General features: G+C 41.7%; 9 protein-coding genes across 11 annotated transcripts in view; 6 read left to right on the top strand and 3 right to left on the bottom strand.

Annotated features, from left to right (window-relative positions):
* Positions 1-16,241, top strand: part of ell2 (elongation factor for RNA polymerase II 2) — a gene marked incomplete at its 5' end in the record, with an annotated part of 38,965 nt that extends 22,724 nt beyond the window's left edge. The window contains 8 exons of the mRNA XM_083939619.1: positions 7,568-7,827; positions 8,521-8,645; positions 9,342-9,414; positions 9,500-10,247; positions 12,021-12,093; positions 12,492-12,663; positions 13,013-13,057; positions 13,202-16,241. Of these exons, the coding sequence (XP_083795745.1) occupies positions 7,568-7,827; positions 8,521-8,645; positions 9,342-9,414; positions 9,500-10,247; positions 12,021-12,093; positions 12,492-12,663; positions 13,013-13,057; positions 13,202-13,318 (1,613 nt within the window). The 3' untranslated portion in view covers positions 13,319-16,241. The remainder of the gene's footprint in view (positions 1-7,567; positions 7,828-8,520; positions 8,646-9,341; positions 9,415-9,499; positions 10,248-12,020; positions 12,094-12,491; positions 12,664-13,012; positions 13,058-13,201) is intronic.
* Positions 16,242-34,810: 18,569 nt separating this feature from the next.
* Positions 34,811-40,855, top strand: glrx (glutaredoxin (thioltransferase)). The gene is made up of 3 exons (XM_083938499.1): positions 34,811-35,094; positions 36,036-36,156; positions 40,439-40,855. Exons 1-2 carry the CDS (start codon positions 34,888-34,890, stop codon positions 36,147-36,149), a joined length of 321 nt encoding a protein of 106 aa, XP_083794625.1. The 5' UTR covers positions 34,811-34,887; the 3' UTR covers positions 36,150-36,156; positions 40,439-40,855.
* rhobtb3 (Rho related BTB domain containing 3) lies at positions 40,453-65,311 on the bottom strand (the record flags this gene model as incomplete). Its single annotated transcript, XM_083938500.1, has 13 exons — positions 64,953-65,311; positions 64,372-64,603; positions 63,357-63,549; positions 60,500-60,657; positions 59,712-59,820; positions 56,633-56,828; positions 56,285-56,481; positions 51,819-51,928; positions 49,289-49,394; positions 48,291-48,464; positions 42,289-42,455; positions 41,887-41,983; positions 40,453-40,571 (listed from the first exon to the last, which is right to left on the bottom strand). Coding segments are annotated over exons 1-13 (1,860 nt in total). The 5' UTR covers positions 64,955-65,311.
* A 3,495-nt stretch (positions 65,312-68,806) lies between these two features.
* Positions 68,807-71,431, bottom strand: rfesd (Rieske (Fe-S) domain containing; the record flags this gene model as incomplete). The annotated part of the gene is made up of 4 exons (XM_083939618.1): positions 71,403-71,431; positions 69,731-69,891; positions 69,446-69,480; positions 68,807-69,094 (listed from the first exon to the last, which is right to left on the bottom strand). Exons 2-4 carry the CDS (start codon positions 69,885-69,887, stop codon positions 68,807-68,809), a joined length of 480 nt encoding a protein of 159 aa, XP_083795744.1. The 5' UTR covers positions 69,888-69,891; positions 71,403-71,431.
* A 1,138-nt stretch (positions 71,432-72,569) lies between these two features.
* On the top strand, positions 72,570-75,348 carry nudt2 (nudix (nucleoside diphosphate linked moiety X)-type motif 2). The gene is made up of 3 exons (XM_083939419.1): positions 72,570-72,607; positions 73,369-73,496; positions 73,618-75,348. The coding sequence occupies exons 2-3, from the start codon at positions 73,373-73,375 to the stop codon at positions 73,935-73,937; spliced, it is 444 nt and encodes a 147-aa protein (XP_083795545.1). The 5' UTR covers positions 72,570-72,607; positions 73,369-73,372; the 3' UTR covers positions 73,938-75,348.
* Positions 75,349-81,411: 6,063 nt separating this feature from the next.
* ube2r2 (ubiquitin-conjugating enzyme E2R 2) lies at positions 81,412-87,605 on the bottom strand. The gene is made up of 6 exons (XM_083938434.1): positions 87,053-87,605; positions 86,550-86,739; positions 83,369-83,455; positions 83,101-83,198; positions 81,923-82,057; positions 81,412-81,806 (listed from the first exon to the last, which is right to left on the bottom strand). Exons 2-6 carry the CDS (start codon positions 86,724-86,726, stop codon positions 81,518-81,520), a joined length of 786 nt encoding a protein of 261 aa, XP_083794560.1. The 5' UTR covers positions 86,727-86,739; positions 87,053-87,605; the 3' UTR covers positions 81,412-81,517.
* A 4,220-nt stretch (positions 87,606-91,825) lies between these two features.
* Positions 91,826-103,948, top strand: ubap1 (ubiquitin associated protein 1). Its single transcript, XM_083938741.1, has 7 exons — positions 91,826-91,950; positions 97,802-97,850; positions 98,010-98,134; positions 98,647-99,465; positions 99,605-99,763; positions 100,307-100,408; positions 100,615-103,948. Exons 2-7 carry the CDS (start codon positions 97,811-97,813, stop codon positions 100,753-100,755), a joined length of 1,386 nt encoding a protein of 461 aa, XP_083794867.1. The 5' UTR covers positions 91,826-91,950; positions 97,802-97,810; the 3' UTR covers positions 100,756-103,948.
* A 983-nt stretch (positions 103,949-104,931) lies between these two features.
* Positions 104,932-117,708, top strand: dcaf12 (DDB1 and CUL4 associated factor 12). Its single transcript, XM_083939908.1, has 9 exons — positions 104,932-105,298; positions 108,680-108,970; positions 110,047-110,325; positions 111,344-111,404; positions 111,829-112,022; positions 112,439-112,504; positions 115,147-115,309; positions 115,447-115,625; positions 115,798-117,708. The coding sequence occupies exons 1-9, from the start codon at positions 105,239-105,241 to the stop codon at positions 115,954-115,956; spliced, it is 1,452 nt and encodes a 483-aa protein (XP_083796034.1). The 5' UTR covers positions 104,932-105,238; the 3' UTR covers positions 115,957-117,708.
* A 2,898-nt stretch (positions 117,709-120,606) lies between these two features.
* Positions 120,607-142,308, top strand: ubap2a (ubiquitin associated protein 2a). Of its 3 annotated transcripts, XM_083938473.1 has the most exons (27): positions 120,607-120,651; positions 122,434-122,571; positions 123,175-123,252; positions 123,894-124,004; positions 130,200-130,362; positions 130,474-130,557; positions 130,642-130,705; positions 132,193-132,290; positions 132,491-132,549; positions 132,647-132,717; positions 133,557-133,749; positions 133,868-134,138; positions 134,248-134,552; positions 134,669-134,886; positions 135,604-135,886; positions 136,311-136,350; positions 136,473-136,647; positions 137,388-137,439; positions 138,364-138,664; positions 138,802-138,893; positions 140,073-140,123; positions 140,248-140,341; positions 140,427-140,843; positions 140,952-141,056; positions 141,139-141,206; positions 141,325-141,516; positions 141,605-142,308. In XM_083938473.1, the coding sequence occupies exons 2-27, from the start codon at positions 122,476-122,478 to the stop codon at positions 141,698-141,700; spliced, it is 3,777 nt and encodes a 1,258-aa protein (XP_083794599.1). In that variant the 5' UTR covers positions 120,607-120,651; positions 122,434-122,475; the 3' UTR covers positions 141,701-142,308. The 3 variants fall into 3 exon arrangements, with proteins under 3 accessions (XP_083794599.1, XP_083794598.1, XP_083794597.1); XM_083938472.1 differs by having other exon boundaries at positions 130,200-130,557; positions 140,433-140,843; XM_083938471.1 differs by having other exon boundaries at positions 130,200-130,557.
* Positions 142,309-142,897: the final 589 nt, after the last annotated feature.

The raw sequence follows: 142,897 nt of genomic DNA, 5'->3' as shown, positions 1-142,897 counted from the left end.
TATTTGCTACTTTTTTTTTTTTTGCAATCTTTAAGTGAAGCCTGATGTTGCCTTACACATAAAAGAATGATCCCAGTCACTTCCACACATCGAGGCCTGCAGCTTATTTATTAAACACTGGTATCGGATTGGTACACTGTACTGGCTGATACCCAAAGCCCAGGTGTTGGTATTGGATCAGTGCATCCCTACTTCTTAAGTCTGGCTTCAAACATGGACAGATGCATAAACATTGTACATTTTTAATTTTGCTAGGTGGTTTGAATATGGAAGTTCCTAGGACTTAGTATTTCCTGTCTGAAGAGATCAAAATGTTGCCTTTTTAGAGTAATAAATTATTTATTTGAAGCCTAAGGGTGTGCTGACCTCCTTTGTCCCCTGTGTATTTCCTGTCCCAAAAGTTGCTGTATGTTTCAGTTGGTCAGGAAGGAAGTGGAGCTTGTAGTATGGAATGATGTTGGCCTGTCACACAGTAAACTACAGTTATTGTTTATCTGTAAATGACAGCAGTCAACGTCTTGACCATAGAAATAGAATGAGTAGAACAAACATTCCCATTCAAATAAACAGAGCAGGATGGTCAGAGCAGCCATGTTTATGTGTACCGTTGCAAAGAACTTTAACGATTGTAGCGGACTAACTCAAAGTGAACCAGTCAAATGACCACATCAAACTGCTTAGTGTGTGTCTGACGCTCATACTGTTTCTATTGTCTCAGACTCTCAAAAACAAGATTAGGAGAGTAAAAATGAGCAAGAAAATGCATCTAGGAGACATGAAACTGAAATCTAACTATATTTGGATATGTGCTAAAGTCGAGAAAAATGCTCAGCAGATTTCTCTACTTTGGAAACAGATGACAGGTGTCTCTGTCTATCCTTTTGTAAAAATGTCCTATATATCCTATGTGATATTGATCTGTGATTATAATAATTAATAATTATTATGATTGGTAAATATATAATCTAAGCATTCTGTTTAAGATTTATTTCCCAAACTAAAATATGTTTTCTTAATAAACTACTACTATTAAATTATTTAATACAAAGCAAGTTGACTATTCAGTTGGATCTAAGCCTTTGTCAAAGATTTCTTTCTATAAACCAGAATCAAAAGTCTAGCTCAGTCCACAAATTGAATCCATGAGTTAAGGTGGTAGAAGTTCCTGTTTATTTTTTATATTTCATATATTAAGTAGATACAGTGTTGAAGTGTGATCTGGCCAAGTCTCATCTCCTCAAAGTGGGCAGGTCAGCTACTTGGTCAGTTTTGCCTTTGGTGTGCAGAGAAGCTCTTATCTCTTCCACTCACACCAATAAGTTAGAAAACTCTGTCTCCAGAGGTAAAATAAGACAGCCAGCTGTACTTTGTTATGAGTGCTTGTATTATTTGGAAGGATTTCTCTTAATGCAGCTTTCACTTTTTGACATTTCTCTATCTAGAAGAGTTTGACAGTGGCCCTGTATGTTTATGAAAAGCTGTAATGAATCTCAAAGTCAACTTCTTCTTTGAATTCACTTTATTACAGATAATTCTACAACAGTTGAAACCTCCTCAGGCCTGTTTTGCTGGGCCCTGGGGATACATTTGCAAAAACTGGCCCAGATAGAAACTGGGAAATGAGAGGAGCAACAGAGAAAGGGGTGGGACATGAGATTGTAGCAGCTGGTTTGGAGTGAGAACCCCATTTACTAATGCAAAAGGGGCCTTTAGCTTCTTCTTTTCACAGGCGGTAAATTTCAGGTCTCTAGTTTTACCATTTTTAGTCTGTATCTTTTAATGAGCAGCACAACCCTTGTTTGAAATCAGTCACATTTATTTTATTTATTTATTTATTTTATCAGGGAGAAACATATAAAGTAATTTCAGCACCGTTACACACACAGAGCTAAGCAAAAGCATGTATTTGGACAATTGTGCTAACATATTCTCAAAGCTATTACTGTCCCTTTCATTTTACGATGTAAAAATAGGAACATTTGAACAAAGAAAGTCACATTTACTTATTTTTCCATCAAGATTTATAGACTGGTACTTTAAACCATGTAGTACAGGTACTTAAAGCAGTTCCGGTCTCCATGATCTTATATATCTGATCCATTTTAAACCACCAACTCTTAAATTTCTCCAAATGCATCTTAAGATGAATGTCAGTCTCTCCATGATGTAGATTTCGTGAACAGCACCTTGTCAGTCTTCCAGTGTCAGTGAGTTGAGTTGTAGCCATTTCCTTGTTAAAGCTTTCTTTGCTCCAATCATTAATATCTTCATTACATATTTGTCTGCTATGAAGAAAAAGAAAAATTCCTTTATTAGTCCCGCAACGGGGAAATTCATTTTTTTTCTATGCCGGAAAGATGAATGTTTCAGACAATCCCAAAAGAAATGATAATGGTTCGCCATATCTGAACCACACATCCTCCAACAATTTGTTCCACTACCTTGATGTTGTGGTTTTCCATTGTAATCTTATAGTTCAGAAAGTTAATAATAATTATGGATCTCAGAGGGTCTCCTTTTCTCTGTACAGGTCAAAGTGCCCGGTGCGCCCATTCGATATGAAGATCTACATCTTCCGTCAGAGACAATCCATGTTTCAGCATTTTTCTGACAAACTCTATCATTGAGGACGTTCTTTGACCCCTCCGGGATTGAACTGAGAATGAGAATGTGTCGTCACGACACAGCGCCCCCGCCCCCGATATGATGGTATTCGCCATCTTGGCAGGGTCCCGTCAAACGTGTTCTTTGTTTTTGTTGGCAGAGGCAGAACTCTTCACCTTGCATTCACAACGTTAATGTATCAGTGTACCACTAAAAGATTTATTCCCGGACCGGAAAGAAACGTATACTGTCTCTGAAAAAGCTGACAGCACACCTTTCAGCATGACAGCACACATCAAATTACCAAAAGCAACATGTTTTCCCCAATTGGGGAAAACATGTTGCATGTAAGTCATTCTGAACTGTCTCTGAATTGTGTCTGAACCTTCAGTGCAGCTTGGCCGCTGAGCCCATGGTGGCATATGAGAGCGCAGTCTCTGCTTGGTGCTGGTTGTAAGTTTGTCCCTGTAAGGGACCTTTTCTTTTGCCTCATTCTTAATCTAATGAAGCCTTCAAGTCCTATGGAAAATTGGTAAATACCAAAATCTGATGTGAAAATTGCACATGAATACCCCCTTGTGATAATTTCCACTGGGAAACTTGTAGAATATTTTGATAGACGAGTTGCTGAGTTGAGTTCATATCGGAAAACCGTACACATTACATTAGAAGAAGTGTCGTCATGAATAATTATGAGTCTGGAGGGCTTTACTTTCTGGATTTTAAAACTTTAAACAATACATTTAAAATGAATTGGGCAAAACATTTTCTAAAAAAATCCCACCTAAATCTGGAATTTTATTCTTATTTTATTTAATATTTTCTCTCGTTTTGGAGGCCCTCCATTTTATACTGTCCTGTAATTATAATGTAGAAAAACTCCCGGTTAAACTGTATTTCATAAACCAGTCCTTCTTGCCTGGACTCTCATACATAAGCACAACTTTTCCCCTCACCAATATATTATGGAACAATAGAGATATCATAGGTAAAAATAAGTCCCTTTTCTTTGAAACCTTCGGAATCCGGATGTGGCTGGTGAGTCAGCTGCTAAATGAGGAGGGAGTATTGATGTCTCACAGAGACTTTTTGTCACAACACAACCTCAGTAATGCTATTCCATCGGGCACTTTAATGCTTTTTAAAAATACTTGTACATCCTCATCTAGACATGTATCGGTCCCATATTCAACTGACTCTACAGAAGGAAATATATGTTTCTCTCTTACCCAAAAGTATAATAAAATAAAGTATGAGCCAAAAATATATCGTTGCTATCCCTTATATTACCGTTTATTCGAATCGTCTCACAGATCATATTAATTGGAATAATTTTTGGATGCTTCCTAACAAGTTTTTAAATCACAAATAAGGTTAAGGAGGTTTCTTACAAAATCATACACAAATATTATCCAGCTAATCATTTTATGCAACAAAAAAAAAAGGCATTAATATTAACTGGTCTTTCTTTAATTTACATCCAGATCACTTGTTCATTTGTTTTGGCTTTGCTCTTACACCAAAAAGCTATGGGTAGACTTTAGCAAATTTATTATTGACTCTTTCACTATAGATTTTATATTACTCTGGGAAAATGTTGTTTCCAAAATTACCCTTAGCAAGAAGGAAAATGTTACTTTTTAATAAATCTGTTTTTATTTATTGCAGTATTTCATATTCATAAAAGTACATTTAAGAAAACCCCACGTTTTAAAAAGAATGGAATTTTACTTAAAACCAATCACAAAATCAGCAAATGAAAAGCCTGTTAAAACCATTGACCGTTGTAGTATCTATGAGAACTTATTTTAAATAAAGCTGTTAAAAAAATTGTTGCAGAGATGATGAGATGACAACCTTTGACCTTTTCATCATGGCAAAGCGCAACACAAGAGTCTACTTTATTACAACAACACTGTTTTTGAGCTGGTAAGGAAGACTATGTGCTTCAGATAAGGGTAGACCAATCTTACGTACATTAGCGATCTCTTTTGTCATTTGACATTGATCTATAAAAATACAGCATTTATTTACCGTTTGTGTTTTGATAAATCCTCTTCTCGCTGTAGCTGATAAATTAAGCAGTCTAAAATGGTTTTCCCCAAGTAACAGATCAGGATCTGTGGGTCTGCCATGTTTCATTTAACTATGACAACAAACGCACTTGAACACAACGCAGTGGTAATTTCACAAGCGAAAGGACCATCTTTTCCATAGCACGTGAAGGCAGCATTATTCTTATTCTTCAACGCTCTGTTAGTACATCATACGCTTCGTTGATCTGACTAGTTGGTTTGGCCTGTCTATCACCAACTTAGGTGGTGTTTTGTTTCAACGTCGCGTTCCCCTGCCTATCGCCCAGGTCGCCCTCCTCCATTACTTCTTCTATTGAATGCATTCTGTCCTCTGTGTCCTACTTCGTTGAGTCTCTTTTTGGTTTTGGTGATCTCTTCTTTGATTTCCTGGAGTTGATGTTTGCTGTCTTGTATTAATATTTTATCAGTGAAAATGTTTTTTAGGTTAGCCTCCATGTTAACTTCGTCTTCCTCTCCGCTATCATTAGATGACTCCGTTTTCCATGTGTTTCGGTGTTCTGTGCAAATTTCCCAAGGTTGGCTTTCCTCTGCCTGTCTCGCAACAAAGTCTTGCCCCTAACCATGCTGTTCCATCAGTTTTAAATCAAGTTTGTCAAATTAATGGGCACTTCCCCAAAGAAATCTAAGTCAAAAGCAACTGGACTTGGTTATTTGTCTAGGTATTAAACCTCTACTTGGATCTCCACACCAGACAGTTGTCAGATGCGTAAATTAACTGATGAAGCCTCTTGGATGAGAGGTGAAACGTCTTCCTAGACAAATAACCAAGTCCAGTTGCTTTTGACTTTGATTTCTTTGGGGATAAGGTAACCTGGACAAATAACAATATAAACAGGCTTAATGGTTACTTAAATCCTAGTAGTCAGAAGAGATTCTCTCCTAAGGGGCATTCACATGATAAGCTTTTTGCGCTGGATTCACCGCGAGCTACGGTGCAGAGACCCAGTAAACGGCTAAATCAATGTTGGTATTAAAACAACTGCCTATTCACAAACCTGGTGTGACTGCTTATAAATCTCCAAGAAAGGTAGTGGAGGTGCGCCCAATTTTACCCGGGGCTACAGTGTTTACATTGTGTTTAAGAAACCGGAGTATGCCCTTAACCTGAATATAATCAGGTTTTTAAACGGCATGTAAACACACTCAGTGATTAGAACCCAAGACACCTCTGCTCTGAAGTGCTTAGTCAGGGTGCCTGCACGTTCTCCTGTACCGCGTCATGCTCATTATGAAATTCCAAAGCTCTTTAAGAGATTATGGTTAAAGAGAGGAAGAGAAAAGATCACCCCCTCTCATGGTTAAAAAGCAAAGACTAGAAGCAATGTGAGGAGGTTTACCCTTACACACTTTGCGTCATCTATTGAAAGATTGCTGCAGGTAAAAAGCTCATGTAACAAAGTTTCCTCCTTCAGAAATGATCATTCAGTACATCGAACTTATTCAGAACAAAAGAACACAGAACATTAAATGCCACTGGTTTCGGGTTTAGTGGCGACAAAGATCACAGCTTAAAGGCCCCTACACATGATACGTGGTAAAAACGCTTTGTGCCGGCCATTCCATTCATTTCCTATTGATGTAGCAAATCAGTTGAACTTTGACCTAGTTTCCACTGACCTGTCAAACGTGCAACAAATGAGACAGAAGCTTTGAGTGTGACGCTTACATTTCCTAGACAACCAAAAAGCAACACCAAGCCCAGCAATCTTGGCCGACATTACTGTCTTTAAGAAGCTGTAGTGGGCTCTGTTTTAAAGCTAGATCAATATTCAATTCGCACAAACCGTGTCAGCTTGTTGGGAAGGGGGCTAAATAATCCAAAGTGATTCCAAGTGACAACGTTTTGGCGAAGCGAAAAAGTGACATGGCTGTTTTCAAAGGGGTCCCTTTACCTTTCACCTCAAGATATCTGAATAATAATGGTTTCTGTTACCCACGAGTCTCCCCTTTATAGACATGCCCACTTTATGATAATCCCAGGCAGTGAGTGGCAAACACCGTGCAGGTTTTCTTTTGCAGCATAAATGTGTTCTTTTCACCAATTCTAAAATTGTCAATTAGAAATAAAAATGGGGTCCCTAAACTCACAGTGCCTGCTTTCAAAAGTTCTGGCCCTTGAACAGATGTAGTTGATGACCCCTGAACTAGACTCTGTGATGTAATTCAGTTTTCTAAACTAGTCTTAGTTGATACAGAGAACTGCCATCCAGTATACAGTGTAATTTAGCGGTGGCCTCTTGTGACTGGTTCTCTAATGGTAATTGTCATTAACATTAGCTTAACTGGGAACTTCTTGGTTAGAAAAACTGAGAAAACAGTAATGGTTTTGTGGCATCACATGCAGGCAATTTATCCCTGAAATTTCATGAGGAACCACTTATAACTTCACCCTGTGTAACCTTTAGATCCAGTTTGACTTGGCCATTTCAACTTCCTCAATCTATGAAATATTTCTGGTATGTTTTTTTCCCTTGCCCTTGTTTTTTTCCGTTAACCTTGTAAAAATGAAAACAGTCCTATCTCATTGGCTTCTTTTCAAGTATGCAGTGCTTATGGCGACCTGAAACTAAGGGCAAAGGGATGTTCCCCTGCTTTAGGGTTAGTGCCACAGAGTCGATGTGTGGAATCAAACTCCACATGACCTCAAGCTCCTCTTATCATTGTCATGGATGGGTGGTGATGTTTGTAGGTACATATGACACTCAGTGAGTTGAAGATGGTAGGTAGGAGCGTTGTTGAATGAATATGTGAATATGACAACATAAAAGTGTACAATGATGATGATGATGATGATGATGATGATGATGAACTTCCCTAAAGGGAAGAAAAGTTTTATAACATTGTCTTTTATCTTGTGTCTTGTGTAGGAAAGCAAGTCCATATCCGTAAGCCAGCTCTATCAACTGCAGATGTGGTCCCAGAGCGCAAGCGCTCCACACCCATAAACCCAGCCAACACTATTCGTAAGTGCCTTTCCAACAACCCTGTGTCCCAGCGGCCGTTCCGGGACCGCATCATCCACTTGCTGGCGCTCAGGTCCTACAAGAAGCTAGAAGTGCTCGCCCGTTTGCAGCGGGACGGTATCAACCAGAAGGACCGAAACTCATTTGGAACCACCTTGCAACAGGTACTGTATGACAGTGGTTCACAAACCTTTTTATAATAATGTAAAATAATGTACCCCCTTTTTGAAATATTTTTTCCTCCCAGTAGCCCCTGACCAGCACTAAAACATTGTTGGTATATATAAAATATGTTATCAAAATTACATTTAAATTTTTTAATTGTATTTATTATGCTATAATAATTTTAGGAATTATGCCTGACAAGATTTTTTTAATTAACATTTTAAAAAGATCTTTCATACCCTTTTGCAGTACTCCAAAGTACACCTGGGGGGTATGCATATCCCCTTTTGAGAAACGCTGCTGTAATGTCTCTGTTTATGAATACCATAATATAAGTGTGCAACTTAAAATGGAAGGGACCCAGTTATTAGTATTTACATGAAGTAATAACCTCTGTTTTTACAGAGGATAGGAATTTAACAGTAAGAAATTTGTTCTAGTAGTAAGTATGTCATTGTATTTAATTTACATGACATCAAGGTACACCAGTCTGTGGTTTCTGAGGAAATCCGTTTCATAGTATAAAGGCATCATTGGCTTTGACAAGAAATAACCACTTAATCGTTAAACATTATTTGCATGCGCAGATGTTCGACCAGCACAGGAAATGAAAGAAATGTAGTTTCTGTACGTATACGTCTCATGCTGTCAGTGTTACTTTTAAACTGTTTGTGTCTTTGTGTACGAAACAGGTGGCAAACCTAAATCCCAAAGAAATCACATACTCATTAAAGGACTTTATTTATCGTGATGTCCAGCGAGACTGGCCTGGCTACTCTGAAGATGAGAAGACCGAGGTTGACCGGATCCTGGCTCGGTACAGAAATGGCCTATTAGAATTTTTTTTTTTTTCCCCCTCTGAGTTTGAATACATTAGTACATTACATTACTTGAACTAATTAGTATTGTATGGGGTGTAACTACACTTAAATGTAGCTAATAGTTTGAAGTGTTAGCCTAGCCCTTAGTGGTCTGTGTTGAAAACATGCCATCATTTGATCATATTGATCATATAACTGACATGAATTCATCACAGCTGTTTGACCAGAAACTTTTAAATGCCATCTGACAATCCAACAATAGTTTTAAGGTCTATTCTCATTTAGTACACAAGTAAGTTTTTTTTTTAGGCACAGTTGCAGAAATAACTACACAGTGCATTCAAGTTGATAGTTTATTTAGTGTTCCCTATATAAGGAGAGCTAAATGGCTTATATAGACATCTGAGGTCTAAATGATGTTGCATTAGTACAGAGAGAAAGTTTAGAATGTTTTTGGAGATCATTTATTGTAAGTTTTCCCAGTTAAAGATGCCTTAAAGAGTTTAGTTTTAAACAATTAAATTAATGTTATGTTTGCATTTAGTGTTACACACCAACCCAGTTAGGACACTTTACAAACAATCACTTTAACAAATGTATCAATGCTTCAGCAGGTCCTTGTATAATGATACTTTAGGGATGGACCCTAATGTTACCATACTCCCTACTGACACCTCACCTTTCTTTTACAGCAAATTAGGTCTTCCTATTGAGACTCTCTCATCAAGCAATTCTTCCAAAAGCAGTGTGCCCACATTCCCCCAGGTATCTGAGCAAATACACTCCAACACACACAACCCCACAGCGATGTATGCAATTTTCCAGCTAAATTCTGGGTATTGTCTTCCAGAAGCGCAAGCCAGACTTTGACTTCATACATCCTTTGGCACCTAAGAAAGCCCGCATCTCCCACCTCAGCAATCGAGGGCCAGCCACATCTTCATCCTCCTCCTCTGACCGCAGCGAGGACAAGGGCAGCCTCAGTTCTAAACGCTCGTCCTTCCCCCCGAACAACACCTCGGTCCCTCCCACCTATCTCCCCATCTCGTCCCACCCTCCTGCACTCTCTTACAAGCAGCCCAGCCCAGCCTCCAGATCCAACTCACCCAGCACCCCGGAGGGCTGTGGCACCCAGGACCTCCCTATGGACCAGAGTTCCTCCTGCAGAGACACTTCACCCAGCCCCTTCACCTCTGATAGGACCCTGCAGGACCACTGTTGGCACCCGGTCCCAAAGCCCAGGCAGGCCATCTCCCCCAGCCCCCCCCATACTCCTCCGGATCCTTGCACCTCACACACAGTTACCTCCACTGTCATCACAAGCCCTCCCTTGTCCAGCAGCACCAAAAAGGAGTATAAAAATAAATCCGAGAAGCACAAAGATAAGGATCAAGAGAGAGAGAAAGGGAAAGGAAAAGGGAAAGAAGGGAAAGGAAAAGGAAAAGGAAAAGGGAAAGGAAAAGGGAAAGGGACTGAAAAAGGTAGCCGTACTCTCATTGTAGCAGAGCAAGCTGAAGAGACTACTGGAGCCAAAAAGAAGTGCAGCGCTGAGGAAGAGAACGGTGAAGTTATGAACAAGAACCCTCAGAAAGATCATGGTGCGTTTCTGTTTTAATTCGTTATTATTGACAACATCACTGAGTCAAATGTTTAAAAACTTAAAATGGCCAAAACAGGTTTTACTTCACACATCTCAAACGACTATCTACTACACTATTTTTACTTATTACAAGGTTTATTTTGTCAACTTCTTAATCAGCGAGTGGTAATTTTGTTGAGGCCACTTTAAAGTTGTATTTATCTAATTTAGTTTTTTATGAACATGGAATTAAGTACATGGGATGGGAAAAAGGGTTGTTCACTGTGTTATTCCCACAGAGAATTAGCAGCAATTCAAGCGATGACTGTTGCGTTACTTTCAGAGTCCTGGTCCATGCTGGCACACTGGCTCACTGTCATTGCTTATGGGACAGAACAGAGCCATCACTAGTGTTATTATAGGCCTTTTCCATTGACACTTTCTGCCACGCCAAGTGGGCCACAATGACGTCTCCCCCTCAAAGAAAGCTGTGTTGCTTAACTCAAGTCATGTCTGTGCAGCAGGACAGAGCGAAAGAGTCAAAAGTCTCTGAGTTCAGCTCTTGGTACTTGTGTGCCTTCTAACTGAATCTCTGTGGTCTGAAGTTTAGTTTTTCTCCTGTTTGAACTTTCAGATATATGCTTTTTATTTTACTTTCATTCCTCCGTATCAGAGCCGTGTTAAGTGACTGCTGATGAAAACCCAACAGTTTCTGATTTTGCTGCTTCACAATGAAGGCATTTAAATAACAACATAGCAGGGGGACTGTTGTAGAATTTATAGGAGTCTAAATGTGTTTCTGCTGTTTTGCAGCAGCTCTTTGACCACCAGCTTCTAAACAGAAAGAGCAGACATTGCCATGTCAGAACAGGATTGTTTATAGTCCTTTATGTTTGAGAATTCAGCCCAACTTAGCCGAACCAGACCAGACCATTGTATGGAAAAAGGCTTATTAGTAACACCCGTGCTTGTCCCATGATCAGTTAAAATGTATGTTGTGAAAAAGGTGTAGTATAATATTGCTCTGTGTCTGCTAGGTGCTGGTAATGGTTTATGGCTAGAATATATTGGACAATAACGGCTTGTTTTGAAGTTTCTTTGCCCAAGTCGCCATAAATCGTTTGAAAGAGCTTTAATGTTTTCAAGAAAGGTATTATAATATATAAAATGAAATACCATTGAAACACCAGAGGTCAGCAGAGTGAATATACCTTTAAATCCAGCTTGAGTCCAATTTTTAAAGAACTCTGTGTGTGGGCGTGCCTGTGAGCATAGACATGTTTTGTGAGTGACATGTCTCCTCCGTCCAAGTTTTCAGCCACTTTATCTTTCAGACTTTGGATTGTTGCTCACCGTGTTTCAAACGTTTATCTCTGTTTATTTCTGTCAGAGCCTACCCAACCACACACAGTTTGATCTTTGATTACACTGATGCACTGGATTGATATGAGCTCTTGTTTACTCTGTTGTCTTTACCTGACCTGGTTTACCTGAAGTGTAAATGTTGTGGTTGTAGTTCGAGAGATTTTAATGACTCCTAATAAGCCGGGAGCTCTTATTTCATATATTTTTCAGTGCACGTATGCATAATTTAATGTCTCTTCCTTTTGTGTGCCAGTATATTTAAAAAAAAAAAAATAGCAGACAACACCAACATCACTGTTGGTTACTTTAAACAAACAAAGCTGTGCATGTTTTAACCATGCTGCTATGAAAAGACAGTGTTGGTTGTTAGTATGATGGATTATCAGTGCAGTATTAACATTCTCCCCACTTTCCTCTTTCTCCTCAGACTCTTCAGAAGAAGAGAGGCCAGTCCAATCCACTGAATTCTCTTCTAATATTGAGATGTCTGACTATTTAGTGTGAGTAACATTGATATACCTCAAAGTATTAGAACACAGGAAATGCAGCAATGAACACAGATGTGTTTAATTTGTGTAATCTGGTATTTTTCTTTCTTTGCTGTACTTGAACGGTTTTGCACTTTCCACGTCATTGGTAACGAGTGCAGGCAGCATGTTCTCCATTACACAAATGGAGGAGCTTAACAGGACTCTCACCTTTCTTTAAAGATCATGACCTTTTTAGCGAGGTGTATTCTAAACAAGTAGAGTTAGGGTGGAAGTTTGCTCATGGGCTAGTGCTGGTTTTGGTCTTAAAATTATGATTTCATATTTTCTTTCGTCACAGTTATAACATTTGTGTGTGAAACCACTTTTTAAGAACTAATTCAGATAATTTTTCTTTCTTGTGTTTACAGGAAGTACACGCCCATCGAGTCCATGGACCAGCGGAAAAGCTACAAGGATGACTTCAGTGCAGAGTATGATGAGTATTGCCTGCTATACGGTCGCATGGGGAGTATCAACCGCATCTTTACCGGGCTGGATGCCAAGTTACAGAAGCCAACACCTGGCACCAAAAAACACCAGGTCATATGATTTAGCATGAATACACTGTACTTATGTCGATGTTACCAGTTTCATATACCAGTTTTTTCCTAAAGCCACATACGGTATAACCCTCATGGTGGATTTGTTGTGGATTTCCCATCTTAAACAGCATCGTCATCATTTACATGAACTTTCAGAAAAGGTAGCTGGTTGAAGTCTTAGTCTTAATTGCAGCTTGTAACTGTGAATGGACCAGATTTCACAACATTCTCACCCAAACTGGTTAACACTTTTTCCTGTTGCAAAGATAGTGAATGCAAGGTATTCTATTTGTAACATTTGTAAATGATGTGGATTTGCATTTAAAGTGATCCTTTTATTTTTACAGAAGGTGCAAGAAGAAATCTTGAAAGAGTACAAAAAGATCAAACAAGTGAGTAGTTGCATAGACTTCAGTCTGATAAGGATGTTATTTTCTCTCTTTAGCCTTTAGGTTCATTGTTTGGTAGTTAAACACAGCAGGAGTTTCTTTTGGAGTGATGGCTGGTGTCTGATATTATGTGTGTTTGTTTTACAGCACAGCCCAAACTACCGCGAAGAGAGGCAGCGCTGCCATTACCTGCACAACAAGTTGGCCCACATCAAGCGTCTAGTAGCTGATTTTGACCAGCGCGGAGCCCAGGACAGGTGCTGAGAGCACATTACACAACATCTTCACTAATCAGTATTGAGAAAGGAGTGTCGACCAGGAGGGGGTGTCCAACTGGCTGTTATTTATTAGCCCCCTTCAGTTACTGCCTCCACAACAGCCACCTCTCTTCCTTTGCTTTTCCTATCACCCCTCTCTCATTCCTTTGCTTCTTTTTCGATCTTTGATTCCACTGGCTTCATTGTTGCCCCTAATCTTGAAAATCCCACTTTGACTTTTAGCCCTATCTTTTGTTTACTTTGTTTCTTCTCAATGATCTCCTGTGGAATTTCATACCACTGGACCAGTGGAAGGGGCTGCCTGCATGTGTGAAGGACTCTTATCTTCAGGCAAGAAAAAAGAACAAAAAAAAATTGTATTTATTTTTTTGAGCATCACAGAAAATATTAACTTGTATTTAAGTAAAAAAAAAAAAGAAAGAAAGAGGGAGATCTATTTATTTTGGGACTTGCAATGCAAAGAATAGTCCGCAGATGATATATTGTTTAACTTTTGTTGAAAACGATGCAAAAAAATTACCGTGGGCCTTATGTATTTTGACTTTGTGAAGCCATTTTGCACGCAAGATCCATTATGTCATCTCATTTGGCAAAGATGTCTCTCCTGTCTCATTTCCTCTCTTTTCATAAAAACTGTACTGGATAACCTTGCTTCAACACTTTACTGTCGTTGCTGAGTTTGAGGCTGAAGGGGAAGGAAATGAGACGGACAGGAAAAATCATTTTGTGCTGATAGAGAAGCAACAACAGTATGTGTGCATGGATTGGTAATTTAGTTGTAATGGCCACATACAGTGGTGAGGGTGGGGTAACTAGGGGCAGTATTCTCTGCACCAACAGTGTTTTGTGTTCACGGTGCATTATGGGTGCCTTAAGGTGTTTACACTTGGAAATGTCGAGTTGGGCCAACCCCTAGGGTCCACAGGCAACACAAAGAACTGTGTGTGTGTGCATGTGTGTGTGCGTGTGTGAATTGTATGAGTTACAAATTGTATGAGTGTCCGTACGGTTGTGCATTATGTGGAGACAGGTGTAAGAAAAACATATAAAAAGTGAGAAACATGAAAAACAACCAAAAAAAGCTGCTATAGTGTTTGACCAGCCAGAGCACTCAGGATCAACCTGGCTGGAGTAACAGTACCTGATCTTAATTGAAGAGGTGTCCTTATTTAGTAATCCTTATTTTGTAATCCCTGGAAAGGCTGCGTCCACCTCTTCAGCTTTATCCAGTGGCAAAGAGCCTGTGTTTCTGTTCTAGAAAGAAGCGAAAACATGTCATCCACCAGAGGACAGATCTGTGTCATGATTTCAGCTGTATGTGATTCTCAGTTTGAATTCTGCAGAGCAGTGAAAGATTAAGTTTTTTTTCTTTTTTTTCAACATTCACACAGATTTAGTTAAATGGATGGATGGATGTATTGCTTCTAAAAAAGAGTCTTTATTTCAACAAGGGAAAAATTGTTTACAAACCTGTGTTAGAATGTTTGCCAAAAAATAAATACTTTTCTGGTACTGCATCCATTGAGTAAAATTTCTGATTTGGGCTTAATTTTATGAGATATGGATACTGGAATATGTGTCTCATTCAATGTTAAACACCATAAGGTGTGGGGATGTGAAGAGTCACTGTGAAAGATCAACAACTGAAAGGTGTTGACTCCATTTTCGTAGTGGTCAGCTCAGTCTGGTCTGATTATTTATATAATATATATTTATATTGAATTCATTATTATTAATTATAGTTTAATATATATAGGAAAAAATGTAGCCCATTTTCCCCAGATTGCAGTAAATGTTGGCCAGCTCTATTTCATGTACATTTTGGTCGAGGCATTCTGTCAAATAGTCAGTCTCTGCAGCAGACTGGCTGTTTTGTTCAGCTGTCAGAATCAATTTAATATATTCACAGACCTGGCTTAGCTTGTTGTCTCAAGTTATTTTGGACAGAAACTCACCACTTGTATCTTGGTTGTGTCACAATTGCAGACTAAACATGTTCGCAAGAGTTCAAGCTCTACTTGAGATTTACACTTACTACGGCTTCGGGATCCTAGACCATCCTGATCTCATGAGCTCCATTAAATTTAACTTGTAGATCAGTCTGGTAATCTGTGGCAGAGAAAATTTAGAGAAGTTTGCCCAAGCGACCGAACCAATCAGCGTTGGTTTTGAGGCTTAAAGTGTGACGCAACGAGAAGCGACTGTTCAGTGTAAACAACATGGCGGCTTCTGTGGATGAGATGAGCGCAGCTATCGAGCAAGCAGCTTTTTTCTCTTGGATCCTTCTGTTGGAATATGGACCGGGAACCTGAAATTGTGCCTTTTATCCGTTTATTTTACGTTACACTAACCGCAAATATCCTTTACCGACATGTTGTTTACTTTGCCTCGACTCTCTGTTAGTACGTCATACGCTTCGTTGATCTGATTGGTTGATCTGGCCTGTCTATCACCAACATAGGTGGTGACAGACAGATGGTTTATCCGATCAGCAACCAATATTTCTGCCTCTTCTCAAAAGATCTCTAACCGAGTGTTCCCAGTGAGCACATGCAAATTATGCGAATCAATCCAAAATGACGGGTCAGGTTAGTGGGCTACAGGGTCAGTGCTTTAATTCATTTTTTCCCCCTGTTTTCCTTTTGCAATGGTCATTGCCCAGAATTTAGGTTCAGAAAAGGCCACTTCAGCAAATGCATGATGCCTTCAAGGTGTTCTCAATCATGTGCATCCTCTTCTCTTCTGAACATTTCTGTCTTCATCAAAAACAGATTGATTTGAATTGGGTCTGATCAATTATGTTACTCATCGTGGTGGGAGGGAGGAGGCGTGAGCAATAGTCTTAATGAGGAAGTAACAAAGTTAAAAATGCCCTGGCAGTGTTTAGATGTGAGAAACCACTGGAAATCAAGTGGATTTCGGGTGGAATCTGATCCTGCCCAGCTGAAAATGTAAAAGATATTTCAATAAAAATATATTTAGTTTTACCTGGAAAATGTCTCCTGTTGTATGTTTTTTTTATGATTCTTCAGCCATTTGAAAAATAAATAAAAACTGGATATAACCTAGAACGGAGCAGAAACACTACCTGCTGGGGTGTGGCAAAGCCTATAATCTTGCTTTGCCACACCCCACTCCAGTGCTGGAGTTTAATAAAGGTGATTTATCCAATTCAGGAAGTGACATTTCATATGCAGTGTCCTTCAAACCTTCCACAGGTCCAGATTTGAAAGATTTCAAACTGCTATTACAATGATTATTGCCTGTTTTATTTAGATTTTGAAACATTGAACCTAAGTGGTTTTACCTGCAGTTTAGTTACTGGAAACTTTTCAACATGCAAACAATCAGGTTTATAAGAGCTACATCTAAACATAAAAAAGAAGGGACCTAGTGGGATATGGCTTTCTCACTTTAATAGCAAGTATATATAATAATATGAGTAATAAACTTTATATCGTATAGACAAGGAAGAGGGTTCTACACAGCTGCATACATAATCTATATCCAGGCCTCAAAAAAACCCTTGTGAGAATAGATTTGAATTTGAAAACTTGACTTTAGTTTGTGATCATGCTACTCACTATTAAATATTGCTGAATTAACTGTTTTAGCTTTCCCTGCAGCAGCAACAGTAAGAACTAGGGATGAAATCAATTATCGATTAATTGTCGATAAGAAATTACTCAATAAAAATTAATTAATTGCAATTAATTGCGTTTTGAACCCGTACTTGATGTACACGCAGGAATGAAATGGTTTAAACTGACTTAATACTGGTCATGTTTTGGAGGTTTTTACACCTCTGAATGTCCCCGGATTTAGTCTCAGAAATCTAGTCACCTTACTCTATGGGAAGAAATCAACAGTGTTTAACTGATTCATTGACTTTATTTCTCCGCCAACATCAGACTGATCTGATCAGTAAGTGTAGATACGGTTGATATGTTTAATACACTAATACAGCGTGTTAAAAGTCAAGTGTGGGCCGATCCACTTAATAAAATGTAAACGTATCTGTTCTGTGAGATGAGCAAGTGACAGTCGTGACACCACTAGTGTCTCGCTCTCTGTGGAGCAGAGAGGGGCCAAAACGCGTGCTAAAGTGCCCTTAAGGAGCCAAAACACATGTGAAAGTGCCCTCCATGAACCAATACGTGTGCTTAAGTGCCCTTGAGGAGCCAAAACGTGTGGTAAAGTGCCCTCTAGGAACCAAAAAGAATGCTTAAGTTCTCTCTAGGAGCCAAAACGCATGTTCAACTGTTCTCTAGGAGCCAAAACGCATGTTCAACTGTTCTCTGGGAGCCAAAACTCATGCGAAAGTGCCCTCTTGTGAACCAAAACGATTGCTAAAGTGCCCTCTAGGAGCCAAAAAGTGAGCTAAAATGCCGTCTAGGAGCCAAAACACATTCTAAAGTGCTCTCTAGGAGCCAAAACGCTTGCTAAAAAGTCTTCTAGGAGCCAAAATGTGTGTTAAAGTGTTCTCTGGTAGCCAAAACGTCTGCTAAAGTGCCTTCTTGTAAGACACAAAGATTGCTAGATTGACCTCTAGGAGCTAAAACGTGTGCTAAAGTGCCCTCAAGGAGCCAAAACGTGTGCCTCTAAGAGCCGAAACGTGTGCTAAAGTGCCGTCCAAGAGCCAAAACGTGTGCTAAAGTGCCCTTAAGGAGCCAAAACGCGCGCTAAAGTGCACTCAAGGAGCCAAAACGTGTGCTTAAGTGCCCTCAAGGAGCCTAAATGTGTGTTAAAGTGGCCTCTAGGAAACAAAAGGTGCGTTAAAGTGCCCTCTAGGGGCCATAAAGCGTGCTTAAGTTCTCTCTTGGAGCCAAAACACATTTTAAAGTCCTCTCTAGGAGCCAAAACGTGTGCTAAAAAGTCTTCTAGGAGCCAAAACTAAAGTGCTCTTTAAGAGCCAAAACATGTGCCAAAGTGCCCTTGAGGATATCAAATGTGTGCTAAAGTGTTCTCTAGGAGTCAAAAAGCATGCTAAAGTACCATCTAGGAGCCGAAACGTGTGCTAAAATGCACTCGAGGAGCCAAAGCTTGTGCTAAAGTACCCTAAAGAAGGCCAAAACGTGTGTTTAAGTGCCCTCTCGGAGTCAGAACGCGTGGTAAAGTGCCCTCTAAGAGCTGAATGTGTGCTAAAGTGCCCTCTAGGAGCCAAAATGCGGGCTAAAGGGCCCTTAAAGAGCCGAAACGCGTGCTAAAATTCACTTGAAGAGCCAAAACATGTGCTAAAGTGCCCTTGAGGAGCCAAAACGCATGTTAAAGTGCCCTCAAAGAGCAGAAATGTGCGTTAAAGTGCCCTCTCGGAGCCAAAACACTTGCTAAAAAGTCTTCTAGGAGCCACAACGCGTATTAAAGTGCCCTCTAAGGGCGAAAATGTGAGTTAAAGAGCCCTCTAGGAGCCAAAACACGTGCTTAAGTGCCCTCTAGGAGCTGAAACGCGTGCTAGAGTGACCTCTATGAGCCAAACCGTGCGCTAAAATGCCCTCTAGAAGCCAAAACGCATGTTAAAGTGTTCCCTGGGAGCCAAAACACGTGCTAAAGTACCCTTCAGAAGCCAAGACTCTAGGAGCTGAAATGTGTGCTAAAATGCTCTCTAGGAGCCAAAATGTCGGCTAAAGTGCCCTTGAGGAGCCAAAACGCGTGCTAAAGTCCACTCAAGGAGCCAAAGCGTGTGCTTAAGTGCCCTCTAGGAGCCAAAACCATGTGTAACTGTTCTCTGGGAGCCAAAACGCATGCGAAAGTGCCCTCTTGTGAACCAAAATGATTATTTAAGTGCCCTCTAGGAGCCAAAACACATTCATTCTAAAGTGCTCTCTAGGAGCCAAATTGCTTGCTAAAACGTCTCTAGGAGCCAAAATGTGTGTTAAAGTGCCTTCTAGGAGCCAAAAAGTGTGCTTAAGTCCTCTCTAGGAGCCAAAACGTGTGCTGAAAAGTCTTCTAGGAGCCAAAACTTGTGCTAAAGTGCTCTTTAAGAGCCAAAACATGTACCAAAGTTCCCTTGAGGAGCCAAAACGCGTATTAAAGTGCCCTCTAGGAGCCAAAACGCTTGCTAAAAAGTCTTCTAGGAGCCAAAACGTCTGTGAAAGTGCCTTCTAGGAGCTAAAACGCGTGCTAAAGTGTCTTCTAGGAGCCAAAACATGTGCCAAAGTTCCCTCTAAAAGCTAAAATGTTGGCTAAAGTGCTTTCTAGGAGTCAAAACGTCTTCTTAAGTGCCCTCTTGTTAGCCAAAGCCATTGCTAGAGTGCCCTCTAGGAGTCAAAATGCGTACTAAAATGCCCTCCAGGAGCCAAAACGTGTGTTAACGTGTCCTCTAGAAACTGAAACGCGTGCTTAAGTGCACTAAAGGAGCCAAAATGTGTGCTAAAGTGCCCCCAAGAAGGCCAAAACGTGTTTCATAGTGTCCTCTAGAAGCCAAACGCATGCTAACGTTCCCTCGAGGAGCCAAAACGGTTATAAAATTGCCCTCTGAAAGCGAAAAAGTGAGTTAAAGGGCCCTCTAGGAGTCAAAGCGCATGTTACAGTGTTCTCTGGGAGCCAAAACCACATGCTAAAGTGCCCTCTAGGAGCTGAAACAGTTGCTAGAGTGCCCTCTAGGAGCCAAAATGTGTGCTAAAATGCCCTCTAGAAGCCAAAACTAATGCCAAAGTGCTCTCTAGGAGCCAAAATGCGTGTTAAAGTGTTCTCTGGGAGCCAAATTGTGGGCTAAAGTGCCCTTGAGAAGCCAAAACGCGTGCTAAAGTGCACCCGAGGAGCCAAAGCGTGTGCTAAAGTGCCCTCTAGGAGCCAAAACCCGTATTAAACTGTTCTCTGGGAGCCAAAACACATGCGAAAGTGCCCTCTTGTGAACCAAAACGATTGTTTAAGTGCCCTCTAGGAGCCAAAACGTGTGTTAAAGTCCTCTCTAGGAGCCAAAACGTGTGCTAAAAAGTCTTCTAGGAGCCAAAACTTGTGTTAAAGTGCTCTCTAAGACCCAAAACATGTGACAAAGTGCCCCAGAGGAGCTAAAATTTGAGCTAAAGTGCCCTCTAGGAGCCAAAAACCCATGTTAAACTGTTCTCTGGGAGCCAAAACACATGCGAAACGGCCCTCTTGTGAACCAAAACGATTGTTTAAGAGCCCTCTAGGAGCCAAAACATTTGCTAAAATGCCCTCTAGGAGCCAAAATGTGTGTAAAAGTGCCTTCTAGGCGCTGAAACGCGTGCTAAAGTGTCTTTTAGGAGCCAAAACGTGTGCCAAAGTTCCCTCTAGGAGCTAAAATGTTTGCTAAAGTGCTTTCTATGAGTCAAAAGGCCTGCTTAAGTGCCCTCTTGTAAGCCAGAATGATTGCTTAAGTCCTCTCTAGGAGCCAAACGCATGTTAAAGTGGCTTCTAGGAGCCAAACCTGTAAAAAAGTGCCCTCTAAGAGCCAAAACATTTGTGAAAAAGTGCTCTCTAGGAGTATAAATGCATGCTAAAGTGCATGCTAATTAAAGTTCCCTCTGGGAGCTAAAATTAGTGGTAAATTGCTCTCTAGGAGTCAAAATGTGTGCTAAAGTGCCCTTGAGGAGCCAAAACGCGTGCTAAAGTGCACTCGAGGAGCCAAAGCGTGTGCTTAAGTGCCCTCTAGGAGCCAAAACCGTGTGTAACTGTTCTCTGGGAGCCAAAACGCATGCGAAAGTGCCCTCTTGTGAACCAAAACGATTATTTAAGTGCCCTCTAGGAGCCAAAACGTGTGCTAAAATGCCCTCTAGGAGCCAAAACACATTCTAAAGTGCTCTCTAGGAGCCAAAATGCTTGCTAAAAAGTCTCTAGGAGCCAAAATGTGTGTTAAAGTGCCTTCTAGGAGCCAAAAAGTGTGCTTAAGTCCTCTCTAGGAACCAAAACGTGTGCTAAAAAGTCTTCTAGGAGCCAAAACTTGTGTTAAAGTGCTCTTTAAGAGCCAAAACATGTACCAAGGTTCCCTTGAGGAGCCAAAACGCGTATTAAAGTGCCCTCTAGAAGCCAAAACGCTTGCTAAAAAGTCTTCTAGGAGCCAAAACGCCTGTGAAAGTGCCTTCTAGGAGCTAAAACGCGTGCTAAAGTGTCTTCTAGGAGCCAAAACATGTGCCAAAGTTCCCTCTAGAAGCTAAAATGTTTGCTAAAGTGCTTTCTAGGAGTCAAAACGTCTGCTCAAGTGCCCTCTTGTTAGCCAAAGCCATTGCTAGAGTGCCCTCTAGGAGTCAAAATGCGTACTAAAATGCCCTCCAGGAGCCAAAACGTGTGTTAAAGTGTCCTCTAGGAACTGAAACGCGTGCTTAAGTGCACTCAAGGAGCCAAAATGTGTGCTAAAGTGCCCCCGAGAAGGCCAAAACGTGTTTCATAGTGTCCTCTAGAAGCCAAAACGCATGCTAACGTTCCCTCGAGGAGCCAAAACGCGTATAAAAGTGCCTTTTAAAGCGAAAATGTGAGTTAAAGTGCCCTCTAGGAGTCAAAGCGCATGTTACAGTGTTCTCTGGGAGCCAAAACCGCATGCTAAAATGCCTTCTAGAAGCCAAAACTAATGCCAAAGTGCTCTCTAGGAGCCAGAATGGGTGTTAAAGTGTTCTCTGGGAGCCAAAACACATGCTAAAGTGCCCTCTTGTAAGCCAAAACGATAGCTAAAGTGCCCTCTAGAAGCCAAGACGTGTGCTAAACTTCACTCTAGGAGCTGAGATGTGTGCTTAAATGCCCTCTAGGAGCCAAAATGTGGGCTAAAGTGCCCTTGAGGAGCCAAAACGCGTGCTAAAGTGCACTCGAGGAGCCAAAGCGTGTGCTAAAGTGCCCTCTAGGAGCCAAAACTCGTGTTAAACTGTTCTCTGGGAGCCAAAACACATGCGAAAGTGCCCTCTTGTGAACCAAAATGATTATTTAAGTGCCCTCTAGGAGCCAAAACACATTCATTCTAAAGTGCTCTCTAGGAGCCAAAATGCTTGCTAAAACGTCTCTAGGAGCCTTTTGTGAGCCAAAACAATTGGTAGAGTGCCCTCTAGGAGCCAAAACGTGTGCTTTGGTGCCATTGAGGAGCCAAAACGCGTGTTAAAGTGTCCTCTAGGAAACAAAAGGTGTGTTAAAGTGTTCTCTATGAGCTAAAATGTGTGCTAAAGTGCTCTCTAGGAATCAAAAACGTGTGAAAAAGTACCCTCTAGTAGCCAAATCGCGCGTTAAAGTGTTCTCTGGGAGCCAAAATGCATGCAATAGTGCCCTTGAGGAGCCAAAACTTGTGCTATGGTGCCCTTGAGGAGCCAAAAAACGCGCGTTAAAGTGCCCTCTAGAAGCCAAAAAGGGGGGAAAAAGTGCCCTCTAGGTGCCAAAATCTTAATGTGCGCTCTAGAAGCAGAAATGTGGGCTAAAGTGCCCTTAAGGAGCCAAAACACGTGTGCTAAAGTGTCCTCTAGGAACCAAAACGTGTGCTTTAGTGCTCTCTGGGAATCAAAAACGTGTGAAAAAGTGCTATCTAGGAGCCAAAATGTGCGTTAAAGTGCCCTGTAGGAGCCAAAAAGTGTGCTTAAATTCTCTCTAGGAGCCAAAACGTGTGTTAAAGTGTTCTCTAGCAGCGAAATTGCATGCTAAAGTTCTCTCTAGGAGCCAAAACGTGTGTTAAGAAGTAATCTCTAGGAGCCAAAATGTGTGCTAAAGTTCACTCCAAGAGCCAAAGCGTGTGTTAAAGTGCCTTCTAGGAGCCAAAATGTGTGAAAAAAAGTGCCCTCTAGGTGCCAAAATGTCAGTTAATGTGCGCTCTAGAAGCCAAAATGTGGGCTAAAGTGCCCTTAAGGAGCCAAGACACGTGTGCTAAAGTGTCCTCTAGGAACCAAAACGTGTGCTTAAGTGCTCTCTAGGAATCAAAAACGTGTGGAAAAAGTGCTCTCTAGGAGACAAAATGCATGCGTTAGTGCCCTTGCGGAGCCAAAACGTGTGCATAGGTGCCCTTGAGGAGCCAAAAAACGTGCATTAAAGTGCCCTCTAGGAAACAAAAGGTGCGTTAAAGTATCCTCTATGAGCAAAAATGTGTGCTGAAGTGCACTCGCTTGTAAGCCAAAACGTGTGCTTAAGAGCCCTCTAGGAGCCAAAACGCGTGTTAAACTGTTCCCTTGGAGCAAAAACGCATGCGATAGTGCCCTGGAGGAGCCAAAACATGTGCTTAGGTGCCCTTGAGGAGCCAAAAACGCGCGTTAAAGTGCTCTCTAGGAGCCAAAATGTGCGTTATAGTGCCCTCTAGGAGCCAAAATTCATTCTAAGGTGCACGCTTATCGTCAAAGCAATTTCAGTCAAAAGCAATCTATTTGGCTTACAAGTGCATGCTTGTAAGCCAAATAGGTTGCTAGAGTGCCCTCTGGGAGCAATAACGTGTGCTAAAGTGCCCTTGAGGAGCCAAAACACGTGTTAAAGTGCCCTCTAGGAGCCAAAACGCGTGCTTAAGGTCTCTCTAAGAGCCAAAACGCATGCTTAAGTGCTCTTGAGGAGAAAAAACGTGTGAAAAAGTGCCCTCTAGGATCCAAAACGTGTGTTAAAGTGGCTTCCAAGAGTTAAAGCGTGTACTAAAGTGCTCTGTAGGAGCCAGAATGCATGCTAAAGTTCACACTTGTTAGCCCAAACAATTGCTAGAGTGCCCTCTAGGAGCCAAATTGCATACTTAAGTGCTCTAGAGGAGTCAAAATACTTGCAAAAAAGTCTTCTAGGAGCCAAAGCGCGCTTTGAAGTGCCTTCTAGGAGCCAAAATGTTTGCTAAAGTGCCCTTGAGGAGCCAAAACGCATTTTGAAGTGCTCTCTAGCAGCGGAAATTTGGATTAAAGTCCCCTCCAGAAGCCAAAACGCGTGTTAAACTGTTCTCTTGGAGCCAAAACTCAAGCGATAGTGCCCTTTTGTGAACCAAAACAATTGGTAGAGTGCCCTCTAGGAGCCAAAACGTGTGCTTTGGTGCCATTGAGGAGCCAAAACGCGTGTTAAAGTGTCCTCTAGGAAACAAAAGGTGCGTTAAAGTGTTCTCTATGAGCTAAAATGTGTGCTAAAGTGCTCTCTAGGAATCAAAAACGTGTGAAAAAGTACCCTCTAGTAGCCAAATCGCGCGTTAAAGTGTTCTCTGGGAGCCAAAATGCATGCGATAGTGCCCTTGAGGAGCCAAAACTTGTGCTATGGTGCCCTTGAGGAGCCAAAAAATGCGCATTAAAGTGCCCTCTAGAAGCCAAAAAGGGGGGAAAAAGTGCCCTCTAGGTGCCAAAATGTTAATGTGCGCTCTAGAAGCAGAATTGTGGGCTAAAGTGCCCTTAAGGAGCCAAAACACGTGTGCTAAAGTGTCCTCTAGGAACCAAAACGTGTGCTTTAGTGCTCTCTGGGAATCAAAAACGTGTGAAAAAGTGCTATCTAGGAGCCAAAATGTGCGTTAAAGTGCCCTGTAGGAGCCAAAAAGTGTGCTTAAATTCTCTCTAGGAGCCAAAACGTGCATTAAAGTGTTCTCCAGGAGCGAAATTGCATGCTAAAGTTCTCTCTAGGAGCCAAAACGTGTGTTAAGAAGTATTCTCTAGGAGCCAAAATGCATGCTAAAGTGCACACTTGTAAGCCAAAACCATTGCTAGATGGCCCTCTAGGAGCCAAAACGTTTGCTAAAGTGCTTTCTAGCAACAAAAACGCTTGCTAAAAACTCTTCTAGGAGCCAAAGCGTGTGTTAAAGTGCCTTCTAGGAGCCAAAATGTGTGCTAAAGTTCACTCCAAGAGCCAAAAGGTGCGCTAACGTTCCCTCTAGAAGCCAAAATGTGTGAAAAAGTGCCCTCTAGGTGCCAAAATGTTAGTAAATGTGCACTCTAGAAGCCAAAATGTGGGCTAAAGTGCCCTTAAGGAGCCAAAACACGTGTGCTTAAGTGTCCTCTAGGAACCAAAACGTGTGCTTAAGTGCTCTCTAGGAGCCAAAACGTGCGTTAAAGTGTTCTCTAGGAGCGAAATTGCATGCTAAAGTTCTCTCTAGGAGCCAAAACGTGTGTTAAGAAGTACTCTCTAGGAGCAAAAATGCATGCTAAAGTGCACACTTGTAAGCCAAAACCATTGGTAGATGGCCCTCTAGGAGCCAAAACGTTTGCTAAAGTGCTTTCTAGCAACAAAAACGCTTGCTAAAAACTCTTCTAGGAGCCAAAATGTGTGCTAAAGTTCACTCCAAGAGCCAAAAGGTGCGCTAACGTTCCCTCTAGAAGCCAAAATGTGTGAAAAAGTGCCCTCTAGGTGCCAAAATGTTAGTAAATGTGCACTCTAGAAGCCAAAATGTGGGCTAAAGTGCCCTTAAGGAGCCAAAACACGTGTGCTTAAGTGTCCTCTAGGAACCAAAACGTGTGAAAAAGTGCTCTCTAGGAGCCGAAATGCATGCGATAGTACCTTTCGGAGCCAAAACGTGTGCTTAGGTGCCCTCGGGGAGCCAAAAAACATGCAATAAAGTGCCTTCTAGGAAACAAAAGGTGCGTTAAAGTGTCCTCTATGAGCAAAAATGTGTGCTGAAGTCCTCTCTAGGAATCAAAAATGTGTCAAAAAGTGCCCTCCATGAGCCAAAATGCATGCTAAAGTGCAATCGCTTGTAAGCCAAAACGCGTGCTTAAGTGCCCTCTAGGAGCCAAAACGCGTGTTAAACTGTTCTCTTGGAGCCAAATTGCATTCTAAAGTTCTCTCTAGGAGCCAAAACGTGTGTTAAGAAGTACTCTCTAGGAGCCAGAATGCATGCTTAAGTGCACACTTTTTAGCCCAAACAATTGCTAGAGTGCCCTCTAGGAGCCAAAACGCATGCTAAATTGCTCTAGAGGAGTCAAAATACTTGCTAAAAACTCTTCTAGGAGCCAAAGCGCGCGTTAAAGTGTCTTCTAGGAGGCACTCTCTAGCAGCGGAAATTTGGGTTAAAGTCCCCTCCAGAAGCCAAAAGGCGTGTTAAACTGTAAAACTCAAGCGATAGTGCCCTTTTGTGAACCAAAACGATTGGTAGAGTGCCCTCTAGGAGCCAAAACGTGTGCTTAGGTGCCATTGAGGAGCCAAAACGCATGTTAAAGTACCCTCTAGGAAACAAAATGTCTGCTAAAGTGCACTCCAAGAGCCAAAAGGTGCGCTAAAGTTGCCTCTAGAAGCCAAAATGTGTGAAAAAGTGCCCTCTAGGTGCCAAAATGTTAGTAAATGTGCGCTCTAGAAGTAGAAATGTGGGCTCAAGTGCCCTTAAGGAGCCAAAACACGTGTGCTAAAGTGTCCTCTAGGAACCAAAACGTGTGCTTTAGTGCTCTCTGGGAATCAAAAACGTGCGAAAAAGTGCTCTCTAGGAGCCAAAATGTGCGTTAAAGTGCCCTCTAGGAGCCAAAACGCACGTTAAAGTGTTCTCTGCGAACCAAAATGCATGCGATAGTGCCCTTGAGGAGCCAAAACGTGTGCTTAGGTGCCCTTGAGGAGCCAAAAAAATGCATGTTAAAGTGCCCTCTAGGAGCCAAAATTTGCGTTAAAGTGCCCTCTAGGAGCCAAAATTCATGCTGAGGTGCACGCTTATCGTCAAAGCAATTTCAGTCAAAAGCAATCTATTTGGCTTACAAGTGCACGCTTGTAAGCCAAATAGATTGCTAGAGTGCCCTCTAGGAGCCAAAACGTGTGCTAAAGTGCCCTTGAGGAGCCAAAACACGTGTTAGAGTGCCCTCTAGGGGCCAAAATGTGCGTTAGGGTGCCTTTAGGAGCCAAAACGCATGCGAAAGTGCTCCCTAGGAGCCAAAAAACTTGCTAAAAAGTCTTATAGGAGCCCAAGCGTGTGTTAAAGTGACTTCTAGAGGCCAAAATGTGTGCTAAAGTGCCCTCTAGTAGCCAAAATGTGTGCTAAAACGCCCTTGAGGAACCAAAATGTGTCTTAAAGTGCCCTGTAAGAACAAAAACGCGTGTTAATGTGCCCTCTAGGAGCCTTATTGCATGTTAAAGTGCCCTCAAGAAGCCAAAATGCATTCTTAAGTTCTCTCTAGGAGCCAAAACGCTTGCTAAAAAGTCTTCTTGGAGCGAAAACGTGTGCTAAAGTGTCTTCTAGCAGCAAAAACGTCTGCCAAAGTGCCCTCTAGCAGCTAAACTGTTCAATTCAATTCAAAAAACTTTATTTGTCCGCGGGGGGCAATTCAGGGCACACAGAGCAGCAAATAACGACAGTGCAACTATACAAAAACATTTTAACCTAACAAAAGAATAAAGTGTTAAACTGCTAAAGTGCTCTCTAGGAGTCAAAACACGTGCTAAAGTGCTCTCCAAGACTGAAACACATGTTAAAGTGCACTTGAGGAGCCAAAACGTGTGTTAAAGTGCCCTCTAGGACCCAAAATGCATGCTAACGTGCAAGCTTGTAAGCCAAATAGATTGCTAAAGTGCCCTCTAGGAGCCAAAACGCATAAGAAAGTGCTCTCTAGGAGCCAAAACATGTGCCAAGGTGCCCTCAAGGAGCAAAAACCGCGTTCTAAAGTGCTCTCTAGAACCTAAAATGTGTGCTAAAGTGCCATCTAAGAGCCAAAATGTGTGTGAAAAATTGCTCTCTATGAACCAAAATGCATGCTAAAGTGTTCTATAGGAGCCAAAACGCTTGCTAAAAAGTTTTCTAGAAGCCGAAGCTTGTCTTTAAGTGCCCTCTAGTAGCCAAAACGTGTGCTACAGTGACCTCTAGGAGCCTTATTGCACGTTAAAGTGCCCTCAAGAAGTCAAATTGCATTCTTAAGTTCTCTCTACGAGCCAAAACGCTTGCTAAAAAGTCTTCTGGGAGCCAAAGCGTGTGTTAAAGTGCCTTCAAGGAGCCAAAACGCTTGCTGAAAATTCTTCTAGGAGCCAAAGCATGTGTTACAGTGCCTTCTAGGAGCCAAAATGCCTTTAAGGAGCAAAAAACGCATGCTAAGGTGCTCTCTAGGAGCTAAAATGTGTGCTAAAGTGCCATCTAAGAGCCAAAATGTGTGTGAAAAATTGCTCTCTATGAGCCAAAACGCATGCTAAAGTGCTCTATTGGAGCCAAAACGCTTGCTAAAAAGTCTTCTAGGAGCCAAAGCCTGTGTTAAAGTGACTTCTAGAGGCCAAAATGCATGCTAAAGTGCTCTCTAGGAGCGAAAACGCTTGCTAAAAAGTCCTCTCGGAGCCAAAGCGTGTGCTAAAGTGCACTTTAGGAGCCAAAACATGTGAAAACGTGCTTTCCAGGAGCCAAAATGCATGCTAAAGTGCACGCTTGTAAGCCAAAACGATTGCTAGAGTGTCCTCTAGGAGCCAAAACAAGTGCTTAAGTGCCCTCTATGAGCCAAAACGCATTCTAGAGTGCACTTGAGGAGCCAAAACACGCATTAAAGTGCCCTCTAGGAGCCAAAATGTTCGTTTAAGTGCCCTGTAGGAGCCAAAAAGTGTGCTTAAGTTCCCTCTAGGAGTCAAAATGTGCGTTAAAGTGTTCTCTGGGAGCTAAAACGAATAATAAAGTGCTGTCCAGGAGCCAAAACGTGTGTGAAAAAGTGCTCTCTAGAAACCAAAATGCATGCTAAAGTGCACGCTTGTAAGCCAAAACCATTGCTGGAGGGCCCACTAGGAGCTAAAACGTGTGCTAAAGTGCTTTCTAGAAGCCAAAACGCTTGCTAGAAAGTCTTCTAGGAGCCAAAGCGTGTGTTACAGTGCCTTCTAGGGGCCAAAATGTGTGCTAAAGTGCCCTCCAGGAGCCAAAATGCATGCTAAAGTGCACGCTTGTAAGCCAAAACGATTGCTAGAGTGCCCTCTAGGAGCCAAAACGTGTGCTTAAGTGCCCTCTATGAGCCAAAACGCATTGTAGAGTGCACTTGAGGAGCCAAAACACGTATTAAAGTGCCAACTAGGACCAAAATGTTCGTTTACGTGCCCTGTAGGAGCCAAAAAGTGTGCTTAAGTTCTCTCTAGGAGTCAAAACGTGCGTTAAAGTGTTCTCTGAGAGCAAAAACGAATGCTAAAGTGCTGTCCAGGAGCCAAAACGTGTGTGAAAAAGTGCTCTCTAGGAGCCAAAATGCATGCTAAAGTGCATGCTTGTAAGCCAAAACCATTGCTGGAGGGCCCACTAGGAGCCAAAACGCATGCTAAAGTGCTTTCTAGGAGCCAAAACGCTTGCTAAAAAGTCTTCTAGGAGCCAACGCGCGTGTTACAGTGCCTTCTAGGTGCCAAAATGTGCGCTAAAGTGCCCTTCAGGAGCTAAAACGTGTGCTAAAGTGCACTCTAGGAGCCAAAATGTGTGAAAAAGTGATCTCTAGGAGCCAAAATGCATGCTAAAGTGCACGCTTGTAAGCCAAAACGATTGCTAGAGTGCCCTCTAGAAGCCAAAATGTACGTTAAATTGCCCTGTAGGAGCCAAAAAGTGTGCTTAAGTTCTCTCTAGGAGCTGAAATGCATGCTAAAGTGCACACTTGTAAGCCAAAACCATTGCTGGAGGGCCCACTAGGAGCCAAAACGTGTGCTAAAGTGCTTTATAGGTGCCAAAACGCTTGCTAAAAAGTCTTCGAGGGGCCAAAGCATGTGTTCCAGTGCCTTTTAAGAGCCAAAATGTGTGCTAGAGTGCCCTCTAGGAGCCACAATGTGTGCTAAAGTGCTCTCAAGGAGCCAAAACACACGCTAAAGTGCACTCGAAGAGCCATTTTTGCGAGCCAGGCTTTAGTGTAGTGGACTCGATGAAGGATTCGACATTGCATAAAGCTGTGACCAGCACATATTGAGGACTTATGTACTCTCCGTAAAATCTCTTCCCAAACATCATCAATAATCACCTCTCCCAAATCTGTCCCCCAAACGGTTTTAAGTACAATAGAAGAGCCTGGACAAAGACTATAAATATTTGAATAAATAGAGGAGATTGCCCCCTTTAATGAAGACAGAGGCTTCAGGAAATCTCAAAATCTGAAGACTTAGGAAGAGCAGGGAATCCTGGGAATGAGCCACGGACAAAATTCCAGACTTGGAGGTACCTAAAAAAATGCCCTTTAGAAAACAAAAATTTACCTACGTGCCTGGAACACCTCCCTAGGGGGGCGCCCAGGGGGCATCCTTACTAGATGCCTGAACCACCTCAACTGGCTCTTTTCAACGCAAAGGATCAGCGGCTCTACTCCAAGTTTCTCACGGATGGCTGAACTTCTCACCCCCTCACTCGTGAACAAGATCCCGAAGTACTTGAACTCCTTCACTTGGGGTAAGGACTCATTCCCTACCTGGAGTAAGAAATCCACCGCTTTTCTGCTGAGAGCCATGGCCTCAGATTTACAGGTGCTGATTCTCATCACAGCCGTTTCACACTCGGCTGCGAACCGATCCAGTGAGTGCTGAGGGTCACTGACCGACAATGCCATCAGGACCACATTATCTGCAAAACGCAGGGACGGGATCCTTAGCCCACCAAACTGCAACCCCTCCCCACCACGACTATGCCTCGATATCCTGTCCGTGAAAATCGCAAAAAGGATTGGTGACAAAGCGCACCCCTGCCGGAGGCCAACCCCCACCGGGAACGAATCCGACTTACTGCCGAGGATCCGGACACAGCTCTCGCTTTGAGTGTACAGAGATTGGATGTAGACTTGTTGGGCATACTCCCAGGCCCCCTCCAGGATCCTTGCTAGAGTGAAGAGCTGGTCCGTTGTTCCACGTCCAGGACGGAATCCGCATTGTTCCTCTTCAATCTGAGGTTCGACTATAGGACGAACCCTCCTTTCCAGTACCTTGGAATAGACTTTTCCAGGGAGGCTGAGTAATGTGATAGCCCTGTATGGCACACACCCTCTGGTCCCCCTTTTTAAATAGGGGAACCACCACCCCGGTCTGCCACTTCCTTGGCACTGTCCCAGACTTCCACGCAATGTCGAAGAGACGTTTCAACCAAGACCGCCCCTCCAAACCCAAAGCTTTCAGCATTTCTGGACAAATCTCAACAATCCCTTGGGCTTTGCCACTGTTGTTTAACTACCTCAGTGACTTCCGCCAGAGATATTGCCAATGATTCCCCATCAGCCTCCAGCTCTGTCTCTACAAAAGAGGGTGTTAGTCGGATCAAGGAGTTCCTCAAAGTGCTCCTACTACCGCCCGATTACCTCATCAGCTGAGGTCACCAGCATCCCGTCCTGACTGTAAACAGCTTGTACGGCTCCCTGTTTCCCCCTCCTGAGGTGTCGAATGGTTTTCCAGAGGCACCTTGGTGCTGCCGAAAGTCCCTCTTCATGACTTCTCTGCACTACTCCCACACCCGCTGCTTTGTGTCTTACACAGCAGAGGCTGCAGCCCTTCTGGCCCGTCGGTACCTTGCAACTGCCGCTGGAGTCCTCTGGGATAACATATCCCGGAAGGCCTCCTTCTTCAGTCGGACAGCTTCCCTGACCACCAGTGTCCACCATGGTGTTCGAGGGTTACCGCCCCTTGAGGCACCTAAGACCTTGAGGCCACAGCTCACCGCTGCAGCTTCAGCAATGGAAGCTTTAAACATTGCCCACTCCGGCCCCACACCCGCCCGGTGCCTCACACCCTGGGCAACTTCAGAGAAGAATAGGGTCCAACCCCTATCCAGTAGTACGGTTCCAGAACCGAGACTGTTTGTGGAGGTAAGCCCAACCAGATCTAACTGGTAGCGCTCCACCTCCCGCACAAGCTCCGGCTTCTTCCCCCACAGAGAGGTGACATTCCACATCCCCGGAGCCAGCCTTTGCTGCCCGTGTCTTGTCCGTCGAGGCCCCTCACCTTCACTACCACCCATGCAGCAGCGCACCCGACCCCAGCGGTTCCTCCTGCGAGTGGTGGGCCCACAGAATGGCGAGGGGGGAGGTGCCACGTCAATTTTTTGGGCTGTGCCCAGCCAGGCTCTGTGGCGAACCCGACCACCAGGCACTCACCGGAAAGCCCTCCGCCTGGGCCTGGCTCCAGAAGGGCAGGGCAGGGTCTCTCTTCCTCTTCCTCGTTCATCCATAGAGTCTTAGTCCGGCCCCTCGCCTGAGACCACTCTGCCATGGGGGACCCTACCAGGAGCACTAAGCTCCAGACAACACAACCCTCAGGTTCACAGGGACACACAAACCACTCCACCAAGATAAGGTGATGAGAGGGCGTATTCAACCCATCAAAAAAGGAGATCATATCTGCAGAAGTATTAGGACAATCAGACGACTATAGTAATTTATAGAAGTACATACAGGTTTTATTGATTTCCAAAGGGTCAGATGTTACGCCTGAGCCAGTCTCAATTTGAAGAATTAACTGAGATGTAGAAATTTGACGTTGTCGATGGGCCAAGAGTTTACTAGTCTTATTACCCCGTTCATAAAATTTGGATCTTGATTGTAACAAAAGCTCAGTAGTTTGCTGTGACATGATAAGATCATATTCAGCTTGTAAAGTCATTCACTCCTTATAAGTGTCTGGTAGTTTGGAGACTGCATATAAAAAATCTAAGAGTGTGATGCGTCGAGAAAGCTTGGCTACCTTCTCTCTTCTAGATTTTCTATGATAAGCCTTATAATCACCTGATTCTCAACCCCACCTAGACTAAGGAGCTAGTGGTGGATTTCTGCAGGAGTAAATCTGCCCCCACACCCATCTCCATTAACGGCGTGACTGTGGATGTGGTCCAGGATTACAAATACCTTCGAGTATACCTGGATAAAAAAACTGGACTGGTCCAAGAACACTGAGGCTATCTACAAGAAGGGCCAGAGTCTTCTCTATTTCCTGAGGGCGCTCCGGTCATTCAATGTATGTAACACCATGCTGAGGATGTTCTATCAGTCGGTGGTAGCCAGTGCCATCTTCTTTGCTGTTGTGTGCTGGGGCAGCAGACTGAGGGCAGCAGACGCCAAGAGAATCAGTAAGATCATATACCTACGCTTAACCACAATGTCTGTTGCACTCTGTCACACTTAGTTATTGTTGATTTATTTTATGTTAGCTTTATTTTGATTTGATTATGTTAGTTTATTGTCACTCTGATCCTTCCCCACCTTTGTATTGAAAATGTTGCACAATAATTTCCCTCTGGATAAATAAAGCTTCTTGAATCTTGAATCTTGAATAAGAAATGATCTCCCCCCTGATAAAAGCTTTCATTGTTTCCCACAACCCTGAGGCTGTTACTTCTGGAGTTTTGTTGACCTGTATCTAATAGCAAATGTGTGTCTAGGAGCCATGGTTTTCTTGTGTTAACAAACTTCTGAAAAAGAACATTCATAGAAATGGGGGCATGGTCCGAAACCACGATTGATTTATACTTGCCGCCGGAAATGGAGGATAATGACTTGTTACTCACTAAAAAATAGTCAATTCGTGTGTAGGTATGGTGAATGTGAGAGAAAAAAAAGAGTATTCCCTTTTATCCAGATTGAAAAAATGTGAAGGTTCAACAACATTAAACTCATTCATAAAGGCTTTTATCTCTTTGGTCAACTTGGACTGAGTAGCTGAGGTTGTGGAAAATGGATTTATCCAGCAGTTAAAGTCTCCACCTAAAATTAAACCATACATGGACAAGTCAGGGAGCATTGAGAAAACCTGTCTAAAAAAAGACTTGTCATCCCAGTTGGGGGCGTAAACATTAGCAAAAGTCACTTTCACATCAAAAATGTGTCCTATGACAGCTATGAACCTGCCATCAGAATCAGAGATCGTTTTAACATGGACAAAAGGAATATCTCTATGTAAAGGAATAGCAACGCCTCTTGATCTACTGGAAAATGAGGAATGATATATTTTCCTGACCCAGCTCTTCTTCAGTCTAACTATCTATCTCTTATAAATATGGTTTCATGTAAGTATATAACATGAGCATCCAGGTGGCGCAAATAGTGCAGCACCTTACTACGCTTAATTGGATTATTTAGGCCCTTACAGTTTAAAATTTACAAATCTTATATCTCCATCCACACTGGACAGTGTTCTCTTGGCCTGGGCCATTAAAGGACAAATAATTCAGCAAAACTTGGCGGCGCCCGTAGACATATAAGAGAGAAGATGGCAGTGCCCGGGGCGGTTTCTTTTCAGAGGTTCGCAAATCTATGAGTGACGTCATCGTAGTTCCGTCCATTCATTTATACAGTCTATGGTTCGGTCACTTGGGCAGCCCTCTCCAAATTATCTCTGCTGCAAGTTACCAGACTGATCTACGAGTAAAATACAATGGAGCTATAGCAAGGCTAGGACATGTCAGGTGTGATGGAAATCTCAGGCCTATCATGTGTCATTTATTATGTCTCAAATTTATTATCTCATTATCATGGGAAAACAGAGGAAATAAAATGTATGTAATGTTTGACCCTTTAGGGCTTCCGTAGTCTGTTACTGTTTATGTGCATTTAAAGGTTTAAAATGATGCCTATCCTCACTGCTCCACGTGTTTTACCTGCCTGGCCTGTGGGGCCCATTCATTGTTCATTTTTGAGTTGTTTATTTTGGAGCCCCGTTATTAATGCGCGACCGTGTGTGCTATCTCTTTAAGACGAGGGGGCTGCCCGTTACGTCATCCTCATGATTGTCAAAGCGCAGTGATCGTCTTTGTTCTTCCTCTACAGAATTCACTTTTCATCTTTTGACCACTTCGCCGAGAGCGACTTACTTAAAATGGCGCAGGAGTTTGTGCAAACTAAAATCAAAGGAGACAAAGTGGTGCTGTTCATTAAGCCAACATGCTCTTACTGCAGTATGGCCAGAGACGTTTTGTCAAAGTACAAATTCAAGCCGGGACATCTGGAGTGTATCGATATAAGTGGACGCAGCGACATGGACAACATGCAGGAGTATTTCCTGGAGCTCACCGGAGCCCGCACGGTAAACACAGTTGCTTTGTCACTTAACAACCTGAAACACAACATGTGTTTATCACATATAAACTATGTTTACCTTTAGAGCAAAAAAAGGAAAGGTCGTTTTAAAATTATAACGTGTCTATAAACAACCGGAAGCTAGCTGTTTAATAACTTCTGTGTCACATTAAAGTAACTTGTAGCAATGTTAGATGTATTAGATATGATACTACTTGGATGTAAACACGTCTGATTCATTTGCTGGTTGTTATTAATTTCTTTTGACTAACAGCTCTGCATGAAATCCTTAAATGGGGATTCAGTATTGCGAAATCACTGTAAAAAAATTACAAAAGTAGCTACAGTAAAATAACAAATACTGCTTTATTATATGTTATACAGTTAGATTATTATTACTCATGCAATCATGAAAAAAACAGCATTTTCGTAGTTGGTCGAGGTGGAGCTAGTTTTTTAAACTATTGTATATCACACTTTTATACACTATATTTATACAATAATCCACTGATTATGTTCTCCATTGATCTATTTGACTGTTTGGTGTGTAAAGATTCAGAAAATGGTGACAAATCTCCTTCTCAATCACCCAGAGCCCAAAGCGATAAAGATAAAGATGGTGTCCAAACCTCGAAATTATTATAAATAAATAAATTCAAATAATTTAAGGACAGTCTGCAAATCTTTACATTAGAGAAGCTTGAACCATTAAAATATTGGGCAATTACCAAAATAGTCAGTAATTTTCTGCCATTGCCCGAAATGGCCTTTTAATGGTTACACACAGAGCTGTTGAAGGGATGGTCACCATGGTATCAACAGTTTATCAACAGCAGAATCTCTGGTAGTAGACAAATGTGAACTGTCTCGTGATCAAATCTATACACAACATTGAAAATCGTTTGTGTATTGATCACTTGTATCCCTGTTTCTCTGATTTGAATGTAGGTCCCACGGGTGTTCATCGGAGAGGAGTGTGTTGGAGGCGGCAGCGATGTGGCAGCGCTGCATAAGAACGGTAAACTGGAGAGCATGCTGCAGTCTATTGGAGCCCTGCAGTGACCTCCAGGTACAGACACATACACACACACACACACACACACACACACACACACACACACACACACACACACACACACACACACACACACACACACACACGGAGGAAGGAGGAAGACAAACTGTTTGTTCTTTTTAAAGAAGAAAAAAAATAGGGAAGCCCTTGTAATAGCTGGCAAGAGCATGAGGTGGACGTTGCCCCTCAAAAGACCTCAGCAAGTCATTAAGTGCATAAATTAGTAACAGTTAGTTCTCATTAGTGTATAAATAAAGAAATAAGATGCACGAGACAGTGCTCAAAGAGATAAGAAGTAATTGCTTGGTCGTTAAGATAGAAGTAAAACGTGCTCTGGGCCCACACTGTATCACATCCTGATGGAAATGTACAGATGGGAAACACATTGAAGGAAACGCCTGAATATATGAGCTGAATATATGAGCTGAGATGCTTACACATATAGCACGAGGGGTGAGGGTTTGATGAGAATAAAAATTAATCATACGCTATGGCCTTCAGCCACCAGATCTCAACCCAAATGAACACCTATACCACCTTGTGAAAAGCCCTGCGCACCTGACACATGTTTTTGATCCACGGTTCAATACATGAACACGGCAACAAGTCATCTCTTGTTCCAGTTAACATGTTGTACTGAGATCAGATGACAGGAGCTTCATAATGGTCTGATCCCAAAGACAAAGGCCGAAAAACTTTCATCGGATGGGGTCCGAGTCCAACTTGTGGTCTGCCATGACTTTTTGTGTTAGCCAAGTCACAGCTAGAATAAATGCCTCATCAAGCCTTAGATTAATTGCACGATAACTTTTAATGACATTGGTAACTTTGCCACGATAATTCCCATTTTTCCTCGTGTCTGTCCATCAGAGAGACTGAATGACAAGAGTTTTCAGTCCGGTGCGTCAGTCCATACTGACCCCTCTTAACCCTCGTCACGTGTCGTGCCAGTCACCTGTCAGCCGCACGGGCTCTGTGTCACAATCAGAGTCCCGTGAGCAGCAGACACGCCAGTTGAGATTTGGAGTTTTAAAAGATGAAATTAGTTTCAAAGCCGAACACGACAGCTGCCGTTTCAAACAGAATGACTGCATTGAACCACTTGAATGCGTAGATATGTCGCATTTGTTCGAAAACAATAGCAACTAAACACACGCCAATACAAAAAAACCTCATTTGTTTTATTGCTTCAGTTGTGTGTGTTTTATTAACTTTGACACTGCTGTTTGCATGACATCTTCTAACAGTTAAACAGGAACAGTGTACGTAGGCAGGGTGCAGCAGGATTTTCACCTTCTACACAGACTCTGTAACGTGTGGCTGCTGCAGCTTCACTGTGCGCACGCTGCGCTTTAACACAGTTGGTTCTGCAGGTTTGTAAGCTGTTTACAAAGGTCCTAACTGGCAGTTATGCCTGTGTGTGCAATTAAGTTAAGATCCAAATTTTTATTGTTTTTGGTTGTTTTGTTTATTTATTTTGGATACTTAAAATGTTTTTCCAGTTCTCATGTTAAATATTCTTTATAAATAAATGTTTATTGATCTTTGAAAGGGTGTACTTGCATTAATATGCCATTGTCATTATATCAGTTGAAAATGGTCTCAAAACGACAATATTATCGCTTATCGCAATGATTTCTGGGACAGTTAATCGCCCAGCAAAATTTGTTATTGTGACAGGCCTACCACCAAATGAGGTATTATCTTGTGGAAGGATGGTGTTCCTCCCTGTAGTTGGGGAATCTATGCCATGGAGCTCTGAAGCCATTTTGGCGGCTTATGTTTACACTTTATGTTGTTTTTTTCCCCCTTTTAATTCGTCACCAGTCAGACCAGCGACAGGGAGGGGAGGCATCTTTTGGGGGCAATACTGAATGCTGTACATGATGTAGAAACATAGCAGAGCATCCAGTTTGTGGTTTGTTCATTCTAAAACATGTCTTTATTTAAAGTCAGACATCATGATATCTACAGACTGTACAACACTGGCCCAGTGGAGCCACGTGCGTCTCCACACGCACACACTGGATGTGGATGCAGCACTGGCGTACACTTTGTTTTACAGTCAACTCTTTCATATGTTATTTACTCGTTTTAGGATAACCACACCCTTTGAACTGTTGTGTGTGGCAGCAGCATGTTAAATCAAGGTAAAAGGTCACCTGTACAATGTCCCAGCCTCACAGTGGTAGTTTTTTTGTACTATATACACAGCTTACTGCTACAGTACAGCTCTGCTAAAGTACTGCGATAACTGGATATAAATACAGTTACATACATATGTGTAAAGAATAGCTGTAAAATGTTTTGCTGTCATTTTATCGATCTAATAAATGAAGTTGTTCTGTTCTGGGTTTTTTTAAATAATCATGCACCATTTTAAGTAAATACCAGTGAAACAGTAGACTGTAAAATAGTGTGACACAGTTGTATCTACTCTTAACGTAAAAAATAATACTCATGTCATAATCATGTCCACATACAGTATAGTTTACAAAAATAATTGCAGCACCAGTAAATCATAATCTAGTTATGATTAAAGACAACCTCTCACAAAAAAAGGATAAAATAAATAGTGTGTCTCCACTCAGAGGCATTGTGGTTTTTAGTGTACCAACTCATGAACATGATACGGTTGTTTATCCTAACTCTTGATACCACTTTTGTAAAGCTACAAAAAGGCTTTCACCTTTTTTATGTGACAGACAGAGACAGACTGGTATTATTTGTTATTGCAAATAGATAAAGGATAGTTTCAACATTATGTCATATAATGAACCTGCAAATGAAATGGTGTGAAAGTCCAGCTCAGACGTTAAATTAAATTTAAAAAAAAACATTGACTATTATTCTGGATTTGGTGTACACTTACATTTTTGATACAGGCAATGTGTAGTTTGATTTGAAGATCTAATTTCAAGCCATTTCTTAATGAAAGTGAGATGTCCTCTCTTGACAAAGACAACGACCAAAATGTATTCCATTTCACAAGGTAATAAAATCGGTCTGACAGTGAGACCCCCCCTGATGTTGCATCATTGATCTGAAAGAATCTAATAAAGTAATCGTAAATAAATAAAGCATCTGCTAAACTGAGTTTCTGACAGACTACGGATGAAAATGAGCACTAAATACGGCCCCATTTACACCTGACATTAAATTGTGATTTAACATCAGATTTTACAGACCGTCGCTCACGTCTTTAACACCTTTCACAGTTTTCGGAGATTTAGGAATTGCACCATCCACTCTTCTCTTGTTGCTGCATGGAGATGTTCTTCGTGTCTGGGCTGAGAGTTGTGCGAACCCTGACATCCGGACCGGTTAGAGGCCAGTGTTGGTAGTTGTTCTGTGAGGATTGAAAACGCTTTTGCATTTACACTTTGTGTTCAGTGTGGACCTGACCACCTCCAGAGGTGGTTTGGCCGATCGGATCACCGTCTGTCTTCAATGCACTATGGGTGCATTTGCACCTGTACTTTTCATGTGGTCAAGCACCATCCCATTGCAACCTGATCGCCCAGAACACATTTTAATGTTGTATGTAAATGGGGCCTGTGCTACTTGCCTCATTAAAAGTTGCTTTCCACTCTGCTCTCAGTGTTAATGTAGGTCACCGCTCGGCTGAAATGCTCAAGTCGCAAAGAAGTTAGAGGACCAAGAGTTATATCAGCTAATCAGTCCTGCATGTGCACGTTTAAAGTTTTTTTGGGGCCATTGTTTAAGATGGAGCAGTTCTGTGTCCAGCATAGAGAAAATACTCAGACATCCCCAGGTGTCGATTAGAGAATAAAACAGAGCAGCTTCCTTCCTGTGTATTCAAACGTCACATTGCTGTAGTTGGAAAGAGCACATGAATCCCGGCTTGTTTTCCATTTTTCATTGTCAAAATCCACCACTTTTGCATCGGCCAATATAAATATAATCTTTCACAGGTCAGCGGCCAGCTGGTCATTTTAAATTCATACTGGGTTTAAAGGATCAGTCATTTTTGTACTACCCATGAGGGAATAGTCATTACGCAAGGATGCATGGTAATTCCTCCAGGGGAAGAGAGGTGTGTCACGGCTCAACAAAGTTGTCCTATTGGTTAAGGAGTCTTATAACCTTTTGCAACACTGTCCTTCAGAATCAGCCCTTCATCCAGCAGAACAAACTCTCTCCTGTTTGTTTCTGCATGTTGTTTACAAGTCTCACTCTTTGTCCTTATTTTTTCTCCATGGTCTCCCTCCTCTGCTCTCCCCCTCCTCCCCTCCCTGTTTTCCACTTGTTTTAGGCATCCAGGTGGGGTCACATAACTATGCAACGGGACTTGCGTAGTTTGCGTCGCCGTTGCTGATACTCGCTGAGCTCCTGCAGGTAGCCCCTGGACGGCCAGCGTAGCCTCTCCACCTGCTCACGCTCTTCCTCTGGAACATAAAAATGTATAACTGTAATGTACCACTACATCAAGATTTACTGTGCTTGACACATACTCAGACAAACACATACAGTAATAACTCCTTGGATTGTTGCCATGAACAGCGAACAAGGCTGAAATATCTTTGTTTACACTAACTAGCAACAGAAGACCAAGAGTGATTTATCATGTGAGGTCTCTTTATTCTGGCCTTTGACTTTGCTTGTGCCCTTAAATACCCGTCCAATTACCTTAAAATGATTCTTGTGTGTACAATAAAATGTGCTACTGCTACTAACCCGAGCAGTGTTGCTGTTCATCTCTAACTGCATTTACGTGGCTATCAAATGCATATGACTAAAACAACTGAGAAACAACCCGAGGTATTGTATACAGCTCAAGCATAAGGATGCATTGATACTGATACCGATATCTGTGCTTTGGGTATCGGTTGATACAGAGTACCGTTCTGATACCAATGTTTTAAGCTGTATGCTTCACTGTGTGCAAGTGACTGCGATCATTCCTTTATGTGTAAGGAAACATCAGGCATGACTTAAACCTGGCTGTCCTAACTTTCTAAAACAAAATGCAACAAAGACATAGATATAAATCTATTGAATTGCTGTTTATTATAGATATTATTATATAATACAGATAATAGAGAATTTAATTGAATAGTTTGGTGCCATTGTCACATATAATTGATCCAGCTATGTGACTCAGTATTGGGCCAATGTCAGTATCAGATCAGTGCATCCCTACTCAAATATAAACTTATAGTATTAAGCATACTATAAGGATGCTTTATTATGGGGGTCTGACAGCCGACAGTCAATATAATATATATCGCTATATGGAAATATAGTGTAAAATACAGGTTTTCACAGGTGTCTAAGACCATGTTGTTCTCAAAACTCCAAAAAAAGAAACTGATGAACCCACTTTCTATTCTCAGTGATTTTAATTTACAACTTATTGGTGGACACCTTGATTAAACCTCATGTATTTTACAAACTGGTTGGCCATTTGACCAACAAAAAAGAGAAGCAGCCTACCATTAACAGCACTTTATCTGAGACAGAGAGAGCCTAACCTACATACTGTGGAAAAACACGATCCTCAAACGCCTGTAGGCACTTGGAGTTAATTTTTTTTTAAACCACTTCTGAAGCACCTCTAAAATGTTGAAATCAGCAGTTTGATTTAGCTATCTCTCTATGCAGCACTTTTCGTCTGCATAACCATCACTGGTGAGGCTTAAGGGCTTGAGGCTTGAATAATAACAGACATCCGCTCCGCATTTTGAATATCCACACACTGACCTGAGAGCTCCAGGAAGTCAGGTTTGTGACTGAAGATCAGGTAGTTGTTGGCGATAAAGTGGAGGAGCCAGACGTACAGCTGCTCTGCATTGTGGCACTGAAACAATTCAAACATAGACATAATGTCAAATTACAAGAATTATCATGGGAACTAATGCTTTGCAACATCACCCTGAAGATCTGTTGCAGATTGAGGCATAGGGCTACTGCAGTAGATAAAGCTTGCCACAGAAAGAAACACATTGCAGCCTTTTTTTTTTTACAGAGCTAGATTTCCTCTGTACATATCTCTTGCATTTTGGTGTCTGAAGGAAATGTCAGTAGTAGTAATGTGTTTACACAAACAAGCCATCTGCCGCAGGTATGTTCATGCTCTCAGTTCATCTCCAAAGTTGCACTGACCTTTGCTCGGCGGAGCAGTCGAATCACGCTGATGCCTGTTGATGACAGCTCTCTACTGGGCATGCTCTGAAGGTAAGCACACACGCACACTTCACACAGATGCTGCAGACGTTTCACCTGGTACATCTCAGCACAGACCAGCACGGCCATGGCCTGCAGCACACTGGCTAGACACACAAACACAAACACAGAGCCGTCTAATATAAGCAGAAAGTATTACACATGCATTGTTATAATAACCTCATGTTGATTACATTTGATTCCTCTTTTATACACAGTAGCAGCACGCATGTTTAAGTGTGTACTGTAGGCCTCCAATGAAAACAAAAGGCTTAAAAGTGCTTCCTGAAGTAAAAGTTTATGTTGCTATTGGTTCAAGAACACCAGGAAGCCTTAAACATCCATAGAATAATAAAATCATTTTGTGTGTCTATTTCACACAATAAAATAGAAGTCCTATTAGTTAAAGCCACATCCAGCAGAATTTTTAAACTTCAAGTCAGGTTACTAGCACATGGTAGAAACACATTGACATGGTTGAATGCTGGACTAAAAAAAAAAAGTAATATCTTACTGAGAGTGATAATTCTACAAACCCCCAAAAAACTCCACCAATGGATATTTTTAAACTATATTAACTGGATGAAATGACCATGTGTATGTGAAAGGTGTTGCTTGTACTGTAGTGACAAAGCCACTCAGTCCTACTCTACAGCTCCGCTCAGCTCTACAGAATATTTTAGTGTCTTTCAGCTCATCGTTTTTGGTTTTCCGGCACACAAATTTGCAGTTTTGATTCACCCTCACTGCTCTCATCAACTGCTTTCCAGCACCAGCAGGCGATTTTGAGCAAAAAGCTCTGAAAAGCCACTGTACATTACATGCCCAGCACCAGACAGCAGTGAGCAACTAACTGTCTGGTGAACACAGTGGAACATTCAGCAGAAACATACTTCCCTCAGGAGTAGGCGGAGATCAAAAACAGAGCTAAAAGGAGAGTTAATATTGAACTTTTGTGCATTTGTCATTTGGCCAGAAACACAGCTCCAAATACTGGTTCATGTTCGCTTGACGTTAACACATTTGCCAGAACAATTGTTTTCTAATAGCATTTTTCTTCAATGTTGTCTACGAAAACACAGGATGAAGTGAACCCACCTGTTCGGATCGAGCCACAAAACACAATACTGACACATTTTTAATCACTAACAAGGAATACAAACATCATGTATAACTTTATATTTCTCTGTTATTGTCCTATATTTGAGTCGCACTCTACTCAGTAGAGTCATATTGTCTATACTTAGATTGTTTATCAATTTGATGGGATCCAACAGATTTCATGAAAATGTCTTCATAAAACCACTTTATTCTGTGACACTAGGGCGATATGTGTAAAATCTTCTATGCAGATATAGGTAATTTCCTATCTCAATGATCTACAGGTTTATCACAATAATAGCATGTTTTCTGGTAATACAATAAATTACCACACCGTATCCTTTAAATGTTTTTGTTTACTTCATGATAGCCAAACAGTGTCTTAATGGTAGGGCCGGGCGATATATATATATATATATATATATATATAACATGATTTCTATAAATAAATAAATAGTCTATATGAAATAACCACGCCGTAAAGCCTATTTCTGTATACTCCAGTGTGAACTTAATACTTCATTTTATTAAGAACAAAATGAAACAGCAGTTTCAAGTGAAATTATGTAGAAAACCATAAATATTTATTCCAGCTATACAATGACTATGTTCACATGAACGCACACAACTAGTGACCAAACTGCACTGTCCGAATGATATTCCCCCAAAATATTTCAGATCAGATTTTTGAAGAAATTTGAGTATGTGCTTGTTAACAATTTAGACGATGTGGCTGTACAACACGATATCTCGATATATGATTTTATCACAATACGATTCAGTTAAAGATGATGATTATCATCCTGAATCATTGCCCAGCCTGTCTCTTTGTTTCACTTAAGTTTCTCTCCCACGTGCAAGTATCATAACAAAAGCGTCAATGCGACATTGCAATACAAATGATATGGAAATACATACTTTTTTGACAATATATAAATATACATATTGTCCGGCCCTGCAACACACATCATCATCACATTGACTAATTCTCAGCCATGTGTAGTACTCAGTGGTAAAATCCCATTGAATTTAGCAAATCCCTTCCCATTGCTCTTTCCAAGCTGTCAAATGACGTCAATGGGCAACAAGCGTGAAACAAGTGATGTCAATCCTATTATGTAACCTCAAAATGTCAAATCAAATGACTCCAGATGAAACATGATTCAGTCACCACTCTCACTATCCTTCACTATCTCCTAAAAGCACTGATTCTCTGCATGCGTCTCCAACAATGAGACGCAGCCATGCAGAGGGTTTGTTGAGTTCAGCTGCACAATCGTCTAAACACAGAAATAACTGGTCGCCATGTATTCTACTATCCTGCAGTATGTACAGTATACAATATTCATCTGGGTGAAATACCCTGATAGCACTCCTCCTTTGATTTCACACCCTTAGTTTTTGTCCCTACGTTTGTCTTGACCTTGAGTGCTGGGCTCTTATATAACAGTGCAGCGGCTGCAGCCTCTGGAGCTTTAATTTCCTGTCCCTATGACTCAACCTGAAGCTCTGGAAACAGCTTGCTCGCCCTCCTTGTACCTAGGCTGGATCTTAGGAGTTGCATGTTGAGGTTTTTCGTGATTTTTTCATCAAAACATCTCATGCCACAAAATAAGGCGATTGTCAGCTCTCAGTAGCTGGTTATTCAGGACAGATTATTCTGAGCCTTCATATTGTCTAATCAGCAGCTTCGTTATATAACAATACTGGAAGGGGAAGATGACAGACCTTGTCGTAATTAACTGTAATTGTCTTACTGTAAGTTACAGCTTTCTGTCTTTATCTATTAATTAAGAGATGTAACATATTGTTTTGTGCTTTCTGAATCTGTAATCATGTGCAATTGGGAGGCTTGGTTCAAGAGGGACTGCAGTTACTTGTGATGTCATCAGGGATGTCAGAAAACAGAGACACACACACGCACACAAACGCGCACACACACACAAACGACAACCAAGACCCCTTTCTGCATAACTGCAAACGATTGTCATCAAAGCTACATTCAATAATCTTGTACCATTAGGTGGCAGAAAAACTCCAAGCTAAACACAGCAAGAAGAAGCCTTCATGATATTTCAGCTCATCCAGTTGTTTCAGCAGACACGGCCAAACATGAACATTACATCGGAGTCCCTTTGGAGTATTCACTTGCAGTTCTGTTTTGTCCACTTACTGTACTACTGAAAGAAAAAGCACCCGTGTCTCTTTCTAAATCCCCCCAAAAAATTCAGTAAAAAGCAACAGGACTTGGTTATTTGTCTAGAAAGACGTTTCACCTCTCATTCAAGAGGCTTCATTAGTTCATGTCTGCATCTGACCAGGCTGGGACTGGTCCAACTAAGGGCGCACTCACACTGTCCGCCCGTACCATGCCCAGTGCTTTAGGGTACTCCCCCCCCCCTCCCTCTCCCCCCGCGGGCCAGGCCCGTTTGTACTCACACTACCTGGGCCTCGGCAGAATGCTTCTTGCCTGCTTATACGTCATCACGCCATAACACGTCACACGCATTGATTGGCGACATCGCGATGCGTCGCTTTGTTTACAAATCTTTCCATAGAGTTTTTGTGCGTCTTGTCCAACGGTTTTTGAATATTTTCATCCGACCAAATCTGCAGTAAACACTCCACCTCCGCATCACACCAACGTGAACCTTTCGCCGTCATTGTTTTAAATGTCAATGCATGGTCCGTCCTTCTTTTTTCTATGTCCGAACAGGCGCACATAAAATGACGTCAGAACTGCCGTAGGCCTCATGCTCGCGCTCGTTCACGTGCGTACGCTCTTGCTCGTACATGTGCAAACGTGCTTTAAAAAGCCCACCTCTGCCGTGGACGGCATAGCATACCGCTCCTAGGCGCGGTACGGTTGCACTCACACTGGTCAAACGAACTAGACTTTACCCGTGAAACGGGCTGCTATTTAACCTTTCACAAGGCTGATGAAGTCACTAAAACCCTTTGTGCTCCAAGTGCCAACGACTGTCGTTAGAGTGACAGTCCAGTTGCTTTTGACTTAAATTTCTTTAGGGACAACGTTGTCCTGGACAAATGAGAACATTCACAGGCTCTTTCTAAATGTTTCACTGTCTTTTACCTTGACTATAAGCCACTCTGTCACTGAAAAGGTAGCATCGGTTGGTGTGGTTAACAGCAGTTTTAAATGAAGTAGCATTATTTGGTTTGACTGAAAACCAAAACAATGAGCTAAACATGTGTTGATTTCTAGTGGGATCAAAAGTATCATCTAAGCTTTCACATGACAGAAAAGTCACTTGATTCTGTCATAAAACTATTGATCAGGTCATCATACTTGTATATTGGGTTTCCACTAGAACACGTTTAAATGCTTTAATATTAAAAAAAAAACGTATTTCCCTCCGTCTGTCTGAACCTATATTCACCCTCTGTCTGAAACTCTGTTTTAACGCCTGTCTCTTTAAGCCCCACTCCTGAAAGCCCAGTCTGCTCTGATTGGTCAGTGTTTCCAGGCCTTCCGCATCTACGCTCTCGGCATCTCTGCACCGTCATTGCAGCCGGGGAATGACTGTAACAGCTCTGTAGCGGCACTTTCTACCTATATATATAGTATAGTTGTGACAATCCAAGGGTCACAGTTTCTGAATACGGGCTGTGTGCATTTTTCTGTGAATTGAGCATTTTGATCCTGTCAGTATTTATATAGCACCTTGACCTGCTTTAAAACAAGACAATATTAAGACAATACCAAGTATGCCAAGTTCAGACTTGTGGGCTTAGTAGTTCGGACAGGATGGGAGGATGCAGTATAGTCATTGATGTGAAATGCATTCTGGGATGCCTTGCTGTCCAAAGTCCACACATGTCACCTCCTATTCCTCCCCCCAGAAATGGGCGGTACAAGCCATATCCAGGCATTTGGACTGTACTCGGCTAGATGCGGACTATTGAATTGGAACAGTACTTGCCACAGTACCTGCCAAGTCCACCAGAACACAAGGACAGACAAGAACGCAGATTGAAAAACGGTTTTGGACTTTTTACAATATGGGACCTTTAAGATGTGGAAGACGCACATCAAAAATTAAATGTGATTGTCCTTACCAGAGATAATTATCAGCATTAATTACTTTGAAAATGCAGTACACAGTGTGACAGACAGGGACAGAGGAAAACAACAACAACACGTCTGGGGCCGTGAGTTGGCACTATCAAAAACAGATGAAGCACTGATGCCACGAGTTGATTTTGTCATCACCAAATCTAATTTAATTTTAAGCTCGGTGCTGTTCTCCACAAGCCCCCTGAGACTGACACTGGCAGCGTGTACCAGGAACACAGATGGTTGATGGGACTTGTCATCTGTGCTTTTGTTTTGAGAGAGGCCTAGAGGAAAACACTACTGTACCTCTCAAGTGTTTGGTTATGATGCTTATTTCTGCGCCCCATCAAAATGACATCAAAGGTCCGTTGTCCTTCTGTAACAGTGTGTCATTTTGTTGGTCAGAGCCATGGCATCTAAAGCAACTGTAATCTCAGTCAAACATCAACCAACCGTCTATTTAGTCTTATTGTCTCTTATTAAACTGAGCCAACTCTGTTTTTATTTACACTAATAACCTGAGAACGTAGCTATACGCGCGTGAATGAATGGCGTGCTGACTGAGGTTTTCCCAGTACAGTAAAATTGAAAAACATCTGCTACAGGCTTACATTGGTCCACGAGATAAAGATGGGAGGGGCATTTTCTTACTATATTTAGGCTTCCCATTGGAGATGTGTTTGCAGTTTTATGTGCTATTTAGGCACCTAAAATCATACTGTAATACAGTAGTACCCCTATGGCTTGTGTGCAGTAAACTCACCAGGACAGCAGGAGTCAGTGTAGAGGTACTCCAGGAAAGATAGGAAGGTATCTGAGGAGACACCGTGGATGGGCACAACTCGGCTCCGGGCCTCTGCATACTTCCCACTGAACATGGCCGCCATGACGTCACAGCGTGCCACCAGCACTGCTCGGTGGGCTGGCAATACACTCCCTTCAACACACACAGACATGCAAAATTAACATCTGGGTTTAGAATTTCAGAGCAGCATCTAGTAAAGTCTAAAAGAGCTGTGAAGTGAAATGCCTGAGAGTATAAACTATTCATAATTAATATATTGAATCCTTACTGATGCATCTTTGATGTAAAATATTTGAAGACAGTCCAAAATGTACAAATCTTGAATTATTTTCAACAAGGCTTCTAATATCACCAATGTGTCTCTTTTACCCCATCACAGAAGTGTAGAGGCCACACCTTATTCAATTTGGTTTGTTATGAGTGATGATCTGTAATAACGGGCCATTTAAGTTAATAGGAAACAACGCAGGCACAAGTCCTGACTGACATAATCACTGTCATTAAGTGCCATTAAGAGCCAGTGACAGCTCTCACCACAGTCCATCAGCGTGTAAAAAAGAACAAAAACAGAAATGCACAAATATTCCTATCGACATTTTCTCTGTGACCTCCAAGAGTTTTACCCGCAGCTCAGAGGTGCAAGGACAAGAAAAGCTAACTGCACTTTTTATGAGATTAATATTGATTGGAAAAGGCTTTGGGGCATTATTTCTGGATTCCTCAGTTTGATCTGTTAATAGGGAATCGGCTAAATGCAGCTCATGGATGAGCCTCTGTTGAGATGAAGCATGACAGGAAAGGAAGGCAGCCCGTCCCTCCGACTCCGACTTGGATGCCCAAGCCTGGGACTGAGATCATAATTCAATCACGGCTAATTAAAAGTGACCTTCCTCTGCTGTGTCATGGTGGATGAATTTGTAAACGCGTGAATGTGGAGCTGATGAGCATGGACTCACCTTGCACCATGAAGATGACATCAGAGTAAAGAGGAGAATTGAAGAGGTTGACAAGAGTCTGGGGGCCGAGCTGAGCTGCCCGGGCACTCGGGGTGTCCCTGGGACCCTACACACACACACACACACACACACACACACACACACACACACACACACACACACACACACACACACACACACACACACACACACACACACACACACACACACACACACACACACACACACACACACACACACACACACACACACACACACACACACACACACACACACACACACACACACACACACACACACACACACACACACACACACACACACACACACACACACACACACACACACACACACACACACACACACAAAGCCAAAAGAGAGAGAGAATTTCCATTACTATGCTGAATGTCAGGTACTAGTTACCTGCACAATTGTCATTCTGTGCATCCCTCACGTCCCCTGTGGAATACAAATGCCCTCTTTGCCAGTCTTGCTTAGTGCCACCCAAACATACTTGATCTGCAATGCCAAGAACGACATGACTGAACTGTTCAACACTGAAAACAGACTAGGCACCACATGCTCGTCCAAACTGTCTGTTTATTAACACATTCCTGCTCATGTTAAGCATTCAGAGGAGGAGGCACAATGTAATATGTGTATATACAGTGTGCTGCAGTGCACAGCAAGTGAAGTGAGTAGTATGAAAATGTCTGTCATTGTGTCTTTTTGGAGTGTATGTGTTCAAGTTAGTGTTGTCAAAGCATCCCATTACCATTATGTGACCTTTCTCAGTCAACTAAAGCACAAAGAACTTCATATTCTTGAACTGCTCTGCTGCAGACTGAGCGCTCAGCAGCAAACAGAGAGTCTTCAGTAGAGGCAGCAACAGAAGCAAGCCTCTTTGATTATGTAAATCAAAGGAAAGCAAATTTTTAAGCCCGTCTCGCAGAGTGAGACGACCCGGAAGTGTTTGCAGAGGACAAGATCAAATCAAAAGAGGACATAAGGGTGCCTCATTGTGTTAAAGCGACCCAGACGTGTCTTGGTGTGTCAGCTTGTCTCAGCGCTGCCTCGGGTAGAAGAGCTAGTTCCATCCAGATGGGCTGGTGGACCATGCATGCTGCCAAAGGCTCATCAGACCAGACGCAGCCATGTAATATCTCATGATTGTTCTTTTAATGTTAAAGGTCCCGTATTGTAAAAAGTGAGATTTGAATATCGTTTTTTTTTTTATAAAGCAGGCTGATGTCCTACAGTATGTAAATATTGTGAAAATATCAAAATGCTCAATCAACAGAGAAATGCACACAGCCCGTATTCAGAAACGGTGTCTTTAAACAAGCCGTCAGGACTTCTATATGATTGTGATGTGACATATATATGTATATATATATATATATATATATATACAAACATATATATGGTGTAGTTGTCACATATATGTATGTGTCACATGTATATATATATATATGTATGTGTCACATGTATATATGTATATATATATATATATATATATATATACATATATACAAACAAATCTCCCGGCAGCAATGATGGTGCAGAGACATCGGATGTGCAGACGCAGTAGACCAGAAATTCTGACTAATCAGAGCCGGCTTTTTCAGGAGGGGGGGCTTAAAAGGGAGGATACAGGTATATTCATATAAACAGTATGAGAAAAATAATGTTTTTTTTTGCATTAAAGCATATAAACATGTTCTAGCAGAAACCTTTTATATAATTCTGAACCTGAAAATGAGCGCACGGTGGGGTGGTGGTCAGCACTGTCACCTCACAGGGAGAGGGTTCCTGGTTCGAATCTCCCCGTGTCTGCGTGGGTTTTCTCCGGGTTCTCCGGTTCTCCTCCCACAGTCCAAAGACATGCTCATGTTAGGTTAATTGATTAATCTAAATTGCCCGTAGGTGTGAATGGTTGTCTGTCTCTGTTTGTCTCTGCGTGTACTGTGATAGACTGGCGTCCTGGCCAGGGTGACCCCGCCTCACGCCCGATGTCAACTGGGACAAGCGGTTGAAGATGAATGAATTGAATGAACGAAAAATGAGCATGATATGCGCCTATTACACAGAGCCCCCTCCTGTTTTTTTCAAATAGACACAATACATTACAGATGTGACACTGCAGTTTTTAACATAATGTTGGATTTCACGGCTGATAACCAGTGTGAACTCCTGACAAATCTTGTGATGTGCATCAGCTCCTTTGAGAGCGTCTCTTGTTTATTTTGTTCTAATTCCCACAGTAACTAAGAGGTAATGTGGGCAGTAATTATGTAAATATGGTAATTATAGCCACATTATTACTGCACTGTTTCTAAACAAGTTCTTGTTAATTAAGGCGCTGTTAGTCTACAACTACAACATCTTTATACCTGCAAAGACGAGATTTGACACATTGTAGATATTTAACCTCTTTTGCATACACACTGTATCCAGCCTTAAACAAGGATATGAGATTTTTAAGAGATGTGTGTGTAAGAGAGTTGATTTGAAACATTTTAGAGCTTACCCTATCTCTGCCGATGAGGGATCGTATGCGCTCCATAAGCTGAGCCACAGCTAGTGAATTCTTCAGCTTTTCTTCCAGGGCCTCCTGGAGATGATCCCACTCCCACGCTCCTAAAACATCAACAAACACACTGATTCTTTGGACACAATAGTGCAGTTTATAGAAACACACAGGCAAGTTTATGTCTAGTTCAATCTGGCTGGTACTGTATTTTTAGTACACCCACATACCTTACACTGAAAAGTCGGGGCCTGTTTTCGACAAAGTTGTCTTGTTCTGAAATGTGTCTCCTTATATAATCCATGTAATGGGTGGGACACCTGTTCCTGGTTCCAAAAACAGTAACCTAAATGCCTCGCAAAACACACCAGTGGCCATGATAAATATACCTCCAAATCATCAACTTTCTATATGGCTTAAAATTAAAAATATATAGAGTACACAAATAGGGAAATATAAATTTGGGCTGTCATATGAGGTAAGTTGTCCTAAAAAACTATGTAAAATATAAAGACTCAAAGAAACTCTGCATCTACGCTGCATTTATTTACTTCCATGGTATATTCCATAATAAAGCCTGCACAGCCCTGCAGCTTGATTGGGGTGGCACTCTTTCTGTCTCACTGGGACATACACAGACTGTTGAGGGAACAAGGGAGCTGGACTAGGCAGGATTTATCTCATCATTAGTTCACAATGATGGTATTTGGGCTGATAGAGGGATTACCTCAATACAAGGTGCTGGATAATAACATGCTGCATGGCACAGACACTTTATAGGCAGGATGAGAGATTAGCTCAGGGGCTGTGGCGCTGCTGACATGCAGTATGATGCAGCCAAACTCCAAAAACACAACTGGGTACACTGGCAGATGCTTTCATATGTCGGATGGAAAGGAACAGCTAAAAAGCCAACGCTGCAAAATGCTTAAATTATTTCTATGATAATCTCAAAAGTATGTTTCAGTGTTAGCATAGTCTTCTCACCCGCCTACACAGACACACACAGGCAAACACAAATGCTGAGATAGGATACTTTTGGGAACAAGTACAGATTAACACTAATTTCCTGGAGGCTTTTCTTAACCTCTTCTGTAACTGCTACATTCCTGAGTCTAAATCTGAACTCTAACGAGGACATAAAGCAGTGTTAAATGCAGTTGCAGGGAAACTAAATTAAATTCCCCAGTAACACAAGTCGTCCCACAAACAGAATGACCACAGACACAAACACACACACACACACCGATTCATCTGTGTTGTACACATTATTCATGTGCCAAATATATGCACACACACACAACAACCAAGTGACAAACTCCATCATTCAGAAGCACGCTACAAAAGGAGACAGAGTCTCACAGTGTTAACATCACACAAGCAAAGTCACAGCCTCGGTGACTGTCCACACACACTTAAGTGACAAAAACCTGCAGCGCCTAATAATACCAGAAGTGTGACACTGTGTGTTTACTGAGACATGATATTGTTATGGAAATTAAGTCCACTAAGCTGATAAAATGATTTATGACTGACAAATGACTGAAATTGAATTGCGAGCAGAAGATCCCATCCCATCTCGAGGAATGCAAAGTACAGCTTGCTGTGGATTTATCGCAAATAAACATCAAGCACTGGCTCACTGTGCTCCCAATGTTTCTGTGGGCAAAGGAGGCCCACATTCACATCCGATTAGCACAATGCACTAATACAGAAATGCACACACTGTATGTGAGGTCAGCTGTTTTAAACATACAATGAGACCCACAACTTTGAAGGTTAACATTAGTCATTTTTCACACAACACTTCACACTGTCTCCCTGCAGTGTTTTATGGAAACGTGACATTCGTATTGCGCTCTGCACATGAACACATTTTCTTCTTTCCGCTATTCTCTCCAAGCCCAACATACGCACGCACTCACACACACACGCACACACACAGTATGCTCTGTTGCCCTGCTCTTCCATCAAACAAGCACTTAATCCCCTCTCTCACCCTCACGTCCCGCCACCTTCGTTTTTCTCCCTAATCAAAATTTTTCACTCCTTACTTTCCCATATTCCTCCTATCTTACAAAAAGAATCATCCACTCGAGGACTTGTAGATGGGTGCGTGAAGATATACACTGTACCCTATGTCTTTCAACAGCTGGCTTTCTTATTCTTATTCATACAGTCACTCACAGAGACTCGGTCTAACCCTATAATCTTTTTCCTGTCTCTGCTCCCCTTTCAACAGCATACATACACACTGCGTTTGTGTGTTTGTGTGTGTGCCTGGGGTTTATATGTGTGTCAGACCATCAGCGCTGCTCACATATACATGTTAAGAGGTAAGCCATGAATCAGATGTTGGCACAGCTTTTTTGCCATAAGGATTCCTGCACGACATGAAGCATTGGCGTGCACGGGCGCTGCAAACTAACATGCAGCAGGCACAGCACTGCAGAGAAGGCATTGATGTTGCAGAGAATTTCATGCAGCTCTTTAACAAGGCTTCATACGTGACTGGAGGATGTTTTAAAAGGTGCGTGCCACAATATGCACCATCTGAAAATGTTGTGATTTCACTTTTATGCCTGTGTGTGCGCCTGAATCCCTCTTAGGCAAAGCCAATATGAGATACTGGTCATTTTACATCACAGAATTAGTCATTTTCCGATGTAAATATGGGGCCACTGTAACTGTGTCAGAGTTTATCAACAAATTCCATCAAAATGATGGAAGTTCAATTTCTGCAAATACAGAAATACCGATCCATGTGTCCAAAATGTTCAATAGAACTGAACTGGGAGGAGATAATAGAAACATGAGTGGCCCGGGGCTTCTAAGCAGACATACGGGTTAAGAAAGCAGTGTGGGATCACAGTATTACATAGTCTTTTATCAGGTACTAGATTAAAATACCACAGTTGCTTACTATCAAGCACTTTCAATTTGACTGATTTCTGTTCCTCACCATAATGGAACATTGGGCAAGATCCAGTAGCAGGAAAACTGCCTCTGCTGCCAGAGAGCACTAATCATCACATCTAAATTATTGGAAAAAGAGTAACTGCTTTTGGGAAGTGGAGTTCCCATGTTGTGTATGTCAGTTTAGCTGTGTTTAAATCCCTGCTGTAATGTGCTGAAACTCAGGCCTTGGTATTAGCAACACGTAAAAAAAGAAGCATCACCAAAAGTAGATTAATGTAAATTATGTTAATAATAATAATAATTCATTTGTAGGTATTTTGTGACTCTGTGCTTGTTTTGCATCAATTAGTCATTGTTTTGGCCTTTTTGTAGTTATTTTTGAGGTTGCGTTTTCCCTTTTCACAGTTGATCATTTTGTGTGTTTTTGTAGTTGATTTGTGTCTCTTCATGGTTGATTTGTCTCTTTGTTTTTTGTGTCTCTTTGTAGGTTTTTGTGTCTCTTTGAAGTCATTTTGTGTCTCTTTGCAGCTGTTGTTGTTTTATGTTTTCAATATTTCTTTGTGGTCATTGGCATCTCCTCGTGGTCAGTACATGTCTCTTGCAGGTGAAGGCCAGGGGGGCCCACTGACACTTTAGGCCCCCGGACCTGTGTCCGTTAGACCCGTTAATTTATCTATCCATGGATGAATGCAATTGATTATACTGAGCAGTTTGTAGCACTGAAACAGAAAATGAAAACAAACATTTTTGATGTGTGAGGCGAATCATTTCCCAGAAATCGTGTAGTGTGATTGTGGTGAACTGATTGAGTCAACCTTGCTGTTTAAGACTAGATTTTTCTGGAAAAAGTGTATGTTAGCTGCTGTTTTGGAGACAGTTTTTCTTCAATTTCTATTTGGCACTTCCTGTGCAACTGATCCTGATGCCAGAATGTCAGTTTATGTTACTTCTAGAGGGGATGAGATGCTCTTCTGTGTTGCTGTGATTTAGGTTGGCACAACTTTTAATGCTTAAGTAATTTGGCAGCATTCACTAGAATTCACTTCTGATTAACTCACTTCCTTGTCATATTTATGTTTTTATTTCACTTTGCAATGTACTCTACTTGGGTTCTTTTTACAACAGGATGGTCTTTTTGAAAATGACTTAAAAGAGAGTCTAATCTATTAATACATACACATTTATAGTATTAAATTGATTGCAATAAATTTTGACATGAACAAATTTTGTAGTCTTCTTTGATTGCACATTATATACCCCTGGTTTTGGACTAAAACAAGCAATTTCAATATGTAATTTTGACCTTGGAAAAATTTCATTTTGGTTTATTGTGTGACCAAACAATGAATTCATGAAAATAATTTGCATATTGAATGTTCATATTCATGTAACTTTTTGAGTATCAGCAGTCAATATAAGGTCCACATGGTGCTAGTAGTATCCTACATGTGGTGGGGCGTAAAGAATTATCTGGGAAAGACACAAAACAGCAGATTTATTATTTTCTCCGTTGTATCTGAGCATGCGGTTTGACAGGTGGTTCTTACCTCTATAAATGAACATGAGAGTCTCCCACAAGCACATACACAGAAGGGGATCCTTCACCACCAGACGAGAGAGGCGTCCTGTCAGGTGCCCCTCTGATCGTGGCATGTCATCAATAATTCCCCCGTCCCAGGTGGAGAGCAGCGAATGGGGGCCTCCATCTCGCTCTCTGCAAACACACCGTGACTGGGGACGCTCCCTGTTAAACAAGAGATAAAATTCAGCATAAAATCCTTCACAGGTACACAATCAAGGAGTTTGCAGGGAACCAAGCTCCTGCTGGCTACAGGCTCATGTGGTGAAACAGCTTGTTAAGCTCCATCATGTGAACAAGCTAATATCTCTCCTACCTGTTCTTGGGCCCCAGGAGCAGTTGTCTGAAGTACGGACTGACAGAACACAGCACAGCCGCGTGCGCCCACCCCAGTTCTTTCCCAGAGTCCCCGGCGTAGAAAGCCACATCAGCGAACTGCACGCCACGCTCCAACAGCCACTGCATGTCCTGGGAGAAGCTGGACTCCTCTACGCGGATGGGGGGAAGACGTGCTGAACGGAGAGAGGAAGAGGAAGCATGGATTGTGAAAAGGAGAGAGAAAGGAAGATGGATAGGATGAGTTGTGAAATAAATAAATGAGTACATTCACATGCCGAAATAAACAATCACTGCTGATATTCTGATTTCATAAAATAAAATAGAAAATCCACCGGATTTGTTTTGTTCAAAGCACCTCAGGTGTGTTGTAATTTACATTCTTGGTGTAGTCTTTTTTCTTCAATATATCGTGTCTACTTCTACTAGTGATTTCCTCGTTTTTGACTATGAGTTTAGACAACTGAGATAAATGGGGCATATATGTGTATTGTTAGGGAGAATTTGTTGTGATAACAGAAAGAAGTCAAAATACCAGTCCTGTATGTCTGATACTGAAGAGGTTTAATTATTCTTGATCAATGAGAAATGAGAAACGGAAAAGTCGTCTACACAAAATAATGCGTGAAGCCACCTTGATTCTAAGGCTCAACAGTAAAGACCAAATTTTTATACTAGGAAGGTGGGTCGAGACAGCAAGAGGAGATGTGCTAACATCCCATTGGCTATAATGCGTAAACATGACATTAAGGATTCACACCAGCTAGGAAATGTAGAATGTTACAGAGTGACGGTGACCTATCTAAGTCTGTTGCTGTGTCTGGGCCTGCAAGGAATAAGATAGGAGACGCCAAGAGGGAAATATGGCCTTGGCTGGCTCCAGAGAGTTTCCAGGGCAGACTAACTGACCTAACTGACCCCAGAAATAATCTACCAGAAAGCTGTTTAGGGAAAATGAAATATTACGTAACAGGTATGTGGAGAGAGTGAAACTGACAGCCATGGTGTAGTCAGATCTTTTATTCAAGAAAGACTGAGATCAACGTCATTGTGTGTCCTGCCCTGTTGCTTAAGTTAGAAAAAAACGCTTCCAGATCTGTTTGTCTTTGCTCTAATGGCAGGCCTGTGAACATGCAAACCAAGGCTGCTGCCCCACTGTGGATTTGTTCCTGCTTTCTTTATCTTGAGGAACAGCAAGTAAGAAAGAAAGTTGACATTCACTTGTTTTAGATTATTTTGGTGATTTAAAATAACACCAATGCATGAGACTGTGTGTTGTTTTAAGAAAATATGGGTAAAAACTCTGGACAGACAAAAGTCACGGATAAATTATTTAATCTGAGTGTAACCGTAAAAATACAAGAAAACCCCTGCAATGGAAAATGTACAATTCATTAAAATGCTGTGTGATGCATATAAAAATAATGAATTCAGATTTATAAAAAGTGAAAAAGCACTGGCCAAGCAAAGTAAAGAGAGTAGGGGGATGGGTTTCACAAATCATTGTCTTTATATATTCATGATCCTCCTCCTCTGTGGACACCATCTCCTTTTTTACGGCTGCTCAGATTTGGCATCGAGAATTGTGCTGTTCCTGAATCAGCGCACGTCATATTTAATGCAAGCTACACCATAAGTAGAGTTAAGTAGTGTTGGACAGGCACCAACAAATCTGCCAGCACTCGCTGCCTTTTCGGCTGGATTTAAAGCTGTCAGTCATTGCCTCAGATTTAGCAGCAAAGTAGCCACATCAATATTTAACTGCAGAGTTTGTGTTTCAGGTGTTTTATTTTGTAAAAATGTTTGTGTGGAAAAATCTTGGAATGGCAGTCGTAGTAGAAGTAGTTAAAGAATACAGAAAATAGAAACACAGGACTCGCACAGGACTTCATATTTGTGGCAAAATCCAGCCGCAAGGAATGGCAGTCAATCAGACTCTCTTTTAGCCAGTTAGGAGAAAAGGAGTGCCACAGTCACAAAAACAGGAGCATTAAGACAAAGGAAAAACTGCAGAAATGCAAGCACTCCTGCTTTCTTTTAGTCTTTGCTATAATTATCAAACTTACTGTGTCTCTGCTGCTCGATGTGCATGAATGTTTGTGGTTCTGAGTTGTAGCCTATTTGTGTGGTCATTTATATCTTCTATTAAGTTGTGTGACTGGCTTAAAGGCAGTTTGATAACGCCTGTAATGAAGCTACAGTCTACTACAAACTAATCTTTTGTCACAAGTTCAATGCGGCTTGTTTTGGAGATTAATTAAAAATGTAATCAAATTCTGAATTTCAAATAAACTGATTAAAACATCTCAGATCAGATCATAATTAATTGGCGACGTTACGGTTATCAACTGAAGTCATTTGTCAGGCAGAAAGCCAAACCTTCTCTTGTTGCAGTTTCTCAAGAGAAAAGATATGAAAGAACTTTCTTTGTCTTATAGTAAATTGAATATTCTTGAGTTTTGAACTGTAATCTGATATAACAAACAGGTTTTAAATGTTTTAAATGTAGCCTGAAACTACATCTTGCAAAGCTTAGATATAATATTTCATTTCATTACTATGCACATAACACTTAAGAAAAAAGTATGACACTAGGAATGAGTGGCTTAATAGTGTTCTGGTGTCTTAACTGATTAAGAAATTTGGTCAAAGACACGGTTAATAATTTATCCTCCTCCATCCCATAACAATAATCCGTGAGCTGCTTCAAAACAACTAAACACTCAGGAGTTGCTGTGTCTGGTGCTGAAAAGCGCTCCGTCTACAATTGAGTCAAATGTCAGTGAATAAAAGTAGTCTACCAAGCTCTTTGTCTCTTTTCTTATTTCCAGTTTGGAACAGAGAATATTGATCTGGATAAAAACCTTTGTGCTCAGCTTTTTTTTATGCATAAGTAAGCTGTAAGAGGAAACAATCCAGTCAGTCAAATTCAATGTCCACCACCACGCACCATAAAAAGAGCAGTTTAAAGCAAGAATAATTACTGAATAATGTGAAAAATAAACGCCACTCAAAATAAAATCAATATTAGTCCTTAGATACTGTAGTATTCATCTGACCTGGTTGTTCTAAGTGAGGGGGGCGAAGCTCGTTCACTTTATTCCCTCGTCTCTTCTCCGGCCTCTCTTTGGCTTTGTGTTTCAAACACTGAATCATGAAGTACTCCAGCTGGGCAATACAGAAATACACACGTTAGTACAAATGCAAGGTGCCAAAATAGTGATGTTACATCATCAATTCTTTGTTTTGGGGCTTTCTGAGAAGAAATATAGTAACTGTTGCCTCTACTAAGTACCTTTCTGAAATGCAGAGTTAAAGGTCCCACATTACTCTAATTTTCCGGTCCCTACTTGTATTTTGGAAACACCCCATTTTGGCGCCTGTCTATTTAAGCCCCCTCCCAAGAAAGCCCAGTCTGCTCTGATTGGTCAGTATTTCAGGGTCTTCCACATCTGTGATCTTGGCATCTCAGCACTGTCATTACAGCCTGGTGATTGTAACATGATTGTAACAGCGCTGTAGCAGCACTTTCTACCTATATGTAATATAGTTGTGACATCACAGCCGTACAGAAGTCATAATGGCTTGTTTAAAGTCACAGTTTCTGAATACCGACTGTGTGCATTTCCCTGTGAACTGAACGTTTTCATACAGTACTTATATACCACCTCAACTTGCTGTATAATAAAAAGACATCACACTTTTATAATATGGGACCTTTAAGAACTTCCATTACAGCATGATTTGGACAGAAAAAAAACACATTCATGAAAATATGAGGGCTTTATCAGGGGAGGCCGGGTCAAAAAACTCACTCAGTCAACCCCTTCGTGATGTGACCACTTACCACGCTGCCGAAGTAGCGACCCACAAAGACGTGGTTGAGAGAGGGCAACTCCAGGTAGGTGGCCCCCAGGTCCCGAGACAGCTGCAGACCTTCACTGTGAGGCACACAGCTGCTCCAGTCAGATGCACAAAGCGGGCACGAACATGGAGGGCCTTCATCTGAACACAGGGAGGAGAATTTCATTCTAACATGAAATCATTTAAACTGTATAAATGACTGAATCTAATAATTAATGATGGTATATAAGAAGCAATACACCAGTCAATCATATTACAATATGTTATTAAGGAAGCATGAACCTAGTATGAATTGGATAGTCAGTACTGAAAATGCTTGTTTCACCAAATGAGCTGCACATATGCCTTCAAGCACAACATTTTGATCCACTATTATTGTCCATACCAGACATGGATGAAAACATGTTTTGACAGATGTCCGACATAAAAAATTCTGCTCACTGTACTGACAGCTCTCGATAAATTCAACAGAGAAGTGTTGGTATTAAGAGAGCCCTTCGTCAGGCATTGTCAATCAAGTTAACAGCACAGTATTATCCAATAGTCACACCCATCACTCAGATGGTTGTGGTTTGCAGGATTAAGAGCCAATCTACACCCAGACTGGACCAATCACAGCAAAGCTCCCTAAGGAGATAAAGTCTCTCTGACATTTTAGAAAACATCTTGCAACACAGAACATAAAAACCGATGCCACAGCCATGTGTTTTTATGGTGTGAACTTGCCCTACTTCCTAATTCCTCTCTATCTCAATCTTGGAACACTGAAATTATCTAGACATTACCCGGTTGAGCTGTATGTGAGAATGCGACTGTCCCAATCAGTTGGATTGGACATCAAACAGATTTTATCCAGCCAGCTCACTAGTACAAAGTCTGTGTGATGTCCCCTTGAGCCCATGTGTGATTAGATTAGGCTATATCCCAGAGAATTTGCAGCGAGGGAGAGTTGATGATGTTTCTATTGTGTGCAAAATCAGAAGAAAACAAACATCCAAGGGTGAAGAAGAAGGGTGATGTACACAAAGACGGAAAACCAAAAGGTCTAACTGGAGAGACAATGAGATCTGTGAACTTTGGCGGTAAGGGCGACAATTTTGGCAAGAGACTCGGTTGTTTATGACCAAATTACAAACTGGCTTTGTGACCGTGGTGTAACACACATAATGACCTGATCTTGCGCACTCTTCCCAGACGCCACCTCTCGCCTGAACTAAATCTCTTTGGATAAAAGCGTCAGCTAAGTGTAATACAAGAAACCCGCTTCAGAATGACTAAGAAGACAGCCAATAGGGATTTTAAAAGGAAGAAGGGTGGATGTGTTTTTTTTCATTTTGTGATAGTTCAGTTCCTGAAGACTTTGGTTTTCTCTCATTTGAAAAGAGATAGAACATCTAAATCCATTAAATCTGCAAAGTAAATGTGCACTAGGACCAGTCGCACTGTGGAATATGTGCCTGTGGACCAAAGAGACAGAATCAGACAGGAAATTTGGAGGGATTTGCTTGAAAGAGAAAAAAGACTGCACAAAGCAGAAGAGAGCCAGAGATAAAAGAGAGAATGAGCATGACATGCAGCTGAGGTGCTGAGGCATTTGATAAATCATACAGCCAATAACCTACAGGCATGACATAGAGAAGGAGCTACACTCTGTGTGTGTGTGTGAGAGAGAGAGAGAGAGAGAGAGAGAGAGAGAGAGAGAGAGAGAGAGAGAGAGAGAGAGAGAGAGAGAGAGAGAGAGAGAGAGAGAGAGAGACAGAGAGACAGAGAGGTAGAGTGAAAAGAGTGTGTGAGTATCTGACAGGCGGTGACTTGGCATATCAGTGGTATGAGGGTGCATGCATGCCCTTGGATAAATCTGTCAGAGCTCCTGCGTTCAGTGCTGGTTTAATTGCTGCGTTAATGTACGTATTCGGCGGTGCTCTGCTACAGCTGTGCCTTAGGTGGTCGAGAGTCGAGCAGCAGGAAGCGCTCAGAGCTCAGCCGTCATTCTCTGCAGTCATGAGGGGATATTATGAAAATATTCACAGCAGCCACAAACAAAAACACACAAACAAAGGCTCTGGTCTATGCTCTCTCTCTCTCTCTCTGGCAAAGACTTGACTTCCACTGTGATCATTCTGCAGTGGAGCTCTGACAGGATCTCAAAGTATGTCGTGCAGACAAGCTAAAAATACAACCTGGTGCATTTGATGAGCATCTTTAAGAATCTTGATCCAGGGTCAGTGTGTGTGTGTGCAAAAGCTTGCAGTCACACTGAGGGGCCAGTATACATGCATGTTACTTAATGATGTGTTAAGCATCCTCCACCCAAGTTTCTTAGTCTTAAGGAATGAACTACTTTCATGGTCCACTTTGGTATTTCATGACAATGTATATTTAAGTGCTGTGCAAGTGCTTGTCTGCATGTAAGGATTATAATGGCCCAAAAACATAAACTTAATGTCTTACTTTGGTCTGTTTCCTGCAGGGAAGCATGTGACCTGACCGCCTGAAAGCAGCCAAGAGGAGATTTAATCATGAGCATCCTCCTCATTGCTGGGAGGACACACTAGAGGACACAAGGCTCTGACAGTGATCTCACACAGTCCAACCAGAAGAGCGTGATATTGTCTTGCAATCAAACTCAACAACTGAGCAGTAAATCAACCCTAAGATACCAGGATATCAAGTACAATGACTGAGTGATAAAGCATTTTGTATCTGCTGCCTCTCAATCTCCATTGTTCCTGTTCAACAATGACATACTGTTTGAGGAACCATCGGTTGTCAAGGCATTGTAGGCAAAACTAAACTCACTACAGTGCTGACAAAAATACACAGGACAAAAGCATCCTCACCGTTCAGTCTTGCTCCAACAGCGACCAGGATCACAGGCACACCCCAGTGCCTCAGGAGCGGGCGGAGTCTCGGGGCGTAGCCGTTCCTGACCTGCTGGAAAGCCAACTTGTCAGTGACTGAATATTTAATGACCAGGATGTCTGCCTGCTCAAGAACTTTCCGTACGCTGGCCCAATCGCTGTCCAATAAGTCCTGGAAAGGCAAGAACAGGACAACAAATACACTATTAATAGGAGGAGGTCAGAGAGGGAGAGGAATGAGACAGGCAATATACAGACTTGTCTAAATACCCAACATGTACCAGCAGTCTTACCTTAGATAACCCTAACCCTTCCCCTTGGAGTCTCCCTAAGTATAAATACCTCAGTGTGGCACTTGGGACTTTACCCCCAAGGACCTGTGTGAGACTGCTCACTCTAAACCAACCTGATGCAATTCATTAGGCAGGAAAAACACGTCAGAAAGCTTTGAGCAATTTGAACAAAAACAAGGACAAAGAGCCATAGAATTAGACTGACAGACTTTCTGCAGAACCACCCCTGACATATCAGCACTATAATTGGACACACAACAGTGCTGCTATAAAATCACAACAGGGCTTTCAATTCAAAATCATATTCTATTAAGAACAAAAGTTGTTTAATTATTTTTTGGTGCAGTGAATGTTGAAATAAAGTCCCCCTAAGAATAGAGACATTTTTATAAAGCCTGCAATCAGTGCTGGAAGGCAAGTGGCCTTGGAATTTGAAATGTTGGATGTCTTCTGAGAAACAGAAGCAGAGTGAGGGAGTAAACATTAGATTTCACAATGCTCTAGCAAAATGACCCCTCTTTTCAATACATGTTGTGCCATTTTGGCCCCTAACCCTCCTGCCAGTCTGATTTTAGCAGGAAGATGTAGGGGGAAATGGCCAAAGCAGCACCTAAAGAAACGTCCCTTTTCAAAGATTCAGCCTGCAAGTCTCTCTTTTTTCTTATTCTGTTCTGCACACAATCACACCACCAGACTCTTACCCAGCTGGGACAGTCCCGAACCACTACAGTGACATCTCCAAACACACGTGAGGTGTACTCCATGAAGGCTGGGTTATGCACGCTGCTCTCCAGGTCGCAGGGTCCCACCAGCGCTCCGTGACCCAGGTAGCTCCACAACAGCCCTCCCTGCAGCTGCCCCTGGCCCATTATCTCCTCCCCGGGCCCGACTCCTCCGGGGCATTCGCTGCCCAGAGCCACGATGTGGATGGACCTGTAAGTCAGACAAGTCGTGGTTGGAACATGAATCAAGCTGCACACAAGCAGATGATGAAAGGTGGAGGAGACACCTCTCTTCGCTTTGGTCCTTATTATTCATGTCAATCACGGATACAGTGCATCACCGTTATTTCACTGAAAAGGACCGAGAAGAAGCTTGCCAAGGCCATATTAGCTTACACCTGAGAGAATCATGCTTCAACACTCACACACTTTGAGAGATATTGTCGGTGTGTTTATATAGCCAGTGATAGATTGTATACTGACAACCAAATAAAGCATGCAACCATACCAGGAACCCCTCATCTCCTCACAACCCTTAATGAGTTGCAGCTTCAACTTACATTGTGGTCACCGCGGTTTTGTTATGCCGCTCTAGTATGGAGCCCGTTTCACGGTGCGTTTCCACGCCAGTCTGCAGTCGGCTTTTCCGCAATGAGCCGCGGCTCCGCGCCGTCGGTAATCCCTCTCATCGGTGGCTGGCCCCCCAGGAGCACGGCTGCTGCTGCTGCTACTGCTGCTGCTGCTGCTGGGGGAGTTTCGCAGTCACTCGCATTTCCCCGTCTCGTTATTCATTCATAGAAGCGGAGCCCCGATACAGTCCCGAACCGACCGCAGAGGCGCACCAGGACAGCCTAGCCGGCGGAGCAGCAGAGTGTGTGGGGTATATATACAGCAGCGCCCATGAGCAGCCACTGCGCTAACAGACAAACAAGTTGTCACTCGGTAGGAAACGCAATTAGCTACGAGGAGTGGGGGCAGCCTCGCGTCTCTGCATCTAGACCATAGGAATGACGTCGGCGGAAAAAACAAAGTCTTGCTGGGAAATAAAGAACAACTGGACAGAGAGAGAGAGAGAGAGAGAGAGAGAGAGAGAGAGAGAGACGGACTGAGTGGTCGCGCCTGACTCAGCAACACGCACGCGGACATACACGCGTAGAAGCAGCGCGCGCCAACACACACACACAAACCCTTACCGTGACCATGCTGTCGACATGCAGGGAAATTACAGTGATGTTTTGTTCAGTTTTTGCACCTCGTTGTCTTTTCAAAGCTGGTTGTTTCATCCTCTGAATGCATCACAGAGGACATGTGTCAATAACTTCCAGTCCCCTGACTCACAAAGACACTGAACCTTAACGCATGAACACACACAGATTTGCCAAGATGTGTGAGCATGGGTGTAATGTTAGTGATATAGCCTTTAGTGATAATAAAAATGACAACCAGTGAGGAAGTGTTGGGAGACTATTTGCTGATATAGCAAGAACATGTAAAATACTGTTTGGCTTTGGGGTTGTTTTGTCGTGGGAGTCGGTCAGTAGATAAAAGGCTATAATGGGATCTGGTCGTCCCTCTTGGACAAACTCTAGAGCTTTCAGAGCTTTTAGGGGGAAAGAATAGCTCAAGGTTTTATCAGAGCCTCTTGTGTCATTCATAATCACAGTACATAATGCAAGACATAAAACTAACAGAGACTATTTAGGCCTTGGGTTTGAAAGCCATGCATCACTAATTCCATGCTGCTTACATGCTGTGCAGTACTCTCCCTCTGGAATAAGGTGCATTAAGCAGTTTCCCCAGACAGTCTGCTCTTTATCTTGACAGAGAGCCCTCCACTTGACCTTTTTCCAAATGACCACCTGCGCATAATAATACCTGTCATGTATCAAGATTCTCAATAAAACCAAATAATATTTTAATATATTATGTGCGGTAACTTTGCAGAAGTGCTAAGCCCACTCGTTCCACTTAACCCAGGGCCCTGTGCATTTTTGATTGTATTCAAAGCGTCACATAGGCTGGCAGAGGCTTCAGACTGTGTGAGTTTGCTGTAGGCCAGCCACAGAGACCAGCATCATTCATGCACAGAGGAACATCATACCCCGTAGCCTTTTTGTTCTCAACCCATGGCATTTGCAGTTCTAGGGCAGTTCTATGTCGCTGTTAGCCTGCATGGTGGTTACAGAAGCAAAGAAGTAATCTGAATGTGACAGGCTGTCTTGACTCTTTACATCAAATGGTTAACAAATATTTTCGTGCAGCATAGAGGATGCAATGAATTTTGATTTAAGATTTTTCTGGAGGTAAACTGAACTGAAACATAAATTGTATGATGGACTTGTACTGGACTTCAGACTTTAAATCTATCACAGAAAACTATCTATCAACAGACTTGAAACTTGGAAACCCCGACTTTCCAGGTCAAATGGAACCATTAGGACACAATCAAGATGTATTATGGGAATTGTATAAGCCAGCCTTTTTGGAGGTCAATTAATTCTGACTCAAACCAAAAGTCAAGATATCTTTTGGAACGTTCTTTTTTCAATCTGTTTCTTGCAAGTTTCCAAAACTTAGTGAAGCACAGTGATAGGGAGAGTTACATTTTTCCTAAATAGATTGGGTTAATGTTCAGTCCTTGTTAGTATGGTGGGCTTCTGTTAGATTACTTCTGTGTCAGTCCAGCTGCCCTGAAAACTCCCTGGAGTCTGCCAAGGTCACGATTCCCTTGACGCCTTCAATCTGACTCTGCAGGCTGCAAGATAGCTGCAGGGTTAAATGATAACACTCACGTCACTTCATAATGTCATGTTTATGCATTAAAGCCAATGAGATGATAGTACATATCCTCTTGCTATAAGAATTTGATCTTTGCTGTTTGAGCCTCAGAATTAAGATGACTTCACACACTACATTGTATTGACGACTCTTCTGTTTTCCTTGGTCAAGTAATTAAACTCCTTCAGTATCAGACATACAGGACTGGCATTTTGTTTTCTTTCTGGCACCACAATGAATTATTCCCTACCACATAGTTCTAAATCACTAAAGTAATCCTTTAAGTATGACAGTGTCACATCTGAATCATAACATAGCAATATTACAAAGTCAGTGTTACAGGTAACATCATGAACATTAAAGGAATAGTTTGACATTTTGATAAATGCACTTATTTGCTTCCTTGCAGAGAGTTACATGAGGAGATGAATGCTGAATGGTCAAAACAAAACCCTGGATCTCTGTACAGAACATGCACCAGGCGGCCCATAAGAGGCAGGAGTGGGGAACAGCACCTTCCAGCCAGCCACAGTACCTGTCCGAAGCTGCTGTAAACACACCTTTTAACAACCTCAGGAATGGCTTGGTATCCTCAGGAAAGGTTGTTTGTTTGTTTGTTTTTACAGTTGCTCAAGGATTTTTCTTTTTGTTACCAATGAACAAGAAACATGTCACAACACAAATCCCACACTATGCCGCCTGTGGCGTGATATTCATGCTCTCCGAGGGAATAAACAGACATGGATATTACAAGAAGTGGCCAGTATTGTGGTATGATCTTTGTATTTTACATTAACGATTTTCCAATTTAGGACCTTATCGATCAGCATAAACCTTTTTATCTTATTGATTCATCCACTGCATGCATAATGCATGAGGAATACTGAAATTCAGAGGGATACACCAGTGTGGGTATGCATTTAGCTACCTCATGCCACTAACCAATTTGAGAAAAGAGAATCAGAAATCAAAATTCGCCCAAAAAGTTTATTAACATGATTGTTTCAAGATGCACATTTCCACCTAACATGGCAAACATGACCAGAGTTTTTGGTTTTAATATCATGTCAACAACTAGCAAGCGAAACACTGCCAAACCCATTAAAACAAGACTATTTTTTATTTCCAGGCGAACTCTGCTGGTTACTAAGGTACATAATGAACTGACACCCTCTATATACAGTTTTGTGGGAAATTAGTCATTAAGAGGCAATGAAGAAAGATGAAGAGACAATAATATCAGCTTCTTCATGTGAGTTTATTCCAAATGATTTCCTTGCAAGGAAAGCTGTCTTCATGACACCTGCACATACAGCTCCTGTGTGGAAGTGCCCTAAAGGTCAGGTTCTGTCGAGTTTAAATACAGATAGCACAAACAGCCCAGCTGCTATGACATTACAGCAACATATCAGAGCACAAGGGTGACTTGTCCTGTATTTTGGGTTATGCAGAGTCATAATTATAAATTTCATTCCCACTTGTATCACAGGATAAAGGGAAGTATCTTCACAAGATTACAGGGCTGTACATTGCATGCAAAGATAAAGAAAAACTTCTGCATCATGAGGAGATAAAGAATGTGTTTCAGGGGATACAAGTGGAGATTATAGAGATGCCATCCTCATCATTTATTATACTACTTTTTCTTCTCAGCTGCTGCTGCAGCTTTGGCCCTTTCTTTCTTCCCCTTCTCTCCCTGGTAGAAGTCTGATTCGATAAAGCACGTTGCCTCAGAGAGCTTGACATAGACATCCCCATTGGTCTCAGTGACAGTGTGGATCCGCTGCTTCACACCCTTGGAGTACCATCTGGGCACAGGTGGCTGTTCACTGGGGTCTCTCGCCTTGTATATACCCTCCCCTTCGGCGAGAGTAATCTTGTACTTGTGGTTTGGACAAACTATGCACAGCTTGCCGTCAAATTCCTGTAAGAGTGTTGAAAGAAAGCGTGTAGATACCATCTTGTTGGCTAAATGTAGGTCATTTATGTATTCTATTAGCATAACATTATATAACATTATTATATTATGTTATGCAGGTTTGGTATCTGAATTACACCATTCCACTATGTCTCAGCCCAGCAGTAAGGATTTTAGCGCAGATGGAAAAGTCTGAAAGCATGGATATGGTAAAAACAAAATACAGTCCAGTACTGTAACTTGAAAATGAATGATTGAATTAAATAATTTAATTTAATTTAATTTAATTTGGGCATCTTTGCTCTGGGTCAGACACAAACACAACCTCTAATCTCTTAAGTCAGATGTAAACCTCACCTCAATGTCTCCATTCTGCAGTTCTGCCGCAGCATCTGTTGAGAGGGTAGATGATCAGTGTATTGCAGAATAAGCAAATAGTTTATAGCACACCAACCTTTTGCTGACTGGGCACACTTAAGAGGTGATATGTGCTAAAATGTTCTATGGATAAAAAAGTAAATTAGCTCAGTGTTAAATGTCCCATTATGTCTATGAGCAGCAACTTAGTTTTGAAGTGGTTCAATGAAGTAAGTCAACAACACCTTTGATTCAGAATACATGTGCAAGAAGTACTGAACTCACGATAGCAGTAAGAGTCCATAGCGTAGAAGGTGTTCTGGTGGTAGATGATCAGCACATCCCGATCCTCTAGTGTTCTGAAAGAGCGCTTTGCTTCAATGAGTTCATCCTTCTTCCCCACAAAATGAGGCCCTCCTGTTGGCTGCTCCTTCTCCTCCATGGCTCTGTGCGTTTAGAAAGTGAACAGGAAATATCGCAATTTAGTATTTATCAGCATGTTCTTTTTCTTTGCCAAATCAAAGTATTGGTTGTCATAACTATCCTGCAATGGAGGCCATCTGTGCTGCGTGGTAACCATAATGTATTTGCAGGTGAGAACTTCAACTTAAATCTTAACTACACAAGAAAAGTGTGGCCTTTGGATTTGTCACAGGGAAATCGTGTTGGCACCTCCCATCACAGTTGTCAGCTTAAATTAAGTCCACAACACCTCCAGAACATTCAGCTTGACAAATCAGAATAAGAACATCTCTACCTACTGATCATCAGCTCTATTCCTGACATACTCAGGCCTGCAATACTTTTTAAAGAGGACATATAATCCTCATTTTTAGGTGCATACTTGTATTTTGGGTTTCTACCAGAACATGTTGACATGCTTGAATGTTAAACTTTATGTCACTTTAAACCCTGTCCAAAAAAAGCCAAGTCTGGTCTGATTGGCCAGGTTTTTTTTTTAGATCTTCCGCATCTGTGCTCTCAGCATCTCAGCAACCTCATTGCAGCCGGGAAATGACTGTAACGATACTGTAGGAAGACCTACCTATATATAGAATAGTTTGGATATCACAATTGTACAGATGTCCTGGCGGCTTGTTTAAAGGCACAGTTTCTGAGTATGGACTGTGTGCCTTTCTCTGTGGATTGTATTCACAGTATTTATATAACACCTTAACCTGCTTAATCATTTTTAAAAGACATGTAAATCTCACTACAAAAAGAGACCTTTAACCATTAAGTGAACTACAAGAGACTAAGTGGAGCTTGATCCTTTAAGAAAATCAGAAGTTGAAAAGTGCAGAGCCCCTGAAGACCCAAAAGATAATATGTTTTTTTCATTTTGTGCGAACAAGTTATTATCATTATCTTGTGCACATAAGATAAGAACTTGTTCGCACAAGATAAAAAATATCACTTTCCTATCCTAAGTTAAAGGATTTATTTTGCTCTTGCTTACCAATCAAGTGCCTAATGATTACAGTATGTATGACCTACATGAATATCATTATTATACAAACGTATTGGTCGTCTAGAGACCACAGTCCTACATCCATGTGTAGTCTCTGTGACAGCCAATATAAAAAATATCTAAATGCAGGGGAACCTGACCCCAAGTGTGATTCATGTATAGCGGAGTAGAATAACGAGCACTTCAGTGCAGGCTGAGTAAGCACAGTAGTAGTGGCAGGGACAGTCACATGTCCTGAGGCATCTGGCTTAATCACAGACAGCTATATGCTGTGAAGGAAAGAGCTACAGAATAGCAAAATAAATGTTTATGTCAGGAAAACAATACACATTTTCTTTAAGCCAGCACGGAAGAATAAATGTGTACAAGACCATCAAAGTCACATTATATAAATGCATCCCATTTGTCTGTCTGACTCTTTCTTTCCCTTTATATTTTACTTTATAATATCAAAAACATGTGTTTTGGGTGAGTTATTGTCTTTACCTTGAAACTCAGCAACGGTGTCTCCTCTGTCAAGCCGAACAACTGTACTGCTGTCAGCTTGGCTTGCGTGGGAAGGAGGCCCCATCTCTATTATCTTCAGACACAAGCTGTCTTCAGTTGGCCCTATCTACACTGGCTACAATTATTATCTGTCTCAAACAGGCACGACATCTATCCGATTGTAAATAAATATATACGTTTTTCATAAAGCCGTTTAACCTGTCATTGCAAGGGGTTTTCAGTATATGTTATTATTTATTAAGGCATTTTAGTATTATCAATTCACTGTTTTGTGTTCTTCTTCAGTAGTATTTTTCCTATGGAACTATAGAGTAACTAAGTTAATTGACTCTCTACATTACTTGATCTAAGTTGGGCTGGTGCGATAATGGGATGGCATGGAATTATATTGTGATAAAATCATATATCAAGATGTCTTGACATGGCGTCTAAATTAATAATTACAGCTACATTGTAACTCAAATTTCTCAGAAAATCTGATGTGAAACATTTTGAGGGATAATCACTGACAATTTTTACGTCACACTATTTGTGTTTCACAACAATTTCACTTGAAACTGTTACACTAAAGTTCTTAATAAAATTAGAAAATACTATTTGGTTATTTTATATAGACCTGGCTATTTAATTTTAAAAACTACCAGAAAACATGTTATGTTTTGATCATTGTGTATATGTGATCATTTTCTGCAACTTTATACTTTTACTCCACTAAATTTCAGTGAAATAAATGTACTAATTTATATTTGCATTTATTTACTGTGCAGCTTTAGTTGGAAGTTTTTACATGTAAAAAAAATGTACAATCAATTTATGAAATGATATATCATGAAACATTCATACCAAGCAGTTTAAAATCATTAACAATAACACTAATCGATCATAAAACATTGTCCACTAATATGTATGACATGATACATTTATACTAACGTGTAATGTATTAATCATATATATATATTACAAAATAATAATAATAATAATAATAATAATAATTATAATTATAATAATAATAATACAATTATTATACAATTATATAATAATATCTAATTAATATAATGAAATATCTGAATGTAGCAATTCTGCATAGAGAGTACAGTAGCAGTAGCGGAACTGTTTGTGTTCGTCTTCAGATAGACCGGACTCATTTCTCAGGACACCGCTGAGTTCCGCAGCACACTCAGCAGGTGAGATATAGTAACTAATATGTAACTAATGCGCATAAAGTCTTGTCACATTGTATAGGCCGTGAGTAAATTGGTGACATGTTTTAAGTAAACTAAGTAACTATTGGTCAAACAGCAGTCTGTGTTCATGAGCTGTAGAGAAGTAAGCTATATGAGCTAACATGCTAGAAATGCTAACATTTCATTGGTCTGGTTGGATGGTTTTAGAACACACTATAATAATATAATACTAATACAATAAGTGGAGCTTGCGATATTGTCCAGGCTTTCCCATGTGGGTGTATCCCCATACTATTGGATATTTTGTGAAAAAAAAAATTAATTTCTTCAGAATTTCCCGTGAACAGATTTGACACATTAAGGAAAGGTCTATGCATCTTTACTGCACATTTGTGATCTCTTTGCTACTAAATACATGTGGTATATGTCCCACCTGCACATGGAAACAACTGTTCTTGGAACATTTGTGTTTTCATGTCTAAGCACAATTGTGGTAAAGTAAAAACATGAATCTTCTAAAAGTTGTTCATTATACTCATTTTACTTTTTCCATGTAACATTATTTTGTAATCCAGGGTAATGTAACAGTTTCCTCCTCAAAAGTACAAAGAGTCACACTTTGCACTCCCATGGAGAGTTGTGATTCTTCATTTCTGCTGTGAAAATCTGACGGTGGCTCAACCTCACAGGCAGCAGCCTTTTGTTTTCTATAGTGGAATTCTGTAACACAGTGTGTGGTTGTGTGTGAATTTGATGAACAGGGAGATGGCACTGCGTGCGTCTGGCTTCATAGTGTTTCGTTTAGCCCGAAGTGTCCCTCCACCAGACAACATTGAGTACCTGCTCTTGCAGACCTCTTATGGAAAGCACCACTGGACCCCACCCAAAGGTGTTTACAAGTTTAGAAACTGTACATTTATCATATAGTTAATAGACACTAATGAGCTAAATTCCACTGATATAGCTTTAAATGTTCTTCGGCCAGTTACATCTGACCTGTTCACCACCAGGTCATGTAGATCCAGGTGAGGACGACCTCACCACAGCTCTGAGAGAGACCAAGGAGGAGGCGGGGCTGGGGGCAGAGCAACTGCAGGTGATTGATGGCTTTGTGCGGGAGCTGCGCTACGAGGTGCGAGGCCGACCCAAAGAGGTGCTGTACTGGCTGGCCGAGCTAAGAGACCCAGGAACAGCAGTGACTTTGTCCGACGAGCACATGGACTACTGCTGGGCCCGACTGGAGGAGGCGTGCACTCTGGCTCAGTACAAAGACCTGCAAGACACACTGAGGGCAGCACACACACACCTGGAGGCTCGACAGGACAAATAGCGATGAACCAGAATGAAGAGTGTACAGGCGGGATGATTATAGAAGGGAGAGCTGCAGCTGGCATGTGGGGCACCCAATGTGTGTGTCTGCAATTTATGTGATTAATGATTGTGTCTCTGTCAGGTTCAAATACTGCATAAAAAGACAGTATCCAATACTGGAGTACATACAGATTTCTCAAGCAAAAGCTTCACAAATGAATAAAAAGAAATGGTAAGCAGTAGATGCAGCCACAGGGTGGGGACAAAAACAAGGAATCTGGTGTTGTACATTTGACACCGTAGACTACAAAATACTGCAGGCTGTACTTTTGCAAAGGAGTTCCTGTCCAGAAATTAAAAGCCAGAAGAGGAGATCATTTTATTTTGCTAGAAACTATTGTCTTAAAATTTAAAAGAGGCCATTATTATGCAAGGCTTCTGGTGTAATGTACACATTATCATAAATTTCAAACAATGAAGATCAGGATAACCATATTTTCCAGGGATAATACTTTACTATATATTATATAGTTATATATATTATATATTGTAAGTGAACTAATGAAACCATTTGCATACAGGCAGAATTATTATATGATAGATTATGTCTTGTTTATTTGGTGTTTGTTCTTGATGAAGGATTATTTAAGATATGTTTTAGTAAAAGACAAAAAAAAACAAGTGAGAAACAATAATTTCATTAAACCCAACCCGCCATTGGCCACCCATTCTCATTTTGAGATGAGATGATTGAGCATTGGTTTTATGTACACGTAATGCTGCACGTTTTACAGCATGGACATGTGATTAATCTGGGCAAAATCATAGTATTTAATATATTTTTTTAAATACAGTCAGCTACTCCTAATTTTGGTAATCTAACAGTGTTGTGAAATCAAAATCAAGTTTTACTTCATCGATCTAGTATAAATCACCTGAAAAGCACATAAAGTGTTTGTTTTTTCATGCAAATCAAAATGGGACTTCAAACATGACCCTGGTCACACATACTGCCACATTGGACTGTAGAGGAACATTCTGCTCTTAACGCCATGCTGCAGGATTAATAGCTTCTGCTGAATGGATGAAATAATTAAAGAAACAATTGTATTCTTGCAACTTGTATAACTGAGTGGAAGTGCTCACTTCAATTAACAGCATTGAGTTGGAGGTCAGTGAAAGTGCCCAAAGTAACCTTTGCCTTTCTACTTTCAGAGGCGCGCACACACAGTATACTATAAAGTAAAAGTGCTTTAGGTGAAAGCTGAAATATTGCTTTGAGACCTGTCACAGTATCATTAAACCAGTAATTCATGTCGTGCCTGCTAGAGCATAAAAGCTTCTCTCCCAGTGATAAAAGACACTAAATTAAAATTACAGTTCTTTGTGTGCAACTTGGTCGTTTATGTCATCTTATTAGCCATCAGCCATACTCCATTTTATCTTGCGTGGGGGGGGGGGGGGGTGTACGTGTGTGTGTTACCGGATTGAGGGAGTGAGGATGTCAAGGGGGTTCGTTTTAATTTATTTTATTGTAAATCACTCATTTTTATATGTATGGAAGGTGCTATATAAATAAAGCTGATTTGATTTGATTTAGACGGTCTGGGATATCTCAAAACCACCCCTTCACTTTCATAATGAATTTTAATTAGAGGGGCAATTATGGAACATAATGTTGCACAAGTTTGGCCCCTAAGGAGTATAACTCCCATCCTGCTTGTAGTATTTAGCAATGAAGACAGTTTGATTTCATTTGTGCAGAATTTGAAGTATTAACTTTTAAGATTTCTGTTTCCCCCTCAGTACAATGGAGGTCAATGGAATTTTTGTTTATCAAGCTTAAAGCATTAAAGCATTTAAATAAATCTGATGGTGTATTTCCCAGGCTGCCTAAAGCCTGTGTCCCCCAGCTGTGTGGAGTAATGAGTCAAGTCTTCAGCCTGAGCCTGCACCTCCAGAGAGTCCCTGTGCTGTGGAAGACGTCCTGCCTCGTGCTTGTGCCAAAGACGGCGCGTTCCAGTGGCCCTCAGGACTACAGACCGGTGGCCCTGACGTCCCACATCATGAACACCATGGTGAGACTCGTCCAGCTAAGGCCTATGGTTAGGCCCTTCACTGATTCGCTACAGTTTGCCTACCAGCCCCGCCTGGGAGTTGAGGACTGCATCACCTACCTGCTGAACAGAGTCTACAGTCATCTGATAAAACATTTTCACAGTGAGGTTTATGGATAAGTAAGAACATTACTAATGGACATGTGTTGCTTTAGGGTTTTGAACTTGTCTTTCAATGATGTGTTGCACAATAAACACATTTCCATCCAAATCAGTTGTAGGCTACTGGAGTGTAGGCAGAAATATACAGTATATCCCAACGTCTGGACAAATTACCAAAACTAGGCACTAGGTGGTGACATAATTTAGGTGAACCAACACTTCAAGATAATACATTTATTATAACACTAATAATCTATGTAGCATGTACTAGTGTCCAGTGGTAATTGGCAAAATAGGGTGAAAACCTTTCAAAGACATACTGTTTTATTTTGAATGATGTTTCAACTTCAAACCACAGTAACTGTATGCCTCCATTTGCATATCACTCCTAATTCTACTCCAAAAACCCATCTTGCTGCAATCTGTTTTCCATGACATGTGGGCAACATATATCAAAGCTATATTGCAAACAAACCCAACAATGTATTTTTTTTTTTACAATAGAAACTTTATGAGTGGCATTTGCATCCTCACAAACACAAAAGAAAAATATGACATAAAATCAAAGACAAAAACAAGGAGAGCATTAACATCAAGTGATGAGAACACATTGTGGATGCACACAGGTCAATCCATTGAGTGTGACCATTTAAAGGCCCACAGTTAAAAAAATACACACTTGTGCACACATGCTCATACACACCCAGAATTTATGAACTCATATTTTTCATTCAGGCCTTTGTATGTAACAGTGTGTATAGAATAACATCTCAACATCCTAGACTGTCGTTTCATAGGTTGAGTTGGAGAATTATCGTCATCCCTCAAATTATCGTTGGTTACTCTCTTCCCTCAAAAGGCCTCCTTAGCTTTTCTCCACCTGTCCTCATAAAACAAGGCATACATTTGATTAAAAAAACGAGGATTTTAAGACTGATGATCTCTAAATTGATCACTGAATTACAATCATAAGGGCTACACTATGCCTAGACTTTCCTCTTAACAAAAACAATAACATTTCTGATTTCTAAATTTGTGATGGGAGGCAATTGTTAAATTAAAGCAACTGTTTGACATTTGGGCATTAGTTTGGGAAATACACTAAATTTGCTTTCTTGCCTGGAGTTAGATAAAAGGTTTATACCACACACAAAAACTTGAAACAAAGGGAGACAAAATCCATCCAGAGGTGGACTAACAGAAGACACTGCTCCTGGCTAAGACATTTTCCGGCACATAACTCCCAGTAAAACCAAAACCTATCCTTTTATTTTAACAAACAAGATAGCATATAGAAAGTTAATTTGGGTGGAGTTTGTTAAACTTGGAAAGAGCTAGGCTAGCCATTCCCCTCCAGGGTTGATGCTAGATAGTACCCACTGAATGACAACGCAGGCAATTGGCCATACTATGCAGGTGTCATTGTCAACACACAAACGGTTATTTGAACTTATAAGCTAATTTAAAAAGACAAATAAATCCGATTGACAAAGGGCTGTGACACTGTATACACAAAAAAGTTGGTAAACTTTTAAAGTAAAGGCGATGTAACCCTATAACCCTGTGTTTTAACTTAACCCTTCATAACTAACTTAAGCTAGCTGCTAACCTAAATGTTAATGCTTGTGTAGTATGCATGTATATCAAATTTGTTTGGTGGGTACGATCTAGCATCTACACTGTTTAAGTTTCTGTGCCAAGCTAAGCTAAGCTAACGACCACCTGTAACTTATTATTAAAATGAATAGTTTTTTGGCGAACTACACTTGTTTTTTTTCTGGCAGGGAGTCAGATGAGAAGATTTGAACCAGTCTCATGTCTGTCTGTTAAATACTAGCTAGAAACTGGTTAGCTGACCTTAGCATAAAGCTTAGAAACAGCTAGCCTGACTGTGTCCTACTATGGTACAAATGTCAGCCTACCAGCACCTCTAAAGCTCATTCAAAAAGATGTTAGATCTCATTAATTTACTCTGTACAAAACCCCACATGCAAAAACTACAATTCGCTGTTTCATGGAGGGTTACGTGTCTGACTATTTCTTGGCCCTGAACAGTTGCCAGGCAAACAGTGGAAACTCTGGGAAGTTACTACTCATACAATTCAACACATAACCCCCATGAAATGCTGAATTGTCATTTTTACACTTACAAAATATCGCTAGACAGAGCCAGCCTAACTGATTTCCCCCTCTTTCTGTCTATGTGCAAAGCTAAGTGTACCAGCTTCTGTCCATAGTTTAATATTTAACGCATAAAAGGTATAGATCTTCTCATCTCAGCCACAAAGCGAATGCGCATATTTCCCAATATGTCAAACTAATCCTTAAGCAGATACATGAGATTGATTGGTTTCATTACTCTGATTTTACTTCCTCTTTGTAGGGTTAGGGAGGGGCAAAACATGGGGACAACATCAAGAAAAGTTCAGAATCTCTGGCTTTTATCCTCTTCCCGTTGTGCCTTGATATCAAATCCATCAAATATCCGGTTCAGGAGTGGATTTCCCCTCAACAGAATCCAGTCTCTGTGAGCCTCCAAAGCACAGGGCCAGGAGGAAATGTTTCACTGCTTTGGCTTCACATTAAATCCAAAAAGGTATCTCTTTAAAGAGTTTATCTAAACAGCGTTAAATCCACCACATGCATCCATTGTTCCATGGTCTTTAAAATGAACGGCTGTACTTAGTTTCCTTGGCATGAAATCCATCCATCTGAATCAAGTATTGCGCAGTAATCTGTTGTGTTGAAAAAAAAAACAGATTCATACCTGCAATCATAAAAACACTACTCATAATGTTTGGTTTACTTGATAGACATATTAGTCACATTATGCTGTTCAGTGAGCCTATAAGTTTAATACTTGGAGGGTGTTTTATTCTTTTAAATCAACTGAATCTTCAGCTGGTTCAGGCTTCACCAAAACAGCACTAGAACACTGTGCAAACACACAATGTTTTCCTCAACTGGACAAAGTCCAAAAGGTCATTTGGGCGAACACTGGTGTGACAGAAGACATCACCTGTTCCACAGAGACAGATGCAAGATAACCCTGACATTGTAGTCAATAGATGATGAATAATAAATGTAAATACACACACGCACACACACATGCGCATTCAAACACACACGCACACAGGCAATCAGTGTCATATTCATTCAAATGCAAATGTGTAGTTAAGCTGCATGTTGATTTTGTCCCTGTCGATAAACAGACTGGATGTGGTGAAGCACAGTAAACATCCAATTTTCACTAAGTCGCATTTAAGCTTGAGGTGGAGTCACAGCGCCAAAACATTTTCACTTATATCGCAACATCACCAAAAAGTCCCTACTGGTGAAATTAGAATTTTTGTAATTCTAGCCTACCAAGAAGGAACCAACTTAGAGGACCTTAATCAGCAACACTCACACACACTCACACACACAGGTGTAAACACGCTGGTGGTGGGATGGAGACTTTCAGTTTGCTCTCTGCCCATTTCAACCACCCAGTGATGCAGAAAGTAAGAAAATGGGGTGGAAGTGAGGAGCAGTCAGTGATAAGTTTCTTATTGACTGTTATTTCTCTCTCAGTGAAAGTCTATTGAGGCCCTGAGGTTTAAGAGGCAGAGAGAGGTGTAGGAGGCGACGTGAGAAAAGGTTTGAACCTTGTCCGTTCTAACCAAATGATGCCGCTCATAGGGATCATGAGGAAACAGCGGTGATGGACACTACTGAAGGTGGGTCCGAGAGTCACGGCGGAGCCCGTGTTTCCAAGTTTTAGTTGATTGCATCATTCGAACAGACAGGCGTGAGCCGGACAGAGATATTCCGCCTCGGGACACACTGATGGACAGTGACAGGACAAGCTGGCCAGCTCATCGCCTGGTTAATGAGCCAGACAGCAAAGTGTCCATCAGCCAGACTGTCCTGAGCTCTCCCAGAAAATACAAGGGACAAGCCAGAGAGGAGAGAATTGTAACCAAATAAACAAAACAAGTACATTAAAAACAGCAACAAGTAAAGACACAGCGAATAGAGACAATCTTTTAACACAAAACCAGGCATTCTGACAAGGACAAGCCAGACAATGAGTCGGGCCAGCTACAGTGGGGTTCAAGAGAAACCACCACAATGACAGTTTTTCATCATTTATCAAAAACTAAGACATTTTTTAAAAGTTATTTTTGGGAAAGGCTTGTAAATAATAGAATTACTGGTATGTGTGATAGGAAGATTCAAAAATGCTGTCTCACTATGTATGCAAATGATAATACGTACTTTATGCTGCTAAACAATGTTAATCATTATGGTATTTTAATGACTGTTACTACTGTTAATGTCTGATCATGACGGTATTGTCCCATCCAAACAGGGACAAGACAGAACTAGAGATGGCACTATGGTTTAAAGCTAACATCTTTATGCTTCTGCATCAAAGACGCAAAGCCATAACAACAAAGAAAGTCCACCTTCTGCAGACAACACAACAGTTAAAAGTCTGACAAACTGTAGCAGTTACCAAACCACTTCTTTAATGGAAAAACAAGTCTAACAGCTTAGCATTGATTGGACAATTCTGACATCTCACTCTTGATAAATTGTTTATAAAAGGTTCATGGTTCCAACCAAACAAATTAGGGTACAGTACGTGAGGAGTTGGTTGCATGAAAAAAGTAACACAAGCACACATAATAAAATCTAGAGTTAAACACGGTGACGGAAATATCCAGGCATAGGCGTTTTGCCTTGTCTGCATTCAGTAACTTGGACGTGATTAATCACTGTCGCTGTTCTGCAGAGGAATGCCGTCATTTCTGCATCTTTAAAAGCAACAAATTAAACAAAAGAGTGAAATCAAAAACACTTGGGGTGCTCTCAAACGTTGCTGGAATATTTTCAATTCTCAAACTCCAGACAGAGTGCAATCTGTAATTAAGGCAAATGGTGGAAACCCCTAATTCTGACTTTCAGAAAAAACAGTATAAACCAACCTTTTCTGGTGTAGTATTTGACTAAAACTATTACAACCAACCATTTGTATTAGTTTAATAAATGATGAAAGGTTTTTGCCAGTTGACTTTTGACCCCACTGTATTTCTCACACACACACACACACACACACACACACACACACACACACACACACACACACACACACACACACACACACACACACACACACACACACACACACACACACACACACACACACACACACACACACACACACACACACACACACACACACACACACACACACACACACACACACACACACACACACACACACACACACACACACACACACACACACACACACACACACACGGAACGTAACACATTAAAGAAGGAGGGTGGTCGGGGTGGTGTGGGCTTGGAGGAGTTATCATTTAAATCATCATGAGTCTTCGTTGCCAGAGTCGTCCTGGTTGTCGTAACGTCTGGTGGATGTCCCGCCGTCCTCCGTGGGACTGATCCCACCGGCTTCACCTACGGACTCCATCTCGCTCTCGTCTTCATCCTCGTCCTCCTCCTCCTCCATGTCGTCGTCATAGAGGTCGTCGTAGAGAAGGTCTGAACTGCTGTCCTGGGAGGGAACCCTGGTCTGGACACAGTACTCCGCCAGTGTGGTTGGCACTTTGACGCCATCGCGCTCAGCCTCTGCCGCTGTTGACATCACCTGCTTCCTGTGGGCCAAATAGGAATAAAAGTGTTTAACATTATGTCTGAGTGTAATGACTGTGTGATTCTCTGTAAGCACATTATGGATTTGTCTGTACATGAATGAAATATTGTTAATTACCTGATAATCTCTGCATACTCCTTATCCTTGCCTTTACTATCCCTCCATTTGCGAAACATGACGGATGCATCCACATTAGCCGGGGAGAAGGTGTTGGGCTCATTGAGCAGAGAGATCACACTAAGCAGGATAGTCCTGATCGTGACAGAATAGCACACAAACACACACAGACAGGAAATGAGGACACTCCAATATATCAGATCCTGTTATTGTATCAAAGAAAAGTTCTACACAGGCTTTTTGAAACTGTAGTTGGCTTCATCTGAGCCCAGACAGAGGCGTTACCGTGCCCCTTTCCCCTTGCGGCTCAATTACATGCTGCTCCCAATCAGCTCAGTTTTTCAAATACCGACTCAGCACTTTACCTCTACTACCCTTGCTGAAATTCTGAGTTACCCTGCAGCACTGTCTTGTTCTAAGATGTTACACAGAACTAAGGAATGTTAAAAATGAACTGTTAATTTACAATGTTCTTGATTTATGCTTTAAGTAGGACACATGATGTTTCCTGTTTTTCGTATTCTTTTGTTTGTACAGGAATGGGACAGGAATTTGCAGCGACACACAAAAAAAAGTTACGTAGAATTTTGGCTTTGGGACTTTTTATTTTACAGATATATTAAGGGAGGGACTGCCTGATTTTAATGTCTTTATTAATCAAATAATACATTTGTGTGTTTTTGTCAAAACAGTAACATTAAGCAAATTTTGAAGAAATGGTTGAAAAATTAACTAGATGTGTAATATTGCCTACTGTATATGCTTGCATTCCTCTGATTTAATGTGGGGTTTTTTTAATCTTAAATCCTTATTAATGTACTGTAGTGTTTCCACTTCCCCTGGTAACCCAGTGTTTAAATGTCACAATGCTATGAATTGCAGGTATTTCCCTCAAGCAAACTCAGCAGTGATGAGGATTTGTGCATAAAAGGGTTCAAAATGTACTAGAGAGCCCTCAAGCACTTGATGATTTGACAGTGGGACAGCCTTCGCACCGGGGATGTCCCTCAAAGTCTCAGAGTGTGGACACTGCGACTGGGCATAAATGTATTGTACTTAGAAATCAATGCTCAAATGAATATCCACATTGTATTCAAAATAATAGAAAGGTTACAAAAAGACAGCATGTCTGTCTGTACTGTAGAATGGATTCAAGTACATACAGAAGCAGAAATTACCTGACGTTCTGTGTGGGGTTCCACCTTTCAGAGGGCAGTTCCCCGCTCTGAGGGTCATCGACAGGAGGGTGCAGGATGGAGATGCACACATCTCCGTTCTGGAAAGAGAATAAAATACACAGTTATGACAACATAAAGGTGGTGACTTTTAGCTCCTAAATGACTCCTAACTGCTCAGTTTTAAAATAAACTATATAAATGCAGAATCAGCATGATAATGGCGACAATAATCGTGTGTAACAACACCTCTAACGACAAAATGCGTTACCTCGTAGATATTGGGGTGCCACATCTTGGTGAGGAAGCGGAAGGTCGGTGGGGAGTACGGGTAGTCAACTGGAAACTTGATGTGAGCCTGGGAGAACAAACAGAGGTTGACAGTCAACACATTTTACAGACAGCTAAGTTTGACTTTCGTTAAGTTTATGTCTTTTGAGCCTGTGGGTCTCAGCTTGAGGGCAGGAGAGACCCCGGAGAGATGTGAGTGGATTATTTTAAAGGTTTATGTGACGCACTGATTCGCTTTATATGGACCTTTCAGCAGCCTTTGACACAGTGAACCAGATCCTCTTCTCAAGCCTCCACGAACTGAGAGTCTCAGGGCGCACTCCCACTGTCCATCCGTACCGTGCCCAAACAGGTTCCACGGGTAAAGTCTAGTTCGTTTGACCAGTGTACCACGGCCCGTTTGGGAGAGGAGGGCTTTTGTAAAGCACGTTTGCACATGTACAAGCACGGGCCTGCGCAGGTGTACGAGCATGAGGCCTACGGCGGTTCTGACGTCATTTTATGTGTGCCTGTTCGGACATAGAAAAAAGAGGGACAGACCATGCACGGACATTTAAAACAATGGCGGCGAAATGCTCACATTGGAGTGATGAGGAGGTGTGTTTACTGCAGATTTGGTCGGATGAAAATATTCAAAAACAGTCGACAAGACGAACAAAATCTCTGAGGTCTACAGTAAGATTTGTAAACAAAGCGACGCATCGCGATGACGTCAATAAATGCGTGTGACGTGTTACGGCGTGATGACGTATACACGCAAGAAGCATTTGCTGAGGCCCAGGTAGTGTGAGTACAAACGGGCCTGGCCCGCGGGGAGAGAGGGAGGGGGGGGACAAGTACCCTAAAGCACGGGGCACGGTAGGACAAACAGTGTGAGTGCGCCCTCAGGGACTCAAGGACTGCACTTACAGGGTAACTTGGAGAGGATCTGTGTCTGAACCTTGTAGCCTCACTATATACACACATACACTACTGTTCAAAAGTTTTAGGCAGGCGTGAAAAAGTGCTGTAAACTAAGAATGCTTTCAAGAATGCAAGTGTTAATAGGTCATTTTCATTAATTATCAACATGCAGTGAATGAACAGAAGAGAAATCTAAATCAAATCAATATTTGGTGTGACCACCCTTTGCCTTCAAAACAGCATCAATTCTTCTAGGTGCACTTGCAAAGTACTTTTCTCCTCATTTTCTTAAGAACTTTGATGCAAAATATGAACTTGAAATATTTCACATTAGACTTTCTGAAATACTGTAGTTACTATGTGTTATTATCATTCTACTCGTCCAACCCACCTCCTTGACTTTTGTACACGTTTCCATTTAAAAAAAAAGTTTTCTCAGGACATAACATTTTGTGAAATTGAAACAAGTTGTTTGTTCAACCAAAAAAACCTTCATGGTCATTGTAAGTGATGTTATTAACTGACTTATCTAGCTTTAAGTTGTCCAATAACAAGTATGCAAACACAAAGTAGCTTCATGTACCCTCTTATCTCAAATAAGTCAAAACAGTGAAATATATCATACACTCAGCCATGCCAAGAACCACACCGTGACGCAGTCATTACAAATACATTTAAATAGAGCAAGACATTAGGTGACACGACAGTTGGTGCTTCTCGCTCTGTTTTCTTTCAATATTATTGCGCAATTATCTAGGTGAAAGGCATGTAGCTTGGGTGTGTGTAACACCAACTCAGCTCCAACAGAACTGCTGTCACTCAGATAAGACTATCATTAGAAGTAGTCACTACACTAGTCAAGGCTCTATGTTGTATGTTACATGTCTCTTTTAAATATTTGCATCAAAATTGGAAACTCTAGCAATTGCACATGTGTTTTTTCCTGTTTTTGAGGGGGGTTGTTTTCCTTATTTGACCACAGAGTCTAAGAATAGGGGGTGTAATATGATACTGTATGTTGCACAGATTGTGGAAACACACATGTATCAAGGTTATATGATTTTATTTGTTTGACTTGAGAGATAACACAAAGGTGTCACTGTAAAGGCAAACCATAACGGGATCAACAATAGCAGCAACACTTGCTCTGTATTGTTTTGGCATTCCTGGAAGATTACGGCGCCATCTGCATTGCCTCAACTTGAATGTGGGCTCTCGCTGTTTCGTACTTTGTAGATGTTTCACTGAATAAGTAACATCAAAGAAAGGAAGAGGTGTCTCATCGTGCCCTTCTCTCTTACTCTTTCCCTGTGCTGAGGTGCCATTTATATCTGTCTTGTAGCTAAAAATAGTAATTTTGAAGCACAACCGTCATAGAGCAAGGGGGGAGAGGGCTGGTACAAGGAGAATGGAGGGAGAGGGGAGAAAGTCTAAAAATGTAATTGGCTGTCTGAAAGACAGAGCTGACCAGAGCTGGACAGACGGATGAGCCCGGTAATCGCAGAATTTAAAAGTGCAACAACCATTCTAATAATAATAATAATAATAATAATAATAATAATAATATCAATAATAAGACTTTACTTGGTCAGACACTTTTAAACAGAGTCACTGTCAGTGAACTACCTGGCAGCAGTCTCCCATTCACTCACCGACCACTTTATACAGTACACTTGTCCAATCAAATGTGATCCATTATGACTCTGCCATAAATTACACAGACAATAATATTTAAATTTGATTGGTACTGTCAGAGAGGTATTAATGTAACTTCATGTTTATTATTGGGGGTGTAGTTTGCAGTGGTGTTGGACTGGACTACATTAGATTAGGAAGGAATAGTTTAATTTTTCATACATAAGAGGGCCATAACATTGGAAACACCTGTCAATACACTGCACTCCAGTAAAACAACAGTACTTAATACAACCTCGATAATTAACATGAAGAAGAAGTGCTGTTGTATTTAGTTGCATTGTACAAGTGTACATGTGTATATCCATCTTTCCCAGGAGCACATTTGCACTGTACAGTATAAATTATATATAAAATCGTCTACTACTGATTATAAATTAACTTCATGGATGTATCTCATTCAGGATCATGAATGAGCACTATCCACTCGCCAAAAACAATCTGTTTTTGCAATCCCTCAGCCACAGTGGCAGATGTCTGGTCACATTGTCTTAATGCGGTGCCGTGTATGTCTGAATGCATCATCATCTGCTCTTTTGGTATAAGAAAGTTTTGTTTCCTACCTTAAAGTAGCCTCCCTCATACAGGGTGTTTGGGGGCCCAAAGATGGCCACTTCCCAGTTGTAGAGGTCAGACTCCTCCACCAATGTGATGCGGAAGCCCTCCACCGGCTGCTCCTGCAGAGACTTCAGCTCCATCATCAGGGCCTTCTGGGAACTAGGGGTTGCCTGGTGGGCCATGTTAATCCCACTTCTAAACACCAACAGATCAGCGGCAGGTAGGGAGGGGGATATGTAAAGAGGAGAGAAGAAATAAAATGATACTGTGAGGATTCTTACGGTTGACTCTGCAGCAAACACATTCAATCTGTTAGCTTCTGCTTGTATTGACATTAGTCTGTCCAGGACAAAATCAAAATGAATAGATAACAGCAGGTAGACTGACCGCCACATAAAGAATTCAAACACAAACAGGATATGTGGCCTTGCCCAGGTAGCTTTTGTCAGTGGTTTAGTTCGCAGGCCCTTTATGTGGGGGAAAGCAAAGTTAATAAAAAAGTGTTTACCTCTGTCTCCTTGCACTGTAAAATATCGTGTCGTTACAGCTGAGAACTTGCAGGCAAACTCATAAACCCATGCTAGCCCGTGTTGACAAAGACACGGTGACAGGAGCAGTGGGTTTGCTGCTAAAGCCTATGGTTGGTCCTCGTGTTGTGTTTCCGAAATTCTTTGTGTGCCAGTGTTGACAGTTGACATGGAGCTAGTATCAGTGTTAAGTCACGGTCTCCTGTGGATCATCCTTGGGCTCGACAGAGGAAACTCGCTCTCCCGGACATCTCTCCGTGCCGCTGGTTCGGTTCGGGCAGGCGCTCAGCTGATCCCCGCTTGTTTATGTTTGTTTATCTGCTCTCTGGCAGTCTCAACTTCTCCACACGTCAGCTAAACCCTCCACCGAGCAACTTGGTTCAAAAGGAGCAGCTTTTCCTGCTCTCCGCCGTCCTCTCCGGTTCATTGGCGGTGAAAAACGCTGATAAAGTCGAGCTTTCGGTCGCGAAAAAATGGACAGTAAGTGAGAGGTTTGCACTCGCGAATTACAGTGGATTTCATCGATTTTTATTTTCCTCCCATCGGTGCTTCCGGCTATCATTGCGCGTCTGCAAAACGTAAAGCACGTAAAGCAGAACGTGACGTGCGCGCACTCGACGCTAAACCAAAAAATTCGTTGATTAAACAAAACGCAAAAAAAAAAAAAAAAGAAACAATTTAGTCATTAACAAATGTGTAAATATTACGGTTTCAGATGTTTTATTAATTACTACCATAAACCTCTAACGTTCTTACATAGGCCTCACTGGAATAACTTTATTGATCAGAAAGAATTGCAACAGCCCGATGTTATCTTTCATTTGATGTTTTTTTTTCTCACTTCAGTTAGGCTGCTCTTTTTTTTTTAAATAAAACAAATAATAAACACTTGCTGCTTGACTTTAGGACCGGGTCTATTATAACTTCCGGGATACCTTATAAAATGTGTTGTTGTTATGACGCTTAAATAATCAGAATCAGAATTAGAAATACTTTAATAATCCCAGGGAGAAATTGTCTAAAAGGAGAATAAAAGTTAAGAAAGTTTAAAAAAGCGATCTCAAAGGCAGGAGTAGCAACAGGCAGCATGCCACTTTCGCGCGTGCGCACTCATATGACGTCAGGTACTTTGAAATATTTCTCTGTTTTACTTTATTAGATTGTAAACAATGTAGATCTGTGTTATCATAGCATTTGTTTTCATCGCTGTTTTCAACGCGTGGCATATGCTTTAACCTTTAGTTTATCATAATCAGTTGTGACAACAATGAGTGGCTTGTCTGAATAGATTTGTTTCCTTATCTTTATAGTCAAATTAGTAACATCATTTGGTGTCCTTCGCTGCTATCAGTTTTAAATATGTACAGTATTTTGATGGTTTGACAGTTTTATTTCTGAAAAATACTTAACAAGTGGTGCATGATATTTGACATTTGTCAGAATTTCCCTAAGAAAACACAGCACTGAAGAGAATAAGCATAAACATTAATGTGACAATTGAATGTTTTCCCCCAATCAACTATTTGAAAAGGTCTCCTCTCCTCTGCCCTCTCAACCTGGAACAATACAGGAGGAACTGGAGCTGTCCAGCACATCTCTCCTAGAGGATTTTAAACTTCTTTTAAGATATTTGGAGAGAGCACCTGTGGGGTCTGCTCTTGTTCTTATTGATAGTTTGAAACCAGCACCTTGGCTCTTTGCACTTAGGCTGTCACTCTTATGACTTGTGTTATATTTTGTCTTATGAATGTCCTGTTCTTCTGTAACTTTGCATTGTTTTGCTGTTGTGCGTTTCTCAAAGAGAGTGAGACCCTGTGTCTCGGTGACATTACCTGTATGAATAAAAGTTTAATAAATTATTTAAAAATACCATCATCATCACGAGTCCTATTTTTATGTGTTTCTACAATATAGATAACATACAAATGAATAAACTCTTTGCACTTATTTTCATTCAAATTTTGCTAAACACACTTTTACTTACATATGTATTTTGTATTTTAAGCGTGGTAGCCCACTGCTGCCATCAATACATTTAATTTCATAAATAATTTTCAGGGAACCACACTTTTTGAAAACCAACTCTGCTTTGCTACATTTTCTTTTAAAACAGCTCCTGCATGCTGACTACTGACACTTTTAAACCTGCCATAAAACCAGATGAAGAAAAGACGCTATTGAAAGAACATTTTATTTAAACTTGGTATTCATTGCAAATTTGAGAAACAAAAAACAATTATATATCACTTATTTTAGAGTAGATATAAAAAATATACCAAAAAACAAACTAGTAGAAAAGAAAAATACCAAAAATAAATAAATACATAAATAACATAAAACATGCTTGAGGTCATTATAGATTAGAAAATAAATTAACTGAAAATATAAAACACCATTTGTTTTTTGAACACATTGAAGGTTGAATATGGAGAATGAGCAGAACACCGCCATCTAGTGTCTAAAGATCGTAGTTGCAACAACAACAAAAAATAAAGCTGCTTTTTCAGACTCAGATTTCCAGACTTCTCAGAGGATTTTTCGGTCAATATTAAACATCTGAATACCAAGTGTCAGATGATTATGTCAATAAATGGTTTTAAAATCCAACTTTTAACATGTATTTTAATTTCTGACTATGTATGCCATCATGTTGCTAAGTAATTACAAGACATTTTAACATACTCATTGTAGGAAAAGTTATAAAAAAGATATATGTCCAAAATAAAGCTGCAAGCAGCGATGAACGGGCCCTTGCACCCAGTGCACCTTGGGGGAGCCAGCCAGACTCCAGCCAATGCGGCCACGTGTCTCAGCGATGGTAAACACTGCAGGAAGGGCGTGGCGCTGCAGGCAATCGATGGAAACTTTGCCCCACTTCCTGCATCCACCGTGTGGCGCTAGAGAGAACCTACCAAAGATGCTTCGCCTCGCTGTATATCAAACGAAGGCCACACATTGAAAATTTGATGTAAATCGCATGAAGTTTATCATATTAGGCTGACTTGCTGTTGCCAACAGGTAGCGCTGTGGCTGAAAGAAAATATTGACCTGTTAGTGTGTTCAAGTTGAGAAGTGTTAACAATAGGGAAAAATAATCCTTACAAAAACAACAGGTCCCTCGCTAACGCTGTCAGCGCTCGGGCCCTAATTAAAAGCAGTCCCATTGCCAGGTTCGTCAGACCCGGTCCAGCAGCTATAGGACACCGGAGTCTGTTTGAACCCACCTCCTCCGACAAATCGCACCATAAAAACAAGCATGAGAGGAGTTTGACTGATAGTTAGCCGCTACGTTAGCTGTTAGAGTTGAATGAGGATGAAAGTTAGCTAACCGATCAAGGAAAAAACATTAACCTTTTTCTTTCTCATCCACTTTGGTTTTCTTTCTGGAAGCAGCTGCCGTTTTCACAAAGGTCCAGCTGGGGTAGCCACAAGTTGTCAGGGCTCCTCTCAGGTGCTTGCGTTCTTCCTCTTGGGTCTGTGAGCTTGTGGGTACATTATCATCTCTGTGTTGCAGTGTTCTGGTAACTCCAAGCTTGTGTTCCAGGGGGTGGTGGGAGTCAAACAGTAGATATTGATCTGTGTGAGTGGGTTTTCTGTAAACCCCAATGTGGAGGCTCCTGCCATTCTCCATATGGACGTCACAGTCTAAGAAAGGCAACTGTTGTCCTTGACTTCTTCTCTGGTGAACTTGGTGTTTCTGTCCACTGAGTTTATATGTTCGATAAAAGTTTGCACCTCTCTGGATTTGATTTTAACCCATGTGTCGTCCACATATCTGAACCAATGGCTCTGGGTTACTCCTTTAAAGGAGTTCAAAGCCTCGTCCTCTACCTCCTCCATGTATAGATTTGCCACAATAGGTAATACTGGTGAACCCATGAAAATATGTGGTTTTCAGGCACAAATCCAGAAGTTGGCAAATGTGGTCTGGTTTGAGATTTGTTCGGTTGTTTAAGGAGTTGTCCTGTGTAAGCTGCTCTCTTACTGTGGCCAAAGCCTCCATGGTTGGAATACAGGTGAACAAGGAAGTCACGTCTTAGGATACCATGGTTTCATCTGGATCAATTTTTAAGTCTCTGACCTTGTTCACAATGTCTATGGAGTTTTGGATGTGGTGTGGGGTGTTGCCCACCAGTGGTGCTAGGATACGATAGAAACAGGTAAGATTGATTGATTGATAGTCAGTTTCTGTAATGAGAGGTCCGCTTTCTCTTTAAGCCCGTCAATAGTGAAATTGTCTTATTCGCTCACTGAGGAGTTGGTTTTGAGCCTTTTCTATGATTTTCTCCACTCTATGCCCTCTCATAGTGGAATTCAAGCATAGGCTAGTTGGTTCCTTGTGAGAGGTTAAATACCTGGATCTAGTTGGACCAGTCCCAGCCTGGTCAGTTGTAATCAGTAACTGATGAAGCCTCTTGGATGAGAGGTGGCGTCCTTCTTTACAAATAACCAAGTCCAGTTGCTTTTGACTGACATTGCTTTGGGGACACCTCCAGTTCTTTCATGAAAACCAAAAAAAAATGGCAAATTTGCACCTGTGGATGTAAAAGCCTCACTCTGTACAAAACCAAAACGCACATTTTATAAGAGGAGCTCAAAATCACAGCAGATATTATAGTTAACAAATGTCTCCCCGTGATGAAAAGGCCCCTCAGCTGCATGCAGTGACGTAGTGTTGTCATGTTCTGACGTCATGTGAGTGACGTCAGACAGGAACCAGGGGAGGGGAGGATTTTCAAATCAAGATGGCGTCACGCGATGAAGCAGGAAAGAGATTTCAGTATAAATAAAACTCATTCGGACAATACTTTCCTTTAAGTGCCACCTCGACAGGACGTCGTTTAGATTTTGATAAAACCCCAAGACGGAGCAGATACAGGTGAGAGGAGACTGTGAATGTGTGAGCTCAGTTTAGTTTCAGGGGCGGTGGCAGCAGAGACAGCGGTCTCTCCTCTCCAGACACATAACATTACAGACAGGCCACTGGCGAAGCTAAGCGTGTTAGCAGCAGTGGTTAGCATTTCCCCAAAAACATTAGCCAGCGGTTTCTGGTGATTGGCAGTGTCATTCACCTTAATTTTCCGCCAAGGCCAACGAGTTTCATACCCGACGTTGACTTTTTTTTTTCAATGAATGTTCGCCGTAGTCGCGTTGAGCTCGGAGTGACCACAGGTAAAAATAGCTTAGCTTGTTGCTAATTGACACTGTCATAACTTATAGCTAATGAACAAACGTTATTGTACTTTAATGCGTTCGCTAGCAATATTGTGAGCAATACGTAGCAGCCGGGAGCGTTGATATTTGCAATTGTAACGTAAACGTTCCTGAAAATGTGATTAATTGTAGTTTCTGTGATCCTTTCGTTATCGTTTTAAGTTAGAGGCAGTTCAGCTCCCCCTAAACTAGCTAACAAAACTACCTTAGCTGCCCTATGTTGCTGTGGTTGTCAGCGATAGCTGAAACACTTTGCTTACTTGACTCAGCTGTACTTTGTTAAAGTAGCTACGCAGAATAGCAACTTGTTTTGGTGTGGTGTTATATAATTATGCCTCATTACAATCGGATTAAAATGTGAAGTAATTTGATAGAGAAATGCCTCCTGATCACAAGATGCCTCTTGATCATGCGTGACCCATTTACATGGTTATTCGTGATTAGCCATAGTCTCCTGCGTAGTATGATGACAAAACACAAAAGGTGCTAATAGACGGTGTGGTACAAGTAACTTGCACGTAGGTTGCATTTTTACTTGGATGTGTCTTTAAATGATAGATGTCCACACTCTCTTGGATAATTTTGAGTTTTATCTTTTATATTTTTTAGCAGAAGGAACTTAATGAAGCAATATTTCAGATAACAGGGTTTTTATGTCCAACACTATATTATACTATATTTGCAGACCCTTTCAAGAATTGATTCAATGATCACTTATTTTCATTATGCAACACAGGGTTGTACAAAATGCAGTTGTGGAAGACAAGGGTCCAGAAGGTCATAGATTACATACATTTTATTTCCTCCGTTTTCCTGTGATAATGAGATAATAATTTGAGATCTGGAGAATCAGTGTATCAATATCAGAGGAGCAGGAGTAAATCGATCAGCGTCACAGGTCCCTTCAATCAAGGCTGAAATAAGTTTATGCCTTTTTATTACAGATAATGTTAACATTAGTGTGCGTCATCTAAGAAGACGGTTAGTAAGGCTTCAGCTTTATCAGAGGTGCGTGAGCCTGATGTTTTCATTAACTATTTAGTTTTTTATTTTTAGTTTTTTAAACAAACTTTACCGTCAACAATATTATAATACAACAACATAAATACCAGTACAGTGAGGAGTTTTAAATGTGCACATAAATATACAGATTATGGGTTAATTTCATAACAGTAAATAACCAACTGAAATCATCTGTCGGTGTTTCTGTTAATGTTCTTCAAGATATGAGAAGTGAGGCATGACATGTCACTGTGATGGGAATCTCAGGCCTATCAGGATTTGTTCCTTATCTAAAAAACTAATTATCTTGTTACCTCGGGGAAAATGGATGAAAATAATCTAGTTATAACGAGAAAACGGATCATAATTATCTCGTAAGAAAACGGAGGAAATAAAATGTATGTAATGTATGACCGTTTAGGGCTTCCGTAAAACAGAGCAAAGTGTATAGTGCATTTTTAGTGCAGAATGAATCTGGAGCAGAAACAAAAACAATGACTAATTCTCTGGGACAATAATGTTGCTGTCATCTTTACATAAAAAATTTGACATCAGTGAAACCTTGTCCATCAACTTTGTCTGTGTCTGAGCACAAACCATCACCAACAGAGTCCCACAGCGACTCCAGTCTTCCATCTGTCAAGTGCAATACCTTTATCTGGGTTGCCACAATGGAGCCAGGTCTCCTTAAATGTGCGAACAATATTTTCCACTATGCTGTTGCTGGGTTAGCCTGAATCTTATTTCATCTATTTCATTTTCCTGTGGCCAGACATTAGCCAGGAGCAGGCTGGGTTGTTAAATAACCTTCAACTTGAGCAATAATGAATCCTGTACCCATTATAGCTCCCTATTCAGTGAATCATTTACTCATAGGCTACATTTAGTAATTTTTACTGGTTATTATTGGAACTGTTCATCTTCAAGTATAGGCAAATATAGGATTATACTAATGTCTCAGTGAATTAATGCATTCATAAATAATTGATGAACACTGGGGGTCAGACAAAACAAGTTCAGTGAAAAGGAACATCTTGCATTGTACTATTTGATAAGGCTTATGGTTAATGTGAGATTAACCTGTTGCCCACAGAGCAACGCGGTCATCCTGCTGCAGTCATATGAGAAAATGATCTGCCTCACTTTGGCTTGCTAGATTTTCACATTTCTTTAAAAGTAGTTAATTTCCTTCGTCTCAATGCACAATGGGTAATGTGATGTACAGTTGCTTGTGTGAGTTTGTTTTGTGGAAATGACTGGCTAGTCTCATCTGAGGAATGTGAAATTTGGATTAAATCAAATGAGCAATGAGCAGGCGCATACAGTGGGTACGGAAAGTATTCAGACCCCCTTAAATTTTTTACTCTTTGTTAAATTGCAGCCATGTGCTAAAATCATTTAAGTTCATTTTTTTTCCTTTTAATGTACACACAGCACCCCATATTGACAGAAAAACACAGAATTGTAGACATTTTTACAGATTTATTAAAAAAGAAAAACTGAAATATCACATGGACATAAGTATTCAGACCCTTTGCTGTGACACTTGTATATTTACCTCAGGTACTGTCCATTTCTTCTGATCATCCATGAGATGGTTCTACACCTTCATTGGAGTCCAGCTGTGTTTAATTCTAATGATTGGACTTGATTAAGGAAGCCACACACCTGTCTATATAAGACCTTACAGCTCACAGTGCATGTCAGAGCAGATGAGAATCATGAGGTCGAAGGAACTGCCTGAAGAGCTCAGAGACAGAATTGTGGCAAGGCACAGATCTGGCCATGGATACAAAAAAATTTCTGCTGCACTTAAAGTTCCCAAGAGCACAGTGGCCTCCATAATCCTTAAATGGAAGACGTATGGGATGACAAGAACTCTTCCAAGAGCTGGCCGTCCAACCAAACTGAGCAATCGGGGGAGAAGAGCCTTGGTGAGAGAGGTAAAGAAGAACCCAAAGATCACAGTGGCTGAACTCCAGAGATGCAGTGAGGAGTTGGGAGAAAGTTCAAGAAAGTCAACCATCACTGCAGCCCTCCACCAGTCAGGGCTTTATGGCAGAGTGGCCCGACGGAAGCCTCTCCTCAGAGTAAGACACATGAAAGCCCGCATAGAATTTGCCAAAAAACACATGAAGGACTCCCAGACTATGATAAATAAGATTCTCTGGTCTGATGAGACAAAGATAGAACTTTTTGGCCTTAATTCTAAGCGGTATGTGTGGAGAAAACCAGGCACCGCTCATCACCTGCCCAACACCATCCCTACAGTCAAGTGTGGTGGTGGGAGCATCATGCTGTGGGGGTGTTTTGCAGCTGCAGGGACAGGACGACTGGTTGCAATTGAAGGAAAGATGAATGCGGCCAAGTACAGAGATATCCTGGACGAAAACCTTTTCCAGAGTGCTATGGACCTCAGACTGGGCCGACGGTTCACCTTCCAACAAGACAATGACCCTAAGCACACAGCTAAAATGACGAAGGAGTGGCTTCGGAACAACTCTGTGACTGTTCTTGAATGGCCCAGCCAGAGCCCTGACTTGAACCCAATTGAGCATCTCTGGAGAGACCTCAAAATGGCTGTCCACCAACGTTCACCATCCAACCTGACAGAACTGGAGAGGATCTGCAAGGAGGAATGGCAGAGGATCCCCAAATCCAGGTGTGAAAAACTAGTTGCATCATTCCCAAGAAGACTCACGGCTGTATTAGCTCAAAAGGGTGCTTCCACTCAATACTGAGCAAAGGGTCTGAATACTTATGTCCATGTGATATTTCAGTTTTTCTTTTTTAATAAATCTGTAAAAATGTCTACAATTCTGTGTTTTTCTGTCAATATGGGGTGCTCTGTGTACATTAATGAGGAAAAAAATGAACTTAAATGATTTTAGCACATGGCTGCAATTTAACAAAGAGTAAAAAATTTAAGGGGGTCTGAATACTTTCCGTACCCACTGTACAGTCTAAGGACTGGGTGTTGATTTTCAGCAGTGTTTGCAAAACTAGACAAGTGATCATATATCAGTGAAGCATTTGATGCAGTGTGTATTTAAAATGTAGCTGATTGGAGCTTTAAGTATATATATATATATATATATATATATATATATATATATATATATATATATATATATATATATATATATTTTAAACAGCCCTACAACTAGATCAAATCAACAGTGTACCCAAAAACACAGATCAAAGTTCTGTGTTCAGCGGATGTGAAAACAGTGGCTTCTCTGTGTTGATAATGCCAGCCATTGTTGCACTGTATGACCAAATAACCGGATTATGTGACTTGAGATGCAATGCAGCAGGACGTGCAAAGCCAATGGGATAGTGAATAATTTTAATAGAAAATATTGACCTACCATGTTATAAAGTGTTTGACTTTGGGCTGAAACAATTACTCGAGTTACAGAGGAAAATTATCTGCCTCGATGATTCGTTTAATTTCTATCTTGCGCGTTATGCGGCCTGTTCAGAGCAGGGGTCGTTGTTCCATACAGACCATTTTTGCTGATGCACACCACTACATCCGGAAAAGGCAGATGATCATTTCACACTTAAAAAAGAAGCGAAAAGGTTTTTTTTGTCCACTGCAAACTATAATTATTATACCACAACAGCACGACAGCGATGATTCAGCGCCTGAGCCCAAAGCAGCCCGTTGTTAACGCCGCTGTTCCGGTTTAAGTTTAAGGAGGGCGGTTGCCGTGGTGACGGACAAATAGGAAGACCATGCATAACGGTAGCTGTCCGCGTGAATGCCTCTTTGTTTAGTTTTTCATGACAGTGTTAAACATAACGTCACCTACCTGGATCAGTCTTTGTAGTTTTGTTTGAGTAAATGTGTCAGTCGCGTTTTGTACGTCGCTTGTTGTTACGGTAAACAGGAAGAGAGCGACTCGCTCTTCCTGATAATATCTACCTCTAATTAATTGATTCACTCTTTGAAACCTGTTTGAGTAAACACGTGTGTCACGTAGAATTGTATGCACTACTTTGAATTGTTTAAATAGTAAACGTATGCACGGTAAATTGCGAGTGTATTGCCTCCAACACACACACATCTCGTCTCTCTCTCTCTCCCTCTCCCCCTCACGCGCACACACACACACACACCTACACCTGTTAAGTTACCACACCAAATAGGCCTACCCCAGACATAATATATGTTTTTGCAAAATAACGCAAATTATAATACATTTTTACACAAAATTATAATATTTTTTTATCCGATTAATCAATGAAATAATCTGTAGAATACTAGTTTACAAAAATATTTGATAGCTGAAGCCCTAGTTTGACTAAAGTGTTCTTTTGTCTGAATTTCTGAACAGAGGGAAGACAATCTGTAAATATCCGAAATTACCATGTCAGAAGGGCTGGGGAAATTCGCTTTGGGCCGTTTTCACACCACCATGTTTTATTAACTCTGTGAAGTTAAAAAAATCTTTGGCGCTCCCACTGCTCACTGACTTAACACCTGATGTACTTATGTCTGTTTTCAGAGTCTCTAAATGGCTGCGAGGAAGTCTGGATCAGATGCATACAACACTGGTGAGGACCTATTTTTAATAATTTCTTGTTTCCCTATGTGTCTACACTGATGTTTTGAGTTGTGAGTGAAGTGTAGATTCAAGGTCTGCTGGTGCTTGCCCTGTAGTTCCAGTTCCAGTATTCTTCTACTGTATGCTCACTTTGTTTTTTTGTACACAGGACCCATCAGCTACCTTGATGAAGTTCCCTTCAAGATCAATGAAAAGTTCCGCTGCCCAGCCAAAGTGGGCCTACCTGTCGGTTTCTGTCTCCCAGACTTTGGCTCTTTGTTGGTAGACTCACAGGTTAGTAAGGCATAGGAAATATGTTGATTTTACAGTAGTATCAGCTGCTGTATGCTGCACTGAGATGCATCTTAGCAGCATCCTCACAGCAGGTCTTAACCATGCTGACCTACAATATCATGGCACTATTCATTATAGGCCCTGCCCTCTGCCGTGCGGCATCAACGTTGTGCTTTTGGTCATGTGTAGTCATGCTGGAGACCAGAGAGAAGGCACAATGTTGTACTAATTTAGATGGAGAGGTGTAGTCAAACGCATGCTGTCAGTAGAGTGGTACCAGGAGTTATTGCAGTTGGAGTTCCTGTTATGTTTTCAAATTGGAGCTACCTCAATTTTTGAGTTTGTTCAAAATGATGTTGTACAAGGTCTTTTGATGTTTTACCTGTTAAGCTTGAGTTGAAGTGTAATGTGGCTTTAATCCTCCTAATCATTCATGTTTTTTCTGTCACTCTGTGCCCTCTTTGTCCGTCTTTCTGTGTCTTCCTGTCTTCCTCTTACTGTGGTCTCAACAGTATGACTTTTCTCTTGAGAGGCGTAGTGTGCGCTGGGGGGTTGAAGTGGCTGAGGCCAGAGCAGCTGAAGCCCGAGCAGAAGAGGCTGCAGCTAAGCAGGAGGCAGAGAGCAGGGAGTGCTTGGCACAGGCCCAAGATATTGATGGCGGTGGAGGGAAGAAAGCCCACTCTGCTGCAGAGGACCATGACCTCCTACCACCAGCATTAAACCCCGTCCTGGCGGGGCTGAGCCATAATGCCATCCTCACTCCACTGCCTGCCCCAAGCCTGGGCCCCAGGAAAATCCAGCCTAGCATTCCCCAGCTGCACAGCCTCAACCTTGCTGACTTTGAGCGGGAAGAGGACCCCTTTGACAAGCTGGAGCTCAAAACTTTGAACGATAGGGAGGAGCTCAGAAACATTCTCCAGAGCCAGCCCCAACCTCAACCTCCTTCCTCTGTATCTCCACCAGAGGTTTCCCAGATTGGGTCACGTGGGAACAGCCCGTCTCCTCCCAGCACCAACACCAGCCTCACAGCCAAACATGGCTTTACCCATAAACCCAACGGGTTGGTTGCCTTGCTGGACATGGACAGAGTTGGGCACCCTGGGAGAGCGGGGTTTGACACAGATGATCGGCCCTGTAACATCCGCTCTCTCACTTTTCCCAAGCTCTCTGATTCTGGTGACCCAGAGCCAGTGAGGTACAGCCAACTTCCCACACCCATCGCTGCTCCCCTACAGCACTTACCCAATGGCAGCCCACCGACCATACCCAAGACCCAAGTTATTGTTGCCCCTGAGCCAACCAGCCACACCAAGAGAGGCACACCAAAACCGGTGAGTATGAGATGAAATACTGCAGACCTGATGAATAATGTGCATAGTTTGTGAGGGATATAGTGATGTTGATTAACCAGTGATGGTAAATAAGGAATCTCAGGAACCTCATTGACATAAATTTATGTTTTTACACTAGGCCAACCCGGGGTCAGGAACTGCTGGTCTTCCGTGTGGCGGTGCCCTGCTCAGCATGACTCCCAGCGAGCGTCAGTGTGTGGAAACCCTTGTGGGCATGGGCTACTCTTATGAGGGTGTCCTACGGGCCATGCAGAGACAAGGGCAGAACGTGGAGCAGGTGTGACTGCCTCTCGCCCCAGTGCACAACAATCTGGATCCCTAGCATATTCACTGTTCGACGTGCTTAACAGTTCATTGATTGTTTGCTTGTGTAATCATGTTCCATGAAGCATCAATGCAGGACATCTGTAAATATAGACTTAAATTAAAATGAAAGTTTCATCACACTTTGTGTTGTCTCAAAAGTTATGGTAATAGATATGTTTCTGTGATCTGTACAGCCAATACAAAATATGACCCAGCTAACCATGGTCAGCAGTAGATGTGGGGTAAAATGTAGCAGGTTCTACGGAGTTGATATGTCAGATTAAATTTTTGTACCAGCTGGTTTTAAAGGAAGAATTCACCTTTGGCATCACAATCTTATAAGATGCAAGGCACATACAATGTAAAGAGAACAAAATATGAACCCTACAGAACATTAACAATTCATTTAAATCTACAATATAATCTAATATTGTTTAATTGCCTAATTTAACCCTCATTAACATTGAAGTTCAAAGCAAATGCATATTAAACACGTACATATTGTTTGTCTAAGGTACTGGATTACCTGTTTGTCCATGGGCGTCTGTGTGAGCGGGGCTTTGATGCAAGTGCAGTGGAGGAATGTTTAGAGATGTACCAATGCTCAGAGGAAAAGGTTTGTACCATTTGAAATTAGCCTATTTTACACAACCATACATAATGTCTGTATGTTAAATCAAATCATTAGAAGCTAGAAAACACAGTGTTAAGTCTTTGAAATATGAGCGATACCTCCACGTAACCCTATATTTTAATGTTTGACCTAAAGTCTATAGATTATAATCTAAAGGAGTTTTATTTTATTTTTTTCATTCTTCCCAGGCCTTGCAGTTCCTTGAGCTAATGTCAAGATTTGGTGAAATGGGATTTCAGCGGGATGCCATCAAAGAGGTGCTGCTGGTCCACAACAATGATCAGGACAAGGCTTTAGAGGACCTGATGGCTCGGGCTGCAGCTAGCTGAGCCAAGCAAAGCCCAGCCCAGGGGCTACCTTCCGCTACTTCCCAACACAGCCCCTTTCCTTCTGCCTACCCTATCACACCATGCCCCACCCTCGCCTTGGCTGTGGAAGGGACAGCTGGGAGACAGTTATATTTCTCTCTGTGCTAAATCGTATTGTGTATCAGCACTTCTTCAAGACTTTGTGCCTAGAGTGGAGGGGGTGTCAAAGTGTAACAATACTTCATGGTGGTGTTTTCCTTTTTTCTAAGAAATCCTGAGGTTCTAGGATTTTTTACTGCAGGGGTAATTCATGAATGGGAAGAATCACTGAGCTGGAATGGAGGAACTGGAAGAATTGGGCTGTGACATTTTGATGCTGTTCCGAGTTGCTTCCGCTTGGAAGTAATATCCGACCGCAGGGCCGAATGGGGAGCTCGTGACAGGCTCTGAGTACACTGAAAGACCAGTTTTTTGAACTCTTGAAACCCCCAAACAACTAAGCTGCCATCTTCCACTGCTCTGTGCAGAACTAGTAAATGGTGGCGAAGATCGAGGGCCTTGAGGAGGCTCTCTTCAAACTGAACCAACTAACATTAAAACTAAAAAGAAAACAAAAAAACAAAGGTCCAGTCACCAGAAAGACAACCGACTCTCAAAAAGTGCCCTCTCTGCTCTGGTGCCCTGCACCTTGTTCTGTTCTACTTTAATATTTTATTCATCCACGTCTGTTTTCTGTTAATTTGGCATTTTTCATGTCAGTTTGAAGATTCCATTTCTTTAATTCCTGTTTTAGGAACTGCATTAGAGACCCTTCGTCACAATAACTCAGAAAATAAGTGATCCTACTGCTCCAGTCCCCTCTTAGACCTGCACTGGAATGGTTTGTTAAAGGAGTGAAGAGAGATGGTGAAAGTTCCTGTGTAGGAAAAAAAAAGAAATCTTCCATTACACACTGACACTGATGTGTCACATACTGCACAGGCACTCATCGCATAGTTATCAAATTATTTAAAATAGTACACTGATACTTTCATTTAAAATTAAAGAGTTTGATATGAGAATGTAAGATATGTTAACTTCTGTTTTCAGACTGGGAAAAAGTGGTTGAAAAGAAAAAGTGAGGGCTGTTTTTGCAGCCACATCACAGTGCAATAGAGACACTTCATTTTGTGTGTTTGTTGACTGGCACTTTGAGCCTTGGGAGATGAGAAATGGTCTTTGAAACCTCGCTAGAAATTTGGAAGAAACAAGAAAAGGTTTGATTTCAGTCATCTCCATCATTTATTCTATGTTATTGGATTTCATGATACAAAATCTAATCAAACATGACTTTGGTTTGCAAACCTGTTTTCTTTCTTTTCTCATGTATAATTTGAATTGAGTGTTCATCTTAATTTTAAGTTTGTTGCCTACTCCACAGTCTTAAATGGAAAGTAAAAAAAAGTGTCAGTCACCTCATGTCAAAAGCATTTTGATATGTTGATCGGGTGTAATTGTTTAAAAGAAGGCCATGATCCTTTATTTGTATAGTATGTGTCTGAGTATCATGCTACATGTGTTTTTAAAAAAGCATGTCTGCTCAGTTGCATCGTAGTTGTTTTGAGCTCTGTGGTGCTGATGGGGATTGTGAGAGGCATGGTAACAGATTAAGGGCTTAAAGTTAGCAAAATGTGATTCAGAGAACTGGCACTTTGTTTGGGACAGTTCCAGTCCTTTGTCCTTTGTTTCACAATTACAAAAAAATAAATTCTCTAACCACCTATCTTTTTTAGAAAAACTCCTGGTTTGACATATCTATGTATGGTCCGGTTTATGTCCAATACAGACATGCTTTTACTTGTTAAATAGAAAATATTTGGCCCCAAGTGTCTATAGAATATACAGTAGCACTCAAACTAGACGAATAAACGTGCTTGCAGTATATAAACCTCCTGCTGGGGGGGCTTTAAGGGATAGCTCAGATTTTTTGAAGTGGGGGTATAAGGTACTTATCCACAATCAGTGGCAGTTGACTCTCCCAGTTTGGAGAAGCAGGCAGTTCTGCCATGGAAACTAAGCAATGTCCTCTTTTTCTTTTCTTTTTTTAGGTATAAAGCAGTTTCAGATTAGTCACTTTCTTCAATACATAGTACACATTTCAACTCAACAACTTTTCAGGCTTACAAACCGTTTCTTGCTTAAACCTCTGTGGATGCAGCTAAACGTATTTCTGCCACCTAAAAAATCAATAATTGCTTAAGTGTACTCTATACTTGTGTTTTCACAGCTTTATCTTGCCGTCAGACAGCCCTGTTTAAGTTTACGCAGGAGGGAGGATTAAAGCATCTATCTGTGCTCTCTTCAAAGCCAACTTGACAAAAATTAATTTTACCTCGTAAAACATGGGAGTCATTGGTCTATTGCTGCGTTGTTTGTTTAGTTTGTTTCTTTAAAACACCAAAGTCACATAAAACAAACCAACTAACTGAATGAGGCAGCGGTGCGCCAGCAACTCCTGTGTTCTGCATGGTAAAACTGGATGGATGGATAAGTACCGCACTTCAAAATATTTGAACCAACCCTTTAAGTGATACTCATCTTTATGAATCTGTACTTAAATCCAGTTTTGCCATTTTTTGGATTGGACAGTGCAGACGGTGCAGGCTACCAACAAGGTGCCATGTTAGACCTTGTATCTTCAAGCCATATATTCAAGCCAGCGTTTTGTCCAATATGTAATTGACATGATCAACAAAATAAGTGTTTTCATCCTTTTGTGTTTTTAATTTAAATTGCCTTCCTTTTCGAATTACTGTGATAAAGAAAAAAAGGTACACTAACATTACAGACAAATATAAAAGTTGTAGTATTGTCGCCTTACATTACTTAAGTGTGGTTTTCTTAATCATATATAAAGCAAGTTCATGTCCACTTGCCCCTCCTCTGACAGCCTCACAAGTTGGTGTGAAGGCAGTATTGCTGGTTCTGGACCTCCTCCAACAACGCCTCTTCCCATTTCTTATACGATCTCCTAGTTGTGTTGGACATCATGTTTAAGGCTTTATATATCAGATCCACATTTAAGTCACGGCATAATTGAACATGGGGCCCTAATGAATCTAATGAACATTGAAATATCTTAATGGTATTATAATAGCCGGCTGAGTTTAAGTGTTCTTTCCCAAGCTCCTGGAATGTGACTTGCAAAATGTTCAATTTCCTTGAATGATTTGGAAAAACCTCACAATTAAATGTGCACATCTTTTCAGTGGTGAGACTGTTGATCGTTGCTGTTGTTGCTTTTTGAGCTTAATTTGGTTTTGGTTATTTTATGAAGTGTGGTCACAGCATATTAGATGTGTTGACATGACACTGGTGAGGTATTTTCCTGTTCCAGTTTTCTCTCCTCTACAGCAAATGCATTTTTATTCTGTCTGCTCAGTTTATGACAACAATACAGATGGGTGTCCACCCAGGTATTGTCAGAGGCAACTGGAAACATCTGACTGTGTGGTCTAGTCAGCATAAAAAAAGACAATTATGCATCAGAATAGAGGTCATCTTTATCTGCCTCAGCTTACCCAGGTTAAAAAACAAAAGGTAATGTATAAAATCTGTTTGCAAAGTTAGTTACAGTCCTAACTAGTGCTCAGTCTTCTGAGTGATTTTTTTATTTTCATGTTAACCATGTGTTTGTTCTCATGAAAAAATGGCCAATTTCAGAAGAAAAAATCCAACTCTATGGAGAATTTATAATATTTAGAGGCATGCAGAAGTCCTCACAGTAACAATTAAAAACAGGTGATGTGTCATAAATAACATGCAGAACACAGCCCAATATATAAATATATATATATATATATACCTGAAATTCAATTTAAGAAAAGTAAAAGCTTACTATTATTGAAGTCATATTTCTGCATATTTAACTTAATAATATAAGTTCAACTGTTAAATTTTAGTATCATTTTTACTACTGAAACCAAATAAAGAGAAAACAGAATCATCTGATCAACGAGCCCACCCAGTTTCCGTGAGCGAGCACGCATGACGCTCGCGTTCACGTACGACGCTCGCGTTCACGTTTGACGTTCGCGTTCACGCACGACGCTCGCGTTCACGCATGACGCTCGCGTTCACGTACGACCTTGTTTTTGTTGATGTTTAATTTGAGTGCGGCTGCGCGCTGCTCAATGCTTTCGCCGTTGCTGACGCGACTTGGTAGGGGGGAAAAAGGAGAGTTTGTACCCTCTAGCAGTAGGTAGCGACGTTGTCGAAACTGAAAAGGGAGTACGGTCAGATTGTAGTATTAGTCTGGAGCCTGGGAGGCAAGCTAACAATAGTAAGTCAGCGACAATCTTAACCAGCGGCTAAACTACCCTCTCCCGTATGTGATCGCCCTTGCTCGTCGTCGGACGCTGCCAGCGAGGGCCAAGAAACAAAACAGCATATCGCCATTATATGATCCAGTGTCCAGCGTCACTTTTACCCTCCATGTGGACGAGGGAGCTGTGTGTATCAGATTATGACGAGAAAAACAGTTAGCAGGAAAAGGAAGACAGGAGAGCCCAAGGACCAACAACAGGTAGGCGGAAACCGGTTATATTAGCATTCTAACTAGACTGGGCTAGCCAGGTTTAGCCGATACAATTTAGGCCATGTCAGAGGTGGACTACTGATTTGATTTTTAGCAAATTGCCCGGTATAATGTATTGTCGAATTAACAAATACCAAATAATCACAAATGGGTCTTCTTTAAACACAAATACAGAGTGTTTCTATTTGAAAGTCAATACCCGCTAACGTTAGTATGGCGTTATCCAACGGCAGCTATGTTAACGTTAGCCAACGTGCTAGCTACCTCATGTTATTGTGGCAATTATTTAATTGTAATCACGATTGAATAGCTTTTTTACAAATATATAACAATGGCAGTCCCTTATTCGATTGGGGTCATCGCGTGTCACCTCTAGCCACCATCAAGACTAGCGTGAAACATCACCGGAAACTGAATAATCCCAATTATTCGACATAACGTTAACTGTAGCTGAAACGTCACCCTAGCTACTAGTTAGCTAAAGTCCATACAGAGTCCCCAAAGCAATTTCAGTCAAAAGCAACTGGACTTGGATGAGAGGTGAAACGTCTTCCTAGACAAATAACCAAGGGGCTTCATCAGTCCATGTACGCATCTGACCAGGCTGGGACTGGTCCAACTATCTGGTGTGGAGATCCAGGTATTTAACCTCTCACAAGGCCGATGATGTCACTGGAACCCTTTGTGCGCCAAGTGCCATTAGAGTGACAGTCGTTGGTGGGAAGTAGGTTTCGACTTCGTTAGTGCTCTATTGAGTCTTAACAACAGTCGTTGGAGTCACAGGAGGCCAGTTGTGAACAGTTGTTCTTTGAGTTAGATTGCTGAATCTCCTGGGAAGGGATGAAAGGGCAGCATTGTAAATTGGAGATAAGTGGTGTCTCAGACCTCCTCCTCTGTTTAGAATAGAATTACTTTAATGATCCCAGACTGGGATTATTAATACTTTTGCATAGATGGCTTCTTTTACTCCTCTTTCAAACCATCTGTCCTCTCTGTCCAGGATGTGGACATTGTTGTCCTCAAAGGAGTGGGCTTTCTCCTTGAGATGTAAGTGGACAGCAGAGTCCAGGCCTGAGGAGTTAGCTCTCCTGTGTTGGGCCATGCGTTTATGCAGTGGTTGTTTTGTTTCTCCAATGTAAAGATCTTTGCATTCCTCGTTGCATTGGACAGCATAAACCAGTTTGCTTTTGTGGGTGTGTGGTGTTCTGTCCTTCGGATGTACTAGTCTCTGTCTGAGTGTGTTACTGGGTTTGAAATACACAGGGATGCAGTGTTTGCTGAAGATCCTCCTGAGTTTCTCTGATACCCCAGCCACATATGGGATTATGTTGTTTATCTTGTTTTGTTTTTCCTTCTCAACCCGTTTGGTTTTCTTTCTGGAAGCAGGTGCCTTTTTCACAAAGTTCCAGCTGGGGTAACCACAAGTTGTGAGGGCGCCTCTCAGGTGCTTGTGTTCTTCCCCATGGGCCTGTGAGCTTGTGGGTACGTTATGGGCTCTATGTTGCAGGGTTCTGATAACTCCAAGCTTGTGTTCCAGGGGGTGGTGAGAGTCAAACAGTAGATATTGATCTGTGTGAGTCGGTTTTCTGTATACCCCAATGTGGAGGCTCCTGTCATTCTCCATATGGACGTCACAGTCTAAGAAAGGCAACTGTTGTCCTTAACTTCCTCTCTGGTGAACTTGATGTTTCTGTCCACTGAGTTTACATGTTCTGAAAAAGTTTGCAACTCTTTGGATTTGATTTTAACCAATGTGTCGTCCACATATCTGAACCAATGGCTCTGTGTTATTCCTTTGGAGGAGTTCAAAGCCTTGTCCTCTACCTCCTCCATGTATAGATTTATAGATAACTATGACCTGGACAAATGAGAACATTCACAGGCTTGTCCCTACCGAGCAACCATAGATGGGCCTGGACCTCTGTTGACAACACTCAGCAGCAGCAACACGATCATCTTCCTTACAATCAGCCCTGAGCCCATGTGTCGACACCACAAAATATGCTTTTGACTAGGAATTGGTTGACAGTATTACTAACTTAACTTTGCATTAAACATAACGTAAATGTTACTGCACGATTAGCCTTTACTGCTTTGTATGTCAACAATTTCAGGGCATGTCTCGGCCACGTCCGGCCATCATCATTATCATTCACCAGTAATTAAACCACATCCATATCAAAACACTTATTAATCTATTAATGACTCAAATACATCTAAAAGACCGCAAAAAAGACCAATAGCACCTCAGATTCCTTTGAGATCCAGGGAATTTAAGGACTTATCCTTCTCTTGTTATCCTCTGCCCCAGGATGACTTTTACACAACTTATAATGGGTATGAATAATCAGGCCAGAGTTAGATAATTTATAATCATTAAACGTATGTAATATTATCGCGGTGTAAATTCAAATTAATTAAAAGTCACCCGTCTTATGATGTCTTTATTTCTGACAGTTTCTGTGTTCCCTCTTAAATTTGAAGGGATTCCAACATAATAGTATTTTACCATTTTTAAAATTGCAATTATTTTTTGCAATATTTGCGTATTAGCTTTTGTTGCGTACTTAAATATCTCTGGAAAACCAACACAATAAAGTGGAATAGCATTTTCTAAAGCTGTGATGTAAACCAAGTTTGTAAATTGTGTGAATAGTATTGTGTAACAGTGTGAATGGGTGGGCAAGTTTGATTTTTTTTTATCTCATCTCATCTTCATCCGCTTATCCGGGGTCGGGTCGCGGGGGCAGCAGCTTTAGCAGGGGACCCCAAACTTCCCTTTCCCGGGCCACATTAACAAGCTCTAACTGGGGGATCCTGAGGCGTTGTTGCCATGTTTAAATAGATAGTCAGACAAAGTGTGATGGGTTAACCTGATTTGATTCTGCCTCCACACATTTTGGTGTGTGTATGTGTGTAAAATATTTAGTTGTGTTCCTCCTGACCTGTGATAATGCAATTATGAGGTCTTATGTGGTGTAGTGACTAACAATAGGTGTTGTCTGAACCTCTATTATAGGCAGCCAATAGTACTGGCCTATCTGGGCAAGATCAAATACAGCGCTCTCTTGTAAACCAGGCATATATTGACCCATCCTGAGGAAGTTTCAATGATTGTGTGGATGCGTGCGTTTCTGCTATAATACTCCCATGATCCACTAATGCTCTTAAATCTGTACCAACAAGCTACAGATGGGTCTCCTCAGTCCTCTGGGGAATGGCGATGAGGCTATGGCTCAGCACAGACAGTTTGTGATATTGAAATAGGAATTAAGAAAGATGAAAAAGATCTGATGCAATTAGATTATATTATTTGAAGACTTATTCATTTACTTAATTGTTTTCCCTTCTTCCTGTCCTTTTCCTCAGCTGGGCTGGTGTCAAGCACCACACAAGCGTAGTCGTGTTTCTTGTTCATCACGTCATGCCCAGCAGTGGTGGAGCAGTCGGCGCTCAGTCGTATGTGCCATCCGGGGGCGGGAGTTCAGGCCGCAACAGCAGCACGAGGTGCGCCTCCAGCGGAGCCTTCGGGGCTTTGCAGCCGGCAGGCTCCCTGGCATCCTCAAGGAGAGAGAGTTCTCCCTGGGACGACTCAACAAGGTGTTTGCTTCACAGTGGCTCAACCACAGGCAGGTTGTGTGTGGGACCAAGTGCAACACGGTGAGATTACTTTTTTGTTACTAGCCCCATATATTTCCAATATTTGGTGTTAATCTGAGAGTACTATCACTTAAAATCAGCAAGATTACATGCACTTAAATAATTTGATTATAAACAGAGAAAGGAAATTCTTTGATTTCTGCAACTGTCATGTGAACACCATATTAAAGATGAAGTGAATGTCATCAGGACCACTGTATGATGTGAGGCTTCAGAGTCCTTCACGATCTAAATGCATATAATTAAGAAGGCTTCAGGGTGTTTCAAGTGTTTTCAAGATAAGATGAGGACCTTTTATGACATTTCTGACTCCAGCAGTCTTAACCAATGGTTACACACAGTGAATACATGTCATTCTGTTTGACGCAGGACACTCAATATGAAGCTGAAATAATTATTGTTCTGTGCTTTGTGTTTATGGCATAACTTACCATGCAAGCTGTACCAGGATCAGAATTCTTATTTGTGTCGTTAAACTTGTATATTCAAGCACATAAGTTGAGTTATCATTCTATTCATCAAAGTGAAGTTTTTCTACATCAGTGAGTGAAACAAATATAAGACAATTTGGGGGGTGAAAAAATATTTTTGAGTCGTCAAATTTACATGACAGAATTTCTGGGTGCAGATGATGGTTTCCAGTTTGGTGACCTCGAGATTCCATCACTGTTTATTGTCGCACGTAATGGGGCCGTTTGCCGTTGAGTGTGAAGCAACTCCTAATCTGAGACCATGGTACTTTGTAGGAAATAGGATTAGTAGTTTAGGATCAATAGGATTAGCTTTGAATTAGAAGTTTTTTCGTAATTTCAGCATTATCACACAAGAGGCAGTTGTGTTGTTCTGAATATCATCATAGTTGTGACCAGATCACAGCCAGTACCAATGTTCTGTTTTTCAGGCTTTATTCAGCTTGGTCTTCTTAAAACATTGAATGTTGATGTTTATGTGAGCTATATATTGTTATCTCTCTCTCCCTCTCTATCTCTCTCTCTGTCAATCAGATTACTGAATACGTACACACTTATCTGAATAGTTTTGGCTCAACCAGATGTCTTTCATTCTCTTACCTGCAGCTTTTTGTAGCTGATGTCCTGACAGGGCAGATAACACGCATTCCCATGCTGAAGGACAGGGAGTGTCGTGGTGGAAGCTCCGGGGCGGTGGGCGCAGTGGTGGCTGGGCGACATTACCTCCCCACAGGAGGCTCTCGGGCAAGGCTTGACCAGCAGGGCTGTGGGATACACGCCATTGAACTCAACCCCTCCAGAACACTGCTAGCAACCGGAGGAGACAACCCCAACAGCCTGGCCATCTACCAGCTGCCCACACTAGACCCTGTTTGTGTTGGAGATGTAAGTGGTTTGGATCCGTTCCAGTCATGGCTTATAGACGCTGTAATTCATTTTTCTTTGATTCTTTCTTTCAAAATATTGAACTACCTGTGCACCGGCCACAAAGTTTGAGTCTTGTAAGCATGGCTGATCAATAGAGGGTTTGATGTATTAGGTGTGGCAATTTTGACTACTCCATTAACTGTGTTGAATTATCTTGTATTGGCAGATGTCTGTTAGTATGTTACCTCTCCAGGTGGATTTTAGCCGCACCAGATGTCAGATCCCTTCTTTATCATTGCTATTATCTGTTTTGCAAGGGCACTGTTACTGCACCTGGGCTTAGCTCCACCCAAAAACATTGTGATTAGTTGAACGAAATACAAAGAAGACAGAGTGTTACTTTATACCCCATTTTCCAGAATTGTGACTCATGTAGAATAGAATAGAATAGAATAGACTTTATTGATCCCACAGCGGGGAAATTCACGTGAGCAGTAGCTTACAACACAGACACAGACAACACAGACCCTTAGTTTACATAAGGTAAACAAAGATAATTAAAAATTAAATAGAAGATAAAAATAAAAAATAAGAATAGAAAATATACTAATGTAGCTAGAGCATACACCAGCAGTGACACGGGGCTGTGGCGATAGGTCTGTCAATGCAAGCCTACACCTAGACTAACCAGCAGAGGGGCTCTAGAGATGACAGTGTAGGTTGGCCCACAAGTAAAATATCTCCACAACTGCTTTTCTGATTCCCTGACTTTTCATAAAGTGCCACAAAATGTCAAATTTTCCACTTGATCAGCACTTTTTACAACAAGATCCCACAACACAAGTGATTTATTCCCCGATTAGCATATGTTCGACCAGAGAGGGGGAATTACTGCAATTTTATTACCATGATATATATTTTGTTACTATTTACCAGCCACTGTGAAGCGTTAACTGTTCAGCAATTCAACCGGAAGCACACAATGTTGTTTAAAACTGGTTCTTTTGCTTTTACAAGGTAGCTATTTGTTTTTCAGGAAGGTCACAATGACTGGATCTTCTCCATAGCATGGATCAGTGACAATATGGCGGTTTCTGGTGAGTTGTCTATATGAGCAAAGTTGTATGAATGAACACTGCTGTATGAGCATTACATGCCTGCACAAATAAATGCCCTCTCACTTTTGTCTGCAGTTAGTAGAAACCTAAATAATCTAGGCCAGGGGGTTTCAAAGTCTGAGACTGTGGGTCTCCCCTGAGACAAAGCTTGGCAAAAGTTTTCTTTTTTTATTTTATTTATTTATTTTTTTAAGTTTCTGACTCTGGAAGTGGGGGGAAAAAACCATAGCCTATTATATATTTTTTAATAATTGAATTGGTAATTTAAAAAAAAAATCTGAAAATGTTCCATTCACTGACCCTCTCCAGAAACTGTTTGTAGCCCCCCATGTTAGGCATGCCCCCACTTTGAAAACCTCTGATTTAGGCAGTAATCAAAACGTGGCATGTGTTTAAATTTAAGGGTCCAGAGATGGCTCTATGGGCCTGTGGGAGGTGACGGAGGACGTAATGAGTCAGGCTGAGCGCAGTCAGAATGAAGAGGCAGTACCCTCATACGCCCACATCTCCCATCGTGCCCTCAAGGACATCCCAAAGGAGTACACCAACCCATACAACTGCAAAGTCCGTGCTCTGGCCTTCAACAATAACCATAAGGTAAGGTTCATCCTGACGGACATGTTTATTGTGCAGTGAAATAATGCAAACAATGCTTTCTATTTAATTTACTTTTTTTAGGAAAAAAGGGATATGAGAAAGAGATCATTTGAGTTGGGCTGCCACTAACAACTATTTTTCTATTCTATTCTTTCTATTCTTGGATGGGATGTTCATGTTTTCCTTTATGCTATGGAAATGGGTCCCCAGACAAATCCATTGTATCCACCATTCAAGTGGACCACAGTAGAGCTCCAGCCTACAGGGGGAAAGCATTTAATATTGAAAATATTAAGGTTGCCGATAATGTGCAAAATTCTTGCAAAAAGTATCTTTATCAGTACGTCTTGTTTCTGGGTTCTGTCTCCACACACCTCAACTTTAGTCATTTACACCTGTTGTGTCACCCTTTCCAGGAACTGGGTGCTGTGTCTTTGGATGGCTATTTCCACCTCTGGAAAGCTGAGCAAAACTTGTGCAAGGTAAATCACAATACATAGTTTGACTTCTAATCACATGATGCATTCCCTCTGATTACTTCATACACGGCTGATACATTCAATTAATGGAGAAAACATCCTATCAGACTTAATTGAACAGTTAATCTAGTCTTGTTTTATTCCAACTGATTTGATTTTATAAAAAAAAGTTTATCTTCTATCTTATTATTATTTGATGAAAAACACAGGTGTCAACCAACAGCGTTTTCCTTACTTCACCTGTTCACTTTAGCAGTTAGTTTAGATAACACTCTCAACTTTCCTACTGTTATTACAGACATTTAAACTTTTTTGTTTTTTGTTTTATTTTTGAAAGCTTAAATAAGTTACTTTGTGTATGGTATATGACATCACATGGGGCTGTTAACTCGATGGTGATGGGTCACGTCACCTAATTAAGTGATAAATGACACAGGTGTGTGGTGGGAGCGTGTTTGTTGAACAGCTGAGGGAAAACAGCTCTTCCCGCATGCACGCACGTAACTCAAAGGCAGTATGAATGATAAACTATCCTTTGTGTTAAGTTAAGTTATTATATATGATATATATTATATTTGCACAATTACTAATACTTCAACAAGAAGCAGAGGACCAAAGAAGCAAGCAATAAACACACAACTCAAGGTATGCGTGTCAAGGACAAAAACTTACTGTGCAACACACCAACGTTACTATCAGCATAGGGCCAATTAGCTGGATTTGTAACGTTTGAGAATGGTGATTGATCTTTGCATGAATAGACCGCAAAACAGAAAGTAGACATTGATACTGGTGGGTGTATCTTTTTCCATTATTTAAGTGACAACAGAGGTATGGAACAGTATCGGGCCGTATATAAACTGGTTTGCATAAAGGTGAACGATAATGAGTGCCAAGTCTTAGGGGCTTATTGTGTGTACTTTACGTGGATATTTACTAACATAATGTTCCACTCTCTTAATTAAAATGGAAGACCCTGAAGAGTCCGATAAAGACAATGAACTGCCTAATACGGCCGGGAATCCCGAACCAGCTCATAGTGCTGATGTTTGAGAAAAACGAGCCGCTAAGCTACTTTAAATGGTACTGGAATGTTCATTGAAAATATTCAAAAAAAGAGAAAAGCAATGTTAACTAAAGCAAATGACTTCAATGAATGAATCAATTATACTTTATTCATCCCAGGGGGGAAATTCTTTTACTTGAAAAAACATATTGAGAACCTCATGCAAACAAATAACAATGTGTTTGAGATAAAAAGAAGAGTAAAATATTTCGTAGACAGGTGTGATGAAGCTGCTGAAATGCACAAACAGTTGGTTGAAATGCCTCTTCCTGAAGATGAGTATAAAAAGCAAGAAGACTGGTATAAAGCAAAGATGGGTTCAAATAACCATTGTATGTGTAATGTGAAACAGTGGTTGTGTAATCATGATAATCATCTTGGTGATGATAATCCTGATAGTGATGTTTACGTGATGTTTCAAATGTTTCAGTGAAAAATACAAAAAACAAAGTTCGTCATTGTCTAGATCAAATGCTTCAAGTACTTCCACAGCTTGTCGTAAAGCTCAAGTAGAAAAGGCTGCACTACTTCAGCATGCTCTTTCTCTTGAAGCTAAACATACATTGGAGATTGAAGGAAAATTGAAAAAGGAGAATTGAGAAGTTACAGATGGACACTGAACTAGCAGCTACCAATTAAGTGTTGGAGGAAGTGTTACATCCAGTTGCGATGGCATGAATTCATATCTTGCCAAATCCAAATGTCCTCAAGCTTTGACTAAATGAAATGCTGAATTGGAGGAAGACCAGCCTGCATTACAGACTCTTGGAAACCAACCACTTTAAGGGAAATCAGCTGTTAAAAATGCAAAACAAAAACGTGAGCAACGCTGAAATGAAACCACAAATATTGACATTTCTGGACATCAAGTATACCCACTTGGATCAACATCAACGGACTAACGTCAAAATTCAGTCATCAACAGCTTATTAGTGAAACAAAATGATATCACAACATCACTAGTACAACACCAGCTTGCCGCTTTATTACCAAAAAATGATATCCCAGTGTTCAATGGTAATCCTTTGGAATATGAGACATTTATTTAAGCCTTTGAACACTCCATTGAAAGAAAAACTAGCAACAGCCAAGACTGCCTATACTCCCTAGAGCAGTTCACTATAGGAAAACTAAGGGAGCTTTAAGGACATTGATTTTCTCAGGTTTTTATGATGGCCTGAAGGAGACTGGTAGAATATCGGATGCTAGTACATCTATTTGGTGCAACCTCATCACCTAGATGTGCTAATTATGCACTGAAGAAGCAGCATTGCATGGAAGACTAGCAGCCGAACTTTTGTCGCAATATTTATGTAATTTGGACAAATGCTTTACATTCTAATCCTTGCATGTTATATTATTTTGCAATTAAGTTTTTAATAAAATAAGGAAAAATACAAAGTACTTATCATTTGTCTTGTATTTAATTTCTAGGGAGTATTCAGAAATGGGCTTTACCAAGTGGTTATTTCATACCAGAAAACATGCTATATTATATTGTTATTGAGATATGAATGGACTGTTCTTGACATCATCTTTACTTGGTTCCCATTTCACATTCTCTCGTCTTTCCCTCCAGATACTGTCCACCAAGCTGCCTCACTGCAAAGAGAATGTGTGTCTGGCATATGGACAGGACTGGTCAGTGTATGCTGTGGGTTCTCAAGCCCATGTTTCCTTTTTGGATCCACGGCAGCCTACACACAACATCAAGTCTGTCAATTCCAGAGAGAGAGGAAGCGGTAGGTGGTGTAAACATTTAGAAGAAGATAATAGCACAAGTGGAGAGCAGCTGACAATTGAATCAAGATGTTCCCATATTAAATACTGCTGTATACTTTTAAGTAGTTTTGCATTCAAGACATCTGTATCTGTGCAGGGATCCGTTCAGTGAGTTTCTATGAGCACATTGTGACAGTGGGCACCGGCCAAGGCTCCCTTCTCTTCTATGACATCCGGGCCCAGAGATTCCTGGAGAACCCTTTGAATCCAGCTGGAGGGTACCGAAAGTGCCCAGGAGATGGCATCCTCAAACTCTCTACAGGGAAAGGCTGGCTGGTACTTGAAAATTATTTTTTTGAAGCCATTTGTCATCAATAAAGATGAAGTTCTAAACTTCAGTTGGCCTGATGTCAAATGTGATAGTATTGTCGTCATAGATTACTTTTCATAACTTTTCCTTTCTTCTGTCCTTATCTGTGACCTCCCTCCCCTGCTCTCCAACTCTCAGAATCACGATGAGACGTGGAGGAGTTACTTCTCAGACATTCATTCATTCCCCAACGCGGTGTACACCCACTGCTACGACGACTCTGGCACCAAACTGTTTGTTGCGGGTGGGCCGCTGTGTTCCGGCCTGCATGGCAACTACGCAGGACTGTGGAGCTAGCCTCTTCGTCTCCTCTATCTCTCTATCACTACATCCATGTCCAGATTTTATCCTAACCAGTCCCTCCGTCCCTCTCCCTCCTCGAGCCCAGCGACGTCACCGTTATTGGTCTTGAGCATGGAATTGTCACTCTGTTTTGCTCACACGTGGACTCAGGAGCATGATCTTGCCCCCACAGTATCACGGCTTTGAATATTGTTGTGTATGTTTGTGTTCACTATCACACTCTCCTTTCCTCCCTATTCATTTGCTTCTCCCACCTCAGCTACTCATTTTTTATATGAAAACGTACAAACAGTTAACTGGTCATTTTCAAGAGCTGCAAAGTCTGCCACTGAGGACACCAGAAGACTTTTGTGAAGCATTAAGAATAAAGTAATACATATTCGCATAATTTCAAACATCCAACCCGCAGGGATTAGTCTATCGTCTTTTGCCGGCTTGTTTTGTATGTAAGGATAGTGTGTGATGAAAAAACTGTGTCTTCGTGAAATACCTGTGGGATTTTTTCTCCCCATAGTTCCTTTTTGTTCTCTCACTGAAATGGACGGCAATAAAAGAGGGTGAGAGAGGAAAGTAGGACTAAAGAAACAATTCATTTTGAAGGACTGAACTGGAGTGCAGTTTGACGTTTGATAGAGATATGAACTGGTTGGAACAGCCCGTCCTGTCCCACAATAATCACAAAGAACTTCTCTCTTCCCCTGGAAGAAGTAAAAACAAAGAAGCCAACACAACGGGACTTTGTGTTATTTTTTTTCTCACTGAGATGATGTAAAGGAGAAACATTAAGATTGCTAAATGCAGTGTTCTGCTCTCAATGAATCCCAACAAATGCTTATTTTATTATTTGACTGTGTGATTTGACAGGCGAACCACTGCTGATATTCTAATTTGCTTTATTTGTATTTATTTTCCCCTATCTCTGTCACCTTTATTCAGTTGGTCAGGGGTGTTAACATCTGCTTTTTTTGAAGGATATGTTGTCTTTTTGCCCTTCGTTCCTCTTCTCTTTGACCAGAATGCTTTCAAAAGATTTGTCAATAGATAGAGGGGCCTTTAATGACTGGGTTAACACCCCCACACCCCATGATTCTGGGACTCCTCCACAGGAACTTGTGGTGGATCTGTAGTAGCTTACTTATATCTTCGCAGCCATCCAACAAGGATGCAAGGATAATAAGTATTTTTGGACTCTCCCCAGGAGTTAGATGCTGCAGGCACATGCATTTGTTGTGACAGATGTAAAACTTTTTTCCTCTTTTTTTTTTTTGTAGGAAGGAGTGAGGGATTCTACTTTCTCGTTTGGTAGAGGTAGGGTAGGCTGGAGTTACGTTTTTGCCTTTCTCTAGTCTTTCTGTGAAAGACTACCACAGGTGATCATAGTTTTCCTTGTCTACATGGAACTTTTCTCCAGTTTTCATGATAATGACCTATTAAAAAGAGAAACCCCAATTAAGACCACAAATTGAACAAATAACCAACACCTTTAAAGTGTATTTTATATATAAATGTGTATAAGTATGTGTAAAGTACATGGGGACAAGTGCATACATTTCTATGTATATGTCTGAGGAAGTGTGTGGATTGATCTGTCTACTTGGTGATGCCCTGTTTTTTTTTTTTTTTATACATGCCTCATGAATGTTTTTACAAATGACTGAATCTGAGGATATTGTAACATATAAACATCTGAAAAAAAACAAGCTATTAAATCTTTAAAAAGAGTAAATAATAAAAATAAAATGTATATTGACGCAACAGTGCTTTTTTTTGCATGTTTCATATAATTTATGTAATTTAATGACTCCCTCTTGAATTAAAACGGATCACAGCTAATTTAGATGTTGGTCTCTGCGGTAGACCAGTTTGCCTTGTGGTCATATCATATACCCGATTGTTAGTTAGGCACAATGCATGGTTAGGCAGGGGTCATCACGTGTTCCCCGAGTCTGATGTTCAACGGACGCATAAGCCTTAGCAGATTGAATTCAGCATTTCGTTAGGGCTAGAGTTAGGGTCTACATAGATTACTATTTGCCAGGGAATTCGGCACTGATTGTGGAAAAAATAACAGAGCGGAACATAGGACCTTTTTTGGGATAAGTGGGGAACATAGGACCTTTTGAGGAAAAGCGGGGAACATAGAACCTTGCAAGGAACATAGGACCTTGCGGGGAACATAGGACCTTTTGAGGAAAAGCAGGGAACATAGAAGCTTGTGGGGAACATAGGACCTTTTTTGGGAAAAGCAGGGAACATAGGACCTTTTGGGGAGAAGCAGGGAAAATAGGACCTTGCAGGGAACATAGGTTCTTTTGAGAAAAAGCGGGGAACATAGAACCTTGTGGGGAACATAGGACCTTTTTTGGGAAAAGCAAGGTATAGGACCTTTTGAGGAAAAGCGGGGAACATAGGACCTTTTTTTAGGAAAAGTGGGAAACAGGACCTTTTTTGGGAAAAGCGGGGAACATAGGACCTTTTTGGGAAAAGCAAGGACCATATGACCTTTTGGGGAAAAGCGGGGAACATAGGACCTTGCGGGGAACATAGGACCTTGTGGAGAACATAGGACCTTGCTGGGAACATAGGACCTTTTTTGGAAAGAACGAGGAACATAGGACCTTTTGAGGAAAAGCGGAGAACATAGGACCTTGCGGGGAACATAGGACCTTGTGGAGAACATAGGACCTTGCTGGGAACATAGGACCTTTTTTGGAAAGAACGAGGAACATAGGACCTTTTGAGGAAAAGCGGAGAACATAGGACCTTGCGGGGAACATAGGACCTTGTGGAGAACATAGGACCTTGCGGGGAACATAGGACCTTTTTTGGAAAGAACGAGGAACATAGGACCTTTTGAGGAAAAGCGGAGAACATAGGACCTTGCGGGGAACATAGGAACTTGCGGGGAAGATAGGACCTTGCGGGGAACATAGGACCTTTTGAGGAAAAGCGGGGAACATAGGACCTTGCAGGGAACATAGGGCCTTGCGGGGAACATAGGACCTTTTGGGGAAAAGCAGGGAATATAGGACATTTTTTGGGAAAAGCGGGGAACAAAGGACCTTTTTTGGGAAAAGCGGGGAACATAGGACCTTTTTTGTGAAAAAGCAGGGAACACAGGACCTTGCGGGGAACATAGGACCTTGTGGGGAACATAGGACCTTGCGGGGAACATAGGACCTTTTGAGGAAAAGCGGGGAACATAGAACCTTGTGGGGAACATAGGACCTTGCGGGGAACATAGGACCTTGTGGGGAACATGGGACCTTGCGGGATACATAGGACCTTTTGGGGAAAAGCGGGCAACATAGCACCTTTTTTGGGAAAAGCGGGGAACATAAGAACTTTTGGGGAAAAGCGGGAAACATAAAACCTTTTGGGGAACATAGGACCTTTTGGGGAAAAGCGCGGAACATAGGACCTTGCGGGGAACATAGGACCTTTTGAGGAAAAGCAGGGAACATAGAAGCTTCGGGGAACATAGGACCTTTTGGGGAAAAGCGGGGAAGATAAGACCGTTTTTGGGAAAAGTGGGGAACATAGGACATTTTTTGGGAAAAGCAAGGAACATAGCACCTTTTGGGGAAAAGCGGGGAACATAGGACCTTTTTTGTGAAAAGCACGGAACACAGGACCTTGCGGGGAACATAGGACCTTGTGGGGAACATAGGACCTTGTGGGGAACATAGGACCTTGCGGGGAACATAGGACCTTTTGAGGAAAAGCGGGGAACATAGGACCTTGCGGGGAACATAGGACCTTTTGGGGAAAAGCAGGGAACATAGGACCTTCTTTTGGGAAAAGCGGGGAAGATAAGACCTTTTTTGGGAAAAGCGGGGAACATAGGACCTATTTTGGGAAAAGCAAAGAACATAGGACCTTTTGGGGAAAAGCGGGGAACATAGGACCTTGCAGGGAACATAGGACCTTGCGGGGAACATAGGACCTTGTGGGGAACATAGGACCTTGCGGGGAACATAGGACCTTGTGGGGAACATAGGACCTTGCGGGGAACATAGAACCTTGTGGGGAACATAGGACCTTGTGGGGAACATAGGACCTTGTGGGGAACATAGGACTTTGCGGGGAACATAGTACCTTTTTTGGGAAACGCAGGGAAACTAGGACCTTTTGGGGAAAAGCGGGGAACATAGGACCTTTTTTGGGAGAAGCAGGGGAACTAGGACCTTTTGGGGAAAAGCAGGGAACACAGGACCTTTTTTGGGAAAAGCAAGGAACCTAAGAACTTTTGGGGAAAAGCGGGGAACATAGGACCTTGTGGGGAACATAGGACCTTTTGGGGGAAAGCGGGGAACATAGGTATTCTCCCTGTAGGCATGGGCCCTTTGTAGATTTGACTGCTTAAAATAAATATATTGTCGGATGCTATGGTGAATAACGCTGGTTTGAGCCAGCAACCTTCTACCTAGAGCCCCAACAGACTCTAGAACCGCCTCTGGTCATAATGTGTAAACTATGTAGCTGTGTGCGTCTTTAATGAGCCATTAGAGGAAACTATATACATATGAACATAAGAGTAAAAACGCCTGTCCCTAGTTGGTTGAACTAGTGTGTTTGATAGTGTTGGGAAGTTGTGACCCGGAGAGGAGAGGGGAGCATCCACCACCGCGGTAGCGCACGTCACGTGACCACCTTGTCTGCTGCTGTCCGAGTGAAGCGTGTTAGCAGGTAATAAAAACACTATTTTTCTTATGTTTTTCCAAGTTCAGTTTCTGTGTTTTAACGCGTTTAAACTGTACACTTAAGAGCGCTTTCGCTGACATAGTTGGTCGCCAGCTTCGTTGTTTGGCTCACGCGGCGCTGCGGAGGGATGTCTTTCGCAATTTTTCTGTTGTCTTGTTTCCCGGCGAAGCAATGTCGGGATGTGACTGAGCTCTGCTGAGAGGCCTCTTTACATTTAACACAGCTAATGTTGTTGGCGAGTTTGTTGTTTGGCTGTCCAGGACAAGCCTGCTGTCACCGCCATTGTCGTTAGATAAGTGAGCGGATCTATAAATATCCCGTGTGAGATGTGAAGATGCCAGACCGTTGGTTATCAACTTGTTCCAGATTTAGGTAGCACCGTTAGCTCGCTTCATCGCTGCACCGTCTGTTCAGTCATCGACGGTTGTGTCAGCGTTAGCATGTCGGGAGCTAACATGAGGACAAAGGGACCCTAGTACCAACAAGCACCAAGTCGGTCAGTGTTGTGGTTAGTTTTTTACGAGTTACACACGCAACGTCAGTGGTTACCGTTAGCATCGTTTCGCAACAACGCTCCGCTTGTTTATTACTGAAATAATCAGTAACTTACAGTAAGTTAGCTGTAACCAGGAAGAAACTCAAATACGTAAACACGTACGTGTAACTCAACTGGTATTTGGTTTGTCATATCGGCATGTCCAAATACATGTGATGGACAATTGTTATCTGCTGAGTTACTGAACGATTGTTTTGTTATTGTTTATCCATACGAGAGACCCATACTTGTAATGATATGATCCCATTGTATTCATTGAATACAATTTTCAGCTGCTGCTGTAGGTTTCTCAGTTATAAAAATACATCTTTATTTATTTATATTTATTGACGGAAAATACATTTAAAGCCAGTTCGTCGTTTTTGCATTAGCTTTGTTCAGACCAGCAGCCAATGGCAGCAGTGTATTTGCCAACGTCACTCAGACACTGTAAGCCGGATTGCTATTGTTCTCTGACATAAAACAAATGGGTCACAAGGGATATATGTAGTTATTACTGTTGTAATGGACACCACAGTCAAGGTTTGCAACTGAGATTCCACCACAGGATATTTTTTCATTACAAGGTATCAAGCAAACATCTTTTCTATGTATTTGCGGTGGATAAAGCCACAGTGTGTTTATGGTTGTGAGAAATGTTATTTGCTACTGAAAATTATTAGTAGTACGCTATATCGTATCACACCCAATTTGTAGCAAAGTACTGTAACTTGTATAGGACTCAAATACATTAAAAATACACAGACAAGATAATCAACATTTTACAGCAGTGGTTTAGTAGGCGTGTGTCTACATATAATATCTCAGTTCCCAAAACTATCCAGCATGTAGAAGGGATGTGGGGTCAGGGTGTGTAGTGTTTGTTCTGCTTGACACAGTCAGTGCTGTTTGTAAAGAGGACACTGGGTAACTCTCCCTCCTTGACCTAGATTTTCAGCAAAGATGTTGTGTCACCAGGCCAACTGTGTTACAGCCTTCGTAAGGCCAGTATTCATGATTGTGCAATAACGCTTAGCTATGCTCACAACACATATTTCTGGTATTAAACTCTTATTTCCTTCTATGCACGCACAGAAGGGAAAGTATTGAGGCTCTGCTGTAACAGAATCGTAAATTGACTGCATGTGTTTTTGTTTTGTATGTAATCCGTGGGTCTAAAGATCTGTAGGTTAAGGTCACTCATCCTTCTGTGTTTCTTGTTTTCTTTGCAGATTTTTCTATTTTGTACATACAGAGTTTTGTATATACTGTATATGATGAGCTCGCTGGGCGGCGACAAGGCCCGGGGCCCTCGGGAGAAAGCGCTACCTGCTGCCACTCACACATCCCAACCACAGAAACAGATACAGGTGGGCCACCGTAGACACATAAACATGAAGAAACCTTATGGAAGCATACTCCTCTAAGCCACGTAAAATTTTAAACAAAAGACCAGTGTGTACATAGCTACCCTTGCCAACAACACTGCAATGCACAAAATATTTAACTAGACCTCCAATATTAGGGTTTAATTCATAGGATTTAATGTTTATTTTTATCCAAGCCACATAGCACATTAACTTTTACCCACTTTGACAATAGGGGGGACTTGCTTAGTAATTAGCAATACATACATAATTAAAACTGTACATTACAACATTATTATCTTTGTAAAGGTAACTTATGGCTGAGCTGTCGTATTGGATGCATTAAATTTGATCGGTGTACCTAATTAAGTACATATACTTTGTTCTGGGGATGTTGTCCTTTAATCACAAGGTTGGCGGTCCGATCCCCAGCTCCTCCTGTCCGTGTGTCGAAGTGTCCTTGGACAAAGACACTTGACCCTTAATTACTCCCAATGAGCAGGCCAGCTGTTTTGCGTGGCAGCTTCACCACCATTGGTGTATCAGAGGCTAATGGTATTGTCTTCCTGTTAACCAAAATTTTACCCAGTGGTCTCTATGTTGCAGGCTACTGCTGAGCAGATCCGCCTTGCCCAGGTGATCTATGACAAGAATGATGCTGACTTTGAGGACAAAGTTAACCAGGTGAGAAACACTTAGGATATTTACTAATGAGTCAGACTGAGTCAGGGCAAGCTGTTGACTCCATTATACTGCATGTTGACACAAAGGCTGCTACGATTCCTCAAGTGACTCAATTACTAAAAGTAATAAATACAAATTCTCTTTTAATTCTCTGACTAAAAACTGCCCGATTCCGAACAGAAACAGATAACACAGTTACACCGCCCTGGAGACAGACATTCTGTTAGAAAATGTTTTCTTAAAAACTCAAATTAAATTGGTTTAGTTTTGACAGAAAATATCATTGTATGCAATTTAAGAATAAAAAAATTAGATTTTTCTAAAAAAAAAAAAAAAAAGGGAAGCCAGTTAGTTGTACATTTTAAGAGACTTGTGTTATTTTCTTTTATATGTTTACTATAGTGCCTTAATAAAGCAAAAGCAATTATTATCTGAATAATTGATAGAATAATCCATAAAATACTTGATTACTAAAATAATGGATAACTTCAGCACTAGTGGACACATGAAAAATGCGTATTTGATGCTATGATTGGCACCTTGTCTCACCGTGACTTGTACATGTTATGCCAAACTGGTGCATTCACCTTTGTTGACTACTAGACATTTCTAACATGAAGTGCGTTTGTTGCTTTCCCCAGCTGATGGAGGTGACTGGTAAGAATCAGGATGAGTGCATGGTAGCACTCCACGACTGCAACGAAGATGTTAGCAGAGCCATCAACTTTCTTCTGGAGAGCACCTCGGACATGGTAAAAGACACTGGTTCTCATTTAATCTCATTTTTAACTTTACATACTAGCCCATCGTTATTTCTTTGCTTGGAAGGCATAATATGCAGCAGCATTGTATGATACCTGATCATTTGAAAAAATTGATGAGCATGTGGTAAAAAAAGAACCGCATGGGCTGTGGAAATAAGTGAGAATAATCTTTCATGCTCTAGATTTTCATGATCCTGGGATTGTGCATGTTGGCTCAGGCCCAGATACAACAGAGCTTGTTTTGCAGTTATGTCTTTTTGTTCTTCTTGCTACTAGGCAACCACTAAATTACCTGTCCTCAGCGATTATTTTACTGTAAAGTTAAATGACATTGGGCACCTCTCCGCTAGACATTCAGGGCGCTCCTGCAGATATGTGAGGTGCATAGAGCGGACAAAGGGTGCAAAGCGCTTCACTATCATTGAAAACACTTACGAGAAGCTGCCCTCCTCTTTTAAAATGTGTTCTGTCTGATCAGGGTCTTAAGCCTCGTGCTACCAGACTTTGGAATTCTCTGAGTTTCTGCGCTGCTCACATCATGAGACATTTTTAACAAAGGTCCAGCTGGGGTAGCCACAAGTTGTGAGGGTGCCTCTCAGGTGCTTGTGTTCTTCCCCTTTGCCCTGTGAGCTGGTGGGTACGTTATCAGCTCTGTTTTGCAGGTTTCTGATAACTCCCAGCTTGTGTTCCAGGGGGTGGTGGGAGTCAAACAGTAGATATTGATCTGTGTGAGTGGGTTTTCTGTATACCCCAATGTGGAGGCTCCTGTCATTCTCCATGTGGACGTCACAGTCTAAGAAAGGCAACTGCTGTCCTTGACTTCTTCTCTGGTGAACTTGTTGTTTCTGTCCACTGAGTTTATATGTTCTGAAAAAGTTTGCACTTCTTTCGAATTGCCACAATAGGGGATGCTGGTGAACCCATGGCACAGCTGTGTTTCTGTCTTTAAAAAATGCCATTAAACTGGAAATATGTGATGTTCAGGCACAAATCCAGAAGTTGGCAAATGTGGTCTGGTTTGGAATTTGTTGGGTTGTGTAAGGAGTTGTCCTGTGTGAGCTGCTCTCTTACTGTGGCCAGAGCCTCCATGGTTGGAAAACAGGTGAACAAGGAAGTCATGTCATAGGATACCATGGTTTTATCTGTATCCATTTTTAAGTCTTGGACTTTGTTCACAAATGGATGTTTCGGAGTCCATATAAGCAGGGGGTTGAGTCCTGGGGGTAGAGCCTGTAATATTGTGATTTGCCAATGACTCCTTCTTTTCGTAACTGCTGGTAGGGTCTCGTTTCAGAGTTTCATAAGTGTTGGAGTCACTGAGTAGTGCAGAGAACTTTGCATCTAACCTTGTCTGCTGGAAGGATTGTGATGTTGTGGTCTTTGCTCAGTGCTGTTACTGCTTTTCTCAATTGTGAGGCTGGATGGGGGGACCTTAGCCTGGGACAACGCTGCTGACACTTTTAACCTTAGCTGTTCGGCCTCAGTTCCAGTTAGGTTGTTTTTCTTTATAGTAGATTCTGTAGCTGTTATCAACTCCCTTATGGGTACCTCTTTTGGTGTCATGGCAAAGTTCAAGCCCTTTTGTCAATATTCCTGGATTGTAAATTGTGAAATTTCTTTGTTTGTCTTTCTTTGGCCCAAATTGGTGTACAATAATCCTGTGAATGTTCTCATTTGTCCCGGTCATCGTTATCCCCAAAGCAATTTCAGTCAAAAGCAACTGGACTGGGGTATCAGAGAAACTCAGGAGCATCTTCAACAAACACTGCATCCCTGTGTATTTCAAACCCAGTAACACACTCCGACAGAGACTAGTACATCCCAAGGACAGAACACCACACACCCACAAAAGCAATCTGGTTTATGCTGTCCAATGCAACGAGGAATGCAAAGATCTCTACACTGGAGAAACAAAACAACCACTGCATAAACGCATGGCCCAACACAGGAGAGCGAAATCCTGGAACATCCTGGAAAGAGAGGACAGATGGTTTGAAAGAGGAGTAGAAGAAGCCATCAACGCAATAGTAGAGAAACCATCGCTTAACAGATGAGGTCTAAGGGCGCAGTCAAACTGTCTGTCCGTACCGCGCCCCGGGCTTTAGGGTATTTGTCCCCCCCGCTGGCCAGGCCCGTTTGTACTCACACTGCCTGGGCCTCGCGCAAATGCTTCTTGCCTGTCTATACGTCATCACGGCGTAACTAGTCACACGCATTGATCGAGGTCATCGCGATGCGTCGCTTTGTTTACAAATCTTTCCATAGACCTCAGTTTTTGTGCGTCTTGTCCGACTGATTTTGATTCATTTCATCCGACCAAATCTGCAGTAAACACTCCACCTCCGCATCACACCAACGTGAACCTTTCGCCGCCATTGTTTTAAATGTCCGCGCAAACAGTCCTCTCCCAAACAGTCCGTGGCCGGCAAGCCGGCCGCAACTAGGCGCGGTGTGGTTGCACTCACACTGGTCAAACGAACTAGGCTTTACCCGTAAAACATGACACCACTTATCTACAATTTACAATGCTGCACTTTCATCCCTTCCCAGGAGATTCAACAATCTAACCTCAAAGAACAACTGTTCACAACTGGCCTCCTGTGACTCCAACGACTGTTGATAAGACTCAATAGAGCACTAACGAAGTCGAAACCTACTTCCCACCAACGACTGTCACTCTAATGGCACTTGGCGCACAAAGGGTTCCAGTGACATCATCGGCCTTGTGAGAGGTTAAATACCTGGATCTCCACACCAGTTGGTTGGACCAGTCCCAGCCTGGTCAGTTGCGTACATTAACTGATGAAGCCTCGTGAGAGGTGAAACGTCTTCCTAGACAAATAACCAAGTCCAGTTGCTTTTGACTGAAATTGCTTTGGGGATAACGATGACCTGGACAAATGAGAACATTCACAGGCTCAAATAAAGTAATGCATTCTGAATACTTTGGGATTACTTTTAGCTTACTTTGAAATGGTCTAGTTGAGCGTGTTTATCTGGGACACTGAATTTAGTTCACACTTGCGTTAGAGAACAATCTAATTCCTGTCTTCAGAGAAATAGTTATGCAAATACACAAAACACAAAAGTACGTTTCGTCCTGCAACTGTTCATCATGGATGTGATGTGGACATTCTCAACAATTAACATTAGAGAAAAACCTTCTCCCCAACAAGAAGATAAAACACAGCTATCTCTCTGTTTTTCTATTTCTGATATTTGACATCCTGCAATCAAACACATTACAGGTGATTAACCAGCAGCTGCTACTCATTACATTGAGAAATAACATTTCGGTATCTTCAAACCTATAATTGTATCTATATCTATCCCTGTAGCTTGTTTCTGATTGGAGCAATCTACGGTGTTACAACCGTCCCCTTTTACAACTGTACCTGATCTCCCCTACTACCAAATGTCTTTTTCAAAGGTGGCAGTAATGTAGTGCGCAGCTTTACAATCATATCCGCTACAGTAGATATGAGATGTGGCCTGAAAATCATCAGTAAGATGTTTGTGAATGTGACGAGAGAGGCTGAGCACAGCTGCTGCTGTTAGAGAAACACAACAGAAACCACTATAGGGTAACACCGGCTCACACTGATGACAGTACCCGGGGCAGCTGCCAGTGTTTGAGGCTACTGCCGGGTCCGTTGCTCTACTCATAAGCGCAGACCGTAGTTTAAGATGGCGGTGTGTTTTCCTACTTTGCTGGCAAGAGACCCCTCCCACAGACACACCATTGCTGTAGTGGCTCACTTCCACGGTCCCACCTGCATGGTGCAGTAAAGTAATCTGTAACGTCATCTTTTTTAAGAAAGTAACTGTATTCTGAATACACCAATTTAAACTGTAACTATAATGGAATACAGTTACGCATATTTTAAATGCGTAACGGCGTTACAAGTAATCCGTTACTCCACAACCCTGCTGCTGTGTATTCGCCTACTTCAGCCCAATACACGATCAGTGTAGTCTCGCTTTTAAAGTGCATGTAAAACAAAATGCAAGCCATTTCATGCCTTAAAATAGAATCATATCTGTTTTGTCAGACATTGCTATGGTAAATAAAACACCCTGTGTAGATAGTTTGTCGGACTGCAGGTCAGTATTCAACACTGACAAAAACAACTTTGGCCCCTTTTCAAATTTAAGAAAAAAATTAAAAAAATTCTGACACATCACTACCAGATTTCAAGTTATATAATATGCACATAAAATGAACATATGTTGTGAAAAAACATAAGTTGTTCTGTATTTGCTGGTGGAAATGAATTCAGTGAAACCAGTCTAAGCTGTCCTCTAGCACAGTGACTGTTTGGTCTTTTTATTATCAGTGACTTAGCATGAAAAGCTTCTATCTTCTACTCAGAGAGCAAAGTCAAACATGGTGCCAAATGTCTGGCAAACACTTCAGTATTGCAAGTCTGGGTGAGTGTCCCAACATTGTTTGAAGAATACCAGCTGGCACAGATGGAGAGGAGAGGCTGTAGGGCAGGGCAGGCAGCCAGACAGCTACCCTGGTTGTTTGGGTTTCGTGGAAATCTGAAAATAGCAAATAGCTGTTTTTCTCCTTTTACACGGAAGTCTACTGTTATGGTATATACTGTAACCCTCTGATTAAGTCTGCTTCTCTTGTACTCTTCAAGATCTTAACTGTCATAAACAAAAGGAATAATTACTGAGTGAGTTTTCTTCTGTTGTAAGTGTATGTGTAGCATTAGAAGAGCAGCCTATTAAATAATTAACACTAATTTAAGTGACTGTACAGTTATAGTCAGTATGTTGTTTTTCATTGAGATATTTAATATCTACCAAAAAATACACGGACCCAAGTCCTCATCTGGTATTTGTTTTTCATATCTAACACGGCTGCATAATACAAACTTCAGTACATAAGTTGGTAAAAGAAATACAGCTTTTCTGTAACTGAAATGTTTTTTATTGTATTCTGTAGTGTGTCTTTAACCCCTTGAACAAAAGTTTAAATGCTGTTATTCAACCACCCCGTAATGCCAGAGGCTACTTTGACATTATTAGTATATTGTGCGCGCAAGATAAACCTTTAGGCTTAATAAGGCTGTTGTGAGGGCGAGAATGCCATGCTGAATGAAGTGCTTGGTGCATGATGCAAAGGGACGTGGAAGTTAAGCCAAATGCACCATAAACACGAGGTTTAAGCTTCTTGGTTAACTACAAATGTCTGTAAATCATAATGGAACTGTGCATAGGCCCAACAGTGTAGATAGGCCTCTATAAGGTCTGATGAGATCCTGTGAGGGGAATGCGTGTTACACGCACACGCGCACACACATAAAAATACACACGGACACGGACCTAGTCAACAAAAAGGCCCGCGGTGAAGTGAATATGACAAACTACCTTACATGTTAGCCTATAGGCCTAAGCCAATAGCTTATCAATACACCTAGGCTTTTTTTTTAACAGGCATAAGTTAATCATGTAGAAAGCGATATTTCAATCTGCTCTTATTTGCTTCCACTGTATGTAGTCTTAACTGTTTATCTTAGTAAGCAAATTCTTGTAAACTCAGCTGTGTTCATAGGGCTCATGAATATTCACCTGATTATTATGAATATTAAGTAGCCATGTGAACCGCTGTAAAAGAGAAAAATAAAGAAGCCAAAGGGAGGTTGGAACACGCAATATCATTCCATCAGACCTTATATCTATACGGTTTAACCAAAGTCGGGCCTATGCACAGTTCCTTATGATTAACAGACATTTGTAGTTAACTAAGAAGCTTAAACCTGCATTTGGCTGAACTTTTACTTTCCTTTGTATCACGAACTTCATGCTGCACGGTAATCTTGCCCTCAAAACAGCCTCACTATCCTAAAGGTTTATCTTGCGTTGAGATATTAAAGTTTACCCACGCTTTACTAAGTCCCACGCGCAAGATACTAAAGATTGCTTGCGCTTGCGATTTATAAAGGGCACACGCTATTAAAAAAATCCATCCATGTCACCTCTGGGGCTTCATAAATCGAGGGAAAAAACATAGATTTTACTTTACTTACTGAAGCATATGTTGACATCTGATTTTGCTACTGGCTAAATGGTATAGTGTTTAATCTAGTGTACTAACAACAACAACAACAATAATAATTCTGTATTGTTTTGTTTTCCTTCTTTGCCTTGTTGTACCTGTTCTGTATTTAGACCTCATGGGAGACGGTAGGGAAGAAGAAGCCCCTAGTGAAGGAGGGGCCGTCAGACAGCAAGGAGAACAAGGAAAACAGGGAGAAGAAAGGAGAGAGGGAGGCTAGCAAGAGCCGTGCTGCTCCTAACCGCAAGGGCAGGGGGGCCAGTCGCAGCCGACCAGGTAGGGAGTATAAACTTTACATTCAATTTACATTTAGTTCCATGCCTCCTGTCTGTTCTGTAGTATATCAGTCTTTTGGCTTTTCTCACTTGAATGTTTGTACACATACAGCACGTCCAGAGGAGAATGGCGTGGATGTGACACCAGTGGACAGAGGTTCAGATCGAGGTCGGAGGGCCAGAGGTGGTGGCAGAGGTGAGTAAATGGCACTTTAAAATACTTCTCACACACCCAACACCTGAGTGGACGTTATTGACCCTTTGCGTGAATGTTATGCAGGATCTGGAGGTCGAGGCAGAGGTAGAGGACCACCAGGGAGCCGGTTCTCAGCCCAGGGCATGGGGTATGGTGGCAACACACACGCTCATAGGGGGTTTTGCATACTTTAAGGAGGAAATCAATTAGTACCAGACTGTTCTTCACGTCAGGAAATGTGATTTTGTTTGGATTTGGTTTCTGGAATGTTTTTCCAGGCCCTTTTGTTTGCTTGTGAGGGTACGTCCACACAATCGAAAACAACCTTTTTTTTCTCCATCGTTTTTAAAAAGTTTTCCGTCCACATGGACTCGGCTCAAGAAATATCTGCGTCCACACGAAACCAGTGAAACAGGCTAAAAACGCTGTAATACACATGCCAGGCCTGGATGTGGCGCTGTAACTGCCACAGAAATACACCATCAAGGAGAAGAAGAGAGGGAGAGTCGCTGTTGTGTCTAATCATAATCCGAACACCTGAGACTTTCTGGCCAAATCTGGTGACTTCCCAAATCCTCATCCATCCTAGAGAGAAATCTAGCCACTGTTTCTGGTGTTAAAGGAGACTTTTGTGGTGTTTTGGACTAACTTAGTGGATGCACTAATCCCTCTGCTGTTAATCCTCATCGAGCAGCAGGTGCTGCTGTGAGCACCTTCCCTGTCCCAAAGCACTCATGGACGGGCACTGTCTTTATTTATAAAAAGCTACTAATGACCAATTTAGCAACTTATTCAGACCATCTGGGAAAAGGGAGAATATATGGTCGGCCTAATTCATTCACATGCATGTTGCTCAGGGTCCAGTTCAGTCGGTGGGTCCATGTCCGTGCAGCAGCACTGTTGTTGTTATGTGCCGACGCAGGGGTTAGAGGTCAGAGGTGGGGAGATGACTGCAAAGTATGCGGTTTTGCCGTCCAGACGACAACGCCACAGGGGGCGTTTTCAAATTAAAAAAAAAACTTTTCAGGCTCCAATAACACTGGCTGAATGTGGATGGTCGGCCTAACAGATACTAAAAATGTGCCGTTGCAGGAAAACGTTTCCTTGTGTGGACGGTCTCAGACTACAGGAGTTTCAGGGCGATTTATTCCAAATTCACCCCTTCTCACAATTGGAGCCTTTGTCTGTACTGATATTTGTTTCAGATTATCTGGTAATGTGAGTGGTTTACAGATCTAATCTTAAACCTCCCGAACTGCTCCAGACTCATGTTTGATATTTAGGCGTTAAAATCTGGATGATTATGATTATGTCAGTACAGAGCTGCGATGTTAGAAAGCAACACCTAGCCCTTGAGGCTAACATCGGCTTGCATAAAGTTGAGAGGTATTAAAACTGACCTCAACTTCACTTCTCCCTGAAGGATAGACAACCAGTGTTGACCTAGTCCACCCAACCATTTTCTCACCCCTATACTAGAGGCTTTGCCTGATGAATAGTATGAAAAACACACACAGGACATTATTTCAGACACTATTTATAAGGAAAATAATTAAATAAATCTGTCTACCACTCCCTGCCCCTTCAGTTAATTTCTGTGTTACTAAATATACCTCCCCTTTACTTTTTTCCTAGGACCTTCAATCCAGCAGACTATACCTCAGAGGCTGGGTCAGGGAACACACAAACCGAGGTTTGGGACTCAGCAGCCAACAACAGCACAGATGGGACAGGTGAGCTCTTCAGAGCAGGTGTGCCACTCTTAACCTTTAAGGGCAGTTCTGTAGTGTGCAAATACATTTAATGTATAAGGCAGACAGTGACTGTGTGGCTGTTATGCAAATGTGCATACACTACAGGCATCCTGCATCGTGTTTACCTACTTATCCTACCTTTATTTGAACTTTGAGACTCATCATTGGTTGCTTTTTAGTTACCTGGAGGAATACCATGGAAGACTGGGCATCTGAGGATTGGAGTGAGGATGTTAGTGTAAGTTGACACAATTACAAGTCTGTCAATCACAATAAAATGTTTTGGTTTATATTTAAAACACTTGGTTCTCCTGTGCTTTTGTTTGTTCCTGCAGCTCTCAGAGACCAAAGTGTTCACCTCCTCATGTGCACCTGCTGCTGAGAATCACATCACACCTGGGCAAAGGTGAGTAGCTAGCTCATTAACATCATACATTGGCCAGATCTCTTATTACAGTGTAACTAAATGTCCCATACTGTAAAAAAGGAGATTTCCACTTTTTTGTGATAAAGTAGGTCGAGGTGCTGTATAAATACTGTTAAAGTATCAAAACACTCAATTTACAGAGAAATGAACACAGCCTGTATTCCAAAACTGTGTATTTAAACGAGCCGTACAACGGGTACAGTTGTGATGTCACAACTATTCTAGAGATAGGTAGAAAGTGCTGCTACAGTGCTGTTACAATCATTCCCTGGCTGCAATGACGGTACAGAGATGCCGAGAGCACAGATGTGGAAGAACCTGAAACGCTGATCAATCAGAGCAGACTTGGCTTTTTCGGGAGGGGGTCTTAAAGAGACAGACGCTTAAACAGACTGTTTCAGACAGAGGGGGAATACAGGTATATTTAGACAGAGTATGAGGAAAATATTGTGTTTTTTTTTACATTAAAGCATGTAAACATGTTCTTGTAAAAACTAGTATGGACCTGAAAATGAGCATAATATGGGACCTTTCATTTCACAATGATTACCAACTATTTTATACAACAAAAAGCTCAGTAGTTTTAGTTTCTTCTATTCTAAAAGTCTGTCAGCAATGAAGGAGTTACTAAACTTTTGGTATATTTTACATGCTGTAAAAGTGCAGTGCTGTACAGTGTGAAGTTATATTGGTAATGGAAAACCATGCCATGCAGGATTTACTTGTATTAATTGTATTAATAACATTACATTGGCAACCTTTGACATGGTGTTCTGCAAGAATTTCCTAATTGACTTAAATAACTGTTTCTGTGTTAGTCTGGACCTTGCTTCTCTGCTCCAAAAGCCTGTGGTTGGAGCAAGAGAGCCACCCTCGTCCTCTTCCTCTCAGAGCCTGGTCTTTACCAACTCACACCACCACCACCAGCTACCGCAACAACAGCAACAGCAACAGCAGCCGCACCCCAGCCGCAACACCACCAGTAGCACAAGCTACGCTCATGCTGCTCTGGTAGAAAAAAAATTGCTTTTGATACTCTGCAACCTTCTTTCATAAATGTATCTTCATCAGTCACATGTAAATATACACATAGAAGACTGATTACACTATCTCCTCCTGTCTGTGCCAGTCGTCAGTTCTAGGAGCTGGTTTTGGGGACTTGGGTCAGGCAAAAAGGACTCAGCCCAGCGCTGGAGCTCAGATACTGGAACAGCTGAAGGGTCCTGGCTTGGGTCCACTCCCCTCATCCCAAGCGGCACCTCCTGCCAGCACCCAAGGCAGCAACACCTCCATTGGCCTACTTCCAGGCCTGGGAGCACCTGTACCTCCACCCTCCTCATCTAGCTGGGACATAAAGGCTTCAGAATCCAACACAACATCATTATCTTCACAGTTTAGCCGTAAGTGTTCAAGTGGTACCCTCATAGAGCAGCCATGCACAAGTTTTCTGTTTTTGCCACAGGAATTAACATTCAAACCCTTGTCCTGTGTTTTGTGGTGTGTTTGCAGGTGAGTTTGGTCTGCAGCCAGAGCCTTCTCTTGTGCTGAGCCAGCTGGTTCAGAGGCATACAGGACCCTCCTTGCCTCTGGCACGTCAACCCAGTCCACCACTGCAACATCAAGCGCCCCCTGCTTCATCCTTCCCTGCTCCACACCACACCAGCACGCCAGCACAGGCTGGCACGTTGATGGCTCCTGCTGGTGCTAAACCTCCTGCCCCCGGCGCAGGGCTGGACCCTCAGGGCAGCAGCACACCACAGCAGCAACGGGCACAGCTTAAAGGCCAGAAACGAAGGATACCTCCCACATCGAAGGTAGGGTCGTTGATGTTGGGATGACTTAGGCAAAAATGTAGTGTTTTAGCAAATCTTTTGTAAATTACCTAATAATAATAATATTAATAATGAATCTAAAATCATGGTCCTGGCAGATCCCCTCCACAGCAGTAGAGATGCCAGGCTCAGCTGACGTCCCTGGGCTAAACCTCCAGTTCGGAGCTTTAGACTTTGGATCGGAGTCAGCATTGTCGGAGTTTGGAGTGGACAATTGTGTGAGTGCAGCATCCAGGGAGACCACACCGGCCCCTGCCCCAGCACTGCCTGCACCAGGGACACAGAGTCAGACAAGCCTGTACTCCAAACCACTCAGGTACCGTCACTGCTGACAGACTTTTTTTATATATAATTACAGAAGCTGTGTATTTAAAGCCCAGTTCAGACCAAAGATTTGCAACGAGTCGAGTTGAAACTTGCAACTACTTGCAACGTGCAGGTCTGCAACGTTCTGAAACCTGCCCTTTCAGACCAAGGAGACGAGGTGAGACGGTTTCGACGTCTCCGTAGCGATGCCTCTCTGTACTTCTGTTCTAACCTCTGACTTTTCAGGCTTTTTTGCGTAGCTGGATATAATTTGTACTGTTTTATTTCCCTATAAACACACACAACACAACTATTTATATTCACTACTTTGTTCTGGATTACGCTGATCACCCTCCTTATTCATTGTATTGCTCGCTCGACCCTCTCTCTTTCTCTCTCTCTCTCTCTCTCTCTCTCTCTCTCTCTCTCTCTCTCTCTCTCTCACACACACTTGTTAAGCCTATGATTGATTGATTGATTGGCTGTTGAAACAAGTGATGTTCTAAAACCAGCTGCCTGCGATTTGGCAAGTTGAATCACAGGCGACAACATCAGCCGGCTAGATTCACAACATGACGGGTCAGTTCACACCACTGCAACTGTCACCTGCGACTAAAACTGTTTTGTTCCGAATTGTTGGTCTGTACTGGGCTTAAGGAAGTTTACCTCTAAAATGCACACTTTAGATCTAATAACTTGTTTTTCTCTCCCTGCTGTTGTCTTGCAGTGAGTCGCTGGGCAACACACTCTCCGTTGCCCTACCTCTGCCCCTTTCCTCATCAGAGCCAGTATATCACTCCTCTGGGCAATTGCCTAGCCTCACTCCCTCTTCATTAGGGAACTCCAGCTCCTCCCACCCTCCTTCCTGTCCTTCAATAGCCTCCACCACCTCCTCCTCTGCACCCTCCGCCTCTCATTTCTCCACAGTGGGGGGGAGTTATGATGGGACAATGCCCCCACACACACGACTGGCCTTTTCCCAGAGTAAAGAGGCCACAGGGCCAGTAATGGTGAGTAGAAATTGCCAAGAGAAATGCTCATTGTGCCTTTTAGTGCTTTTAACCTTTGTAGTTGATAGAGATGAGAAATTTTCCTAACTCAAATATATAAATACTGAGAACGTGCAGGTCAACAGGTCCCATGAGGGTCAGCCTCATGTTGGGAAACTGACTGACTGTATGAACTTAAAGGTTGTTATAGCATTTTTTTTTTCAAATGAGTTTAATGTTCAATTTCTGACCAGAATATGGGCCAATAGTCCCTTATAGCAGCCCTCTTAACGCATTATCAAACATGATAGTAATAGCATGAATTATTTTGTGGTCATCTGCTATATAATTCAAGTCGATGTGAATTTAATGATGTCTTGTGTGTACTATCTATGTTTGATAAATAGATATGGCCGTGGTCTTAATGTGTTTTTCTTGTGCCCAGAATGGTCTGACTAGTGTAAGGACCTCTGCTGCTCTAGAAAGTAAGTTACCTACTAGTGATTTATTTGTTCAATGTATACTTTCTATTGTGAATGTCTACCAACAGCCATCTTTCTTTGGCTATGCTTTACAATTAAAGACCTTTTTTCCCTACTCCTCTCAGCTTCATCAGCATCTTCCACACCGAAGCCAGAGTCGCCATCTCTGAACATCAGCACCAACGGTGCCTCAGCACCCTCCTCCCACTTACCCTCTACCTTGCCTGCACACAGCTCCAGCACGCTCTCCAACCTGGCACAGGAGCTGCCCTCAGCCAGCCACCTCAACTCACTTAATAGGTGACAAACACAAACATGGCAAAAGGGGAACAGATAAAAATAATCTTTTCAAGGTTGAATTTACTACCTTTGGCAAATTAAGTGATGTAATTTATAATGCTGCCCCCTAAAAGTCGATGAGTCAAGTCATCCATTGGTGACCCCTCGGTCACTTATTACCCCTGCACCTGTGACAGCCGTGGCCAGAGGCATCATGTTTTTGGGTTGTCCCTTCCATTCCTTCCGTGAATGTGATATCTCAGGAACGCCTTGAGGGATTTTCCACTTGACGCGAGGATGAACCTGATTTTGATGTTTAAAGGTCAAAGTCACTCTGACCTCACAAAACAAGATTTGCTGTGCTAGTTATGACAAAAGGAAAGTGATGACATTTTATACAACAGTTATTTCCGTCCAAGTAACATGATTGGACAAGAGGCTTTGCATTCCATGAGTGCTGATATTCAGTACAACATCACTGTGACTTTCAACTTTATGTATTACGTCGCCTTACAAGAACTCCAGCCATTAATTACATTAACAGTCATTAGCTTGTGTGTCTCAGGTCATAACAACTTTTGCACAGCAAGTGCAAAGATTGAGAAGTGTAAAAAACAATCCACAATGTGGACGAAATTATCACTGAAACTTGTGCCAGTGGATTATCTGAAAAAAACACAAATCTTTGTATTGAACCACCAAATCCACTTCAAATCAACAGTTTACTGATGATGCCTCTACTCTCTGTCTTCACTCTACAGCCATGTCAGCAATCATTCCTCAGTTTCAGCTCTGGGCTCCAGCTCCCTCACTGTAAGTATCTTCTTCTACAAGCCCATTTCTAAAACCTTCTGTGTGATGACTTGTCCTGTGTAATGATGTGCAAACAACAGCCGACTCTGTTGTATGCCACATAAAGCTACGTGATTTCAGCATTATCCCTATTCTATTACATGTTACAAAGTTGATATAAGACACTGAATACCAACCAAAATCAAAGTCGCATCCAAAGATTTACTCGTTTACATGCAGTTTAAAAACCAGATTATCGGGTTAAGGGCATACCCTGGTTTCTTAAACACCATGTAAACACCATACCCTGGGTAAAATCGGGGTTCTCATACCCTGGTTAACAGACCTAGAGAACTCCTTCAATTCCCAGATTATTCACGCATGTAAACAGCATTCTTGGATTATTATCGTGTTTCTCGTCTGCGCATGCTGCCCACTCCGCAACAGTGGCTTTTGACCAGAAAATAGAATAAACCAGGAAGCAACAGCGCCAAAATAATAGAGTGTTACCTTAAAACCAAGTGAGGACTTTGCAATGGCAAGTAACATCACTACCAAGAAGACCTGTTTCGGTCATAATTGTGTCCAAAATTCGGCCATTTGTAATTTTGACAAAGTTGAACCAGATATAAAGCTGTATCAGCTGTATGTTGGCGGAGCACCACCTACTGTACTGGCGGTCTAGTTACTCCGTAATTATCCCATTTAACTCCCTTTCATGTATACAAGGGGAACTTCAATATTCTGATTATGCCTTTAACCGGGGTAAGGCCATTTTCGGGTTACTGATTTGCATTTAAACCCACTAAGTGATTATTTTGTCTGTGTACTCAGTCAGTACCACGTAACAAACAACAAATTGTTTGCATGCATTGCTAAATTAAATGTGAAAAAAACATCTTCCTTTAAAATGTAACCAATTCCCCCTTCCGTCTCTGTCCTCAGTACACCAGTGTTGACAACAGCAGCGTGAACTCTCTGGCTCCTTCCTCCTACACGTCATCGCAGCCCTCGGCACTCCACTCAACCCACAACAGCAGCAACAGTAGCAGCGGCATCAGCCACCTGGCCAACATGACACACATGGGCAACATGAGCAGCACAGTCAGTGGCATCGTTGGCCCTAGTGGACTTCACTCTGCTGCCATTGCTGCCAGCACAGCGCTGGGACTTGGCTCCAATGGAGCTACTGCCACGTCCAACCTCTCTGCACCGAGGACCACACCCCTGCTCTCCTCCTCCGCAGGTATACACACACACACACACTCCAGACACGGGTAATGTTAACGTGTGCTCCCATGTTGATATAAGCCCAAATAGTTGGAATTGTTGTAGTTTCTTCACATGAAAGTATATGAAAGTGATGGGTCATTGTGTTGACAGGTAAACCTCCTCCTAACTTGTCCCAGGGAGTGCCTCCTCTATTGCCCAACCAGTATATCATGGGCCCAGGAGGGCTGCTGCCAGCATACCCTGTAAGTAACCCCTCAGGATCTAGAATTATTTGAAGTGAACTCACACAAATCATGATATTAATCATGATTTCAGTACCGTCAATGTAATCACTGTCAGTCAGCCATTCAAATCCGTACTATAGCTTGGATTTTTTTTTTCAAGTGGGTTTGTATGAGGTGCTTATCCATAGTCAGTGTATTACCTACACAAGATGGCGCTCTGCACGACCCCAGTTTGGAGACGTAAGCAGGAGGACGGGTACTGCTGTAAATAAGGGCAACTAAATTAATTTTAGCCACCCCAAAAAAACGTTAGGAAATAAAGTAACCGATTGAGGCAATGTTCTCATTTGTCCCAGTCATCGTTATCCCCAAAGCAATTTCAGTCAAAAGCAACTGGACTTGGTTATTTGTCTAAGAAGACGTTTCACCTCTAATCCAAGAGGCTCTTCATCAGTTCATGTACGCATCTGACCAGGCTGGGACTGGTCCAACTATCTGGTGTGGAATGGCCTCCTGTGACTCCAATGACTGTCGTTAAGACTCAATCGAGCACTAACAAAGTCGAAACCTACTTCCCACCAACGACTGTCACCCTAACAACGGTCGTTAGCGCTTGTTGCACAAAGTGTTCCAGTGACATCATCGGCCTTATGAAAGGTTAAATACCTGGATCTCCACACCAGTTAGCTGGACCAGTCCCAGCCTGGTCAGATGTGTACATGAGCTGATGAAGCCTCTTGGATGAGAGGTGAAACGTCTTCTTAGACAAATAACCAAGTCCAGTTGCTTTTGACTGAAATTGCTCTGGGAATGTTCTATGAGTTAAAATGATTTTCAATAGAGTCTGGTGGCTTTGACCGGAGCATAGATAATGGCTTCAGACCCCCTCAGGTAAACATAACTGGGCTGTTGGATGGAAAGGTAAAGCTGTGAAAATATTCTAAATATGGCTTGCACAGTTTTTTTTCGGCGGCTAAAATATGTTTAGCAGCCCCCCTGTCCTTCCTGCTTCTCCAAGCTGGGGTTGTGCAGACCGCCATCTACAGTAGGTAACACAATGACTATGGTAAAGTACACATACAACCAAAAAAATCTGAACTATCCCTTTTTAAAGAGTATTCAGTGACTGTATATATGTTTTTATTTTGAAACATTTAGCATTTTGTTTTAGCTGTAACTATCCTTTGTGTTTCACAGCAGATCTATGGTTACGAAGACCTCCACATGCTCCAGTCCAGACTGCCAATGGTCAGCCTCATAACCATTGACTCTTAGGACAACTGCTCACTTCTTCTCTAGTACTCACTCAAGTTTTTTTTAGCTTGTTTGGTTGTTATGTGGCTCTTTTCCTGATTATCTCCCGTCCTTTTAGCCCTCTTTGCAGGATTACTATGGAATCACATTCCCTGGCCCCACAGCGACTCTCTCTGGTAGAGACGGTAGCCTAGCCAACAACCCCTACTCAGGTAAAGCACCTTCACCCTTTGGCCTTGTACACCACCTGAAGATATCCTGTGTTTGTTCTCACCTATCATCTCAATTGTTTGTCAGGTGAAGTCACAAAGTTTGGCAGGAATGACTCCACCTCCCCGGCACCCCCCACAAGCCTGGCAGCACCGCAGCCTCCTCAGGGCCAGAGCCAAGGACAGAGCCAGGCCCAGCCTCAGCCTCCTCAGGCCCAGCCTCAGCCCCAGGGCCAGCCGCAGCATCACAGCAGTCAGCAGGCCTTTCTGCCTCCGGGCTACAGCTACACAGGCCTGCCTTACTACCCTGGGGTGCCCGGTGCTGTACCCAGTGCTGCTGCCTTCCAGTATGGCCACACCATGTTTGTTCCACCCGGGGGCCCGGGACCAGCCTCAGCCAAACAGCATAGTATGAGCCTCGGTCTGGGAAACCCTTCGGCTAGCCCTTTCCAGCAGCAGACACAGCAGCAGCCCAGTGGTTACGGCCAGCATGCTTTCAGCTCAGGTTAGTGACCACACCAATTAATAACCGTTAAAAATAATATTTACATTTTGGGAACTTCATTAAAGTCGTGTGTTTCCTGTCAACGTTAAACTTTGTTTTCCTTTCTAGGGTATGAGGAGCTGACAGCGGGGCCAGCAGGAGTGGACTACAGTAAAGGGTACAACTCCTCCTCACAGGCACAGGCCAAATCTGCTGCTTCTGGGCCTGGGAAAGGTAAGAAGAAAAAAAAACATAATTTCTGATATCTTCATTCATTGTTTAGAATTATAATGTGTAAATGTTGTCATTCTGCTAGGCGTATCAGTGACGTCCAGTAACTCGGGTGTTCCAGACATCAGTGGAAGTGTTTACAATAAGACCCAGGTGAGCCTCAATCGCCTCAACTCCCTACCCACCCTGTTGTCTCGCTATACAGTTCATTGCTTTTACTTATAAATAACCAGATTGTGTGTTTAATTTGTCCTATATCCTCTGCCTGCAGTCTTTTGATAAGCAGGGTTTCCATGCGGGGACCCCTCCTCCCTTTAGTCTGCCATCAGCACTGGGGGGTCCAGGTCCTCTGAACCCAGGAGCAGCTCCTGGAGGCTATGCACCGGCCCCATTCCTCCACATCCTGCCTCACCAGCAACCACACTCACAGCTGCTGCACCATCATCTAGCTCAGGATGGACAGGTAACACCCCATATATTTATTTATCTGTTGTACAGGTTTTACCGGTGAGTTTTTCAGGGGCTTACACGTTATGTCTTTCCGTGTTCAGGGTGGCCCTAGCCAGCGTGGCCAGTCCAGCAACCTGCAGCAGAAGAGCCAAGTCAACAAGTCGAGCTATGGCAGCTCCCCCTACTGGGCCAACTGAGATGGCTACATCTATGGTGTACGCGCATGGACTCCGACACCAGCACACAGCACCACACCTGCAGATCTGACTAACGAGATAATGGAGGGACAAACCATTTTACAATACAAGCTAAAACACCCCCCCCCCCCCTCCCCGCTCTGTATATCCCCTTTTCAAATTATGGCTGTTGTATGTAAAATATATTTATGTATGTATTTATACAGTATATATGTATTGGTAGGACATAAAATGTGGTTTTCTGCATTTTTTTTTTTTTTGAAGGACATTTAATTTAAAAAAAAAAGTGGAAAGATGAGAATGCTAAATCATGGAGATGATGTTGGTGAATATACTTGAACACAAGCATCTTGTGGTGTGGATTTTTTTTGTATGCATACATGAAGTGAGAATGATGTACATAGATTCTACACATCATTTTCACAGAAAAGGTCTTTTTTATTTTAGAAGAAATAAGTTTTTGTAACTTTGGTCTCCCGCATCTGTGAATCCTTATATTGAGGGTGACTTGAGTTGATAGCTTGACTTTCTATTTCTTATTTTTGCCCTGTTTCCCTTCATTTGTCTCTCATTCCTCAACTATTTCTAGTTGGCTGGTTTTACCAGCTAGGCCTTGGATTTGATGTCATTTTAACATTGGTTTAATCCTTGTTGTCCAAATTAAAAGCTCTGAACAGTTTGTACGGGTCTGGCATCAATATTTACCAACCACATCCTTTTTCTGGATACAGACACACAAGTTACATGCAGCGTTATACTAATCCAGCATAAGCCAATGTTTTTACAGTCTAACAATGCAGGATAGTCAAGGCAACAAGCTATACCAGATGACCAAAGGCTATCACTGTCCAAACATGTTCAGGACATGGCAGTACCGAGGTCAATATCATTCTTTTGTTTCTTCTTGGCAGGAGCGTCCGTTTTCTTTGGCTGAACTTCAGATTTTCGTTTCGTGTTCCTTCTTCCAGTTCCTCTGCTCCGTTCGCTGCAGCAGTGGTGTCCTCCATCTCCATGGGCGCTTGTTTATTCTTCAGAGGTGCAGGCTTCTCCAGTCTCTGCCTGCGAATAGGAAAAAAGATGAGGTCAGAGACAGGTCCGTGTATCTTTTGGTCAATCCACAAACAGATATTAAAAACAAAAAAAAGTTGATTTGATTTTCATTTTAAAATACTGAAAATAATATGCATGTCTTTTTTT

Source organism: Echiichthys vipera (assembly GCF_963691815.1).
Source record: "Echiichthys vipera genome assembly, chromosome: X".
NCBI lineage: Eukaryota > Metazoa > Chordata > Actinopteri > Perciformes > Trachinidae > Echiichthys > Echiichthys vipera.
This window is presented reverse-complemented; position numbering and strand designations above follow the sequence as displayed.

What these genes read in the sequence shown, in the direction of transcription:
- glrx (XM_083938499.1), top strand. Translation starts at nt 34,888, where the DNA reads ATGGCGCAGGAGTTTGTGCAAACTAAAATCAAAGGAGACAAAGTGGTG. An exon ending in AGCTCACCGGAGCCCGCACG is followed by an intron (nt 35,095 to 36,035) that starts GTAAACACAGTT and finishes ATTTGAATGTAG; the next exon opens with GTCCCACGGGTGTTCATCGG.
- dcaf12 (XM_083939908.1), top strand. Translation starts at nt 105,239, where the DNA reads ATGACGAGAAAAACAGTTAGCAGGAAAAGGAAGACAGGAGAGCCCAAG. An exon ending in ACCCTGTTTGTGTTGGAGAT is followed by an intron (nt 110,326 to 111,343) that starts GTAAGTGGTTTG and finishes TTTGTTTTTCAG; the next exon opens with GAAGGTCACAATGACTGGAT. An exon ending in CTGAGCAAAACTTGTGCAAG is followed by an intron (nt 112,505 to 115,146) that starts GTAAATCACAAT and finishes CTTTCCCTCCAG; the next exon opens with ATACTGTCCACCAAGCTGCC.
- ubap1 (XM_083938741.1), top strand. Translation starts at nt 97,811, where the DNA reads ATGGCTGCGAGGAAGTCTGGATCAGATGCATACAACACTG. An exon ending in ATCAGATGCATACAACACTG is followed by an intron (nt 97,851 to 98,009) that starts GTGAGGACCTAT and finishes TTTTGTACACAG; the next exon opens with GACCCATCAGCTACCTTGAT. An exon ending in AGAGAGGCACACCAAAACCG is followed by an intron (nt 99,466 to 99,604) that starts GTGAGTATGAGA and finishes TTTTTACACTAG; the next exon opens with GCCAACCCGGGGTCAGGAAC.
- ube2r2 (XM_083938434.1), bottom strand. Translation starts at nt 86,726, where the DNA reads ATGGCCCACCAGGCAACCCCTAGTTCCCAGAAGGCCCTGATGATGGAG. An exon ending in ATGAGGGAGGCTACTTTAAG is followed by an intron (nt 83,456 to 86,549) that starts GTAGGAAACAAA and finishes TTGTTCTCCCAG; the next exon opens with GCTCACATCAAGTTTCCAGT. An exon ending in GAGTATGCAGAGATTATCAG is followed by an intron (nt 81,807 to 81,922) that starts GTAATTAACAAT and finishes TTTGGCCCACAG; the next exon opens with GAAGCAGGTGATGTCAACAG.
- nudt2 (XM_083939419.1), top strand. Translation starts at nt 73,373, where the DNA reads ATGGCACTGCGTGCGTCTGGCTTCATAGTGTTTCGTTTAGCCCGAAGT. An exon ending in CCACTGGACCCCACCCAAAG is followed by an intron (nt 73,497 to 73,617) that starts GTGTTTACAAGT and finishes GTTCACCACCAG; the next exon opens with GTCATGTAGATCCAGGTGAG.
- ubap2a (XM_083938471.1), top strand. Translation starts at nt 122,476, where the DNA reads ATGATGAGCTCGCTGGGCGGCGACAAGGCCCGGGGCCCTCGGGAGAAA. An exon ending in GACCTCTGCTGCTCTAGAAA is followed by an intron (nt 136,351 to 136,472) that starts GTAAGTTACCTA and finishes TACTCCTCTCAG; the next exon opens with CTTCATCAGCATCTTCCACA. An exon ending in GGCTGCTGCCAGCATACCCT is followed by an intron (nt 138,894 to 140,072) that starts GTAAGTAACCCC and finishes TGTGTTTCACAG; the next exon opens with CAGATCTATGGTTACGAAGA.